This window comes from Cervus elaphus, chromosome 25, assembly GCF_910594005.1.
Source record: "Cervus elaphus chromosome 25, mCerEla1.1, whole genome shotgun sequence".
Lineage (NCBI taxonomy): Eukaryota > Metazoa > Chordata > Mammalia > Artiodactyla > Cervidae > Cervus > Cervus elaphus.
The window spans coordinates 66,714,872-66,858,124 of record NC_057839.1 but is presented as its reverse complement, the minus strand read 5'-3'; the positions used below and the strand labels follow the sequence as shown (position 1 = coordinate 66,858,124).

General features: G+C 49.4%; 2 protein-coding genes across 5 annotated transcripts in view; one reads left to right on the top strand and one right to left on the bottom strand.

Moving 5' to 3' along the window:
• MED10 (mediator complex subunit 10) overlaps nucleotides 1-23,693 on the bottom strand; it is a 24,168-nt gene extending 475 nt beyond the window's left edge. The window contains exons 1-4 of one of the 3 annotated variants that reach the window (XR_006337801.1): nucleotides 23,488-23,693; nucleotides 22,531-22,614; nucleotides 18,537-18,639; nucleotides 1,809-2,072 (exon numbers count right to left, since the gene is read on the bottom strand). Coding sequence is in view for 2 of the 3 variants with exons in the window: in XM_043887550.1 (XP_043743485.1) it covers nucleotides 15,947-16,045; nucleotides 18,537-18,639; nucleotides 22,531-22,614; nucleotides 23,488-23,609 (408 nt within the window). In the remaining variant the exon portion in view is untranslated. Of the gene's footprint in view, nucleotides 1-1,324; nucleotides 2,073-15,447; nucleotides 16,046-18,536; nucleotides 18,640-22,530; nucleotides 22,615-23,487 lie in introns of those variants that run through there. The other 2 variants (XM_043887551.1, XM_043887550.1) reach the window with 2 other exon arrangements.
• A 62,288-nt stretch (nucleotides 23,694-85,981) lies between these two features.
• On the top strand, nucleotides 85,982-140,855 carry UBE2QL1 (ubiquitin conjugating enzyme E2 Q family like 1). Of its 2 annotated transcripts, none has more exons than XM_043887506.1 (2): nucleotides 85,982-87,243; nucleotides 108,457-109,663. In XM_043887506.1, the coding sequence occupies exons 1-2, from the start codon at nucleotides 86,452-86,454 to the stop codon at nucleotides 108,490-108,492; spliced, it is 828 nt and encodes a 275-aa protein (XP_043743441.1). In that variant the 5' UTR covers nucleotides 85,982-86,451; the 3' UTR covers nucleotides 108,493-109,663. The 2 variants fall into 2 exon arrangements, with proteins under 2 accessions (XP_043743441.1, XP_043743440.1); XM_043887505.1 differs by lacking the exon at nucleotides 108,457-109,663 and adding an exon at nucleotides 139,495-140,855 and having other exon boundaries at nucleotides 85,986-87,243.
• Nucleotides 140,856-143,253: the final 2,398 nt, after the last annotated feature.

The window sequence follows — 143,253 nt, the reverse complement described above, 5'->3', positions numbered from 1 at the left end:
CGACACCCGTTTATCCCTGGGTTCTGGAGGTAGTCCAAAAACGGCTTCGTGGCTAACATCAATGTGTCATCAGAGCTGTGTTCTCTTCTGGAGGCTCTGGGAGAAAATCCACCCCCTGCCTTTGTCAGTGTCTCCGGGCTGCCTGCATTCCTTGACTTGGGGTGGTTTCCTCCATCCTCAAAGACAGCAACAGTGCCTCCCTTCACCCCCTCTTCTGTATTCATAGCTTCCTCTCACTCTCCTTCTGTGCCCCCTTCCGCTTTAAAGGACACTTGTGGTGACACTGGGTCCACCCAGATAATCCAGGATAATCTCCATATGTTAAGGTAACCTGATTAGCAGACTTACTTAATTCTGTTACCCAGACTCCCTTTCAACACTCACCTAACATATGCACAGATTCAGGGATTGAGAGGTGGACAGCTTTAAAGGGCTGTAACTCTGCCTATCACACCTCCGAGGCAGGTCTCCTCCTCGCCAGGTTTATATGATTCCTTTAGGTTCCAGATACAGGATGGGAAAGAGGAGCTTCCCTGGCATCACTGAGAGTGAGAGCATCCCCCTCCAGAGACTGAGTCTTTGTACGGAAGTAACCACCACCGTAAATCAGCTTTCTCTCCTCTAACTCTCCTCCTCACACTATACTGGAGGCAGACTGCAACCTGGTCATGTGCATCTTCAAGGCCAGCAGAAGGAAGAATGTCTTTTTGCTTGCTTGCGTTAGTCGCTGAGTTGTGTCTGACTTTTTGCGACCCCATGAACTATATAGCCCGCCAGGCTCCTCCGTCCATGGGACTTCCCAGGCAAGAATACTGGAGTGGGAAGAATACTTCTCCAGGGGAACTTCTTGACCCAGAGATCGAACCCAGGTCTCGCACATTGCAGGCAGACTCTTTACCATTGGAGCCACTAGGAATGGAGTCTTATGTAATATAATGTGGTCATGGGAGGAACACGCCTACTCCTTTGTCATATCTTATTGGATAGAAGTCACAGGTTCCACCTACATTCAAGGGGAGGAGATTGTATACACTGTGCCTCCCTGAGGGTCATATAGATGTGTCTGCCAGCATTAGATTCAGATAGATAGATAGATGGATGGATGGATGGACGGATGGGTGGGTGAATGGATGGGTGGATGGGTGGGTGGGTGGATGAATGGGTGGGTGGGTGGATGGATAGATGGGTGGTGGGTGGATGGGTGGGTGATGGATGGATGGATGGGTGGATGAGTGGATGGATGGATGGATGGATGGATGGATGGGTGGGTGGGCAGATGGATGGGTGGGTGGGTGGGTTAATGGATGGATAGATGGGTGGAGGGTGGATGGGTGGGTGGGTTGATGGATGAGTGGGTGGATGGATGACTGGGTAGAGATAGAAATGACAGGTAGACAAATAGGTAGATAGATAGATAAATATGAATTCATTCTAATAAAAAGTAACTGAGAAGGCTTAATGGGCTTCCCAGGTGGTGCAGTGGTAAAGAACCCACCTGTCAATGCAGGAGATGTAAGAGACATGGGTTTGATCCCTGGGTCAGGAAGATCCCTTAGAGAAGGGAATGGCTACCCACTGTAGTATTCTTGCCTGAAGGATCACAGGACAGAGGAGCCTGGCAGGTTACCGTCCACGGGGTCACAAAGAGTTGGACATGACTGAAGCGACTTAGCATGGGAAGGCTTAGTATATGTTATACTGGAGCTATCGACGGATATGCGGATACTGTTCCTTATAGCGCACAAACAAAGCTAACACAAGAAAGCTGCAGACAAACACAGTTTGTGTGCACATGCCTACTCACTCACTTCAGCGCTGTCTGACCCTATGTGACTCTGAGGACTGCAGCCTGCCGGTCCAGTGTCCACAGGCGAAGGAAGGGGCGATTTGGGGAAGGACCAAGGTCTCCTTCCCTCGGGTGTTCACAGAGAGGCCGTGTGGACGCGCTGTGCCGCCTCTGCAGGAGGATGTCAGTCCACGTTCATGGTGGGTCCTTGTGGCCTCAGGTCCCTTTCCTCACTGGGTATCAATTACTCTTGGGCTTTGTAACTCCAAAACTTTGAAATGGATTCCTTTAAAAACAAAGGAAAAAAATTAACAAGGTGAGTATAGAGGGAACATAGCTCAATAAAAGCCATTTATGACAAACCCACAGCCAACATAGTCCTCAAGGGCGAAAAGCTGAAGGTCTTCCCACCGAGATCAGAAACAAGACAAGGATGCCCACTCTCACTCCGTCTAACACAGGAAGGCCTAGCCACAGCAATCGGATGAGGAATAGTGGGGCTTCCCTGGTGGCTCAGTGGTAAAGAACCCGCCAGCCACTGCAGGAGACACGGGTCCAGTCCCTGTCCGGGAAGATCCCACCTGCTGCAGAGCAGCCAGTGGACCACAATCACTGAGCCCAAATCACAGAGCCCGTGCTCTGCAATAAGAGAAGCCCCTGCAGTGAGAAGCCGGGCACCGCAACCAAGAATAGCCCCACTCGCTGCAGCTGGAGTAACACCCGTGCAGCACAGAGACAAAAGATTGTCTTAAAAAAGAAAGGAAGAGAAATAAAAGGTATCCACCTTGGAAGGGAAGGAGCAGATCTGTTTCTTCTTTCCTTCCATCCGCATCCCTCTGGGAAGAAGGCTCCTCTCTGCATTGACACCTCCCCTCATGTGTGAGGGTGTCTCTGACCCACAGCCCAGACCCCTGCAGACCCTGCATGGGTGGGGACTCCTGAACTGTCCCCAACTCTTCAGGAGACCGTGAACGTGCCTCTGGGCTCGGTACACTACAGGACTTCTGAAAGGATGGAGGCACAAGCCAGGGCCTTCTCTGTGAGCCCACAGGCCCTCTTGCAGGCCAGACCCTGCTCGGCCCCATCCCAGGGGTCCTCCGTGGCCAGCCGGCTGGAGGAAGGTCGATGGGCAGCTCTGGACATGGAATTGGATGTGGGTGAGGACGGAGGAGTAATAACAGAGCCTTGGGGGATGATCCGGCCGTTTTTCACACCCTGGTGGCTTCAATCTGCCCTGCCCCTTTCATCTCCAGAGAACCCCAGGAGCAGAGCATTTTATTCCAACAGCGGACGACAGCTGCCGGGTGGCTGTGAAAGCAATGCAGTGGCTCGTCACCAGCTCCCAGAGGAGAAGGGTTGGCATGGGAGAGATCAGAGTCCACACGTGTGGCCGTAGTCAGTGATACTTGGTGACGCTCTGGGTGCAGGGTCCTGGCATGGGGTGCAAGCTTTCTTTCTCACCACGGGTGCAGTGAGACTTTGAAGGTACAGCAAGGGAGGTGCTGACACCCATCCTCACGGGACCTGGGCAAAAGCAGCCAAGGACACACGTGGCATCCAGGGGAGGGACAGAGCCCTGCTCACCTGGTCTCCACGTGTGCTCCGAGCTCCACCGAGCCCTGAGCGCTCGGCCGACTCTCCAGCCCACCTTCTGTCAGGCCCCATGGGTCTGGGGGTGAGACGTGGTGGGTAAGCTGTTTCCGAGGCTCACCGCAGCCAAAGCTCTCAGACCTGCACCTTCCAGGGTGCTTCTGTGCCTCTGGGGACCCGGCCTCAGTTTGGGGGAACTGTTTCCAGCTGTTCAGGAGACCGTGAATGTGCCTCTGGGCTCGGCATGCTACAAGACGTCTGAAAGGATGGAGGCACAAGAAATCTCAGCTTTCGGGATCCACCTCTGCAGAGGAGCTGGTGGCTGAGCCCTCAGCCACGCAGGGCTCAGTTAGAGGCCAGGCTTCCATGCGCGATGCTGGGAGCCCACGTACAAGCCCATCTTTAAACAGCAATTCAGCAATAACTACCAAAACATAAAACTAAGATTATGGCATCCGGTCCCATCACTTCATGGCAAATAGATGGGGAAACAGTAGCTGACTTTATTTTTGGGGGGCTCCAAAATCATGGCAGATGGTGAGTGCAGCCATGAAATTAAAAGACACTTGCTTATTCCTTGGAAGGAAAGTTATGACCAACCTAGACAGCTTATTAAAAAGCAGAGACATTACTTTGCCAACAAAAGTCAAGGCTATGGTTTTTCCAGTAGTCATGTATGGATGTGAGAGTTGGACCGTAAAGAAAGCTGAGCGCCAAAGAATTGATGCTTTTGAACTGTGGTGTTGGAGAAGACTCTTGAGAGTCCCGTGGACTGCAAGGAGATCCAACCAGTCAATCCTAAAGTAAATCAGTCCTGAGTGTTCATTGGAAAGACTGATGTTGAAGCTGAAACTCCAATACTTTGGCCACCTGATGCAACGAGCTGACTCATTCAAAAAGACCCTGATGCGGGGAAAGATTGAAGACAGGAGGAGAAGGGGAAGACAAGAGGATGAGATGGTTGGATGGCATCACCGACTCAATGGACATGGGTTTGGGTGGACTCTGGGAGTTGGTGATGGACAGGGAGGCCTGGTGTGCTGCAGTCCATGGGGTCGCAAAGAGTCAGATACGACCGAGCGACTGAACTGAACTGAACCAAAACATAAATACACGTGATTCCACTTCAAGAAGGTCCTCTCTGATGGTGTGTGATGAAATGAACAACTGGGTGTCCTGGGGCATTATCTGCACCAGCAAATCGGGAAGGACTCCCCAGACAGAGATGGAGTGAACCCCTAGCTGCGTCCCTGTGATGGGGGGCCACCAGCCTGCCTGACCGAGCCCTCCACGGTCCGAGATGGGAGGATCCGCGGGGGGTATTTTAAGTGAGAAAAGGGGGACGTTGTGCAGTGTGTATACAACGATCCTATTCTTATTTTTACAGGCATCACACAGAACACATGCTTAGACAGCGTCTGGCCTGCCTGGAAAGATACACGCAGTTAATAAGAAGCAGGCTGGGCGCTGGGGCTGGCCTGCACTGCCCAGTTTGCATTTTCCCCATGGAAACCGAGCATTCGAAACCACAGTGTTAAGCATACTGTCTGCTTTTGCTCCCCGTATAAGATAATAGTTGTACAAACAAACAGAAGACTACTGAAGCTTAACAAGAGATCCAATAGAACCAGAGTGAAATCGATACTGTTTCAGGCCTGTTAGATATGGGGGCAGGCTGCCCGGCTGTGTGCGGAGGAAGATTTCTGGTTGCACGCTGTGGACAGTGAGTGAATGGTGATTAATAATAGAAATGAAAACACCCTCCTGAAAATGTCCCTCCTGGAATGTTTCACAAGGCATGAGACGCACCTGAGGACTAGCCAAAGGGCCAGACCCCAGTTTCCAGAAAAGGTCCGTCCTGTGTGCTGCTTTCTGCCTCAGTTCATAACTCATCCTCACTCTGGGCTGCAGATGCTCCTCTTGATTAAATCCGTGGGCAACTATGTCAGCGGCCCTTTGGGACACAGATGCTCCAGCCTGCGCCCACTGGAGAACGAATAAACGCCCCGCATAAACAGGTTGCCTTAAAATATGTGTGCTGTCCCCTAACAGTGCCATGGACAGAGCAGGCACCCCGAGGGGTGGGCAGTGTGGCACCAGGAGGGTGTGTGAAAGAGGCCAGGCAGGAGGGAGACCCCTCTCTTCTTCATCCTGAGTGCATCGCCCACCTGGTTGCTTTGTGGGAGCACAAGCAGGGGACACGGGGCAGAGCTCAGGGCGTTTTCAGGAGGAGCAGGTGGAGGAAGGTGGCGGAGGAGGAAGGAGCGGGGGAGAAATAGGAAGAGGAGGCAGAGGGCTTCGAACTCTGGGACTGTCTGCGCATCCATCACCTCCCGCAGCCTCAAGAAGGGACAAGGCAGGAGGACTAGGAAGATCAGAAGAGACGGTCGCAAGTGATGAAAGGCAAAGAAGTTGAGAATAAACTGGGTGTGATGCTCTGAAGAGGCTGAGGCTGGTATCAAGCCCGGGAAGACAGGATCAGTGTCCTCCTGGCTCCTCGGTCCTTGGTTGCCGCCCTCGCCACCCCTCAAGATGCAGGAAGCGTCGTAGAACCAGTGCTTGCCAGGTTCTTGCAGCTCCAGACCCAGGAATCTTCCCATCTCAGAGGACCAGGATGGACACCCTTCCTGCCTTTCTTGCCCATCTCATGCATCTTGGCTGCAGCAGCATCCAGACCTCTGACTTGGGACCACCCAGGCAGGGGGAAGGTGAAACCAGCAGGGGCAGGTGGTGGCATGGGCCTGGGGCAAGGTGTGAACGAGCCACTCACCCGCAGCTCTGGGACAAGAGGAGAAGCGGGCCACGGACACGCCTCTGCTCCTGAAACTTTATCATCCATATTATCACCCAAATTCCCAGAGCGGTCCCATGGGAGTTCCGAGTCCTGGCCCTTCTTGTTCCAAGCTCTGTTTAGACAGCAGGGTGTAATGCACCTTCGTACCAAGCACTTTCAGGCTCATAATGTAAAAGACCCCACTGCTCGCCAGATGAACTAAACTCGCAAACCTCACAGCGCTCCATCTGGGATCCAAACTTGCTTATGTGAAATTTAAAGTTTTAGCCTTAAGTTACCCCTGTGTGTTACTCAGTGGTGTCTGACTCTTCGAGCACCCACAGACTGTAGTCCGCCGGGCTCCTGTCCATGGGATTTCCCAGGCAAGAATACTGGAGTGGGAAGCCATTTCCTCCTCCAGGGGAATCTTCCCAACCCAGGACTCAAACCGGAGTCTCTTGCAACTTCTGCATTGGCAGGCGGGTTCTTTACCGCTAAGCCATCAAGGAAGCCCCGAAGAAGGAGAATCCCTTTAGTAACTAAAGGAGATAATATAAAAATCTGTTAAAGAACTATATTTGGTTCAGTTAATTTTTGCAGAATAACAAGTCAATTTTCATGTATGTTCTTTTGCCTCCCTGTTCGGACCCTTGATCATCCAGCTCAGTGATGGAGGTTTATGAGTATCTCACATTCTGGACTCTTTCCTATCAGACAATTCAGTCTTCAAGCCATTTTACATCATAAATGTGACAGAAACTCACACATCAAACTAATGAAGCAGAATAAAGAACAAAATTCAAACCCTACAGAGTAGGGTTACCCCTACAGGGTAAGTTTCTGTGGGAAAGGATCAACGTTAGCACCCAGAATGTGAGGATCCAGGTCACCCTTTGTTCTGAAAGTGTCAGAGCGGGTCTGACCCCCATTTCCAGTTCCCTCCCTTCCTGCCCGCCTCTGCGATAAAGGCTCTGTAAGCTAAGGTGTGAGATAGCCTGCCGCCTTTGCTGCTGGGGCAGCCATGAGGCTCCGTTCTGGCCAGTGAGGGGTGGGCAGAAGTCCCTGAGAGACAGCGCCCTTCGAGAACAAAATGGCAAAGCCTCCATAGGAGAAACCCTTTCGTCCATCAGCCTTTGCCTTGCCTCTTCTGTGTTTACTCTACCTGGAATTCAGGCATGATATCTGGAGGTGCCGCAGCCATCTTGTGATGTGAAGACAAAAAAAGCTGTGTGCTAAAAATGGCAAAGGGGAGAAGCAAATCAGTGTGGGTGGGTCCTGGTTAATGCTTTTGAGGAGCTACAGTTGTTTGGGACACACAACTTGGAATTGCTTGTCAAAGGAGAAAAAATAACTCCTATCTTTTTTACTCACTGCTTTTTGAAACTTCCCTAATTCAAAGCCAACTCGCATGAAACAGTAAAGGTCAATAATCATTGTAATAAAATAAAATTGTTATAAAATGAATGTAATAAAATTACACACTCCCCCATATAGGGCTTCCCTGGTGGCTCAGTGGTAAAGAATCTGCCTGCCAGTGCAGGAGACACAGGTTCAATCCCTGAGTCAGGAAGATCCCCTGGAGAAGGAAATGGCAACCCAACTCAGTATTCTTGCCTTGGAAATCCCAGGGACAGAGGAGCCTGGTGGGCTACAGTCCATGGGGTCACAAAAGAGTCGGACATGACTTAGCAACTAAACACCACCACCATATACATATACATGATTAGTTTTGATGTCTATTTAAATCATCAAGTGAGACAGGTATGTAAAATTGTTTTTTAAAGTATTGCTGATGTAATATGAGATTTAATCTCCCCTAAAAGTCATCGAAATGTCAAAGATTGTGGGAAAAAACAAATGCTTCTGGGTCATTGTGAAACATTCCAGCCCAAGGGGAACTAACACTCCACAAAAAAAATAAATAAAAGAAAAAGTGGGGAAGATCCCCCTGGAAGAGATTCTAACAGCCCTACTTATCTCACACTGGAGCACCTTAATCGCTGGGCAACTAGGGAAGCCCAAGGAGCCAGTCAGGGAGCAGAGGCGAACTGGTCAAGTGCAGAGTCGAACAGGGGCCAGGATGGGAGAGAGAGCAAAGAGAAGCAAAGCCGTGTCTGCAGGGAGCCGCCGCGGGGAAGGGGGCGGGGCGGACCCGGATCCGATGCTCCGCTGATTTCTCCTTCTGAACCAGACGCTGCTATAAATACGGCCGGGGACATACATTCCAGCAGCGCAGCCCTCGTTTTCCGTCTGTGCGTGCTCAGCTGCTGAGCGAGCCTGCCCCCCTTCTGCCTCGTTACCCTACTGTCTCTGCCATAAAAACGGCCAGAAGACTGCTCTTGCGAGCCGCGTGGTCTGCACCCACGTCAAGGCCTGTCCAATCTGTCTGCCTCCCGTCTTGGACTTCCTGTCTTGGAAGGAGAAGTTTAAAATAAAGGAAGTAGCGAGCGGCTGGGCACAGGCACCTCCAAGCCTGTCTAAGCAGAGAGCTGTTTTAATATCACCACCCTCCTTCGCATCACCTCTCCCCCACCCCACGCCCACCCCCCTAACCAGCGCTGAACATCCCGGTGGGTGGACTGTTAGGAGGCAAAAAAAAATTCTGAGACAGTCGCTCTGGGAGCCAAGACAGTCAGGCTCAGCAAAATTAAGAGAGAAGTAATAGAAGCAAGCAACTCTTCATTGTCCGATCAGGACTGAGTGAGTGCCTAAAGTGTCCCGAGTGAGCACGGAGAGGAGCCGCGTGCCTTGGTCTGTTCCCAGCAGCCTTGACCAGGTACCGCAGACGTGTGGTCCTCACAGCCCTGGAGACTGGGCAGCTGGGATGGGTGGCTGCGTGTTCTGGTTCTGCTTCTGGGGGAAACCCTCCGTCTATCCTGACCCGAACTGCTCACACAGCAGAGGGGTCCCTCGGTCACCGTGGGGGAGGGCGCCATGGGGCTGGAGTGGACACGGGGGTAAACCACGCGGTCCCGGGTGAGGCAGACACGGCAGCTAAAGGCAACCCTTGCATCTAACCTAATCCCGCATGGCCAACTTGTTTTCAAACGTAAATGGGCGTGTGCACGGTCTTTCTTGGTGTTCACAGCACTTTGTTGTCGGTTAGTCGCTCAGTCATGTCCGACTCTTTGACACCACGTGGACTGTAGCCCGCCAGGCTCCTCTGTCCATGGGAATTCCTAGCAAGAATACTGGAGTGGGCTGCCATTTCCTTCTCCAGGGGATCTTCCAGATCCAGGGATCGAACCTGCATCCCCTGCATTGCAGGCAGATTCTTTACCCTCTGAGCCACCAGGGAACCCTGTTCATAGCACACTTACCCACCCATCCCCCCCCAAAAAAAATCCCAAAATTCTTTTTAAATGCTTGGTTTTTGAAACGTTGCTCCTACGGATGACTAGCAGAGCTTGTGTGTGATGAGCTCTGGGGTGAAGCCTCACCCACCTGCTCAGAAGCCACAGGCAACCCGCACTCCCCTGGGCCAGGCCCCGTCACACAAGGACCTGCAGACCTGACGACCTGTCACCTGTCCTCTCAGAGCCCAATGGGAGCGTCTTCCAGAGCGGCCGCAGCCACGGAAACGTGGAGGCCCTTCAGGAACCTGCCCTCCACCCACCCCCGCCCCCCGCAGCTCCTGCACAAAGGCGCTGCCAGCTGTGTGACTGCGTCATATGGACGTGTGTCTGTGTGTGTGTGTCTGTGTGTATGTGTGTCTGTGTGTGTATGTGTGTCTGTGTGTGTATGTGTCTGTGTATGTGTGTGTGCATGTGTGTCTGTGTGTGTGTGGGTATGCATGTGTGTCTGTGTCTGTGTGTGTCTGTGTGTGTGTGTGCATGTGTGTCTGTGTGTGTGGGGGTATGCATGTGTGTCTGTGTGTGTGTGTGTGTCTGTGTGTGTGTGTGTCTGTGTGTGTGTGGGTATGCATGTGTGTCTGTGTGTGTGTGCATGTGTGTCTGTGTGTGTATGTGTGTATGCATGTGTGTCTGTGTGTGTCTGTGTGTATGTATGTGTGTCTGTGTATGTGTGTGTGCATGTGTGTCTGTGTGTCTATGTGTGTGTGTATGCGTGTCTATGTATATATGTGTATGTGTGTTTGTGTATATGTGTGTGTATGTGTGTATGTGGGTATGCATGTGTGTCTGTGTGTCTGTGTGTGTGTGGGTATGCATGTGTGTCTGTGTGTGTGTGTGTGTGTCTGTGTGTGTGTGTGTGTGTCTGTGTGTGTGTGGGTATGCATGTGTGTCTGTGTGTGTGTGCATGTGTGTCTGTGTGTGTATGTGGGTATGCATGTGTGTCTGTGTGTATGTATGTGTGTCTGTGTATGTGTGTGTGCATGTGTGTCTGTGTGTCTATGTGTGTGTGTATGCGTGTCTATGTATATATGTGTATGTGTGTTTGTGTATATGTGTGTGCATGTGTGTCTGTGTGTATGTGTTTGTGTACGTGTGTGTATGTGTGTTTGTATATATGTGTGTGCATGTGTTTGTGTGTGTGTATCTGGGTGTGGGTGTGTATATGTATATGTGTGTATATGTTTGTGTGTGCATGTGTGTCTGTGTGTATGTGTGTGTGTATGCATGTGTGTCTGTGTGCCTATGTGTCTATGTGTGTGTCTATGTATATGTGTGTGCATGTGTTTGTGTGTGTGTGTGTATCTGGGTGTGTATGTGTATGTGTGTGTGTATATATGTTTGTGTATGCATGTGTGTATGTGTATGCATGTGTCTGTGTGTCTATGTATATGTGTGTATGTGTGTATGTGTTTGTGTATGTGTGTGTGCATGTGTTTGTGTGTGTGTGTGTATCTGGGTGTGTATGTGCATGTGTGTGTATATGTGTTTGTGTATGCATGTGTGTATGTGTATGTGTGTGTATATGTCTGTATGTTTGTGTATATGTGTGTGCATGTGTTTGTGTATGTGTGTATCTGGGTTTGTGTATATGTGTGTGTGTGTATATGTGTTTGTATGTATGTGTGTGTGTATCTGGGTGTGTATGTGTATATGTGTGTGTGTGTGTGTGTGTAGGTATGTGTGTGTATGTGTATATGTGTGTGTGTATGTGTGTGTATGTGTTTCCATATGCATGTGTGTGTGTGTATGTGTATATGCGTGTGTGTGTCAAGGCCATCTGCAGGGATCCTTCTCTCTTTGCTTTGTAACTTCCACTATCAGCCACAGTATTTCGTCCTTATCGCCAAGCCAAAAAGCCTGTAACTACTGTTTCTTTTTATAACATTTAACTTTCTCCTTTCAAAAAGCAAGAAAGGCTCTTACGGGACCAGGGAGAAGAGAGACGCTGCTCCTGTTTCTCCATAGACACATCATATTTTAGCAGTCTCTCCAGCCGCAGATCTTAGATTCTGTACTCCTGACCGGCCCCTGCTGGGAAGAGGGACGCGGACATTTTCCGTGGTGGGGGCGTTGGGAGGCAGGGGGCGTGCGGCTGGACTCTGGGCGGATCTGGTTGGGAGAAAGGACACGGCCGCTCCCGAGTCAGCATGCCCAGGACCTTGAGCGCAGACGTGCCTTACAGGTGGAGTGGCGGGTGGAGAACGGCAGCCGGCCTGCAAAGCTCTGTCTCTCAGACTGCAAATGCGATTTAGCAACAGTCTTTGCCGATGTAGGTTAAGAATCCTGAGATGAGACCATCCTGGAATTCCCAATGACAAACGCCATTATAAGAGACACAGGGGGACTTTCCTGGCGATCCAGGGGTTAAGACTTCACCTTTTAATGCAGGGGGTGCAGGTTCAATCCCTGGTTGGGGAACTAAGATCCCACATGCCTTGCAGCCAAAAAACCAGAACATAAAGCAGGAGCAATATTATAACAAATTCAAAAGATTTTTTTTAAAAAAGAGAGAGACAGACACAGAGAAGATGGTCACGTGAAGACAGAGGCAGAGACTGGAGTGATGCGACCCGGAGCATCCAAAACCCGGAAGAGGCAGCAAGGACCCTTCCCTGGAGCCCCTGGAGCCCCTGGAGGCCGTGGCCCCACCCACCTCGATTTCTGACTTCTGGAAATCAGGGGCATGCCTTGCCCCCCTGCCTTGTTATCTGGGTGACCTGAGCTGGCCGCCTACCTCTCTGTGCCTCAGCTTCCTTGCCTGTAAACTACCCCACGGGCTTCCTTGCAGACGTAGTCAACAAACCCAGGCCAGCTTAACCCGGGTCTGACACACATTCACAGCACGCTGAGCGTTACAGAAACATTATGTAGGAGTTTATTGACTGGCCTAGTGTTCATGGTATGCTGTCTAAGAAAAAACCAAGTTACTAACTCACGTGTGCAGGAATAATTCCACATCTAGCTCTTCATTTGTGCGCGTGTTAGTAGAAAAAATGTCCAGATGGATAAAAAGCAGAATATTAACAGTCAGGACAGCAAAACTGGGTGACTTTCTTAGCTGTATTTTTCTGAGTTTTCCATAATAAACACAACTGATTATCTACTCAAACACAGGAAGGGCATCCATCCTACTTCTGCATAAAGTCAGGGCTTCATATTGGTTTTCTTCCTTTTCTTAACTGCAGAGGTTGCTTAGGTGATCGATCGTTAAAATAATCTATGCAGCTAATTGATTTAAAGCTCAGGCCCCAGGATCCACATCTTGGTGCCATAATGGTTGAAAACCAGTGGTATTTCAGGCTGGTTGGTTCGTTGATCAGTGTGTAGGGGAAGTGGGCAGAGGAGAGATTTAAAAATCAAAGGAGGAAATTGCAATGAGGTGTCAAGGAAGAGTAAGGGTGATGGGAAGAGAGGCAGCCCATCAGGATGGCTGCCACCAGGATAACATGAGTCATCAGAGTTCAAAATTTCTGACTGAAACGAGAGGAGGGGTCCTGGGACCCGGGGGGCAGGGAGGGGCGCGAGGTCAGGGTGCACGTCCTGAGTCCGGGATATGGTCCTGGAGCTTCCGGGAAAACCTAAAGGCCGTGGGCAGTTAGGCTCCACACGCCCTCTTCACGGTGAGTTTGCAGGAAGGCTGCCTGCTGACCCTGGTGTCCGTTCTGAGCCTGGAGGGCTTGGTCATCCTGAAGAGGACTTGACCTGGTGGGCACACGCAGAGAATGCCAACACCAGGCATGGTGCAAAACGGAGGTCAACGTGTGAGACTTGCGGACGCGTCCCAAGGCTGCCCACCACGGGCCCAAACTTGTACTGGAAAGGAGATGGGAGACCATTCCGGGGCACTCCTGCCTCGCGAGCCCTGCCCCGCTGGGCCGGGGTCAGCGGACCCCCACCCTGGGGCTCTACACCATCCCTGACGGCTCGATAAGCGCCTCCACTCACTGTCTCAAGGATCCTCAGTAAACGGCCAAAGGCTGCCTGATCCTCGGGCCCAGGGCGGGCAGCACAGCCCCCTTGGCCAGCGACGTCCTGCGCGTTCCGGAACCGACGGGAATCGAGGATGCCTATGGACCTGCCGGGCAGCCAGGCAGGGGGGTGCAAACACACCTTCCACGGCTGGGGATTCGGGACGCCCACATCCAGATCGTGCGACGCTTCGAGGACGCGGAGGGTCTACTGCAGCCGGGTCCCTGTGCCAAGTGCAGAAGACAGCCGTCTACCTCATCAGCAGAACCGTGTGCGTCAGAACCCGCGCTGGACAGGCACACGCGTTCTCTGCACGCCTGCCGTGAGCCTGGGCTGCGGGACCCGTGCCGCTCCAGGCCATGAGAGGGTACCACCTCCTGCAGCTTGGGGGCTGTGCTGGGGACCGAGTGGGCTCGTGGGAGCTGGGCTTCCCGATGCCCACGGGAGGGTGACGGGGCGGCCGGAGGTGGCAGGGCCAGTGCAGGAGCGCCCAGGGCCTGAGCCTACCGGACGGGCAGTCTTCATCTGGTATAAACCGGGTCAGGAGAGGAGGCCCTTCCTGGTGACGCTCAGGACGAACCACTGACGAGGAGGCAGCAACTTCCTTAGGGGCCTGGTCCGCGACTCCTCGCCAACACAAGACCCCTCGGGGAGCGAGGGCAGCCTCAGCTGACACCACAGCCTGCACCCCCCACCCCCCACCCCCCCCTGCCGCGAGACTCAAGTCCCCAGTGGTGGGTCTCGACCCTGGGGGTCCGGAGTCACTGGGGGCGGGTGCCCCACGTCCACGCCCACCCCTCCCGTGAGACTCAAGTCCCCTGTTTGCGGGTCTTGATCCTAGGGGGTCCAGAGTCACTGGAGCAGGTGCCCATCTACACCCACCCCTCCCATGAAACTCAAGTCCCATTTGCGGGTCTCGATCCTAGGGGGTCCAGAGTCACTGGAGCGGGTGCCCATCTACACCCACCCCTCCCATGAGACTCAAGTCCCATTTGCGGGTCTCGATCCTAGGGGGTCCAGAGTCACTGGAGTGGGTGCCCCACGTCCACGCCCACCCCTCCCGTGAGACTCAAGTCCCCAGTGGTGGGCCTCGATCCCAGGGGTCCAGAGTCACTGGAGCGGGTGCCCATCTACACCCACCCCTCCCATGAGACTCAAGTCCCATTTGCGGGTCTCGATCCTAGGGGGTCGAGTCACTGGAGTGGGTGCCCCACGTCCACGCCCACCCCTCCCGTGAGACTCAAGTCCCCAGTGGTGGGCCTCGATCCCAGGGGTCCAGAGTCACTGGAGCGGGTGCCCATCTACACCCACCCCTCCCATGAGACTCAAGTCCCGTTTGCGGGTCTCGATCCTAGGGGGTCCAGAGTCACTGGAGCGGGTGCCCATCTACACCCACCCCTCCCATGAGACTCAAGTCCCGTTTGCGGGTCTCGATCCCAGGGGTCCAGAGTCACCAGGGGCAGGAAAACAACAAGGCAGCTCCCGGGGCCCCAGCCCAGAGCCCCCGACCCAATAGATCCACCTTCCCAATGAATGAGTCCAGGACATTCTGGGGCGGGTGGTCTGTGAGACCCTTGAAAACCACTGCCCTGGGCCGGTGACCCTGAGTCAGCCCACGGATGCAGCAACAGCATCACCCGAGCTTAGCAACCACACCGCCTCCCGCGGCCAACCCGGCCCTGCGGCGTCAGAGGGCGCAGTAACCCCATGCAGCCCGGCAGCGGCCCCAGGCTGACACACGGGACCCCGGGGCGGCGGTGGCGGGAACACGTCTGAACCGTGGTCACACACCCGCGGGCCCCTGTGAGACAGGCTGCAGGGAACCAAGTTCTGCCTTCTGCTTTTGCTTTTCCTGCTCAAATGCCCGCAGGACACTCTTTACAAACATTCCTCACACTTGAGCGAAGTGGCCATGGTTTACAAGACACACAGCACTAAATTATAAAAATGTTATAGAAACAATTCCACAGAGCAAGTAAGTATTTAAAGACTTTATTACTTTACACAAACTGAAGTCCTTTGAAACACAGTTCCACTGAACGCATTCTTTATGCACCATACTCAAAAATATACAATTTAAAGTACTTAAAACCAACTTAAAGTACTTCTCATGTTAAACCAATTTTTCCCGGTTTTTTTTCAGTTTTGACATTTAAAAAAAAAAAAAGGAACAGAAAGAGTGCATTAAAAGAAAACTGTCAGCGACGGCTTTTAAAAACTTTTGGTTTACCTATCACATTATTTCCAAGGCTGCCTGGCCGTGGAGACTCACATGCCTCGCACTCGACGCCGTGTGATCACCAGCCGTCTGCGGGGTGAGGGCAGGCTGGGGGCACTGCCCGCACGCCCGCAGGCCCCGTCCCCAGGGGCCCGCGACGGGGACAAGGGCACGGACATGCGCTCAGTCACAGCGGCCTGGGGGCCACGACCAACGCTGCAGGACAAGGAGGGTCTTCAGACGGAGGGCGGGTGCAGTTAGGAGGGAGGGTGGTCCTCCCCTCGGATGCTTCGGTACTTAGCCATGTCTTCTGGAAATACTTTAGAAAGTTCTTGAATCAACAGGCTTTTAAATTTCTAAGGAGGAAAAACACACGATCAGCATGCTTTTCTGGGGACCCGTCACCCGAGTTAAAGCCGACGGCCGCGGAGCCTCGAGCTCGGGGGAGCCCGTGCCCTCGTGGTGCTGTGGGCTCGGCCCCGGGAGGCGCCCCCGCCCACGCAGCAGGGGGCTGCTGAGACCGCGGTGCGTCCGCAGCCCCGGCACAGCAGAGCCGCCCGCGAGGGGGAGGTCCACTCAAACGCCGCTTCTTCCCTCCGGCCTCCAACGACAAAGAGCCAGCCGCACGGGTGGAGGGGGCTTCTGCACACGGCACAGGAATCCTCACATAATGTTTAACTGAGCAATTATTAACTCACACGGCATCAAGGTCACTGTTCGCACACAGCTCGAGCAAGCCTTCTGGAGTACCGGAAGCCTGTCTTCCCCAAATGCCGGGGCTCCCTGGGCCTTCGTATCAGTGTACTTGTCTTAATCTGACCCCAGATGCAGCTAACACAGGCCAGCATCTCAAAACCTTTTCTTACAACGAGCTGTACAGTAAAGCCGCACGGCGGGGTAAACAAAGAGACTGTCCTTAGGTGAAGACAGGAAGACATCCTCAAAGGAGACTGCGCACCAACACTCCAGAAGCCACCGGAGACAGAGCTCAAGCAGGCTTCTGCACGTGGCCCACCGGGCGCACGAGCTGTCCCGCGAGACGCTCACGGTCACAGGAAATGACACCAAGAGGCAGAGAAAGGAACGCAAACCTCACAGACAGCCGCTGGCGTCACTGTGGGCAGGTGACCTCCAGGCCGACGGCGGGGAGCACGGGGCCCCGGGAGCACAACCCCCAGGGGCCTCCACCCTGTTCGTGAGGTGGAGGTTCCTGCTGGACGACACAGCTCAGCCACACAGCGATCCAAACCACCGCAGCTCACGGGGATGATGCCCAGCTCAAGAGCAGCTCAGGCTCCGGCTGACAAAGCAGAAGGGGGCCACGGGTGCCACACGAGCCAACACGCAGAGCGACCCCGGGGCAGGACCCCCGCCCTGAGCACAGGACGGCCGTCACCGCGGTCCCCACGCAGCTGTCCCGCAGCACACGGGACACCCCGCGGCACGCTGCACCCGGGGGACAGCGGCAACACACACCTCATGCTCCTGGACTCCTGGGGCTCGGGCCGCGGGGGACACGGGGCAGGGATGCAGAGAAGGCCGGCCCGCGAGGCCTCCCCAAGGGGGAGAGATGCTGACCCCAGAGGGTGGGCAGGGCACAGAGACGTGCGGGGGTCCCAGCAGAGGAGACGGCCGGGGAGTAGCCAGCGAGGAGGGGCTCGAGGTCATTGAGGCCGGGTCGGAATGAAGACCAGGGTGGAGGCAGGGGGGTTCCCTGTCAGAGGCCAACCGGAAGGGGTGCAGTGCCCACCCCACAGTCTGAATCACGGACGAGTCAGTATAAGGAAACAATTCCAGGCATCATGCTCAAGATGCAGAGCTTTCTAGACTTCATCAAGACCAAGAAACACAGAAAGTGCAGGGTCTCTGTGGAGAGCAGGGAATCAGGTACAGGGGGCCTGAGTTGGCCACTGGCAAGGATCCCGATGAGGAAAAGGAGGATGGTACATAAGCCTCCAGGCCCACAGCCTGCAGTGGCAGGGACGGGCCTGACTGAGGGGCTCAGACAGCACCCCAGGCAGGCTGGAGACACTGACACTTTACAAATGGGAACAGCACAGTTAGTCAATGACAGCTAACGCTACAAAAATTACCCGTGACTTTCCTAAAAGACTGCCACGTTGTCACATTTTTTTATGATATGACACAGCTCCTTGATATTTAATTTTATTACCTATTTCCTTGGAAGGAAGGCTCTGACTAACCTAGACGGCAAATTAAAAAGCAGAGACGTCACTTGGCATACAAAAGTTCGTATATAGTCAAAGCTATGCTTTTGCCAGTATTCAGGTATGGATGTGAAAGTTGGACCATAAAGAAAGCTGAGTGCCAAAGAACTGATGCTTTTGAACTGTGGTGTTGGAGAAGACTCTTGAGAGTCCCTTGGACTGCAAGGAGATCCAACCAGTCCATCCTAAAGGAGATCAGTCCTGGGTGTTCATTGGAAGGACTGATGTTGAAGCTGAAACTCCAATACTTTGGCCACCTAATGCGAAGAACTCACTCACTGGAAAAGACCCTGATGCTGGGAAAGACTGAAGGTGGGAGGGGAAGGGGACAAGAGGATGAGATGGTTGGATGGCATGACTGACTCAATGGACATGAGTCTGAGCACACTCAGGGAGACAGTGGAGGAGAGGGAAGCCTGGCGTGCTGCAGTCCATGGGGTCGCAGAGTCAGATATGACTTAGCGACTAAACAACAACTGAGCAATAACTGCTCCACAATCCAGAAGTCTCCAACGTGTAATGCGGTCAGATAGCTGATGTCTCACAGTCTATCAGCCAAATTCGCTTTGTGAGCATTTCTTGATGTTCTGACATTACTTCCTATTTATAAGAACCTTACCTTCATTGTGTCAATCTTGCCTTTAACTTGCTCATTCTTAGCCAGAGCCCGCTCCAGGCACTCTTTGGTGTAGAGCTGGGGGTTTCGACCTTGGTCTATGTATCTGGAAACAGGAAACATCGCTGTTAACACCCTCACGGCTGACACCTCCTCTCACAGTTTCCTCACGGGGGAAAAGACACGGGCAGCGCCTTGTAACCTCACGGCCCTGTCTGGAGGGTGTCCGGGAGCCAGGTGGGTCCGGGCTCCTTCGTTACACACGCAGCAGTGACTCACTCTCATGTTACTCTCATCGTATGAGTAACTCGTGAAGTCAAGTGACGATCACTTATAACCCAAGCAAGCTCCGTGGCCGCGCCAGGTCAGGCATTTTTCAGCATTTGTGTTTTTCAAAAGGTTTCACCACCTCTCCATCCTCATGACAGCCTGTGAGGTCAGGCAGCTCTTGACAAGATACAGCCAAGCGTGAGCGGGAGCCTCAGGCCTGGGCAACACAGAGAGAAGCGGCCGTGCCTGGGTGCACCTGTCCTGGAGGGGATGGGTGAGGGAAGCGCCCGAGCAGGAGAGCCGGCCTTGCCCGTCCTGAGATGAGTTTATGAACTGGAGAGAGACGGGGCTGATATACTATTTTCTTTTTTCACTTTTTATTTTGTACTGGGGTATAGCCAGTGGGGTATGAGAAGTATGGGGTATGAGCTTCCCCAGTGGCTCAGACGGTAAAGAATTTGCCTTCAATGCAGGAGACCTGTGTTCGATCCCTGGGTCGGGAAGATCCCCTGGAGAAAGGAATGCCAAACCACTCCAGTATTCTTGCCTGGAGAATCCCATGCACAGAGGAGCCTGGCGGGCTACAGTCTACGGGGTCACAAGAGTTGCACCTGACTTAGTGAATAAACCACCACCATGTAGCCAATTAACCACGTCAGTAGTTTCCAGGTAGACAGCAAAGGGACTCAGCCATACATATATGTGCATCCATTCTCCCCAAACTCCCCGCCCATCCAGGCTGCCACATAACACTGTCAGAGTTCCCTCTGTTGTACAGTTAAGTCCTTGCTGGTTATTCATTTTAAATACAGCAGTGTATATATGTCTATTGATACATTTCTAAGTAACTTGAATTGAACTAAGATTCTCTCCAATTATTTAACAATATAAAACGATTTTTCTTGAAACTTCAACTTCCCCAAAATGTCTTTGTCACCCCAAAGATTTCGTTGAGCACACACCTAGATAAACATCCACATCTCACTTGGGTAAGGATCTGCCTGAAGACTTGCAGGTCACTCGGCTAAACAGAATTATTAACAAAGAAAGAAAACCATGACAACCAAGTCCCAATTTTACGCTTCAGTTAAAAAAAAAATTATCACTTCAAATTAAAGACATAAACTTGCTATTGATAGTATAAAAACTGACCTTCCATTACAACACAGCAAAATACTAATAAATCAAAAGTTCTAGAAATCCCTTATTACTGTGATGTATTTTAAATGATAGAATGAAAAAAGCCAAAGTTACGATTAATTCTAAGCAAAATCCATCCATTTCTGGTGAGAGAAATCTGTCGGGCCCAAGTGTCCAAAATAAACCACCCTTTCAATAGGGACGTCACCTAGATTGGACGCTTCTTTGACGATGGAAGGTTGAACCCCAGGTCTGCCAACTCCCTGACCCCGAGTTCCCCACAGGAGGGCCGAGCTTCACAGCCACCTCTGCCACAGGCGCAGGCCCTGGGGACACCCTCCACCACCGGCACAGAGCGACTGCCCTGCACACTGCTGCCTGCTGGATGCCTGGAGGCCTCATCTCAGCCCCACGGGGGTCTCAGCCGGCCTGCGGCCCACCAGCCGTGGCTGCAGCTGCGATGGCAGAGCCTCACCATCCCCACCCCTTCAGGAGCCTCTCTCCTTTGCTCCACTTCAGAAGCAGGAGCGGCCCTTGGCAACTGTCAATCTATTCATCCCTCACACTCAGGACCAGAACAGCTCTGATGAGGACTCTTCCGGGAAAGGGAATTGGGCTCCACCTTCCCGCCATCACCCCAGGAGTCTAGAGCTGTAACGTGCTTCCCGGGGCACCACGCCCCTTGGCCCGCGGCACAGGACAGAGCTGAGACCATGAAAAGTGCAGCCTGTGTGTCCTCACTGGGTGCTCAGCTGCTGAGCTGTGCTGTGACAAGGCTTTTTACCTCTGACACTTGGGGACAGATAATGATAACTCTTCCCTTTACTGTGCAAGGAACTCTAGTGATTTACATCTGCAGTTTTACTGCAGAAAGCCCCAGAATTCTCTTGCTGTTCTAAGCCAGCTCTGGGAGAAAGGCTGTTTAGCCCAGAGAACTGGCCCTGGTCAAGGACAACACAAGTCCAGGATTTTTAAACTAAAAACAGAGTTGCCACATAATCCAGCAATCCCACTCCTGGGCATATATCCAGACAAAACTAAAATGCAAAAAGATACATGCACCCCTGTGTTCACAGGAGCACTGTTTATAGTAGCCAAGATATGGAAACAACATAAGTATCCACCAACAGATAAATGGATAAAGAAGATGTGGTATATGTCTGTGTACGTCTGTGTGTGTGTATATATATAGTTAGATACTCCTCTGCCTTTAAAAAAAAAAAATAAGGAAATAACGCCATTTGCAGCAACATGGATGGATCTAGAGATTATCACACCAAGTGAAGTCAGAAAAACAAAGACAAATATAATATGCTATTCCTTATAGGTGTAATCCAAAACACAGCACAAACGACCACATCTCTGAAACAGAAACAGACTCACGACACAGAAAACGGACTTGTGGTTGCCAAGGGGAAGAGGACAGGCAAGGCAGAGACGGGGAGCTTGAGATCAGCGGAGGCGGAGACCGGTCTCTGTGAGATCCCGCCACTACAACAAGACCCTACCGTACAGCACAGGGAACCACATGTGGCACCCTGTGATAAATCACAATGGAAAGAACGTGAAAAAAACACATATATCACTAAATCACTTTGCTGTACAGAAGAAATTAATGCAACATTGCAAATCAACTATACTTCAATAAAATAAAATTTTAGAAAGTCCAGAATTTTAGCCTCAGCTCCAGCACTGACTAGCTAAAGAGCCCATGCAGTTACCTATCAGTTCTTTCACCTGTGAAATCAGTGCACTAAAACCTGGATTAATAAAATCTAAAAGAGTTCATTTCCCAGAGGCGCTCTCCAGGCCATGACTATACCCTGGTGCAAGTAACAAGTAACTCTCTTGCAGCAAACAGTAAACATCCTTCCCAAACATCCTTGTCTGAAGATTTTTTTTTTTTCCCCAATAACACACATATTATCATCTCCTGGAACTAGCACTGCCAGGGCAGTCTGGGAGACACAGACCAAATTCATACTTCTCGGGTTGTTTCTGCCTTTGTTTTTTTTTTTTTAATTTATAATACAGCCACATAAGACTTTCTCCTTCTCAAGGAAAAAAAGAAAGAAGTCAGGAAGTCATGGGGCTGACCTTTCATCTAAGTAGGATCTTGAGAGCCTATGATGTCTTTCAAATATTTAAAGAGTCTTTATTCACTGTAACACTTTTTGAACAATACTATACTGAGATCTTTTTTTTTTTTTTTTTTTAGTTCCATTAGAACATAAGCTCCATGAAGGCAGGTATTTTTGTCTGCTTTTTTCCCTGGCATCTGCCTAGCACCCAGACCATCCCTGCCACACAGCAGACACTTAAACACTGGTGGTCAAGGAAAAGTGTTAGTTGCTCAGTCATATCTGACTCTTTGTGACCACATGGACAGTAGCACACCAGGCTCCTCTGTCCGTGGAATTCTCCAGGCAAGAACACTGGAATGGGCTGCCATTCGCTCCTCCAGGGGATCTTCCCGACCCAAGAACTGCAAATTCTTTACCATTTGAGCTACCAGGGAAGCCCTATGATAAGAAACTCATTACAGGAAAACCAAACAAGAATCAGAAATATCAAGAACAGTACTTACTCAAATACTTCTAAAGGGACCGTGATATCGTGAAGTTGCTGTCTGCATTTATCAATATCCTGTAAGCCAGTAACAATAAAATTCCTGGGGGAGAACATGAGGTTAGTTTAGATGACCACACTGGGCCCCACCCACAGCGAGCCCAGGAGGGCTCCAGAGGCCTGTTCCTTACACAGCAACAGGCGACAGGCAGCTCTCGGCTTTTTGGTCAGCTAGGATTCCCCGGAAGGCTCTGGAGTTATACAGTATGCTAACATATCCCTTGATTTTTCTTTTTGAACAAGGAACTACCAATATTGAGGGGTCAGAAACCAACAGGAATAAGGGCAGGAGCCTCTTGAGATTTTGTGTGCCCCTTTGAGACAACACGGGGCGGGGGAGGGGGGGGCGGCAGGGCGCAGTGGACTGGCCTTCCAGAGTCCATCCTCAGAGTCTGGAGGAAGAAACCCACTAGGCCTGGTTTAATTTCAGTTCGGCTTGGGAGCCTTCCTAGAACATCGGGCTGGTCCCACAGCACTGGGTACGGAGGCGGGATTGCAAACACGCCTGTTATGTTTGAACCCCCCATAAAGCTGCGAGCCCGTGTCCACAGCATTCGACTCCGCCTTTGGCCCATCCCAGGGGCCTAGCACCAGGGCCTGCACAAGGCTGCTGCCAGAAAAACTAATTCATAAGCGTTCCGTGGCCCCTCTCTGCCCCCAGCACCCACCGTCATGCGATTCCTCCTGAAACGGGAAACTGTTATCTGGCCCTGATGACTTCTCCAAATGGGGCCTGAAGGGAAGGTCCCAGCCAGGGCAAGGCGGCAAGAAGGCGGCAGCGGCCAGCGCCCCTGCGCACAGCCTGGATCAGGAGGGACAGGCCCCCGAGCAACAGTTGGGGGCAGGCAGAGGCTCGCGGCCGGACCCTGGCTTCTCACCCCGGCCCCAGGCAGACACCGCCCCGCGTGCGACTCACAGCTTCTGGTTGAGCCCGGCCTGGCTGCTGGGCTGGAAGTCGCTGACGATAATGCCGAGCTGCCGGATGTTCTCCACGAACTTCTCCAGGTGCTCCTCCAGGTGGTCGAACTTCTCCGCCATCACCGCGAAGCCCGCAAACCGCCGCGGGCGTCGTCCTGCCCCGCCGCTTCCTGCTTCCGTCCGGGCCCGCCACCACTTCCGCTTCCTCTGGGGGCCGGATGGGGCGGGGCCTGGGTGGCGGAGCGGGGCTGCCGGGGCGGGGCTTGAGCGCGAGGCGGGGTATGGGGCGTGGTTTGATCGCGGGGCGGGGCGGGGCGGGGCGGAGTCAGCTCGGTCCCGCCCCAGCATCCCTAAGCCCGCCAGGTGAGCGGCACGCAGCAGGTGTTGGTCCTCAGGACTTGCAGGCGTGGCTGAGGGACACACAGACCCATCGGTGGGGACCTCTGGGTTCCCGCTCTGTCTCCCCTGGCCCTGAGCAAGTTCGCTAGCCTCTGAACCTCTTGTGGTCATCCGTAAAATCGGGATAAACGAGACCTGACCTTTACCTGAGGTTTGTTAGAAGGGAAGATGCGGAGAAGGCTGAAGCCCAGCGGGCTGTACTTGGAAAGAGTAGCTTTACTACATGATGAAAACACTTTTTTTTTTTTTTTTGCCCGAGTATTCGAATTACAGATGGTGGTGGTTTAGTCGCTAAGTCGTGTCCGACTCTTGTGACCCCTTGGACTGTCGCCCGCCAGGCTCCTCTGTCCATGGGGTTTTACAGGCAAGAATACTGGAGTGGGTTGTTGTGTCCTTCTCCAGGGGCTCTTCCCAACCCAGGGATTGAACCCAGGCCTCCTGCACTGCAGGCAAATTCTTTACCGACTACAATACAAATTACAGGTACTGTTTGTAAATAATTGAAAACTTTCATTAGTTTTCTTTCTGCTTTCATGAGAAGCTAGAAGATGAACAGTAAAGAAAAGCTGATTGTTGAAAAGATGAGTCAAATAGACATACTTCAGCAAGTCCATCAGGAAAACAGAGAGAGAGAAAATAAACAATATTACAGATGAATGAGGGAACATAAATCAGTAACAGTGAAACCTGTATTCATATTTTGGAAACTTGAAGAATGTGGACAATTTTCTAGGAAACTCCCAAAAGTTAACCTAAAAATAAAAACCCAAAATCAGAATAGATCCTAACCTTCCAAAAAACTGGCCCAGGAGACAAAACTCTCAAAGAAACCAAAGACATCAAACTCTGACTGTTTTTAACACTAGTTTGTTCTTTTTTTATCATGTTTCGTGTTCCTGTTCAGCCAGGTCAGACTCTGCAACCCCCTGGACTGTAGCCCATCAGGCGCCTCTGTCCATTAGACTCTTCAGGCAAGAATAATGGAGCAGGTTGCCATTTCCTCCTCTGGGGGATCTTCCTGACCCCAGGATTGAATCTGTGTCTCCTGTGTCTCCTGCATTGCAGGCAGATTCTTTACCCACTGAGCCATCAGGAAAAGAATTTCAATCTTAGATGTTTTCAGAGACTAGAAAAAGAAGAAATACATTCCAGCTCAGTTTTAAAGAGTTATGTAACTGATAGGAAATGCAGACAAGGACAGTCCAAAAAAAGGAAGAAAATATGGGCCAATCTTCCTTCTGAAAGCAGATGTAAAAGTCACAAATAAAATATTAGCAAATTGAATTAATTATCCTGTATGAACTATCAACTGCTACAAAAACAAGCCTCCTCAAAATTTAGTGACTTGAAACAACAGTCTGCCTCTATTTTGATCACAAATTTGCAATGTGGGCTGTGCATGATGTTCATAACTTGCCCCCTGCTCCATGTCACACTGGCTGGATGGCTTGGCTGGGGCTGGTGGATCTGCTTTCAAGATGGCTCACTCCCATAGCCATCACATTGATAATGGATGTTAGTTGGGAGCCCAGCTAGACTGTAGGCTAGAAACCACGGACCCCCTCTGCCTGAGTCTCTGAAGAGGGGCATCCTTGCTTCATGGTGGCCAGGTTCCAGGAGCACATAGCTCAGGAGAAGTGGGTAGAAGCCACACTGCCTTTTATGGCCTTGCCTCCAGAGTCCAAGAGCATCTCTCCCACCATCACCATGACACAGATGGATTCCCAGGGAGGGAACAAAACCCCGAGGTCTCAACGGAAGAAATGAGAAGCCGGTTGTTGGAAGAACAAGTGAAATCAAGATCTTTCTAAGCCATTTTTAGAAGATTCAGTCTGTCACACATCACATTGGGGGGAAAAAATTATCTCTTAGGCTCTTCCTAGGACTTCAAGAATAGTGACTATCATAAACTCGTTTATGTATTTAAGTCCATTGAGGATTAAAGCAGAGAAACATCTCAGATAGACTTTTTAAAAAGACACTTGATAAAATTCAACTTGATCTGTTGCTGTTGTTCAGTCACTCAGGCGTGTCCGACTCTTTGTGACCCCGTGGACTGCAGCACGCCCGGCTTCCCTGTTCACCATCTCCCGGAGTTTGCTCAAACTTATATCTGTTGAATCGGTAATGCCATCCAACCATCTCATCCTCTGTTGTCCCCGTCTCCTCCTGCCTTGAATCTTTCCCAGCATCAGGGTCTTGATTGATGGGTTAGTTTTTTGTTTTTTTTTTTTTAACAAAGAAATCTCTGAGAAAACTAATAGAGACTTCCTGGTCCTAATAGAGAGTAGATAGTATAATCTTAGAGAAGGCATCTGACTTAATGATAGAACTTTAGAAATACTCACTGAAATCATGAACACGCTGCAATCTTCTCTATCACCCCAATTTTCAGCGCGGTGCTGGAGCAGCCAGTGCAGAAACAGTCACGGGAGCAGCACTGGGCTGTCACTCAGGTCCTCTCTGTTGTCTGCCTCCTTTGAAACTGAACCTCTATGTACATCCTGTTCATCTTTAAAACCCCAAGGTGTCTTATACCTGAGCTTCCCAGCTGTGTTTTAGGAATTCTGAGCACAGGAATCAAAACTTAGACATCCTCTAGTCCCAGATGTTTGCAAACTAGCTCACTAAACAGTTTTTGATTATTTGAAGGCCAAGGGGGAAAAAACAAAGGAAGCAATAGACAGAAACCAAATGCCTGCTTTTTCACCAAGGATGTACCTCCCCAGGAAGCCATCCTTTTCTGTCAAGTAGACCCTGGGGGCAACTTGCTCTCCATATAATTAAGAGAAATGAGTACTTCTGTGGTTTAGACTTATAGCCCCATCTGTGCTCCCCCTCCCTCTGTTTTTTTCAGCACTTAGCAAGTTGTTTGGCCACCTGATGCAAAGAGCTGACTCACTGGAAGAGACCCTGATGCTGGGAAAGATTGAAGGTGGGAGGAGAAGGGGACAACAGAGGATGAGATGGTTGGATGGCATCACCGACTTGATGGACATGGGTTTGAGCAAGCTCTGGGAGTTGGTGATGGACAGGGAAGCCTGGTGTGCTGCAGTCCATGGGGTCGCAAAGAGTCAGACACGACTGAGTGACTGAACTGAGCGAGTTCTTACTGCTGCCTCCTGTACTTGCATCCGTAGCCCACCATGGACCAGTTTCTGAGAGCAGCCGCGGCCGTGGACAAGGTTGCATGGAGATGATCTGTGCTGCTGCTTCTGCCCATAGTCAGGTGGTCTGGGATCCTGTTGCCCATTGTATCAGTTTCCTAGGGTCGCTGCAACAAAATATCACAGACAGGGGGACTTATAGGATAGAAATATGTTATCTCACAGGCCTGGAGGCCCAACGTCTGAGACCCAGAGGTCCGCTGGGCCGATTCCTTCTGAGGCTCTGAGAGAATCTGCTCCAGCCTCTCTCCTAGCTTGCAGGGTTTTGCTGGCACTTCTCCTGTGCCTTGATTGTAAACCATCAACCTGCTCTCTGCCTTCATGTTGACAGCGTTCTCCCTGTGTGCGTGTCTCTGTCCAAATTTCCCCTTTTTATAAGGACGTCAATCATTTGTGATTATCGCCCACCTTAGTGACCTCATTTTAACTCGATTACATCTGCAAAGACTCTGTTTCCAAATACAGTCACATTCTTAGGAACACGGAGTTAGAATTCCAACGTGTGTTTTTGGAGGGGACAGAGCTGAACCTGTAACACCTACGTCTTCTGTTCAGGAATTTAGCCCTCATTCTACGTATTGTGACCGCAGGATTCAGGCCAGGTCACAATGAGTACAATCATGGTCTCATTCTTTACATTTTTGTGATCGGTGATTAGCCATCAGCTCCCATTTTCATTCCCATAAATGTTCTCTTTCCTCTCTTCTCCCATTTCCATTGGTGAATATGAGAATAGAAATGGGAGGTTTTCAAGTCTGACTTTTGAAACCACCCCAAGTAGAGCCACTGAGATCCGCTAAGAGCCCGAGAGAGTCTGAAAGAATCTCGAAATCACTTATCTCCTCATTGTCCTGACTCACTGTTCCACTGACTATTGTTCTCTGATGAAACCACAAGCCATTCAAGTCCCTTGAGACCAACAGGAAAATTCTTGCTTTTCCTCTCAAAGCAGCTAAACTGTGGCTGCTTTCCTTTTACTGAGCATGGTAAATATTGTTGATTTGTTTGTAAGGAATGGTTTAAGATATAAACACCCCAGGCTCCAAGAGCAAATAGAATTTGGCTGAGAAATCCCAGCGATTCTAGGTGCACCTGGAATGACGCTGCAGGCAGAAACCTGCAGGACTCTGCTGACCAGAGGGTGTTGCTTCCATTCCCCTCCGAGGTCAGCTTATTTCTGCCCCGGGGAAATTTCTAGGGTTCTTAGACTTTGTGACCTTGGAATCTGGAGGCATTTTTTTTCTTTCTTTCATTTTTTTCCATTTGCATTCTTCTTGCTCGATCAGCACTCATGGCCTTTAGGGATGCCATTTGGAACACTTTTTGCCATACATTCTCATTTATTCTGAGAACCAGATTCAGCTTAAGTTTAAAAAACTGCAGCTATCCTACCAAGAGGGCAAAACAGCTGGTTTCTGCCTTTCTCTTTGTGACTTTTCCCCACATTAGCAGTTCTAGCAGAAGGGAATATTTGTAGCTCTGTTGCTTTGATGACGATCATGGTGATGGTGATGATGATGATCATGATCATACTGAGGCCAACATCTAGCATTTTACTGAGCACTTTATATGGATTATCTCATTTATTCTTCATAACCCTAAGAGGAAGCTACTATAATGTGCACCATACGTGGTCAAATGGAAGCCAGAAAAGCTTCCCTAAATACAGAAGTGAGAAGCAGAATAATTCCAACTGGTGAAGGATGCTGAAAGCATTTTTCTGTAAGTACCTCATTGACACATGAATGTTCAAGTAAATCAAATTTACCATTTATTCTATTAGGGTCACCTGCCAGTGAAAGTGCATGATTTGTGCCATAAAAATAATAAATTGTGTCTTGGTTTTACACTAGTAATTATTGAGAGGCAGTAAGAGTTCTCTTCCACTTCCTTTGACATGAAACATCTGTTGTTCCACCTGAAATTCTATGTGACGAAATTGTGACAAGATTACACTGTTATTGCCTACAGATTGTCATGTAACCCAATCAGAAGATGGAAGCATGCAGTTGACACTCACCATCAACTTTTTATGAAAAGCTTGCCACAAGTTCAAGAGGAGACAGGGGTAGCATTATAGAAAGAGGGGAAAGCTGAGACATCTAACTCTTTCGCCAGTTATACACACCTACACACAAACATGGATATATAAACTTTTTAGACTCCATGCCAGTTTTCACCCTGTTAGCTCCTTCAGTACGTTGATGAAGTCCTGAGATTTCAAACCCCAGTGTAAAAACTGATGACACTCAGCAGAACTCTAAGTTTGGCTTAAACAGTCTGAAGAGAAATGCATTGGGTGCAAGTAAGCTCTTCTAATTGTGATGATCCAGAAAACAAAGCTTTACCTTGCAGAAAATCATGGTGCACGTGGGCGGAGAACACCTGCTTCTGGTTCTGATCAAGAAAGAGAACCGGGACGCTGCCAGCAAAGAGCACCCGAAACAAGCAAAAAGAAGCAGCTTGTGTCAGAAGACTAAGAAAAATATATCAAAACCCTTCAGTCTGGAAGACAGAAGCTAAGAGGGGCCGTGGTCATGGTCTGCACAACTTTGGTTACAAAGGACACCAGAACTAGTGTCAACCTCCTAACCTTCTGGAAAATGGCTTTAGTTGTGCTAGTATGGGTCCCGTGAGAAGCAGGTTCCAAGATGGGATTGAGCATCCAAGACATTTTTAAAAGAAATATTGGTGAAAGAAAATTGAGAAGGTATCAGAAAAGACTGGGAGAAACATTGGATCAAAGTGCAGTTCTGACCCCAAGAAAAGGAGAGAAAGAAGGATGCAGGGAGGGAGGGAAGGCGTGAGGGGAGGAGGGAGGAAGGAATGGGGTGAGCTGGCAGGCTAGAAGCACCTCAGATGGTAGGGCAGTTCTAGGGAGAGTTAGGGAAGACCACTACAGTCTTCAAATCCAAATCCCTCGCCAGCAGAGTCCCACATCTCTCAGGATGGACATGACTTGGTATTCCTGCCTCACCATCATTGGTTGGAAGCAGTCCCTGGGAGCAAAAACTGCAATAGATTTCAGAGCAGAGCACTGGGGCCTCTGGTCCATTCTGGCCACTGCAGTTAGGGATCTGAGAGCTGCTTTTTCATAGGCACCACATCAGGTCAAGTAACAATCATAATCACAATCATAACCATGACTGTTCACCAACAGCCTGCTCAGAGACAAGCATTGCGCTGGATATTTTACATATATTAAGTATAATTTTCAAGCAGACCTCCAAGCTAGGTACATTTGCTCCCCAATTTCAGTGAGGAAGCTGAAGCCTGGAAGGGTAAGACCCTTGCCAAGACTACGAAAGTGGTTGGTGCAGAGGTGACAATGAACCCTGAGTCATGTTCTTCCCACAACAAATACATGAGAGGACGTTCACTTCTGCAGCAAGACATACTGACTCCACTGAACTTAAGCTAGAAAAAAAGAGCATTTTTCTAAATATAAACAATGCTGAATACGGGGCTTCCCCTGGTGACTCAGCAACAAAGAATCCACCTGCAATTCAGGAGACAGCGGAGTCACGAGTTCGATCCCTGGGTCGGGAAGATCTCCCGGAGGAGGAAATGGCAACTCACTCCAGCGTTCTTGCCTGGAGAATCCCATGGACAGAGGAGCCTGGCGGGCTGCAGTCCACGGGTTGGCAGAGTCGGACACGACCGAGCGACTGAGCACGCAAGGCTGCTCATGTCCTGCATAATTCGTGAGTGACAAGATGTGAGGGCGACACCATCACACTTTCCAGCAAATGACTCCTCCCAGCACTGGGCCCTACATGGTTCCAAATGGTATCCTTAAGTCCTCCTGACTGTCTGCAAATGGAATTCAGGTGTGGCCAGCAAGGGACGAAGTCCTAATACTTCCTTGCTGCATGACTTTAAGAATTACCTCGGTCATCAGCGCTCTCCTCCTAGAATCAAGCTCATGTCTATAAACATGTAAAACATCCAGCATGACACCCGGAATGTGACAGGCCTTAGACAAACATGGTCCCCTTCTATGAGCTTGTACCAAACATGCACAAAGTCAAGCTGTTCTTCTTGTACCACGAACTAACTCTCCAGTTAATGTTAACTATTAATATTAACTAATAATAGCTAATAATAATATTAATTAACATTAACTAATAATAGCTAATAGTAATGTTAACTAATATTAACATTAATATATACTACTAACTCTCCCATTAATAGTATATCATTCTTCAGTGTAGTCTTTCGACATGTTCCAGTTTGCGGCAGCAGGGATTTTTAAACCTCGCTCTCTGTGTCCCTCCCTCCACGCCCCCCACGTCCTCGCTCTGCTCCATTACCCCAGTTCTGTGGGTGGGCAGGAGGAGGCGAGGGTGCTCTTCCCTGAACGAAGACATGAGCCCCTCAGAGGAGTAGACTGTGTCGTCTGAAATCTCTCATCCTCTGGCAACTTGGGGGCCGCAGCCCTCATCTCCCCTGTCAGAGTTTCCAGGCCTCAAGATGAATCCCAGGGGACTTCCCTGGTGGTCCAGCGGTTAAAACTCCATGCATCCAAGGCAGGGGGCGTGGGTTCAATCCCTGGTCAGGGAACTAAGATCCCATATGCCATGGGGCATGGCCAAAAAAATAAGTTTTTTAAGTAAAACAAAAAAAGAATGAACGCCAAGTACTTGCCACCCTGGGGCCCGGCTGGACCCTGGTGGCCCCTGCCTCCTGCCTCTGTTGGTTTCCTGCCTCCCCGTGGACGTGCCCTTCATGCTTTTGTCCCACGCTTGGAGAACGCACTTGTCCATTTCAGAAATGTTTTCACCCACTGCCTCAGGCAGAATTGTAATTCTCTGGTCAGAGCTCCGGCACGTTGGAACCTGTTCTCTCCTGTGAAGGTAGTGGATTCACTAGAGACTTAAAACCAGAGACCCCACCTTTAGGCAGGTGAGTGTGGTGGAGACTCCAGAATCCAAATAAAACCCACCTTTCCTTCTTTCATGAAATTAGAAGACTCTTGCTCCTTGGAAGAAAAGTTATAGCCAACCTAGATACCATATTAAAAAGCAGATACCTTACTTTGCCAACAAAGGTCCATCTAGTCGAAGCTGTGGTTTTTCCAGTAGTCATGTATGGATGTGAGAATTGGACTATAAGGATAGTTGAGTGACAAAGAATTGATGCTTTTGAATTGTGGTGTTGGAGAAAACTCTTGAGAGCCCCTTGGACTGGAGATCCAACCAGTCCATCCTAAAGGAAATCAGTCCTGAGTATTCATTGGAAGGACTGATGCTGAAACTGAAACCTCAATACTTTGGCCCCCTGATGTGAAGAAATGACTCATTGGAAAAGACCCTGATGCTGGGAAAGATTGAAGGTGGGAGGAGAAGGGGACAACAGAGGATGAGATGGTTGGATGGCATCACTGACTCATCGACATGAGTTTGGGTAAACTCTGGGAGTTGGTGATGGACAGGGAGGTCTGGCATGCTACAGTCCATGAAGTCACAAAGAGTCAGACACGACTGAGCGACTGAACTGAACTTCCTTCCTCCATAGAAATGGAAGTGAAGTCAGGCCCGTGACTGCCTGTCTGGTCCACATTTCCCAGGCGTGCATGGCCTTGACACTAAGAAATTCAAGCAGAAGCGATGTGGCCAGATTTGGGTCTGGGCCTTAACACATCTGCTGGGTTTTCTCCACGACCACTCCCCTCATGTCTCTACCTGGACCTGGACAAGGCAATGTCTGTCCAGTAGACCTTTCCGAAATGACGGAAATCTTCTAGACCTATGCTGTCCAAGGTGGTAGCCCCTGACATTTAGAATGTGGCTAGGGGAGCTGAAGAATCACATTTTAATTGTAAAATAGCCTTGTCAGCAGTGGATACTGTATCAGACACTGGAATCCTTGGGGATGGAGGAATAAAGACATGGATGGGATATGGGTCTTGGGATGCCTAGCAGAGCAGACTTACCCCACCAGTATGGACCACTTAACTCAAAACTGTTGAGAGTGGGGGAGAAGTCAGTATTAGTAAAGTGTGGCAGGGTGGTTACGGCAATGACCTGCCGGGGTCACTTTGTCAGTTCCAATTCCACTTAGTTAGCTCTGCCTCTTAATAGCTGTATGACCTTTAGCAAGCTGCTTAGTGACCTTGTGCCTCAGTTCTCATCACTGCCCTGGGGAGGTGAAGACTACGCAACCTCAGGTGTCTGCAAGAAGCAAATAGAGTAATATTGTAAAACACTCAGAATACCATATCTCTCTGTGATTGTGAGCTATTGCTATGAAATCTGGGGACTCTTTGTCACAGCATCTAGCTTTGCACTAGCTGATACATGTGAGTTTGAGTCATATTGCACCATTTACCATTTGTGTAGACACTGGCCAAGTCTCTCCACCTCTCTGTGCCTCCGTTCTGTCTGTTTGTTATACAGTGGGGGAAACAGGCTCTTTTTTCATAGAGTTCTTGGGAGTGATAAATGGCAGGAGGCTAGTACAGTGTTTACCACAGTGTCTGACCCACGATGAGCATTCTGTAACTATTACTATAGTTACTATAGTGGTCACTATGCGTGCGTGCTAAGTCGCTTCAGTCACGTCCAACTCCTTTCAACCCTATGGACTGTAGCCCGCCAGGCTCCTCTATCCATGGGATTCTCCAGGCAAGAATCCTGGAGTGGGTTGCCGTGTCCTCCTCCAGAGCAGCTTCTTGACCCAGGGATCAAACCCATGTCTCTTATGTTTCCTCTATTGGCAGGCAGATTCTGTACCACTAGCACCACCCGGGAAGCCCAGCAGTTACTATAATCTGTAACTATTATTATGGAACATATCATCATATAGTATAGGCAGTTGTTGAATTATCCCTCTGCTCCAGAATAGAAACTGTCTTTAATTTTCTTGTTCTTCAGTGATGAGCACAGTGAAGATGCTCAACAAATGTTTATTGAATGAATGGATAGATAAGTAACTCCTCTAGTATTACTTTACCTGAAAACCCAATACCTTAGCTGTTGAATTGCTGCTTCTGAGGCTTCCCTTGGACGTCCAATCACCATGGCAGTCCAGTAGCAGCCCGAACAAGGGTTCTCTGTCCCCTCCACCCCGAGCCTCCCCAGGGAAATAGCCCTTCCAACCCTCACAGAAAGGTTACTATGTAGCCTTCCCTGAGCACAAAGACTGGCCCGGATGACTCACTCCTGTGGGCTGTTGGCAGAGGACACCTTCCGGATCACTCTCATCAATTCCAGTTTATCAAGTGTGTGCCCTTGAGGGGTGCTGGGGACAGGTAGAAACATGAGGCTGGGATCTAAGGGCCTTGGCAGAGGCAGCGCTGCATCTCGACTCCCACAGATAACTTTTCCTAAGCAGGAGCCTGGCAGGGAAGCTCTGTTCAGTCGCCGGTGGAAGGGGAGCATGTGCAGTCTTCCCTGTAGTCGGGGCGGGACCAGGGAAGAGCTGGCCAGTGGTGATGGCTAGAGATACTCCTGCACATCCATCAGGCAGTGAGCCTGGGGGCGGTGGTCAATCAGTCAGGGTTCTCCAGAGAAACAGAACCAGTAAGATACATAACTTATTGATGTACATGTAGATCTATTCTTGTTGTTCAGTCGCTCAGCGACATCTGAGTCTCTGTGACCCCATGGACTGCAGCACGCCAGGCTTGCATGCCCTTCACTATCTTTCGGAGTTTGCTCAAACTCAAGTCCATTGAGTCGATGATGCCATCCAACCATCTCATCCTCTATTGCCCGCCCCCCACCTTCTCCTGCCTTCAATCTTCCCCAGCATCAGGGTCTTTTCCAATGAGTCGGCTCTTCGCATCAGGTGGCCAAAGGATTTGGAGCCTCAGCTTTAGCATCAGTCCTTCCAGTGAATATGCACTATCAGCGTGAAGGCCTGAAAACCAGAAGAGCTGAAAACCTAAGTTCTGATCTGAGTGTAAAAGCCCAAGAATCAGGAGTGATGATGGCCAAGGGCAGGGTGTGGATGTCTCCGCTCAAGCAGAGCGAATTCACCCTTCCTCAGCTTTTCTGATCTGCTCGGTCCCTCCACAGGGGCAGGGGGTCTTTGCTCTACCAATTTGAATGCTCATCCCTTCTGGAAACACCCTCACAGACACACCCAGAAACCACGTTTTCCCAACTGTCGGGAGGTCCCTTAGCCCAGCCATGTTGAGAAATACAATTAACTGTCACAACCACACTACTTTCTGAAATCTGAAAAACTGAATGCCGGCCCAGGTCTGGGGCCACTGTTGGGGTTTGGACGAGAACCGTGGGTCTCTCCAGCGGGAACACAAGGTCTCGGGAAGTGAATGCTGTTGGGTGGGGGCCGATCCACAGGAGCCTCCGAGGGTCAGACCTGAGTGAGCGTGGGCTTGGCCACAGTCCTGGCTTCCGCACAAGTCCGTGTGAGATGGGAAGCCTGAGTAGAGAGGTGGGGTGACTGTGGGACACTCAAGTGAAGTCGGCTGGAGGAGAGAATGAGGGAAGAACCACGTGTGGCTCTGTGTTCTGGCAGAAGGACAAGGGTGAAAAGAATCCAGAGGAAGGAAGCGAGGAGCACAGAGTTGGTCTCAGCCATGTGGAGGCTGAGCTGCTTGTGGGGGTTCCCAGTGGAAATACCCAGCAGGCCATTGCGAAGATGCCAGGCCAGGATTGAGCGCCAGCAGCAAGCTCCGGAGAACAGGTTTCTAAGATGGCAGGGCCACCAGGCACGGGAGGAAAAGCTGGTCAAGAGGTTCCACCCTACAGGTTTCCTGTGTCACTTGGATAATCTTTATAGGGGATTGAACAGTGGCCTCTAAGAGACATGTCCATTGGCCCAGCCCCTGGAACCTAGGAACATGGCCTAATTTGGCCAAAAAAAAAAAGCGGCTCTTCATATGTAATTAAATTAAGGATTTGGAGGTGAGGAGATCCTTCTGTTGTTGTTCAATCGCTCAGTCGTGTCCGGCTCTTTGCGACCCTATGGACTGCAGCGCACCAGGCTTCCCTGTCCATCACCAACTCCCAGAGACTACTCAAACCCATGTCCATCTCGTCGGTGATGCCATCCAACCATCTCATCCTCTGTCGTCCCCTTCTCCTCCTGCCCTCAATCTTTCCCAGCATCAGAGTCTTTTCCATTGAGTTGACTGTTTGCATCAGGTGGCCAAAGTATTGGAGCTTCAACTTCAGCATCTGTCCTCCCAATGAGTACTCAGAACTGTGAGAAAATAAGTTTCCGTTGTATTGAGCCATCATATTTGTGGCAATCTGTTGCAGAGGCATTAAGAAGCTAATACACGCTTACAAATCACAGAGGACATTCTGGAATCTGTCCTGAGTTCATTCCCAGCTAACCCTGAGACATAGACATTCCTGTTCCCATTACCACACCTGGAATCTGAGCAAGTAGCATCTCCAGGAAGTATTTGAAAATTCCACGAGCCACAGGAACTTCACCCTAAAACACTTGGAATGTCTTTCTAGGACTTTGGGGCACCTAATGTGGCAACCGCAGCCGTCAGATTTATGAACTCAGGCGAGGCGGGGTTTTGCACTGACTTGCCTATTAGCAAGAAGAGCAAGGCTGTATGACCCAGCGTGGAATTTGTTCGGGTTCAAATGCTTACTAAATTTTTGTTTTTGTATTATACAACAATTTTTTTAAAGCCTGATCCTTTTATTTTATTTATTTACTTTTGGCTGCACTGGGTCCTTGTCGCTGCATCTGGGCTTTCTCTAATTTCAGCTAGTGAGGGGCTACTCCTTGTTGGGGTGCGTGGGCCTCTCATCGCTGTGGCTTCTCTTGCTGCAGAGCACCAGGTCTACGTGGGGACACAGTAGTTGTGGCCCCCGGGGCTTAGTTGCTCCATGGCATGTGGCATCGTGCCAGGCCAGGGATCAAACCCCTGTTCCCCGCATTGGCAGGCAGATTCTTAACTGCCACACAGTGGGAGATGACTCATCCAGCCCCTGCCCCCTAATCGTCCTCCATGGCCTGCCCCCCACGCCTGGGACTTGGAAGGTACCCAAGGTGCTAAGGCCGGGTCTCCGCAACCCCTCCCCACCTGTGACATCACAGCCCCCAACGCCTTTCATTCGGGCACACGTGGTTATTCTAGGAGTTAAGAGTTGGATATTCCTTCATTTCAATACCATGCCTTTTCCAAACCTTAGATAAAGGTCTAATGACTTGCTAGACATGTAAAATTGCTAAGAAACTGTCATACTGAGCATGTCACGGGTCTGTTCCTGGGGTCTGCTCTGCTGAGTTATGTATGTGTACCCACAGCCAGAATATCATCATCCCAAGAGCTGTGTTTTCTTAGCTTTCACTCTTTCATGTTAATCTCCAGTCTGTCGATCTGAGGATAACATATTTCACAAACATAATCACAGAAGAAATTATCCAGCTTTGGTTCTGATTAAAAGCATAAATAACTTTTTTGCATAATCATAACAGTAAATTAAAAAATGTCCAGCCTCTACATTGTCAAAGGGCTTTTGTACTTAACACATAAACCACTAAGATAAATAATCTTTCTAAGGTATATATTTTATCCCAACTATATATTTTATTATACTTTGCATGCTCAGTCACTTTAGCCGTGTGAGATCCCATGAACTATAGCCGTGTGAGATCCCATGAACTATAACTATATCCCTGAACTATAGCCTATTGTCTTCTGTCTGGGGAATTCTCCAGGCAAGAATATTGGAGTGGGGCGCCATTTCCTCCTCCAGGGGCTCTTCCTGGCCCGGGGATGGAACCCACATCTCCTGCACTGCAGACAGATTCTTTACTACTGAGCCATTTATCCTTCTACAATAATTGCTGAATTTTAAATTCCATATTTTCCAAATAGCATATGAGTTCTCATTCCTTGAGAGGGTGAATTAACATTTCTCAAAACTTAGTACTATTTATAGAAGTTAAATTGGGGACAGGGATTTTTTTATGCTAACAAGTATTAAGGAACCACTCCATTTCAAGCACTTTTACATATGTTACTGTAATTAATTTTGGAATTTCACTTTTCCTTTATTACTTCTTTGTGCAGCTCCTGGGTCTCACTCATATTCTCTTTTCTCTGTTATGGGCTGTTTCTTTATGGGAGCCCTTTGGGTAGAAACTGTGGTTTTTCCACAGATTTTTCCAGAACTCTCTGGGAGTGTTGAGGTTGTAAGACTCACAGCTGATTAATTCCCGCTACAGATACCCCAGTGAACACCCCACCCCTGGTCACATTTCTCCAACAGGAGTCAGTCATTGCTCTGAAAAGTCCCCTCAGGTCACGTCCTGGAGGATCTAGGGATGCTTGGCACATGTGAGTGTATGTGAGTGAGTGTGCCAAAAGGTGTTCAACTGTGTAGGTTGATGGGGGGTGTTCAAAGGAGACAGAGAGCCATAAACAGCTGGTGAGAGATGATGTATTAAGTTTTATCTTCACTCAACAACCAGTTGATAAGCCCCTTGGACATCTGGAAATCTAAGCGAGGTATTCATGGTCTCTTCCAAGCTGAGGGCAGCCTGCATTTTTGGGGGAGAGGGCAGGAAAAGCAGGGAATCTCCTGTGGTGGGGGAGGGTGGCGACAGCAAGGGTGTGGAACTGGGAAGCCAGAACTCAGATCAGAATAGGATCTCCAATATGCAGAGCAGAAGTTCCCATATCTGCTCCCTGCCCACCCCGAGGCAACCTCGTGAAAGTTGCCTTGTGGTTTGTTTGTTTGTTTGTGATATATTGTATACCTTTTCCAACTTCTACGAACCACATGAATAAAAACTCAAATATACAGGGGGACTTACAGAGAGCAGCTGTCCTGGGCCCCTCGCTCCCCAAATGCCCTTTCCTCCCCGCTGATTCCTCTTCCAGCAGTTCCGAGCATGTCTCTACAAAATGTGCTTATAAAAAAAAAAACTGATGCTGGGAAAGACTGAGGCAGGAGAAGGGGATGACAGAGGATAAAATGGTTGGATGGCATCAACAGACATGAGTTTGAGCAAACTCCAGGAGATGGTGAAAGACAAGAAGCCTGGTGTGCTGCAGTCCGTGGGTTTCAAAGAGTCAGACATGACTGAGTGACTGAATAACAACAATTGACATTACTCAATCTGTCAATTACATATTCATCTCATGCTTTGACATATGAAGTCTTAACTGTGTCCCACCCCTGCTCCCAACAAGTTCATCTCGATTTTTAATTTTCCTATTGGTTCCTTAGTAATTTTAGTAATGCCCTCTCATCTCTTAACTCCTTCAGGTATAAATCACACATCCCTCAAATGTATAAGCTACTTAGACCCCTAGCAATGAGCTCTTCAGGGCTTCATCTGTAGGGCTGGTTCCACATGTTACAAAGCAGCCAACAGTGATACCTTCCTGAGACTATGAAGCTTTTTGAGAACCAAATGGTGTGTTTTGAATCCATTCCTTTTATTGTACTGTTCATTGTTTTTCTCATGTCTTTTAAGGAGTGCCTTTGTTCACATCTTCCCCACCACCATCTTCTCCAGTATCTGTTCTATCCAGTCAAATCCTCCTTCTGCTGGAATGACCTGTAGGAGTTCCCCATCCTCATCCTCCTAGCCTAGATCCACTTTTCAGGCCACATCGCTGACATCTGGGAGCTTATCTCCTACTGGCTGCGGCTCACTATCTCCTGGACCCCCATTTTCCTTTTTTTTTGCCTTGCTCAAGTATAAACAAGTGAAGGTGAAAGTTGCACAGTCATGTCTGACTCTTTGCAACCCCATGAACTATAGCCCACCAGTCTCCTCTGTCCATGGAATTCTCCAGGCAAGAATACTGGAGTGGGTAGCTGTTCCCTTCTCCAGGGGATCTTCCCAACCCAGGGATCAAAACCAGGTCTCCCACACTGCAGGAGGATTCTTTACTGTCTGAACCACCAGGGAAGCCCAAGAAAACTGGATTGGGCAGCGTATCCCTCCTCCAACGGATATTCCTGACCCAGGGATTGAACCGGGATCTCCTGCATTGCAGGTGGATTCTTCACCAGGTGAGCTACCAGGGAAGCAATTTTTTTTAAAATATTCTTTAATTATGAAAGTAGGATAACTCATTTATAGGAAACTTGAAAGATATAAAACAAAAATTTAAGTAAGCTTTGATGAGAGAACACTGGTAGATGTAATTTCTGAATCTTCACACATCTGAAATGTGTTCATCCTGCCTTCATAGTTGATACTTTGATAGTTTGGCTGGGTAGAGAAATCTTAGCTCCAAGTCATTTTCCTTTAGAACCTGAAAGACCACTCCATTATCTTTTAGCATCCCATGTAGGTAACAAGAGATCTTATTTCAAACCAATTTTTATTTACATAAAGAGCCTTTCTGCACCCTGGGTTTTCTGAAATCCCCCCAGGAATGTGTCAGGGCTGGGGGGTCTCAGTCATGGCATCAAGAACTCAGTGGGCTAATCTAATCTGAACACTTTTGTCCCTTAATTCTGGAAAGTCCTCAGTCTCTGTTATATATTATTCCTTCCCTCTGCTTGCTTTAATTTACTCCTGTGAATCACATATTAGACCTCATACATTTTTCCTTCAGGTCTTTTGTTTTCTTTCTCCTACTCTATCCTATTGCTTCCCAGGTGTCTCTAGTGGTAAAGAACCCACCTGCCAACGCAGGAGACATAAGAGACACAACAGATGTGAGTTTGATCCCTGGGTCAGGAGGAGCCCCTGGAGAAGAAACGCACTCCAGTGTTCTTGCCTGGAGAATCCCAAGGACAGAGGAGCTGGTGGGCTATAGTCCATGGGGTCTCAAAGAGTCAGACACGATGGAAGTTTATGCTTATACATGCAGTCTCTTGTGCTGTTATTCTGCTGCCTGGAAGATTTTCTCTATTTCATTTTCCAACTTTTCAATTGCTTTTTATCCCAGCAATTATCTTTTATTTCAAAAAAGCATTCTCTTGTTCTCCGACTGTTCCCTTTCTTATTTAGCAGAAGTGTTGTGTCTTGAGTCTCCGAGAACACTGAACAGTGTGGGGGACGTGAAGGGCTCTCTTGTCCCTGTATTAGCTCCGTTTGCTTGGCTCTGTTTCCTTTTTCTTTCTTTTCTTGCAACGCTAGCAGGGCTTTGCAGTCGCTGCCAGCACGTTTCTCCTCAGTTGGTCCCTGCTTACCCATTGCTGATGAAGCTCAGCTGCTTGTGGGCTGTGTGTGTGGGGGCAGAGCTCTTTCGCTCAGCTCAGCTGGGGATGGTGGGGTACAGCCAGCATGTTTTAGGGCCCTAAATGCAAAATGGGGAGGATGCTGCTGGGAAAACCAGTTCCCACAGCAAGCTGCCTGAATTCTCCCAAGACATTTCACTGAACGTCTTTAGAAAGTAATTCTACTTTCAGGGAAGGGAGGTGGATGAGGGAATAGGGATCGTTTGTGTTTGCCGCAGTCATTGTTGCTGTTTCTAGGTAGGCTTGGTCACTAGGTCATGTCTGACTCTTGTGACCCTGTGGGCTGTGCCCACATAAATCACAGCTGTGACTGTGGCATATGCTTAGGCCTCTGAGTCCTCCTGTGTGTGCCCACTGACTCAGTCGTGTCTGCCTCTTCCCAACCCCGTGGACTGTAGCCCTCCAGGCTCCTCTGTCCACGGGATTTCCCAGGCAAGAGTACTGGACTGGGTTGCCATTTCCTTCTCCAGGGGATCTTCCTGACCCAGGGATCAAACCCAGGTCTCCTGCATTGCAGGTAGACTCTTTACCAACTGAGCCACCATGTTTTCACTAGGAATTAATTTCCCAGGCATGGCATGGTCTTCCTGAGAGGTGGAGGAGTGTGTGATCCTTAGAAAAAATATGGCATCTCCTGCAACCATGTCAAAATCCCCTAAGTATAAAGAACAGGAATCAAATCAGATATTCCTGTGATGCCAAAATTGGTGGAACCAAACCCCAACTGAAAATTGGTCTGGTTCTCTTAGGTCAAAATGAAGAGGAAATTTCTAAGACATCCCCAGTGAGAACAAAAATCAAAGTGTGATGATTTGCAGCCAAATGAAACAGAACTCTTTCATCATGTCAAAATGAGGATGTGGTCTATTCTCAAATGTATATTTCTGCTATTCACAGATTTCCCTTGCTTCTTTATAGGCATACTCCTCAAATGATGTATGAAACCGGATAGCCTTACTTGCGAGCGTGAATCTTAAAATTGAACATGTTGTAGCAGTCACTTAGTTTCGGTTCTAATTTTAGAGACAAAGAAACTGAAAGAAAATGCTTAAAGGTCATACCTTCAACTGGGGGGAGGCGATAGAAGGAGGGACATGGTCGGGGTGGGGGTGCTTCCCTGGTGGCTCAAAGATAAGGAATCCACCTGCCAATGCAGGAGACCCAGGTTTGATCCCTGGGTTGGGAAGATGCCACATGCCAAGTGAGGCTGTGGATCACAACTATTGACCCTGTGCTCTGGAGCCTGGGAGCCACAACTCCTGAAGCCCACACACCCTAGAGCCCATACTCCATAATGGGAGTGTTGCTACGGTGGGAAGCCTGTGCACCACAACTAGAGAAAGGCCCGCACAACAAAGAACACTCAGCCAAAAATAAACACATAAATAGAAGAGACATGGGGTTAAGAAGGGAAGGCTTGCGTTTGGATCTAGGTTTGCTAGTTGGAACTGGCCACATTGCCTCAGATGTGCTTCCAGTTGGTTAATATGTGAACATGAATCCTGGTAACAGAAATCTGGGGTGTTCTAGGTCCCAACCGACCCTGAAAAATACAAAAATTATCTGAGAACTGTAGGATGATCATTCCCGATGCCTTACCTTAAAGGACAGGAAAGACCCTAGACATTCACTCGAATCCATTCTAACCATTTTTTCTGAATGTGCAGGTGAATTTTCAGAAACCAGATTGTTCTCTGACATTCTTCATGGAGCTCTCAGAAGCAATGGAGAAGGATCTGAAGAGGGGTCAGAGATTTGAAGAAGCAGGTGATGTAGCCTGATGCCTTCCCTGTTCAGGGGAAGAACAGAACTTATAAGCAGTTTGACCAAATAATACAGCAAGTTAAACAACAGAGGCCAGATGAGCTGCAAGCCACAGAATATGATGTGTGGATAATACTCACCAACACATTTTCCAAGACCGTTCCCTCCATAGATACATGAACCATTAAAAAAGAGTCAGGAAACCAAGATCGGTCAAAGTAATCTCTGGGTGATTAACATCACATAAGAGACATGTGGCTAGATCCTAGTTGATGAGTTTTAGTATTATTTAGCATTTATTTAGTGTATGAAAGTGAAATCAGTCAGTGAGCCCTGTCTGGCTCTTTTTGACCTCATGACCTGTAGCCTGCCAGGCCCCTCTGTCCATGGGATTACCTGGACAAGAATGCTAGAGGGAGTAGCCAGTCCCTTCTCCGGGGGATCTTCCCGACCCAGGGATTGAACCGGGGTGTCCTGCACTGCGGACAGATTCTCTACCATCTGAGCCACCGGGGAAGTCTCTTATTTTGTATACCATAGTATTTAGTGCTATATAGTGTATTTTCATGGACATTTAAATTCCTGTTAATTTCCCTTTTTAAATTTTTACTGAAGTATAGTTGATTTACAATGTTGTATCAGTTTCAGGTACAGCAAAGTGAATCAGTTAAAGACACACACACACACACATATATATCTCCACCCTTTTTTAGATTCTTTTCTCATATAAGCCATTACAGAGTATTGACTAGACTTCCTATGGTATACTCAGTTCAGTCGGTCAGTTGTGTCTGACTTTGCGACCCCATGGACTGCAGCACGCCAGGCTTGCCTGTCCATCACCATCTCCCAGAGCTTGCCCAAACTCATGTCTATTGAGTCGGTGATGCCATCCAGCCATCTCATCCTGTGTCGTCCCCTTCTCCTCCTACCCTCAGTCTTTCCCAGCATCAGGGTCTTTTCCAATGAGTCAGTTCTTTGCATCAGCTGGCCAAAATATTGGAGTTTCAGCTTCAGCATCAGTCCTTCCAATGAATATTCAGGACTGATTTCCTTTAGGATGGACTGGTTGGATCTCCTTGCAGTCCAAGGGACTCTCAAGAGTCTTCAACACCACAGTTCAAAAGCATCAATTCTTCAGTGCTCAACCTTCTTTATGGTCTAACTCTCATATCCATACATGACTACTTGAAAAATCACAGTTTCGTCAGCAAAGTGATGCCTCTGCTTTTTAATATGCTGTCTAGGTTGCTCATAGTTTTCTTCCAAGGAGCAAGCATCTTTTCATTTCATGACTGCAGTCACCATCTGCAGTGATTTTGGAGCCCAAGAAAATAAAGTCTCTCACTGTTTCCATTGTTTCCCCATCTGTTTGCCATGAAGTAATGTGACCAGATGCCATAATCTTATGAGTTTTAAGCCAATTTTTTCACTCTCCTCTTTCACTTTCATCGAGAGCCTCTTTAGTTCTTCTTCACTTTCTGCCATAAGGGTGGTGTCATCTGCATATCTGAAGTTATATATATTTCTCCCAGCAATCTTGATTCCAGATTGTGTTTCATCCAGCCTAGCATTTCATATGATGTACTCTGCATATAGGTTAAATAAGCAGGGTGACAATATACAGCCTTGATGTACTCCTTTCCCGATTTGGAACCAAGTCTGCTATTCCATGTCCAGTTCTAACTGTTGCTTCTTGACCTGCATACAGGTTTCTCAGCAGGCAGGTAAGGTGATCTCATATACATGCGGTCCTTATTAGTTATCTATTTTATATATGTGCGTGTGTGTGCTAAGTCACTTCAGTTGTGTCCTACTCTTTGCGACCCTATGGACTATAGCCCACCAGGCTCCTCTGTCCCTGGGATTCTCCAGGCAAGAATGCTGGAGTGGGTTGCTGTTTTATATATAGTAGTGTGCATTTTATATATAGTAGTGTGTATTTTGGAGAAGGCAATGGCACCCCACTCCAGGACTCTTGCCTGGAAAATCCCATGGATGGACGAGCCTGGTGGGCTGCAGTCCATGGGATCGCAAAGAGTCGGACATGACTGAGCAACTTCACTTTCACTTTTCACTTTCATGCACTGGAGGAGGAAATGGCAACCCACTCCAGTATTCTTGTCTGGAGAATCCCAGGGACGGGGAAGCCTGGTGGGCTGCCGTCTATGGGGTCACACAGAGTCGGACACGACTGAAGCGACTTAGCAGCAGCAGCAGCAGTGTGTATTTTATATGTAGTATGCATTTTATATATGATAGTGTGTATTTCATACATAGTGTGCATTTTATATATAGCAGTGTGTATTTTATATGTAATGTGTATTTATATATAATGTGCATTTCATATATAGTAGTGTGTATTTTATGTGTAGTGTGCATTTTATGTATAGTATGTCTTTTGTATGCAGTGTGTATTTTATATGTACTGTGTAATTTGTGTGTAGTATGTCTTTTGTATGTAGTGTGTATTTTATATGTAGTTTGTCTTTTGTATGTAGTGTGTATTTTATATGTAGTGTACCTTTTATATGTAGTCTGTCTTTTGTATGTAGCGTGTCTTTTATATGTAGTGTGTTTATGTGTAGTATGTCTTTGTGTGTAGTGTGTATTTTATATGTAGTGTGTCTTTTGTGTGTAGCATGTATTTTATATGTAGTGTGTATTTTACACACAGCAGTGTGTATTTGTCAATCCCAATCTCCCAATCCATCCCTCCCTCCTTGTTAATTTCTAAATGAAGGCCCAGCAGCATCCAGAATCCCAGTGGAAAATATTTGTTTCCCCGGCCAGTTGGCACACACACCCGGTCCTCTTTTATCCATCTGGACCCTCCCATGTCCTGATTCGGCCCAGGCGATTTCAGAGCAGGACCGAATCAGTCGTGAGTGATGACCCAGGCTGCTCCTGACTACGGGTCTCCTGACCGTCCCGTCTGATGGATTTCTGCATTCTTAGGAAGTAGGTGGTTACGGTCAAATCCTGGGAGGGAAATTTCAAGATAGAAGAGAAGAAGCTTTGAGAACATGGGGTTCTGGGGTGGGTGGGGCGTCCAGGCCACCCGAGACGCAGTTTCTGAGGCCAGCGGAGGCCTGCGTCCCTCTGAACTGGCAGTGACGGTGTCCGCAGGGCCGTCCCCGCAGAGCAGTGCTCCCCCACCCTCCTGGTGGCCGCCTCCGGGGGTCACTCATCCTCCTCTGGGCTTCAGCTAGCTCACCTGTGAGACGAGGCCCTGGGGACAAAGAGTTATCCCAACACCATGTTTCTTATCACAAATAAAAATGAAAACTTTCTCCCTGCGGAACGCACTGCCAGCACAAGCCCCTTCAGTGGCTTCTCTGATCTGGCGCAGAGTTTAGTCACTGAAGCCTGTGGAGTTTTTGACTCATTCCAGGTCACACAGAGTTCCAACTTCAGCATGCCTTGGTGAGAAATGCGTTAAAAAATGTCTTTAAAAGCACTCATGTCCACTTCAGTGTTTCTCCAACCGAGGGAACTATTTTATCTTGAATTATGACGTCGACATTGAATTTTAGATACCGCTGCTGCTGCTGCTAAGTCGCTTCAATCCTGTCGGACTCTGTGCGACCCCATAGACAGCAACCCACCAGGCTCCTCCGTCCCTGGGATTCTCCAGGCACCAGAGGTGTGAATATACCTGTCTGGTTACATAATGCAGGTGGATGATCTTGTTAAAATGTGTAAGCTTGATTAAAAGCCTCCACAGACGCTCCTATCAGGGCTTTGAAATTGATATGGTGACTTACTTTCCCGGCACAAGCATCAGTGACCAGGAGATCTCGGACACGGAGCCCATTCCTCTTTGACCAAGTCCCAGTCAACAGGCTGCCTGCCTCCCTCACCCTCAAAGTCAACGGCACGACGGCGGAGTTACAGAAACACAGCGATGTAATTCCTGACTCATGACGCCCAGCGCTGGGCATCCGCCCCAGAGGTTACATAGCTATGGTCACCTCGTCTGGTCGGCCAGGTCCCTCTCAGAGAGGCCGTCTAGTCTCTGGCCTCCTGCCCCCTCTCGATTCCAGCAGCCCCAGGAATGCCTGTTCCAAGCCAAGAGCTTCCCTGGAAAAACACAGGTTTCCAGCAGAGCCAGCTGCTCCGCGGGCAGCGACCTGATTCAGCAGGACGACCAAAGGCAAGGTCAGACAGGAGCCGGCGGTGAGCACAGGGCCCTGGCTTCCATTCTTTCTCTTCCCTCTATCACCCTCCCCACCTTTAATTTTGTTCTGTGTTCACAGGGTCCTCTTTTAATAAAGGCAATCGGGTCTAAAAAGAACAGAGGATTTATTTAAATGTCAACCAGGAAACTCTTGGGAATGAGCTGGCAGTCATAAGGAAGAAAGATGTGTGTCTTCACATGAAGGAATTGTAGATGGAAAAAAGTACATGCAATCTAAAGGTTGAGAGTTTTGTTTTCTTTGGCAAGAATTTTTTGGACTCAGGCCCAGCAGGCAGCATCTCAAGTGATCCTGAGAGAACAGCTCTGAGGAGGCGAGAGGAGGAGCTAGGTTATAGAGAAGTTTTGCAACAAAGGACAGGTAGTCTGAATATCAGAAGATTATTGGTAATTAAAGGAAACCATATATCCCAAGTTAAGGGATTTAGCACTCTCCTGTCGTATGGAAGATGCAGGAGTCTGGGCTCCCCGAAATATTTCCTTTCATAGGCTGAGGCCAGTATCCTCTGATTTTCACGTCCCGAGCTTCCTTTGCTGTTGTTGTTTGGTCTCTCAGTCATGTCCGACTCTTTGCAACCCCATGGACTTCAGCCTGCCAGGCTTCCCTGTCCTTCACTATATCCTGGAGCTTATTCAAACTCATGTCCATCGAGTCAGTGATGCTATCAAACCATCTCATCCTCTGTTGCCCGCTTCTCCTCCTGCTCTCAATCTTTCCCAGCAACAGAGTCTTTTCCAATGAGTTGGCTCTTTGCATCATGTGGCCAAAGGACTGGAGCTTCAGCTTCAGCATCAGTCCTTCCAATGAATATTCAGGGTTGATTTCCTTTAGGATGGACTGGTTTGATCTCCTTGTAGTCCAAGGGACTCTCAAGAGTCTTCTCCAACACCACAGTTTGAAAGCATCAATTCTTCGGCACTCAGCCTTCTCCATGGTCCAACTCTCACATCCGTACAGGACTACTGGAAAGACCACAGCTTTGACTGTGCTCACCCGAGCGAGTGGCTGTAGTCTGATGGCTGCTGGATGTCACGCATTCTCCTTCCCGAACGTCCTCAGGGCTCGCTGGTTCACGTTGGAGGGCTGGAATCGCAGATGACTGTGACCTCCTTGTTTACTGCTGTGGCAGGAAACCCTCCATCTCTCAGAATGAACACCGGTCCAAGCACAGTTCTCCTTCTGAGCCTTCTCTCGAGCTGCAGGTCAGCAGAATCGGGGTACTCTGCGCCTTCTGCCCCCAGCACCTCGAGGCCAGGACAGAGCAGTGGCATGGTGGGGAGAGGGGCGGAGGGGGATGCCAGCTCCTTGATGAAAAGGATCCTGCAGAGGGAATAAGTCAACCCCCCAGGCCCTCTCATTTCAGATCCTTGGCCGACCTTACAGAGAAGTTCATTTCTTCCCCACCCAACCCCCCATCCAGTGGCCTCTGTGAGGATTTCACATGGGCGTGTCTAGAATGGATCCCTCACAATAGTCCAATTCCAGAGCAAGCGGACTTGAGAAAAAAAAAATCAGACCAGACTCTCAGGACCGATCAAGCAGAAGTGGGTGCAGACCGTGGTCTCCGTGTGACTGTGATAAGACAGTGCGATGGATGCCCACAGCGTCACCAGCCCTGAGTATCATCCAGGCACACGCGCCGCCTCCTCACTGGGACACCACCTCCTCACCACAAGCCCCAGGCTGACCCTCCCACGTGAGTACCAGCCTTGTTTGCTTTTCTGCCTCCAAGAGAGCAAGGCCACAGCCAAGGCCATGTGGATCCCATGGGGGTAAATGGTGCTTCTTCTCCTGACTCATCAATAAGTCAGTATCATGAATAAAAGCTGCTGCATTGGGGGATTTAATTTTATTTCTCTCGGGGTGGGGGGGCGCGGTGAGAGTGTATCTTGAGAAAACCACAATTCTAAAAGACACATGTACCCCAGTGTTCGCAGCAACACTATTTACAACAGCCAGGACATGGAAGCAAGCTGGATGTCCGTCAACTGATGAATTGGTAAAAGAAGCTGCAGTGCATCTAGACAATGAGTAATTACTCAGCCATAAAAAAGAAGGAATTTGAGTCAGTTCTAGTGAGGTGGATGAACCTAGAGCCTGTTATACAGAGTGAAGTAAGTCAGAAAGAGAAAAACAAATACTATTAATGCATGTATATGGAATCTAGAAAAATGGTATTGATGAACCTATTTGTGGGACAGCAATGGAGATATGAAATTAAAAGATGCTTAATCCTTGGAAGAAAAATTATGACCAAGCTAGACAGCATATTAAAAAGCAGATACCTTACTTTGCCAACAAAGGTCCATCTAGCCAAGGCTAGGTTTTCCCAGTAGTTATGTATGAACATGAGAGTTGGACTATAAAGAAAGCTGAGCACCGAAGAATTGATGGTTTTAAACTGTGGTGTTGGAGAAGACTCTTGAGAGTCCCTTGGACTGCAAGGAGATCCAACCAGTCCATCCTAAAGGAGATCAGTCCTGAATATTCACTGGAAGGACTGATGTTGAAGCTGAAGCTCCAATACTTTGGCCACCTGATGCGAAGAACTGACTCACTGGAAAAGACCCTGATGCTGGGAAAGATTGAAGTGGGGAGGAGAAGGGGACGACAGAGGATGAGATGGTTGGATGGCATCACCCACTCAATGGACATGAGTTTGAGTAATCTCCAGGAGTTGGTGATGGACAGGGAGGCCTGGCCTGCTGCAGTCCATGGGGTCACAAAGAGTCAGACATGTTTGAGCAACTGAACTGAACTGAACTGAATGGAGACAAAGATGTTGAGAATGGACTCGTGGACATAGTAGGGGAAGGAGTGGGCAGGACGAATGGAGAGAGTAGCATCAACTTACATACACTATCTTGTGTAAAATGGACAGCTAATGAGGAGCTGGGAGATTTTAAATCAGAGAAAAATCCAAAACTCCCTGGGAAGAGCTCAGTTAATGGCTTCCAGACCCCAATCTCTTTTTGATAACACTGTTGACATCCCATGCAAAAACCTAATAGAAAAAAAATGCACCTAAAAAGGTTAGATTTTCAACAAGCTTGTTCCCAGCATGAGTAACTGAAATAATTGATAGACAGAAAGTGGATTTGAACTGTCACAACGCAGCACCCCAGACCTGGAGAGCCTTTTAAAGAAGTAAACCTCTGTTAGCGAACGCACTCAAGTGTAAATGATCTCAACAAGCAGGCTTTTGACACCAAAGAGGGAGTTTAACAATAGTTTGTGACAGGTAAGCTTGAATGTGCAGAATTGGAGAAGATAACATTTCTCCACTGTTTCTTTAATTACAGCTTTGAGAGAGGAGGCTGTCATTTCCACCTCATTCAGGAAACTATCTTGTGATGTCTCTGTTAATTAAGACTGTCTACCTGTTGTCAGGCTTCCCAGGTAGCTCATCTGGTAAAGAATTCGCCTGCAATGAGGGAGACCTGTGTTCGATCCCTGGGTTGGGAAGATCCCCTGGAGAAGGGAAAGGCTACCCACTCCAGTATTCTGGCCTGGAGGATTCCATGGACTGTATAGTCCACGGGGTCGCAAGGAGTCAGACACGACTGAGCAACTTTTACTTCCACCTGTTGTCAGGGAGTCTCCTCCTCATTTCCCAGCCTTGCGGTAGGTCTCAGGCTGGGGTGGTCAGTGCAGCTCTCCAAAAGAGGGCGCAGTGGACAGGCCATCCTCTCGCACTCATGGAGCCCACTCATGCCTTTGACGAGAAGTCCCTTTCAGCACGAGAGCCACGGTGTGTTCCTGGCATGAGCCCCCGGGAACCACACACCAGTGTCTGTCGTGGTCATCACTGAACAAGAACTGTTTGAGCCACTGATGTTCTCATCACCTGTCGTCTGCAAACAAATAAGGTCTGGGAACATCTGGACCCACCTCTCATAAAAGCCCTGCTCAGGAATGATTCCAGAAGGTTCTGTGTAACTCCTCCCCCCTCCAGAGAGTAGAATGTAACATCATTCTTGCCGCACCAAGCTGTGGGCTCAACTCCATGACCCTTGATTCCAAAAGACAGAATATGGCAAGGGGAGGGAATATAGTTATGGTAGAGAAATCCGGGAATCTCACTCCACATGATCAGGGTTACCCTGCCCAAGGATGTCATGTCCATATCGGGTGCCTCGATGTGATGGGCTACAGAAGACCTCCCCTTCCTCCCCCAAACATCCTCAGTATCGACATGAAAGAAAACCTCCAAGAAGCTAAATTGAGGGGCATTCTACACAATTTCTAGGCTTCTCAGGTGGCTCCATGGATAAAGAATCCACCTACACTGTAGGAGACGCAGATTCGATCACCAGGTGGGGAAGATCCCCTGGAGAAGGGAATGGCAAGCCTCTCCAGCATTCTTGCCTGGAGAATCCCATGGACAGAGGAGCCTGGTGGGCTACAGTCCACGGGGTCGCAAAGAGTCAGACACGACTGAGCACGTACAGCACACAGCGACTAATAATCATCCATCAGGGGCTCCCCAGGGACACAGCTGTGTTTAACAACACCCAAAAGGACACCTGGACTCGCAGCTTCATAAACCCAAGGGATCTTGGGTTGAGAATGTTGGCCCCACGCCATTAAAGGCATATCAGTGGACTATACTTACAGCTCATAGCTGACTGGGCATGATATTCGGTGGATTCTGATAAGAATCCTCAAAGAATTAACTCCAGCCCCAAATCAGGATGGACACCATCCCAGCGGATCCAGACTTGTGAGACCCATGTTATTCTTCCCGCGTGTGGTCTGGGCTGGTTGAGTGGTGCGGACCCATGCCTGTTGGCCATGTCTGCTCTCAGCCTTCACTTAGGAAGCCCGAGAGGGACCCACATGGCACTGCAAGTGTCTCCCGCCATCCTGTGGTGTGGTCCCTCTGAACAGGGTACATTCCATCAGCTGTGTCCCTGATAGACGCCAGCCAGGAATGGGGCAGGATGGAGGGAGAGAGAGAGGAGATGTAGATTCTCGTGGGAGGAGCGTCACCTCCTACTTGATTTGAGAGTTTAAACAACGTCCTCCCGTGTATGGCACCACGGAACCTCCTGTGTGATGCCACCAAACACCCACCATGGAACACAGATTCCAGTTCTTCCTCCTACTCTGCCCAGAGCTGGGGGAGGACAGAGAGGAGCTGACCCACCCCCGGAAGATGACAATGCTGATGTGGATGGTGGTACAATGAACAGCTAAGCAGTTTTAAAGTTGACAATGTTGAAAGAAAAAAAAAAAGGAAGATTGGAGAATCTTGCTGGAGGAATAGCTGAATGTCAACGAGGAGAAAGAACCCTGAGTAAACCCAAAATATGTTTTAAGGAAACCCTGAAAATGCCTTCTGCATAACATTATCTCCTGCTGCTAGAACTGCCAATTTTTAGTTTTCTCACTATTTTTATTTTCTTGAGAAATGATCACTTTTATAAATAGCTTTCTAAATGTCAAACTAACTGCTGAATAATTTATCTCGCCTTATCCCAAATAACTTGTATTGTTCAGTCGCTAAGGCGTGTGCGACTCTTTGCAACCCCATGGATGGCAGCACACCAGGCTTCCCTGTCCTTCACCATCTCCTGGAGTTTGCTCAGATTCATGTCCACTGAGTCAGTGATGCCTTCCAACCATCTCATCCTCTGTCATCATCCACTTCTTCTCCTACCCTCAATCTTTCCCAACATCAGGGTCTTTTCCAATGAGTCAGCTCTTTGCATCAGCTGGCCAAAGGATTGGAGCTCCAGCTTCAGCGTCAGTCCTTCCAGTGAATATTCAGGGTTAATTTCTTTTAAGATTGACTGGTTTGATCTCCTTGCTGTCAAGGGACTCTCAAGAGTTTTCTCCAATACCACAATTCTATAGCATCAATTCTTTAGTGCTCAGCCTTCTTCACAGTCCAACTCTCACATCCATACGTGACTACTGGAAAGACTATAGCTTTGACTGACTTAATCCTTGCTTAATTTTCCTGGGCATCATGAAAGGGTGGGGGGAAGGGATCATCAATGGCTGGAATGTGGTCATCTGTTTGAATGTCCTGTTGGCTTTGGCCATTCAACAGTGACAGCCCATGGCCAAATCCAGGTAAGATAGATTGAAGCCACCAAGGATTAAAGACAGAAGCCACGGGAGTTCTTCCTCTGTAGCGACAGTGAGCCTGTGACTCTGTTCCTCAAGGAACAGAGCATACGTCTACCTGGTCCAGGGCACTGTGGACGTTTGCCTACATGGACGTTCTGTTCTCCTTTGTAGGGGCTGCAGAACCAGTCTGCGGCCGGCATGAAGTGCAGGAGACTTGGCTTGACCTAGGAGGTTCTGCAAGGGCGTGCCTGGAGAATTTGCATCACCTGGTGTGTTAGAGGTGCATTTGCTGAATCAGGAATTGGGGTGGAAGAGGGATAGTGACCTGTGAGTTAGCACACCCTTGGGGTCACTCGGATGCACCTTCATGGGTGAGGACTCCTGGTCTATAACCCTGGTTCTCAAACCTGGCTGAACATTAAAAAAACAAAAATGAAAAAACTGATGTGTCTGTGAAGCTTATGGTCCATTGACATGGCATGTGGGATGGACACCAAGGTTTTCAAAACTGCTCCAGTGATTCTGACGGGCAGCAAAGTTGGGGGCTACTGGTCAGGAACAACCCAGAAGCTCTGCATCCATGTCCTGCCCCCACTCATGCCTTGTGGGAATCCTGCAATGTCTTCTAGAGCCAAAATACTCATTTTCTCCGAAAGCTCTTTCTAGAACAGGGCTTATTCTTCTCCTGCACATCAGAATCTTTGGAGGAAGTCTGAGAGATTTTCATTTAATTGTTTTTAAATTATTATTTCTTAGGTCATTCTATTGTGCAACCAAGGTTGAGACTCAAGGGTTATGGACGCATCCCACTTCCTCATCTGGAAGGATTTCTCCTTTCCCAACAAGACCTTGAGTCATCTCAGAAACGGGCTTGGTGCTGTGATACTGTGATTTATAAGGGATGAGCTGGGAGGTTGGGATTGACATATGTGGTGGTGGTAGTACTCAGTCACTTCAGTCGTGTCCGACCCTTTGTGACTCCACGGACTTAGCCCGCCAGGCTCCTCTGTCCATGGAATTCTCTAGGCAAGAATACTGGAGTGGGTTGCCATTTCCTCCTCCAGGGGATCTTCCTGCCTGGGACTGACATACAGACATTACTATACATCAAATAGATAACGAATAAGAACCTACGGTATAGAACAGGGAGCTCAACTGAATACTCTGCAATGACCTCTATGGGGAAACAATCTAAAAACATTTATGTAAATATTTATAGCTGATTCACGGTGTTGTTCACCTGAAAGGAACACAAGTTTGTGAATCACTATACGTCAATAAAGAGGAAAGAAAGAAGGCGATGCTTGAGCCCCGGTTCTGGCACAGAGCTCCTAGAACCCTTGGCAAGCCCTGTGTCTGTTGTTCTGTTACTGAGAGGATTTTGGAAAGCAGCAAGGAGCAGGGCGGGAGGGCAGGGACTCAACCTTTCAGAGTGCTTTAGATGGTGGATCTTTCAGTCCCACCCACAACTCACGGGAGCAGAGGCTGAAGATTGAACGATGTACCCAACCCTTCCTCTGTAATGAAGCCCCCATAAAAAGCCTGGGGTGGGAGGGCTTCTGGGCTGTGAACAGGAGAAAATCCAGGGACACTGGTGCTGAGATGCCCGGTGCCCCCTGCCCCACCCCCGCGCTGCGTCCTCCGCATCTCTGCCTCTCCCCGAGGTCTCTCCCCTTTTATAACGCCCTGGAGAGCCAGGAAGTAAGACGTTGCAGCTCTGTGAGCCGCTCCAGCAAAATAGTCAAACCCTAGGAAGAGGGGGAATCCCTGGACCCTCCGACCTATAACCGTAGGTAGGTCGGAAGCACAGGTGAGCGGGCCCTGGAAGTGGCAGGGGGAGGGGGGTCGATGCTGCAGGAATGAGCCCTTAGTCTGGGGGGCTGGACTCTGTCTTCAGTGGGGGTCGTGGTGGCGGGACCTCCAGCTGGTGACACAGAACTGCTTGTTTGGTGGTGCAGGGCACTCCACACCCAGCAGGCGGAGTCAGAAGCATCAGGTGGGAACTCCTGCCGAAACACAGCGGACTGCTTGGAACCCAAACCACCATCAGGGCAGGAAGAAACTGGGAAAGGAAGGGGGTCAGATCTGGACAAAATACAAATCTAAAACGTAAGACCCGTGAGCTCTGTACAGTCTCCTTGAAACAAATATATTGTTAAAGGAGACTGCTCAATACGCACACTCACTCAAGTCCCGTTCCATTAAAAAAATAAAGCGCTGTCTGCTCTCCGCAGTTGTTTAAGACCCTTTGGCTCCCAGTTGCTCACAAACCCGCCCTCCTGGGTGACATTTTAGATGAGCCCTGGGTTCCTGCACCTGCCCTGGGACCCGGGCACATCAGAGACGTCCGAGCAACACCTTCTAGGATCTCAGCTTCCTGGGCCGCCTCTCAGCAAAGCTCTTCCCTTCCAGGCATCCCTGCCTCTATAAAGAAATGGAAAAGATGCATCTCTTCCCCTTTAATTTAAGGAACATCCTTAATTAGGGCAACTTGATTAAAATCTTTTAAATAAATAATCCCAAATTTCATTTTAACATAACCAGTTTCAGAGTAATTAAAATGCCCCGGAAGATGTGAATCGAATCACCCAGAGAAAACATCAAGGCCTCCATTTAAATTTCTGAAACAAGTGTACAGATTCCTACATAAATTCATCTTGACTCAGCTGCCGCTTCCTCCAGGAAGCCCTCTGTGACTTACCCCCAAAGTAGACAAAGGCCCTGCTCGAGGGCCTCCCGACTCTGTGGACCTTCCTCCCTGCCGCTCGGCGTCCCTGGCCATCGATCCCCAGCTGACCAACCCTTCTGCATCTGCTGAGGATGCAGCCCTCTGGGTGGCTCTGTCTTGCACCCGTGGTGCTTGGCCCAGTGGCTGGAGGAGGTAAACCGAGAGCTCTTCCTCAGGTTCCAATGAGCCTGTGCTTTTTCTCTCGTCTTGCAGCCTCCTCCAAACAGCCAAGATGCCCAGCACTCGAAATCAGGAGGGATCTAGGAAGTTCATCACCCGGCAGGGAAACAGCACCAGGAGCAGGAGAGATCCTGCCCCTTCCGCAGGGCCAGCTGCAAAGCCCGGCAGGCCCGCTCGGTCTGGTTTATTCCATCCTGGCTCGCTATCGCTCTAGATGATCAAACACAAAGCAGGGGACACACCACAGTTCGGGAGATCAGAGAGCCCCGAACGAGACAGTAATAAATGCTCCCACGCCAAGGGAGGCCCTGCAGAAGGGCAGACGTGATTCAAAGCGGAGGCTCTTCATCCTGATTCCCTGGGACTGACTGTGTCCCGGGAATCCCTGGACAGAATTAGAGCATTTGTCCTGGACTGACTTGTGTCCTCCAAAACTCAGGTTGAAGCCCCAGCCCTCCAAGTGACTATATTTGGAGGCGGGGCTTCTAAGGAGGTGAGGAGGGTCAAAGAGATCAGAGGGTGTGAGCCTGATCCAGGGGTGTTCTTCATGGAAGAGAAGAGACACACAGGTGGTCTCTCTCTCCCTTCCCCCACCTCCCTCTGAGCACACGCAGAAAGGGCCATGTGAGGACACAGCAGGAAGGAGCCATCTGCAAGCTGAGGAAGGCGGTCCCGCCAGACCCAGCCTTGACCTCAGACTTCCAGACGCTAGAACATTGAGAAAACAAATTCCTGTTGTTCCAGCTACCCTGTCTGTGATTTTTTTGTTGTTGTTAGGAGAGCCCTAGGAAGCCAATACAGCGTCGTTCATTTCTGCTTTATCAATAACTATGTTCGATTTCATCATGTAAACCTGGGGAAATAAACAAGAGGACTGACTTTGGAAGGTGAACTGTCTGGAGGTGAAAGGTGTGCTTGGCTTCCCCAGTACTCCAGCAGGAGGCCTTGCGTGTCGGCAGCTCAGAGTTCACTCACATATGGCCCTAGGTCTTCTGTCCTTGCCAAATCCTTTACCCTCTTTCTGTAACCCAGAGGCTTGCCCAGGGCGGGGCAGTGGTGTCCCTCCACAAGGTCACTTGGCAGCATCTGGAGACGCTTCTGGTCCTCACAAGGGAGGGAGTTGCTGCGGACGTCCAGGAGCTATAGAGCAGAAGGCTGCTAAACACCCTGCAATGCAGGGAAGGCCACCAAGGAACAAGCCCCCCCGGGGACCATCGTGCTGAGAAACCTGCTGGCATGAACCCCCCAGACTCCGATTCTAAGTTTTCACAGTGTTTCCACATCCCACATTCATTCAGCCAAACCAGCCATTATCAGTGGAAGAATGTAAATAATTATGAAGCCAAAAGAAAGTTGTGGAAGAAAATAGAAAGCAAGCAAATAAGTCAAGATTAACTTTCCAGCTGGCATTGATTAACCTTAAACAATCGGTCTTATCACACCATCGTGCAAATAAAATATCAGAGGCCAAATAAGAGGGTTCCTTTTGCACTGGCTCTGTCACCTTGGCATGTTTCCTAACGAGTTTCACGTTTAGAACAGTGGCAGGAGCCTATACGACATTCACCCTGTGAATCCAATGTCAGCAGACACAGAGGCGAGTCATTATACCTGCGGGAGACTGAGTCCACTTTCCCAGCTTCACGGTTCATAATTTAATAATTTCTCATATAATTAGACGTTGTTGCAGCACGTGATGTCACCGACACTCAGGACTCTTCTTGGGGGGGATTTTTCCATGCCTGTGCTGCACCCAAACGCTTTCCCAGTCTTCAAGATGTTCAGATCTTTTTATAGATCTCACTAATAAAAATAGAGAAAGAAATAGCAAGGCAGCTGCTAAAGGGGCCTCTTTGCTGGGAGTGTCTGGGTCCTCATGGTGACTGAGCACCTCGGCGTTTATGGAGGTGACACTGACCTTGTCCTGGGCATCGTGTGGCTGGTAGAGTGGAAATGGTCCCCACCTCGGGTAGCATCTAGCAGATCAGAGGACTGACCCCTGCTTCTGTGGTGCCCCGACCGCCGTCTGTGAGCTTCCTGGGGCTGTTGTAGTGAAGGACCAGCAACTGCAGAGGCTCAAACGGCAGAAACGCACCGTTCACACGGCCGGAGTCCAGAAGTCCTCGATCAGGGTACGGCCAGGGCCACGCTCCCTCTGAAGGCACTCGCCTGCTCCAGGCTTCTCCCCAGGGCTGGTAAATGGCCACAGTAGCCTCTGTGTATGCCCTTCCCAGCATCTAAACATCCCCCTTTTATGAGGACTCCAGTCACATTGGATTGGAGCTCACTCTAATAGCCCACGCTATGGACTGAATGTTTTCAGTCGCTAAGTCACGTCCAGCTCTTTACGCATGCACACATGTATGCCTGCAAGGACTGCGGAACACCAGGCTTGTCTGTCCTTCACCAGCTCCCGGAGCTGGCTCAAACTCACGTCTGCTGAGTCAGTGATGCCATCCGACAACCTCATCCTCTGTCGTCCCCTTCTCCTTCTGCCTTCAATCTTTCCCAGCATTACAGTCTTTTCCAATGAGTCAGTTCCTCCCATCAGGTGGCCAAAGTATTGGAGTTTCAGCTTCAGCATCCATCTTCCCAGTGAATATTCAGGGTTGATTTTCTTTAGGATGGACTGGTTTGATCTCCTTACAATCCAAGGGACTCTCAAGAGTCTTCTCCTATGGACTGAATGTTTGCCTCTAAACTGACATGTTGAAGCTTTAGTCCCCAGTACGATGGCATTAGGAGGTGGAACCTTCAGAAGGCGATTAGGTCACCAGTGTGGAGCCCTCACAAATGGGATTAGTATCCTTACAAGAGGACCTTCCCAGGTGACATTAGTGGCTGGTAAAGAATCCACCTGCCAGTGCAGGAGACCCGGTTCAATCCCTGGGTTGAGAAGATCCCCTGGAGAAGGAAATGGCAACCCTTTCCAGTATCCCTGCCTGCAGAATCCCGTGAACAGAGGAGCCTGGCCAGCTACAGTCCATGGGGTCACAAAGAGCCGGACACGGATGGTGGACTAGCACTTTCACCTTCTTTCTTGTCTAAAGACCCCATCTGCAGGTAAGCTCACATTCGGAGGCCCTGCTTATATCGGTTTGTTCCTTGAGAAGTGTGCTCTGGGTGTCATGCTTGTTGAGGGGCTACATAAAGCAGGCCTTGAGCAAAGTCCTTCACACACGTTCTCAGAGTGAATCCCTCCACAGCCCAAGGGGTAGGTTGAATTACTCCCACTTGTACAAAGTGGACACTTAAATGAGCTGATCCACTATTGCAGCTGGGCATCGTACACTCAGGCTTATGAACAATGTCTGACCGGCTCTAAAGGCCACGCCCTTTCCCAGGCCAACCTACTGCTCCCGACTATTTCTCTGCACCCTGGTAGTTGAGATGAATCAGCTTTAATTTAGCTCTTCTAGGGATCTGAGGGCCTTCGGAGGCCCCAGAGGAATCCCTTGTGTTACTCACGGTCACCAGGAAATTTACTTCCATGAATCTATATTTTCAACAAAGGGGACAACAACAGCCTTCCAGCTTTGCGTGATTTTTCTAAGTCTTGTCAGCAGGGTATCAGAGAGTCGGCACTGATTATTTGTTTTTCGTTTTCTCTAAAGACCGAACCTCTTGCCTTTGAAGCAGGAAGCAGCTCTGCCCAGCTCCAGGGCGTCAGTTCATGCTGTAACAGCAGTGACGGCAGCGCCCAGGTCACCGGGCACCGTCTCGGGGGCGTGGGGTGGCTGGGCCCCCGGACCTGGACTGAGCTCCAGGCTCAGTGTGACGTCATCGCTTCTTCCTTCCTCCCATCCACGGGTTCGCCTGTCTCCCCCCACCCCCGCCCCACGACCCAGTCCAGCCTAAACATGACTTGAAAGACAGACTGTGTACCTTGCTCCACAAACGAAGACATTCACCTCCTGCCAATTTAAATCATGTCCATGATGTAATGAAGGAGACCCAGGTTCGATTCCTGGGTCAGGAAGATCCCCTGGAGAAGGGACAGGCTACCCACTCCAGTATCCTTGGGCTTTCCTAGCGGCTCAGTTGGTAAAGAATCCACCTGCAATGTGGGAGACCTGGGTTCGATCCCTGGATTGGGAAGATGCCCTGGAGGAGAGCAACCCACTCCAGTAAGTATTCTTGCCTGGAGAATCCCCATGGACAGATGAGCCTGGCAGACTGTAGTCCATGGGGTCGCAAAGAGTCGGACACAACTGAGCGACTAAGTTTGCACACTCACACACACACACACACACACACACAAACACGATGTAACGCCGCATACTGACAAATGGAAACTCACTGTCCTGCAAGCTGGATGTGTTTCCTGGGACAGACATAGCCAGTAGAGGACTTGCGATGATCGGCACGTTCATAGAACAAAGAGCCCCCTCCCCGGCTCCCGGGGTTCTGTTCGCCGTCATCCCCATCTCCTCCTCACTCCCCCTTCATTGCTCGCCACCTCCCACACGAGCGCGCTGCGTCATTTTGTCTCACCTTCTGTTATAGATTAAATTGTGCCCCAGAAAAGATAAGTGCAGTCCTCACAGTGCAGGACAGGGGAGCCTGGCGTGCTGCAGTCCGTGGGATCCAGAGTCGGCCACGACTGAGCGGCTGAACGCCAACACCAACGACAACTGCTAGGACCTGTGCATGTACCCTTGTGTGTGACAGGCTTCCCGACAGCTGTAATCAGGCTAGGAAGAAGCCATTAGGGTGAGTCCAAGCCCGAAGAATAGGCTCCTTAGAAGAGGGGAGGCCACGTGAATACACACACACACACACACACACACAGGGGGGTCTCCCCGAGGGGACTGAGGCAGCTGGAGCGAGGCAGCTGCAAGCCTCGGAGCCCCAAGGACTTCCGGGAGCCACCAGAAGCCAGAAGGAGGTGAGGAAGGATTGACCTAGAGGATCAGAGGGAGCTCAAGCCTGTCGATGCCTTGGTCTCCTACATCTGCTCCCCCCAGAGCCAGCAGAGCAGAAACTTCTGTGGTTCTGAGCCACCCAGTTGGTGGTCCGTCATCACAGGCACCGCAGAACATTATATTCCTTCCTGCAGCCAAATACCTCGCCTGTTATAAGCCGGTCAGGGTCCAGGGCAGTCAGTCTCAGACCGCTTAAATAAAATTCATCAGAGAACTTCTCTTAGCGGTAAGAAGTTGAGTTCATTTCAAACAAAAGCAAACAAACGAAAAACCTCCTTTAAAATTGAATGGGACTTCCCAAGTAGCTCAGCAGTAAAGAATCTGCCTGCCAATGTGAGGGACCCAAGTTCATTCCCTGGGTCAGGAAGATCCCCAGGAGGAGGAAATGGCAACCCACTCCGGTATTCTGGCCTGCGAAATCCCACGGCCAGAGGGGCCTAGTGGGCTGCAGTCCAGGGGGTCACAAAGATTTGGACAGGACTGAGTGTGCACGCACGCAAAACCGAATGCTTTCTGTTTTATGGGCAGAACACCATGTTTGTTCCCACCACTTCCTGCCTGGCCGCTTTGTCGGGAGCTGGGACTTGTCATGAGCTCGTGCACGGGGTGGTGAAGTCTCCAAAGGGCACCTGGGACGCTGGCACAGACCTGCAGTGGGCAGACTTCTGCCAGATCCTCGGTGGGACCCACTCCAGGGTCCGAGAGCACCTTTATCACCAGTCAGCCGGATGCCCCTTCTCTCCTTCAGCGCTTTCCTGAGTGATTGCCAACCGGCCTGGCTCAGCTTCTTCCATTAAGAAAAAGTACTCACCGGGGAGAGGTTCTGTGGGCCATGAAAATGATTATGGACTCAGACCTGGAGGATCAAGGAGGGACAAAGGGAAGGTCAAACAGAAAACAGGCAAGACCTGTAATATATATGGTCAACCACAGCAATGCTTCTCCTTCTCTCCCTGGACCCCGTGATGCTTAGAAGGCTTGGTTCTACGGAGCACATGTGTAGCTATCCATCTTCTTTAAAGATGGCCATTAATTGCCCATAGTTTAAATCTAGAGGACAAAACAGATGAGGGAGGGAGTTCTGATTAATTCTGTTCCTAACAAGCTTCTGAATATTCATTGGAATGACTGGTGATGAAGCTGAAGCTCCAATACTTTGGCCACCTGATGGGAAGAGACAACTCAAGACTGGAAAAGACTGTGGCAAAGATTGAAGGCAGGAGGAGAAGGGGACGACAGAGGATGAGATGGTTGGATGACATCACCGACTCAATGGACATGAGTTTGAGCAAGCTCCGGGAGATGGTGAAGGACAGGGAAGCCTAGCATGATGCCGTCCATGGGGCTGCAAAGAGTCAGACAGGGCTGAGTGACTGAACAAAGAAGCTGCTAACAGTTACCAGGCTGTCATCTCCGCAGCTCTTCTTCTCGGCGGAATTCCCATCACAAGTCCATGGCCACCGGGGCAGTGACCAGCAGCTCTTTGCTCTGTCCCAGCTGAGCACGTGAGTCCCGTGGGGGACCCTCTGCAGCCTCTGGAACCACTGTGACTGACTCACCAGTGATGCCTGGAGAACAGACCAGGAGTGGCCCGCCTGTGCCGACACTTCACAGGACCACTGTGTCAAGTGACACAGACCACCCCTCTCAGAACCTGCCCCGGGCCCAGGGAGTCGCCTCCGGGCTTCCAGACCCTGGGTACAGCCCTGGGGGAGGACACTGTCCATGTGGGGCCACATTGGCTCCAGAGGTTCAACCAGCCACACTGGCCATTGAAATCACTGCCCATGGCACAGAAGGTGACGGTTTCCTGCCTGTCTTACCAGACCAGCAAGCCCAACCTGGATAGAGGTGGCACTGGGAAAGCAGTCCAATTGCCCAGATCTGAGCTTCACCCAGGAGGCTCTGTGTAGTTGGCCCTGGGGAAGTGGGTATCAGTTTTTCCCAAGATAGCCCCACACACCCACCCCCGTGAGCCTGTATGTAGCCAGGTTGAGACGGCTGAACTAGAATATTAACCCCTGCCATTCCGGTGTTGCAATCTATACTTTCCTTTTAATTATAAAAGCTTAGCCTAGTCTACCACATTTAACAAATATTCCTCGAATGCATGCATGAATGAATGAATGAACAAATGAAACCTTATCTGACCTCCTCAGGTTTGGAAGAAGAGCTTTAATTTTTTTATTTATTTATTTTTTAATTTATTTATTTTTTAATTTATTTATTTTAATTGGAGGCTAATTACTTTACAATATCGCAGTGGTTTTTGCCACACATTGACATGAATCAGCCGTGGGTGTACATGTGTTCCCCATCCTGAACCCCCTCCCATCTCCCTCCCCATCCCATCCCTCAGGGTCGTCCCAGCGCACCAGCCCTGAGCACCCTGCCTCATGCATCCAACCTGGGCTGGCGATCTGTTGCACATATGATAATATACATGTTTCATTGCTGTTCTCTCAGATCATCCCACCCTTGCCTTCTCCCACAGAGTCCAAAAGACTGTTCTATACATCTGTGTCTCTTTTGCTGTCTTGCATATAGGGGAAGAAGAGTTTTAAAAGTGATCTGCCTATTCTGAGATAAAAAGATGAAGGTTACTTTTCCGCTCAACAGTGATTCAGTAGAATTTGTTATTTGGCAGGAAAAGGGCAATGCTCTATGAAAAGTGAATAATAAGTTTTTCACACCTGCAAAATTGCCTCACAGCAGACCTTGTTTGACCCAAATAAACCAAGAGTAATTTGACTTTGGAATTAGATTAAATATGGAGAGTTGCAGACATAAGCCACAACTTAGAAAATGGAAGCAAATGGAAATTGATGAGTAAAAGGAGTTTCTAATAAACCATTTGCAAGTGTGACGGGGGCAGTGAGCTGCCAGGGCCGTTCTGGAACTCGTTAAATTTTCTCATTCTTTGTACAGCAAAAGCCCTGGTTAAATGACGTCTTATTTATCAAGCGTCAAACAAACAACATCTCATTAAATTCAACTCTTGGCTCAAACATTTACACGGTAGGAAAAGCAATCTTTCAGAAAATCAAGAGATTGAGAAATAATTTTGAAATTATGTAAGTAATGAAGGGAAGTCTGTGTGTGTGTGTGTGTGTGTGTGTGTGTGTTCTCAGTCGCTAAGTTATGTCTGACTCTTTGCAACCCATGGACTGTAGCCCACGAGGCTCCTTTCTCCATGGGATATATTTATCCAGGCAAGAGTATTGGAGTGGTTGTCATTTCCTCTTCCAGGGGATCCTCCCCACCCTGGGATCAGACCGGCCTCTTCTGCATCTCCTGCCTTGGCAGGTATTTCTTTACCTCTGAGCCACCTGGGAAGGCCAATGAAGAAAAGTGGCAGTAGCCCAATGTCGGAGTCCCAAAATCTCCATGGAATGAGATCTAGCAAAAACTTTCAGTGACACACAGTAATGAGGGCGTTATAAATGCATAAACAGAGGCTCAGCCCAAAGAAATCACTGACTGGAAGAACATGGAGAAAGATAATTGCAAAGGAAAATAGTAATAACAGCCTCTTATGTACTAAGCCATTTTATATATATTTAATAATGCTCTCATGTTGTCGCTGCAGCTACTGCTAAGTCGCTTCAGTCGTGTCTGATTCTGTGCGACCCCATAGACGGCAGCCCACCAGGCTCCTCTGTCCCTGGGTTAAGCTAGGTCTTTGCTAAACAGTTGCTGTGTTAATTCATATGCTGTGCCCTTCTGGATTAACATGACCTTGAGAACAAGAAAGATGTCTTCCTTCTCCTGACCTCCATGTGCAAGCCCTACGCCTAATGCCATTTTACTGCGGAGCATGCGTCTGGAGTATCTTCCACCAATTATGTCATTTGCAATAACGTAAAAGCAGGTAAAGAATCTGCCTGCAATGCAGGAGCCGCAGGAGATGCAGGTTCAATCCCTGGGTTGGGAAGATCCCCTGGAGAAGGAAATAGCAGCCCACTCCAGTATTCTTGCCTGGAGAATCCCATGGACAGAGAAGCCTGGCGGGCTATGGTCCGTGGGGCTGCAAAGAGTCAGACACTACGGAGCACAGGCATCACAGGTATGCCATGCTTTATCGCTGTTGTGTCCGACTCTTTGTGACCCCACGGACTGTAGCCCACCAGGCTCCTCTGCCCATGGGGATTATCCAGACCAGAATACTGGAGAGGGTTGCCATGCCCTCCTCCAGGGTATCTTCCCAACCCAGGGATTGAACCCAGGTCTCCCACATTGCAGTCAGATTCTTCACTGTCTGAGCCCGCAGGAAAGCCCATGTGTATATATAATGTATACAAATAGTACTGTGTAATGTATGAACAAAACTGGTGGAGGTGGGGGAATTCCAGCTGAGCTACTTCAAATCCTAAAAGATGATGCTGTTAAAGTGCTACATTCAATACACCAACAAATTTGGAAAACTCAGCAGTGGACACAGGACTGGAAAAGTTCAGTTTTCATTCCAATCCCAAACAAAGGTAATGCCAAAGAATGTTCAAACTACTGCACAGTTGCACTCATCTCACAGGCTAGCAAAGTAATGCTCAAAATTCTCCAAGTCAGGCTTCAGCAGTACATGAACTGTGAACTTCCAGATGTTCAATCTGGATTTAGAAAAGGCAGAGGAACCAGAGATCAAATTGCCAAAATCCATTGCCTCATCCAAAAAGCAAGAGAGTTCCAGAAAAATATCTATTTCTGCTTTCTTGACTATGCCAAAGCCTTTGACTGTGTGGATCACAATAAACTGTGGGAAATTCTGAAAGAGATGGAAATACCAGACCACCTGACCTGCCTCCTGAGAAACCTGTATGCAGGTCAGGAAGCAACAGTTAGAACTGTACATGGAACAACAGACTGGTTCCAAATAGGAAAAGGAGTACATCAAGGCTGTATACTGTCACCCTGCTTATTTAACTTACATGCATAGTACATCATGAGAAATTCTGGACTGGATGAAGTATATGCTGGAATCAAGATTGCTGGGAGAAATATGCAGATGACACCACCCTTATGGCAGAAAGCAAAGAACTAAAGAGCCTCTTGATGAAAGTGAAAGAGGAGAGTGAAAAAGTTGGCTTAAAACTCAACATTCAGAAAACTAAGATCATGACATCTGGTCCCATCAGTTCAGTTCAGTTCAGTTGCTCAGTCGTGTCCAACTCTTTATGACCCCATGAATCGCAGCACGCCAGGCCTCCCTGTCCATCACCAACTCCCGGAGTTTACTCAAACCCATGTCCATTGAGTCGGTGATGCCATCCAGCCATCTCATCCTCTGTCGTCCCCTTCTCCTCCTGCCCCCAATCCCTCCCAGCATCAGGGTCTTTTCCAATGAGTCAGCTCTTCGCATGAGGTGGCCTAAGTATTAGAGTTTCAGCTTCAGCATCAGTCCTTCCAATGAACACCCAGGACTGATCTCCTTTAGGATGGACTGGTTAATCAGTATTAATAACCATAATAATTTTGTATATATATATATTAAATCTTTCAATATATATCACATTGGAGACCCTAAAGTCTCTTTGAACTTTCCTTTTTAGATAGGCTGTTGTTAAAAGCAAATGCATTATTTTATAAATAAGTTCATTTGTATCATTTTTTTAAGACTCCGCATATAAGCAATATCATAAAACCCTTCTCCATCTCTGTCTGACTTACTTCACTTAGTCTGGTGATCTATCTCTAGGCCCATCCATGTTGCTGTAAATGGCATGACTGCATTCTTTTTAACGGCTGGGTCATACTCCACTGTACACGCCCACCACGTCTTCTGTATCTGTTCTTCTGTGAACAGACATTTAGGCTGCGTCCATGTTTCAGCTATTGCGAACAGCGCTGCAATGAACATTGGGGTGTATATATCCTTTTGAACCATATTTACAAAACAGAAACAAACTCACAGACTCAGAGGAGAACTTAGGGTCACCAGCAGGGAAGGACGGGAGGATGTACAGTAAGGGGGTTTGGGCCTGATATGTACACACTGCTGTATTTAAAACAGATCATCAATAAGCTCCTCCTGTAACACACGGGAACTCTGCTCGATAACTCTGCTCGTAACAGCCTAAAAGGGAAAAAAATTAGAGAAAGAATAGATACGTGGATATGTATAACTGAATCAGTATGTTGTACACCTGAAACTAACACAACATCATTTATTAACTGTGCTCCAATATAAAATTAAAAGTTAAAAAAAAAAAAGCAGATGAATTCAGCTTAGGAAATGAGCAGCCCTGGGGCAGCTGCATTGAGAAACACCTAACCTTGTTTCAGCTACCACCTTGGGGAACTCTCCTTGGAGACAGGGCAATATCTTCAGGATGACTTCAAGGCTCTCTCTATTTACATATTTCTAGTTTAACACTACTTTCTTATCTGAATAATTTAATGTCAGTCCCGAGCCTGAATATTTTTACATTTTCCTATTACAAAATTCAGCAAACCCTAAACTTTTAACAAGGCAGTTTGCACGTGCCCTCGTGACCTCAGAGTCAGTGACGTCTCCAGATCATCAGCAGATGAATCACTATTCCACTTTGCAGGTAGACTGCTTCTACGTCACAGACATGGCTCTTGCGTGTTACTTTTAAAAATAGCTCACTCTGGTTGCACGCCTGGGCTGTTTGTCCTTGCCTCTGCATTGCCTTGGAGAGGTTCCCAGCCTGGGGGCCTGGCAGGGCTGGGCTGGGCTCCAGAGTCCCCTGCAGCCCAGGGCTCATCCACTGGGACACGGGGGAGCAAGCAGCTCCTGGCTCAGGAAGCTGACGCCCCATCCCTCAGGTGCCAGCCCCCTCACCCGTGGTGCCAGCCCACTCCCCCACGGTGCCAGCCCCCTCCCCCACGGGTGCCAGCCCCCCCCATGGTGCCAGCCCACTCCCCCAAGGTGCCAGCCCCCTCCCCCACGGGTGCCAGCCTCCCCTCCCCCACAGGTGCTCGCCTCCAGTCAGCAGGCCACTCCTCTCCTTGTACATCTCTGTGCCCTTCCCTCTCTTGTTGTTGTTCAATGTCTAAGTCGTGTCCGACTCTTTCCAACCCCATGGACTGCAGCACTCCAGGCTCCCCTGTCCTTCACTATCTCCCAGAGCTTGCTCAAACTCAGGTCCATTGAGTCAGTGGTCCCATCCAACCATCTCATCCTCTGTTGCCCCCTTCTCCTCCTGACCTCAATCTTTCCCTATATCAGGGTCTTTTCCAGTGAGTCAGTTCTTCGCATCAGGTGGCCAAAGTTTTGGAGCTTCAGCATCAGTCCTTCCAATGAACACCCAGGACTGATCTCCTTTAGGATGGACTGGTTGGATCTCCTTGCAGTCCAAGTGACTCTTGAGAGTCCTCCAGCACCACAGTTTGAAAGCATCAATTCCCTACAGAGCCCCTACGACCTGACCCTTCCCCCTTCAACAATGGAGCATGGGGACTGAACAGAAAAGAGTGCCGGGTGGGACCACCCGCGTTAGGAGAGCAGAGGGCAGCCGGTCCCCTCTGCCCTCCACCCCCTCCCTGAGAACATTGCTACATCACACACTCCCTGGGCTCCAGGCGCACCCTCAGGTACCAGGTGCTCTGCTGGGCATTGAGGGCTGCAGAGGAGAAGGTGAGGCCCCAGCTCACAGGCAGGCAGCTCATCACCCACCTGAAACAGGCAGAACCCTCTATTACAGTCACATGAATCTACATAGCGGGACGAAGGGAGCCCTGCAGGACTCAGCTCCCCCTCCCAGCCCCTCTGTCCCAGATCCCACCTGGGGGGTCCCAGAGCCCCAGCACCACCTCCTGGGACAAGCCCAGGGGAAGCTTCAGTAGCCCCAGGAAAAGGGAAAACGTGAGCCCTCCGGGGCTGGGGGTCAGGTGTGTGTCTGCCTGAGGGTTGTGAGGAAAGACGGAATGAATGGCCAGGAAATAGTTTCACATATTAAGGTTCCAAGGGCTTCCCAGGTAGCTCAGCTGGTAAAGAATGCAGGAGACCCCGGTTCAATCCCTGGGTGGGGAAGATCCCCTGGAGAAGGGATAGGCTGCCCATTCTAGTATTCTTGGGCTTCCCCAGTGGCTCAGACAATAAAGAATCTGCCTGCAATGCGGGAGACCTGGGTTCAGTTCCTGGGTTGGGAAGATCCCCTGGAGGATGGCAACCCACTCCAGTATTCTGGCCTGGAGAATCCCACGGACAGAGGAGCCTAGCGGGCTGCAGTCCCTGGGGTCACAAAGAGTCGGAGGCGACTAAGCACGTCCCAAGCACATTAAGAGTCCCAGGGCCACTGTGCGGCAGTCTGGGCACGAAATCACACGCAGAACAGTGTTTTAGGGACAAATGAAATGTGTGCTCCAGCCGACTTAAACGTGAGCCTTGGCGACCCAGTGCTTCGTAAACGAGCTGGAGGAGAAGGTGGTAACTAGAAGCCAGGGCCGTGTGGAGCAGGCCCGGATTGCGCAAGGATCCCAGCCCCGTGCAGGGCACCGTGGAGGCTCATTGGGCCAACAGACCTGTGCAAAGGTGGGGGTGGGTGTATTTGTTTACTAGGGCGGCCCCAACAAAGCACCACGTGTTCACAGCTCTGGAGGCTAGAAATCCACGATGAAGGAGTCAGCAGGGTGGGTGTTTTCTGAGGCCTTCCTCCTGGGCTTGCAGATGGCCATCTTCTCCCAAAGTCCTCACACGGTTCTCCTTCGGAGCCTTAGGTCTGTGTTCTAATCTCCTCTTCTTATAAGGACACCAGGCCTGGGGATTAGGCTCCACCCTCATAACCTCATTTTACTGTAATTGCCTCCAGAAAGGCCCTTCTGAAGTACTGAAGGTTAGAAATTTAACACCTGAAGCAGAGAGTTCCAGGACCCAATTCCGTCTGTAACAGGTAAAAATTGTGAATGTATGTCTTTGGGGTAAGAGGATGTCGACATAAAAAATAGTCACTACAGGCGATGACAGAGGATGAGATGGTTGAATGGCATCACCAACTCAGTGGACATGAGTTTGAGCAAACTCCAAGAGATGGTGAAGGACAGGGAAGCCTGGAGTCTTGCAGTCCCTGGGGTCACAGACAGTCAGACATGACTTGGCAACTGAACAACAGCAACCTAAAGTTGAGAGATATCAACATTCAAAAAGCTAAGATCATGGCATCTGGTCCCATCACTTCATGGCAAATAGATGGAGTAAAAATGGAAACAGTGGCAGATTTTATTTTGTTGGGCTCCAAAATCAGTGCAGATGGTGACTGCAGCCATGAAATTAAAGACACTTGCTCCTTGGAAGGAAAGAGATGACAAACCTAGACAGTGTATTAAAAAGCAGAGACGTCACTTTGCCAACAGAAGTTTGTATAGTCAAAGCTACAGTTTTTCCGGTAGGCATGTATGGATGTGAGAGTTGGACCATAAAGATAGCTGAGCACCAAAGAATTGATGCTTTTGAACTGTAGTGTTGGAGAAGACTCTTGAGAGTCCTTTGGACTGCCTGTAGATCCAACCAGTCCATCCTAAAGGAGACCAGTCCTGAAGATCCATTGGAAGGACTGATGCTGAAGCTGAAGCTCCAACCCTTTGGCCACCTCATGGGAAGAGCTGACTCACTGGAAAAAAAAGCCCCGATGTTGGGAAAGATTGAAGGCAGGAGGAAAAGGGGGGGACAGAGGATGAGACGGATGAGACTGACTCAATGGACATGAGTGTGAGTCGCAAAGAGTCAGACACGACTTAGCAACTGGAAAACAACAATCTTTTATTCAGTGGGAATTTTTAGGACTTTAAGCCCAGGAGACGGCATCTCAACTAACTCTGAGAAAACTGCTTCAAGGCAGGAGGAGGGCAGGGAGGAGTCAGGTTACAGAGAAGTTTGCAACAAAAGGCAGGTAGTCTGAACATCAAAAGTGTTTTTGTGAATGAGTGCAAACCAGGCATTTCAAGGTAAGGAATTTAGTGCTTGTCCGTGTACGGGAAGAGGCAAGAGGCTGAGCTCACTGAAATCATTCCTTTCCTGTGCCTCTCAGCTATCTGGGGCCGTCTGGCACGTACTGCTCTCCTTCACGCATGCCCTGGAGGGCTGATGACCGGGACATCCTTGTTTATTGATGTGGCAGAAAACCCTCCATCTCTCAGGGAGGATGCGGGCTCCTCCCCACCCCCAGCCACGCTCAAGAAGACATGTTTGGCTAATTCAAATCACTGGCACCCTGTGCGGCACAGGGGACCACGAAAGGGCAGCTGAGGTGTCTCAGGGTGCCATGAGCCTCCGGGGTGGGGGGCGTTTTCCCGCACAGAGAACAGACGCGGAGGAGGGGCAGGGATGAGGGACTGGGCAAACCTAGCACATGGAGGAATTTGCAAAAGGAAGGGGACCACCGCGGGACCACAGCGTGGAAATAAGAGCTGGATCCCACCTCTCCTCCTTAGCCCAGAACCAGCCCTGCTGGGCAGGAGTTCAGCACACACATTTGATGTGAGCGAAATGTCAGAGCAACCAAGAAGGACCCACACCTCAGCTGCAGGGGCTCCTCCCCTTCTCGAAAAATATAGTCACAAAAATGCTCTGCCCTGCAAGACAGCAGTCTATGTATAAACTCCTCTATCCGAAACCCCAAACGTTGTTTATATAATGAGTTTGAAAATAAAAGAAAAATATTAGAAGCCCTTCTTCATGAATTCTGATAAGGATATTATTCTGTTCGGAGGCTTCCTAATTATAAAGCTGCACAGTAAACCCCAATTCCAGCAGAGTTATTCTTCTTCATCAGGCAGATGGTAATTGCTTTCAAAAAATATATATATGTGTGCACGACTCCTGGCTTATCTGCTTAAGCTATCTGTTTTGGAGGAAGTAATATCTATCTTCTTAAATTGCCTAATTTCTTATTCTGCAGAAGCTCACTCAGAATAAAATCTCTTTTCAAGAAAATATTGCTGTCTAGATGAAACAGCAGCACTAAAACTATAGAATATTTTCTCAGAAAAGATGAGACTGCAAAGTGATAGATTCAGAGGGAGGTCTCATAAACGTTTGCTCCCCAGCTAAAGTGAATGCAAAGAACAGCAAGGAGCTTTTAGGCTGTTCAGACACTCGGGCTCAGACACATGGGCAGGTTGGGATGGGGGTGGCTTCTGGGCTCATCCAGACCCCAGGAAGGGGGTGGGGGAGTGGTAGGCACTTTTGGAGTAATCCAGTGTTGACTACCCCCAGGGTCACAGATGACCGTCTTCTTTCTTTAAAAGTGACTTAACATAGAGTGGTCCAGCCATAGATGGAGATAATGCTTTCCTCCCTATAAGATGTTTCAGGGCAACAAATGCTTTATGGTGTGTTGAGGGGGTGGTGGTTACATGGTACAAGCCGGAGATGGTGTAGGAGAGAATTTTAACACAGCAGACCAAAGCCTATCGGAAAAGAGTGAACTCAATTCAGCATCATCTATAAAAGAAAATCATGGCTTCCCAGGTGGTGCTAAAGAATCCAGCTGCCTGAACTTCCCTGGTGGTCCAGTGGCTAAGGCGCTGAACTCCCGATGCAGGGGGCCTGGGTTCAATCCCGGGTCAGGGAACCAGATCCCACGTGTTGCAGCTAAGTGTTTGCATGCTGCAACTAAAGATCCCCCGTTCAGCACCTAAGGCCTGGTGCAGCCAAATAAATAGATAATTTTTAAAAAAAGAATCCAACTGCCTTGCAAGAGACGCAAAAGACTCAGACTCAATCCCTGAGTTGGGAAGGTCCCCTGGAGGAGGAAATGGCAACCCACTCCAGTATGCTTGCCTGGGAAATCCCATGATCAGAGGAGGCTGTGGGCTACAGTCCATGGGGTCACAAAGAGCTGAACAGACTGCGCACACACAGACACACACACAAAAGAAAATCACAGGAATCGACTAGATTCCTGGATTAAGACAGGACAAATAAGAAAACATCCCAGGGCCTTGTACATAGGAAGGATAAGCGTGGTTGTACAAACCTTGAACCCTCCCAGGGCTAAATAATAAATTACTCTGGGCGAGTCACCTGCTCTCCAGGCAGTGGGGCCTCATTCTGCCCTGGAGCCATTTATGCTGAGACCAAAAGCACTGGAATTGCTGGAAGGTGACCTCGGGAGCAAGAACCAGAAAGTTCCATGAGGCAGAGCAACCATGGTCAGACAGAAACGTGCACCGTCTCTGCTTCAGAACAACAAACAGGCTGATCTGTTCTTTGTTTGTTGGCTCGTGAGCCAGTGTCAACAGAGATCCAAGTCTGGGGCAAACAGAAAAATGCTGCCCACAATATCCACGAGCACTCAAACATAAACCTTCTCAAAATAGGAAAGACCTTCTCAAATAGGAAAACGGGACATTTGAAATGTTTTCCAAAAGAGTTCATGTTACTTCAAAAAGAGTTCATGAACTTGCTATAGATTCTTCCCATCAATGCTCACCTATATACTCCGGCCCACTCACACATCCCTAAACACATCAATTTCTTGCAGAAATATTGATAATTAAATCTTACATGTTTAACAAGCTAAAGGACAAAATGAAACCCAAACGTGGGTTACAGAGGTAGAGCGGCATCTCAGAGTCAGCCCGGGGCAATTCAGAAATACCATTCACAGACTTCACCCCTGGTCCAGTGGTGAAGAATCTGCCTGCCAGTTCAGCGGACCGGGGTTTGATCCCTGGTCTGGGAAGATTCCACATGCTTCAGGGCAGTGAAGGCTGAGAACCGCAACTCCTGAAGCCCGTGCACCGTGGAGCCCGTGGTCCCCAAGGAGAGAGGCCTCCCACGCCCTGCAAGGAGAAGCCGGAGCACCGCAACGAGAGTAACCCCACTCTCCACAACTCAGGAAAGCCTGCGGACAGCAACCAACACCCAGCGCAGCCAAAGAGAAATGAATAAAACGAAAGGTAAATATCATTTGCTTCTGAGATAAACATTTGATGACTCAAACCACCAGCATCAGCCCCTCAAAATCTTGCTTTCATCGGGTTAAACAAACATTCTTGCACTTTGGGACACTCGTAGCTTCTAAATCCAAGACGAGACAGTCGCAGCCAGGCATCGTAATCACGGCCTCTGTTTTGCATCAGAACCATGACCTTTGACAGTGGCTTTTCCCACCTTTTTTTCCCTAGTTCACGCTCGCTCTAAATTAAGCTAGAATATAGTTTTTTGGTTCCCTGCCCCCAGCCTTTTCTATGTGTTTGAAAGAGTTCTCTACCAGGGCTCTCTCGTCATCTGATTTGTCTGTTGAAGGCGCTCTTGCCACCGACCTTAGGATAAAATCTTCCCCTAAATCCTGTGCCAGGAATTCTGGGAAGACATCTGAGCTCAGAGACCCCGTGTCATCACCACCGTCTCAGCTGCCAAGCAGCAGTCACGACTCGCTCCCACGCAGGGCAGTCCGTGTCTCTTTCCCACGTCACCTGGCTGTTGGTGTGGTCCCGTCCCTCAAAGAAACATGGGATTCCTCTGGGGCAGGCTGCCCGACCGGAGACACTATCCCCTGCTTCAAAAGCAGATGGGGACCATATAACCCCGGAACAAGGAAACGACTCCTTGCACAAGACCATCAGCCCTCACTGTCCACGCCGCCTGAACACAGGCGCACAAACATCTCCCGGCAGCAGCCTCACCGGTGGGGCTGGCTTTGCTCAAACCGGGCGCTTTTCATACATCTGGAATCGAGAAAAATGGTACTGATGAACTTATCTACAAGGCAGGAATAAAGGCGCATGTGTAGAGAGCAGACTTGGGGATACGTCGGGAGAAGGAGAAGGTGTGACAAATTGAAAGAGTAGTGCTGATATATATGCCCTACAAGGTGTGAAAGAGCTAGCTAGCGGGAACCTGCTGTCTAACACGGGAGCTCAGCTCAGGGCTCTTAGGTGACCTAGAGGCGGGGGGATGATGGGAGGGAGGAGAGCGAGGCTCCAGAGGGCAGGGATGTATGTACACACAGCTGATCCACGTTGTTGGACAGCAGAAACCAACGCAACATGGTGAAGTAATTATCCTCCACTTAAAAATAGATTTTCAAAAATATAGGCTTTCCTCTTTAAATATACATTACTGGATTAATTCATTTAGGCGTGTATTCAATTATTCAGTAACAATAATGTTCAGAAATGCCATCCCCTGAAAGACAGCAGGACAAATGTTATCTCACATTGCTTTTGAAGCTATCTGTTATATATATTGTAATCTCGTTTGCTATTCTTTGAGCTTTGTTTCCTCAGATGGTAGCTCTCTGGTTGGGTGGCTTTTCCGCAAGCCTTTGGAGGGGTTTCATTCTCTGCTCAGGAAACCCTGCTCATTCTCTGGGGAAGGCTGAGGCTGAATTTGCTGTCTTCTATGATTGTGGGTGACGGACATGAACAGAAGGAGCGAACCGGTGCTGATCATCCAGATAGCGTTAGTTGCTCTTTTGGGCCCAAATCTTTGCAACCCCATGGACTGTAGCCTGCCAGGCTCCTCTGTCCATGGAATTCTCCAGGCAAGAACACTGGGGTGGGAAGCCATCTCCTCCTCCAGGGGATCTCCCTGACACATGGATCGAACCCAGGTCTCCTGCATTGCAGGTGGATTCTCTACCATCTGAGCCATAAGGGAAGCCCATTCGTCCAGATAGGCAGATTCTAATTCACCCTGGGACGTCCAGTAGCTCCCATGCTTTCTCCAAACTTTGGGTGCATCTTCCAACGCTGCCTGTTGTGGCCCCTCCAGGATCACCGGGGTGACTGTCCGGAGTCCCCTCCCTGTTCTTTATCTTCAGTTCAGTTCATTCGCTCAGTCATGTCCGACTCTTTGCGACCCCAAGGACTGCAGCACGCCAGGCCTCCCTGTCCATCACCAACTCCCGGACTTTACCCAAACTCATGTCCATTGAGTCAGTGATGCCATCCAACCATCTTATCCTCTATCTCCCCTTCTCCTCCTGCCTTCAATCTTTCCCAGCATCAGGGTCTTTTCCAGTGACTTGGCTCTTCGCATCAGGTGGCCAAAGTACTGGAGTTTCAGGTTCAACATCAGTCCTTCCAATGAATATTCAGGGTTTATTTCCTTTAGGATGGACTGGTTGGATCTCCTTGCTGTCCAAGGGACTCTCAAGAGTCTTCTCCAACACCACAGCTCAAAAGCATCAATTCTTCAGTGCTCAGCTTTTTTTATGGTCCAACTCTCACATCCATACCTGGCCACTGGAAAAACCATAGCCTTAAATAGATGGACTTTTGTTGGCAATGTAATGTCTCTGCTTTTTAATATGCTGTCTAGCTTGGTCATAACTTTTCTTCCAGAGAGTAAGTGTCTTCTAATTTCGTGGCTGCAGTCACCATCTGCAGTGATTTTGGAGCCCCAAAAAATAAAGTCTGACACTGTTTCCACTGTTTTCCCATCTATTTGCCATGAAGTGATGGGACCGGATGCCATGATCTTAGTTTTCTGAATGTTGAGCTTTAAGCCAACTTTTTCACTCTCCTCTTTCACTTTCATCAAGAGGCTCTTTAGTTCTTCTTCACTTTCTGCCACAAGGGTGGTGTCATCTGCATATCTGAGGTTATTGATATTTTTCCCAGCAATCTTGATTCCAGCTTGTGCTTCTTCCAGCCCAGCGTTTCTCATGATGTACTCTGCATATAAGTTAAATAAGCAGGGTGACAACATACAGCCTTGACGTACTCCTTTTCCTATTTGGAACCAGTCGTTGTTCCATGTACAGTTCTAACTGTTGCTTCCTGACCTGCATACAGATTTCTCAGGAGGCAGGTCAGGTGGTCTGGTATTCCCGTCTCTTTCAGAATTTTCCACAGCTTATTGTGATCCACACAGTCAAAGGCTTTCGCATAGTCAATAAAGCAGAAGTAGACGTTCTTCTGGAACTCTCTTGCTTTTTCGATGATCCAGTGGATGTTGGCAATTTGATCTGTGCCTTTTCTAAATCCAGCTTTTTTGATGATCCAGTGGATGTTGACAATTTGATCTCTGCCTTTTCTAAATCCAGCTTGAACATCTAGAAGTTCACGGTTCATGTATTGCTGAATCCTGGCTTGGAGAATTTTGAGCATTACTTTACTGGCGTGTGAGATGAGTGCAATTGTGCCGTAGTTTGAGCATTCTTTGGCATTCTTGATCTTCATTCAGTCTCAAATAGCTGCAGCCTCTGTGGCAGAACATTCATGTCATGGATTCACCGAACTGCTTTCTCTGACAATCTGCTTCCGTCTGTTTTTGTCTTTCAGGAATGCCTCCACATTTCAGGTCCACTGAGGATTCTCTCTCTGGTTTTCTAGCAGTTATGCTGATGAGAGTGGAAAACAGTGCAACCAACTTGGAAAAGAGTTTAGTAGTTTCTTGCAGAGTTAAACACAGACCTAGTCTTTGACGTACTCCTTGTCATAACCTTTTGAAAGAAGTAAAATCATACATTTTTTTAAGAAGACTTGCATCTCAGTGGGCACAGAAGCTATATACACAGTATCCAAAACTGGAAACAACTCCAAAGTCCTTCAGCAGGACAACAGATAAACACCTCGTGGTATATTCACGCGATGAATACTGTAGCTCAGGTGCTCAGTCGTGTCCGACTCTCTGCGACCCCATGAACCGCAGCACACCAGGTGCCTCTGTCCTTCACTATTTCCCAGAGTTTGCTCAAACTCATGTCCATTGAGTCAGTGTGGTGAATACTACTGATCAATAAAACAAACTACCGATACAGGCGCGACATGGATGAATCTCACCATGAGACCATATGTGGATTATATATCGGCTGACAGACGCCAGACACAAAAGAGGATCTACTGTGCAATTCCATTAATATAAAGCTCAAAAACAAGTAAAGCTACTTTATGGTAATAGATACCAGAACAAAGGGTGCCTTTGGTGGAGGCTTAGGATGGGCTTGACACATCATGGAGTGATGGCAATAGTCCACATCTTAACTGAAGTCTAAGCTACACAAGTGCATACATGCTTAAAACCCACTCAGTCATGCAATAAAAATCTGTGCACTTCAGTGAATGCAAATGAACCCTCTACTTTAAAAAGTTCGACAATAAGATACTATTTTTGAGTACCAAATTTGCAGAGTTTATTTTTAATTATTTTTTTCAAAGCTGACATGAGCGCATCAACACATTTATTGTCCTGCACTGCTGGGAAGATAAACAGCAAAAAAGGTTCAGAAGATTCCATTATATTCTAATGCTTTGAAAATGCATAAGATAAATATAATACATGTTCTCAGTTTCAGCTAATTACAATATTGCACTCACCACCCCTCAGCTGTGTCAGGAAGCAGGACTGACTTTCTCAGAATACTATATTTGGGCCTATATTTAGACCTAATATTTAAGGTAACAGTGAATAGAGACACGCGCTACCTTGACACACAATATCAGCTGTCATTTTACACTTCCATACAACCAGAAAGTAACTGTCTTTGCCTCCAGCAAAGATAAAAAGGGCAGGAAGAATGAGATGATTATCTCTGGAAACCTCTCCAGGACCAAGCAGCTTCTTCTTCAGAAAAGAAAGCATGACTCATTTCATCAGTCAAGCATGCCTTCAACTGCCAAGAGAAAATCTAAATTGTGTAATTACAAAAGCCATCTCAAGGTCTTTCTTCTCTGCTCAAAAAGCTAAGTATAGCCCAAGAGGAAGCCTTTGGCAACCGTCGTGGCAATGGTTCATCGGGTCTTCCAGGCGGTCAACACGCCGACCCCCTCTGGAATGGACCACCTGACCCTTGGAGGTCAAGAACGGACAAAGGCATAGGGATGTTCTGCCAGCTCCCAAAAGACGCTGCAGTGAGGGCAGCGGGAAGCAGCCGTGGGCAGCGATGGGGACCGCCCTCTGCAGCCATTCCAGCACTCATGCAATGCTGGGGGGGTGAGCGGCTAAAACCCAAGGGCGATTCCCCTTTTTTGGCTTCCTCAGCACCCCTGTTTCTTCTTTTGTTTCTCAAACACCTCAATGCCTCTGTCATCAATTTTCTAGATTAAATATCTCCTGCTGAAACACTCATATCTCTGTGTTGCTGATTTGTTGTTGTTGCTATTCAGTAGCTAAGTCATGTCCGACTCTTTGAGACCCCATAAAATGCCAGCCTTCCCTGTCCTTTACTATCTCCTGGAGTTTGCTTAAACTCATGTCCACTGAGCCAATGATGCCATCCAACCATCTCATCCTCTGTCATCCCCTTCTCCTCCTGCCTTCAATCTTTCCCAGCATCAGGGTCTTTTCCAGTGACTCGGCTCTTCACATCAGGAGGCCAAAGTATTGGAGCTTCAGCACCAGTCCTTCCAATGAATATTCAGGACTGATTTCCTTTAGGATTGACTGGTTTGATCTCCTTGCTGTCCAAGGGACTCTCAAGAGTCTTCTCCAACACCACAGTTCAAAAGCATCACATCTTTGGTGTTCAGCCTTCTTTACGGTCCAACTCTCATATCCATAAATGACCACTGGAAAAACCATAGCTTTGACTACATGGACCTTTGTCTGCAAAGTGATATCTCTGCTTCTTAGTATGTTGGCTAGGTTTGTCATAACTTTTCTTCCAAGGAGCATCTTTTAATTTTATGGCTGCAGTCACTGTCTGCAGTGATTTTGGAGCCCAAGAAAAGAAAGTCTATCACTGTTTCCATTCCCCTCCCTCCTATTTGCGATGAAGTGATGGGACCAGATGCGATAATCTGTTTTTCGAACGTTGAGTTTTAAGCCAGCTTTTTCACTTTTCTCTTTCACCTTCATCAAGAGCCTCTTTAGTTCCTCTCCACTTTCTGCCATTAGTGTGGTGTCATCTGCATATCTGAGATTGGTGCTCTTGATTCCAGCTTGTGTGTTCCTGATTGGACCTGGACTAATACAGGATTAGCACCAGGAGTGAGTCCAAAGACTGAGATGACCAGCTTTGGCTTGAGCTTTGACTTGAGCACAACGATGGAATCGATGCTGGTGGAAGATGGAAACTGGTAGGTAGTGCAGAGCAGCAGCATCAGTTCTGTCATGTTCAGCACCTGTGCCGCCTGAGATGCGGGATGCACTTGAAAGGAAGGTTTGGGGAGAGCATGCAGCTGTTGCACTTGACCCTGACGGTAGAGACACTGATGACAGTGGAAAGGCAGAAGATGGGGGGCTCTGCACAGTGGGGAGAGAGCTGGTGGAAGGAAAACAACAGGCTCAGAGATCAGAACGATCAGCTCAAGAAGACTCAGAGCCGGCGGGACACTCCACCAGGGCCCAAAAAGACCATCATAACCCTTGGAGGTGCAGGACCGGCACAGCAGAAACCCGTCCCCAAAGCTGCTCCTTGAGGCGGCAGGATCACACAGGACACTGAACTCACAGCCTTGCCAGCACGCGGATGTGAGAGCCTGGGCATGGATTGGGGAGAAACGGAAGCCAGATGACTGAGAATGGCCCATCTGGGTGACTGAAAGCTTTGAGAACCTAGAACCCTAACTGCCCTTGCCTGCCGAGGGAGTTTCACCACACCTGAATAAGGATACTAGCTCCCATGCCCAGGAAGTATTAGTCACTCAGTCGTGTCCAACTCTTTCCGGCCCCGTGGACTGTAGCCCGCCGGGCTCCTCTGCCCATGGGATTCTCCAGGCAAGAATACTGGAGTGGGTCACCATTCCCTTCTCTGGGGGATCTTCCTGACCCAGGGGTCAAACCCAGGTCTCCTGCATTGCAGGCAGATTCTTTGCCATCTGTGCCACCAGGGAAGCCATTCTATGCCTGGAGGCCCCATGCTAATCATACCCAAGGAAGTCCTCCCCAACACTCACCTGCCACTCCGCCCTACTCCCCAACCAGAGCCCAGCTCACCCCAAGGGAACAAATGTCAGGTCTGATCCAAGAGGAGGGAGCCTGTACTCTGGGAGAAAGCAGCAAAGCCCGGCCCTGTTAGGCCACGACCTACGGCATGTGGAAGAGGCATCGGGCCTAGGGGTCCGAGCTCCCTCGCCACCACCTCCTGTGACTCTGGCCAAGAGCCTCACTGCTGTGACTTCAGATGTCTGTGCTGTAAAGTGAAAAGCTGAGTTTTCAATTAAATGATAAATTCTTCCGCATCCATGGTGGGTCTTGAGTTAGTGAGGAGCACCGTATGGAATATTCCTTGATGTCCTCAAGCTCTTTCCTTTAGAGCTTCCTAGAGCAACTTTCAGGGGGCGCTCAGAGGGTGATAAAGATGCCCTCCCCAGAACCCCAGCTCCAGAGGGCAGGAGCCCTGCACTGTGGTCTCTGCAGTGACTGCATGCAGTAGGTGCTCAAAGAGCAATGGTGCGGCACCATCTGTCCAGGTTTGAATCTTGGCCTCACTGACCACTCACTGTGTCATTTTGGACCAGGTACTTAATTTCTCTGTAAAGCAAGGCTAAACATGCTGCCTACTAAAGAGGTGTTAGGTCCCATCACTTCATGGCAAATAGATGGGGAAACAATGGAAATAGTGAGTGACTTTACTTTGTTGGGCTCCAAAATCACTGCAGATGGTGACTACAGCCACGAAATTAAAAGACGCTTACTCCTTGGAAGAAAAGTTATGACCAAGCTAGATAGCATATTAAAAAGCAGAAACATTACTTTGCCAACAAAGGTCCGTCTAGTCAACGCTGTGGTTTTTCCAGTAGTCATGTATGGGTGTGAGAGTTGGACTATAAAGAAAGCTGAGCACCGAAGAACTGATGCTTTTGAGCTGTGGTGTTGGAGAAGACTCTTGAGAGTCCCCTGGAGTGCAAGGAGATCCAACCAGTCAGTCCTGAATATTCATTGGAAGGACTGATGCTGAAGATGAAACTCCAATACTTTGGCCACCTGGTGCAAAGAACTGACTCATAGGAAAAGACTCTGATGCTGGGAAAGATTGAAGGTGGGAGAAGAAGGGGACAACAGAGGATGAGATGGTTGGATTGTATCACCAACTTGATGGACATGAGTTTGAGTAAGCTCCAGGAGCTGGTGATGGACAGGGAGGCCTGGCATGCTGCAGTCCATGTGGTCACAAACAGTCAGACATGACTGAGAGACTGAACTGAACTGAAGATTAAGTGAATTAAGATTCAGATCACATAGTGCTTGGGATGACATGAGATATGAATTGCCATGTAAGTGTTGGCTTTGATGATTGGTGGAAAAACGAAGGCCATCACAGGTCATGTGACTAGTGACATCACAGATCAACACTATGTTGCCTTGCAGTGAATTCTTTTAGCAGAAAAATGTTTTTGAATTTTGGTCATGATCTCAACACCTCCGTTCAAGGGAATAAACAATGTGCATGACTTGGGGGCTGACACTTCGAGCTGGTGTGGTTGATGCCTTTTTGAGACTAGACTCCAAAAGAAAGAGGACCAGCTGGAAAAACTCAATACAGCCCTTTGAGACAAAAAAATAAATGGCCAAACCCAGTTCTGCATCTCTTTATAAAAACCGCCACTAGAGAGAGTTGGCCCAGACACCACGGATTCAAATGCTCATGAAAGTGTCATCAGCAGATACAACACAGTTCCCAGATGACGGATGACGACTGTGATAAGCAGCTTCCCTTCCTCCCTACCTTTCTTCCTTCTGGGCAGACTGGCCTCGGCTCTCTCTGCAGAGATCCCCATCCCATCACTGCTTGCAAAGGGAGAAGGAACTCGGGACCTGCAGTTATCCTTAGAGATTATTTTCTTTTGCTAAATGCTCACAATTCAACTGTCCTAATGGTGTAAACTTAATCTCTAATAAGGTAATTTTTAAAAACTTGCTAACTTTTTTTTTCATTGCAACTGCAACATATTCCTTTTCAGAGTGTTGGAAAATCAAATAAACAAGAAAAATTTTAACAACAAAGTGTAACCTCTATACACTGCTAGGCTGGGTAATTCTTCTAACATAGAACTTTCTAGAATCTCCTGGGATAAGAAGAAAAGGGTCCTTCTTCCCATTGCTGCCTTTACCATGCAGTCACTGAAGCAGGTCTCCGGGTCCACTGACTGGTGGGTTGAGGGGACAGTAAGGTGAGAATACCTACCTGTAGTGAGGTTATAATTGTTACCATTCCAATTTTCCTCCTTCAGTCTTTCTTCCTACACATAGCTTTATGTAGCTGTAGCTATAGTGTGGATATAACGTTTCACTTTGCTTTCTTACTTGAAATTATTAAGTTCATCATAAATACTTCATTTTGCTATATAATCTTCATAGCTATAAGGTTATCGCTCCATACTATTCTCTCAAGCGGATTAGGTATAACAGGTAAGATGAGGACAATCTCACCTGTCGGTCAGTCCTGCTTCGGCCTCTTGCTTCAGCATCAGTATTAAATGAGGTCCCAGGTGGCTCAGACACTTTTGGGAGACCCGGGTTCAATCCCTGGGTTGGGAAGATCTCCTGGAGAAGGAAATGGCAACCCACTCCAGTATTCTTGCCTGGGAAATCCCATGGATGGAGGAACCTGGTGGGCTACAGTCCATAGGGTCACAGAGTTGGACACGACTGAGCAACTCCACCTTCACTTTCACTTAAAAAAAAAAAAAAAAAAAAGCTGCATTCAGAGAATAAATTATATGATCACTCTAGTAATCTTCCCAACCAGAAATAAAGACCTAACAGACAGCTGCCTGGGATTTCAGTTAAACCATTCCCAAACTACATAGCATGATGCCCCTGCTTCAGGTAAGAAACATTTCTCGCAGATCCCCCAAGGCCCACTAGTCTGTGGGGATGACAGTCACATCTACAGAGGCTTCCTCACTTCCAGCTCCAGGACAGGACCGATACTCAACCCAAGCAGAAATCCTATAGTGCAGGGTACCATCTGGGGCAGCTGGTCAACCCCAGCACAGGACTCGGGGACACGGGGTCAGGGTGTAAGTCCCAGCACAGGGCTGAGCTGGGCCAGCTGCTGAGCTTCTTTGAAACAGCTTCTTCATCAGTAAAACGGGTCAGATAGAACTTAAGATGGCTTCTCCGGCCATAAAATGATAAAACATGTAATGCTTGCCTGTCCCCACCAGCATCACCTCTGATCTTCTAACATTCCATCTTCCCACGGGTTAAATGCACTCAGCATATTTACAGACAGACCTGTCATCTTCCTACCCCACTTCTCTTTAGAAATCAGAGCTGGATAGAATGGAGGTCACAAAAATGCCCAGGAGACCCGGACAACTACATCGCAGTCAGTTACAGCCGAGACTTGGTCACCAGCCACTGGTCTTGCCTGGGCAGAAGTTCTGCCCAGTCCCACCCACTGGAAAAACACCCTCCACAGAGATGCACCTTTGTACCTCGTCCTTGATCCAGGGTGTGTGCACTTGCCACAAACCAGCGAGGACGGGCCAGCACCCTGCTCTGCTGGGAGACAACCCCAGAAAAGCAAACCGCAGACCATCCGGTCTGTACTTATTTCCACCGTGGTCTGAAAAGTTATTTTTCACAGTGAAAATTTTTAACAATTTGGACAAAGTGAAAATGGTACAGACATTTAGAAACAACCCTCACGGTGACATCAGAATGAACACGCGGGGCGGATGAATTTAGAGGGTCCTCAAGTCAGATGAAAGCCAAACCAGAAACAACGGCGAAGTCCGGAGTCAGCCCTGAGCCATCTAGGTTTTGGGGGCATTCCTCCTACTTTCACAGCTCAGTTGGTAAAGAGACCGCCTGCAGCATTGCAGGAGACTGGGTTCGATCCCTGGGTCGGAGGGAAGACCCCCTGGAGCCGGAAATGGCAACCCACTCCAGTATCCTTGCCTGGAGAATCCCATGGGCAGAGGAGCCTGGCAAGCTACAGTCTGTGGGGGTCGCAAGAGTTGGGCACGACGGAGCGACTAGGCACACTCACGCCTCCTACACCGCGGCGCTCATCACCGCCCCACGCGGTTCCCCGTTGCGCAGCTGGGCCTCGCACACCAGACCCGGCCCGCGCGGCAGCGCGATCGCTGCAAACATTGCCTCCACGGCTCCTCTGGTTGGTCCAGCTTCGGGAGCGTTTTGCTTGGAATTTCACCAGATAAAAATACTTTTCAATGGGTGCAAGGCAGAAAGAGAGGGGAGGGGTGAAAGCGTTCAAGTTGAGGGAGGCTTCCCACCCTTTCCGCTGCCGGTCCCGAGGTCACCCGCGGGTACCGGAGTCCGGGGCCCGCCCCAAGCACCCGCGGGCGCCATGCGTCGGACGCAAAAGCCAGTGTTCAGAGGTCCCTTCCTTCCCCTTTCGGAACGCAGGGCCCTTCTGGCGTGGCGGGGAGGAGAGGAGCCGGGCCGGGACGCAGGGGTCAACTCATGAAACGGTCCTCTTCTAAAGTCCTGACTCGAGGTGGGGGCGGGGGTGAGTGCTATTCTTTAGGGGATTGCGGCGCGCACGCTTCCCGAGTCCTGCTTCGCAGGCTCTGATTCTTTGATCGGTCTTTGGGAAAGTGCAGACTCGGGTCCCGGATTGCCGTGTGGGACCCCAGGCTCCATCTGGGACGAGGGAATCAGTAAACAGGTTGCTTTCCATCCTTTCCCCGACGTCCCCTTCCCCTGGGGATTGTTCGAGGTCGGAGGTCCCCGGCCGGCGGCCGAGCCTGGATGCCGGGGCACAAGGACTGGGGGCCTCCGAGACCCCGAGTGCGCTCCCACACACGTCCCTTGTATCCCTACTTCGCTTCCTCGTTCCGCGTTTGCCTGGCTCCGAGCGCGGCGCCCCCGCAGCCCGGCGCCCGGTGTGGCCGGCGCGCGCCGTTGTCTCCCCCCAGCGGCCGTGCGCGTGTCGCTGCCCGAGCCGGGCGGGCGGCTGAGGGGAGCGGAGAGGCTCGGCGCAGGCAGGCCTACGGCCCCGCCCCGCGCCCCCCCCGTCCCCCCGCCCGGGCCGGCAGGACCGCCCCCTCCGCGCCGCGCGCCGCTCAGACGGAGCAGCCGCCTCTGCAATGTCAGCAGCCGCAGCGGCAGCGGCGGCGGAGACGCGAGCGGCAGCGGCCGGGGCCCCGCGGTAGCGGCTCGCGCAGCACGGCACGGCCCGGCGGGCGCGCACGGCCCGAGCCCGCGGCCCCCCTCGCTGCCTCCGGGGCGCGGCGGCCGGCTCTGCGCGCCCCGGCGCGGCGCTCGGACTCGAAGCCAGCCCCGGCAGCGGCCGCGCACAAAGGACCGCGGACGCCGGGCTCCGGGGACCGGCCGGGGGGGACGGACCACCGCGCCGCGCGCCCTCCACGCCTCTGCTTCCCCGGCGGCCGGAGCCCGAGCCCGAGCCGGCCCCGTCATATGACAGCGGCGACCCAGCGGCTGGCGAGAGCGCGTGCTGCCCGCTCGCCTGCGCCACGGCCGCCGGCGCCGGGGGTGGCCCGCGCCGCGCCCCGTTGAGTGGTCGCCGGTCGCCGCCCCGCGCGCCCCTCGGGCTCCGGGCGCAGGAGCCGAGGGGAGCCCCCCACCCGCGCCGAGCCTAAGATGGCCACGCTGCTCCGCAAAATCGGGCTCATCCGCCTGCACAACCGGGACACCGAGGACCCCAAGCACCACCACAACAACCACCGCGCCGGCGGCGGCGGCGGCGGCCCGCAGAGCGCGGCGCTGCGCGGCAAGGGCGGCGCCAAGAGCGGCGGCAACAAGCCCCCGCAGCCGCCGCACCCGGCCGGGGGCGCGGGCGACGCCAGCCCCGGGCCCGGCAAGGGCAAGGGCAAGCGCGCGGCGGAGCTGGCCCCGCGCGACAAGGCGCCGCCGGCGGCGGCGGGGGCGGCGGGGGCGCCGGGCGCCGGGGGCCCCCGGGAGCGGGCGGCGGGCGCCAGGGCGGGGCCGGGCCCGGCGGCGGCGGCGGCGGCGGCGGGCGGCAGCCTGGTGCCCGCGGCGCGCCAGCAGCACTGCGCGCAGGTGCGCAGCCGGCGCCTCATGAAGGAGCTGCGGGACATCGCGCGCCTGAGCGACCGCTTCATCTCCGTGGAGCTGGTGGACGAGAGCCTGTTCGACTGGAACGTGAAGTTGCACCAGGTGGACAAGGACTCGGTGCTGTGGCAGGACATGAAGGAGACCAACACCGAGTTCATCCTGCTCAACCTCACCTTCCCCGACAACTTCCCCTTCTCGCCGCCCTTCATGCGGGTGCTCAGCCCGCGCCTGGAGAACGGCTACGTGCTGGACGGCGGCGCCATCTGCATGGAGCTGCTCACGCCGCGCGGCTGGTCCAGCGCCTACACGGTGGAGGCCGTCATGCGCCAGTTCGCCGCCAGCCTGGTCAAGGGCCAGGTAAGCGGGCGGGCGGAGGGCGGCTTGGGGAGCGCGCGGGGCGGGCCCCTCGGGCTCCCGGTGCGCCCTCGAAACCTGGCTCCAAAGGGGAGACATCCTCCGGGCGCCTCCGCTCGACTTGCCTGAGCGTTTTCTCCGTGGCCCGCTTTTCCATCCCGTCTCTCCGCGTCCCCGCCTCTCCAGAATTCGCGTTCTCCTTCCGCACACCCTCCTGTCTCTCCTCCTCTGTTCCTTCTCCCCATCGCCCCTCTGGCTCTTCCCGTCCACCTCAGGTCCTCGCCTCAAACCCGCTGCCTCCATCTGCTCCTGCCTTTTTCCCCCTTGCCCCTCCACCATCTCCGCCTCCTCCCCCCCTCCCTGCCCCCTGAATCCCCATCTCTTCTCCCCTCCTGTCCCATCCCACCCCACCCCCCACCCCAGGTCTCCTTCTCCGTGGCCTCCCCATCTCCTGTAGCCATAATCTTCCCGAAGGTGAAACTTTGTATGGACCTCAGAATCTATAAACGTCCAGCCCAGTTTATCGCCCCCTCGCCCGCCACACACAGAGGTTTCCCCCACCCCCACCCCCAATAGCTCAGGGATGCCCTGCGAGTTGGGTGGGGGGGCGGTCTCTGCGGAGGGCCAGCTGCCTGCTGCCCAATGGGCTCGCCGACCTGCTTCGTCCTGACCGGCATCTAGTGCAAGGTGAAAATTCTGCTCTTGAGAAATTTGACTGGCGAGGCAGAGGTGTGGTGTGAGTTGTTCTGTAAGTGACAAGGCCAGGCTCCCTCCAGGAAACGGCTGGGACCTGCCTCTCACCGGGACCATCAGCTCCCCCAGAGATGTAGGGCTCTCAGACCTGTGAACTTGCTTCAGTTTCCTCATGCCCCCAGGGCTTAAATCCATCATCAGGGTTAAAGATTTTTGACTACTGAAATCAGGGGCAAGCCTGATGTCTTCTCGCCTGCTGCCCCAGATGGCAGCTTTACTGCAAAGAACCCCCAGAGAACCTGAGAGCCGAGAATGAATGAGCCTTCTGAAATCCCTTCCCCGAGCTGCAGGCAGAGGTGTGGTGGTGTGGTGGTTTTCTCTTCCCAAGCTATATGCTCTTGATCACGTTCAGGTTGGCTGATGTTTTCCTAAATCGCTATGGAACATTACTTTAAAAAAAAAAAAAAAAAGCATAGTTTTATGTGGGTGTGTTTTAGATTTATGGAGAATCACTGTTTTGTTTAGGAGACCCCGAATGACCTCAATGTGATCTTTCTACAGCCAGCATCTTAGAAGCCATCAGTCCCCTGTCACCTGCCTCTTCAGGATCTTTCACACTAATCAAATAATGCTTGTTCTGCCAATTTCGCTAGAGGTGGAGCCCCTGGGATTCCACGCCAGTCGCTTCGGCACTTAATTCTTGACGGAGGTCTGTTTTCACCAAGTAACTATCCTGCTAGTCCAGCTTTCCTGGGGTTTAGCTTCCGCTTGTTTCTCCAGTTTGAAACAGCATGGATGTGGCAGCTTTAGAAAGGCGAGGTTTAACGCTTTAGCATCAGAAATTCACCCTGAAGCTTGTGGTTTAGTGCTGGCTCTGATGTTATGGGAGTCTGTGATGGAATACAAGCCACGGGGGTCGGAGGGGGCCCCGTTTATATCATCAGGATTGATGGGGAAGAATTTTTCACAGAAATGCATCTGTTATTGGTATCAGAAAGCTGTGCTAATCAGAACTCTCTAGAACACTCTCTTACCATCTTTTATCCTTCACCAGGACGACTCTGGGGACATGGGGCGTAGGAGTATCATTTTGCCTTATAATCATAGAATCATATCATTTAGATTTGGAAGCGATCCCAGAGGTCACGTGGACCTCAGCCTGCATTTTGAAAGATGCAGGAAAATAAAGATTTCAAATGACAAGTAAGGACTTTTTTTTTTTTCTAACATCTATCTTAGTAAGTTGTTAATAAATATTTGCCATGGTCACATCAATGCTGTGAATGATCGTTCTGTTGGTGCCTGGGCACTTCTATTAAATTGGGCAAGTCCTTGGGTATATATTTATTTTCTCTGTAACCCAAATTGAGAATCTTCATACAGTTGGCAAACTAGAGACCTCATTGTTGCAAGTAATTATCAACATTTTTATTAGTTTCAAAATCTTAGTTGAACTCAGCGCCTTCCCCACCTAGCATATTGTGTTATACTACCTGTTCTAAAGTCTAGTGTGTAAAATATCTGAAAGGAAGAGGAGCACTCAGAAGTTTATAAAAATACCAATTCGGTTCCTTTGCACTTTTCCTGCTGACTTCAGCATCCAGAAGAGAGTCGTGTAGGATATGCGCAAACCACTCGAAAAGGAGTGTCAGAAGACCCAGAGGAGTCCGGTGAAGAGGGAGGTGGGAGGGGGGATCGGGATGGGGAATAAGTGTAAATCTATGGCTGATTCATATCAATGTATGACAAAACCCACTGAAATGTTGTGAAGTAATTAGCCTCCAACTAATAAAAAAATTAAAAAAAATAAAAAAAAATAAAAAAGAAAAAAAAAAAAAAAAAAAAAAAAAAGGAGTGTCAGGACCGGAGGGATGGTCGCTCACCAGTGTCTCAGGCTTCTGTGCAGGGCGAGATCCGCCCCGGGTGGTGTTTGGGGGCCTGTGTGTTAGGTGCCTTTCCGGCTTTTGTAAATTTCCTGCCTACAGGTTGTTCATTGCACGTACCTTGGTTACCGAATTATTTCCGCAGTTCAAGGTAATAGGCTTTGGGAAAACAATCAAAATACCTGATGAGGTTTTCAAAGAGAACCAAAAGTGCTACCAAACCAATAATTACTTTAAAAGGCAGAACGGTTCCATTCTAGTTACCTTCCTCTCTCTGTTGGCACTTTCTTTTTTAGGATGCATTTTTCTTATTTGACAAAGTTAGAAAAGGCTCCTTTTCCTCTTTCGCAACTGCTAAGCTTAACTTTCTGAATTGGGCATACCCTAAGGTCGATTTTGTTTCTCTGCCTATAGACACGTCATAAAATACTTTTAAGGGTCATATTAAGAAGAGATTGGTCTTCTTAATTAACTGGTCATATAAAGAAGAGATCTGCTTCACCATTTTGTGTAGAACGTTAAATATTTGGGTTTATCACGCGGTGTGACAGATCAGTCATTTCACGAGTCATTTCACGCGTCATTTCGTGTTACCTAACTCTTGGGGGCCCCATGTTATCAACATCTCTGGTGTGCTGCTTTAGGAATTTTGTCTGTTTTAAATTAACTTACCAAATATTTCTTCTGTATATATTCTGTGTAGAGATGGTGACATACATACCTTGCCTGTTTATTACCAAATCCTCTTCTGGCTACAAAGAGACATTTTAGGTTACTCTTCGTTTGTGAAATTAAATGAAAACTCTCCATGCCTTGGAGGGTCATGCCTAGGCCGTGCCCCATGTGTACCAGCTCTCACTCCCGGAATAATTGATGATTCTACAGATGCCCTCTGCCTGCACTTGTCTGAGCAGAAGGTTCCCCAAAATGACTTGCTGTTGTTGTTCAGTTACTCAGTTGTGTCTGACTCTTTGTGACCCCATGGCCTTCAGCACACCAGACTTCCCTGTCCTCCACCATCTCCCAGAGCTTACTAAAACTCATGTCCATTGAGTCAGTGATGCCAACCAGCCATCTCATTCTCTGTCATCCCTTTCTCCTCCTGCCCTCAATCTTTCCCAGCATCAGGGTCTTTTCAAGCGAGTTGGCTCTTCACATCAAGTGGCCAAAGTATTGGAGCTTCACTTTCAGCAGTGTTGGAGTCAAAGTGGCTTGAGGGTGCATTAAGTTGGGGTTCTATTTTCACATCAGTGCGCCTCCTGAGGGTCCCCTTTTTAATTAGTGAGACATCACCCTGGGCAGGGGAACCAGATGGCGCTTGAAAGAGAGTTTCTTAGTCCTCCTCTGTCCCCTTGGTGCCAACCACGGGACTCAACCCAGTAGGAGGTCGATGCATTAGCAGCAGCGGCAGCTAGCATGTACTGTTTGTTCTGTGCCAAGCTCTGGGCATCTAAGCATTAAGGCGATCAGCTTACCTGGTTCTGCTGGTTACTGTACAGGTGAGGGAACCTCAGCTCCACATGGTCAGGGGAAGTGAATGCAGCTTCATGTGCTAATACCAGCCATGACTGCGAGGCTCTGAGCACCAGGCCATGTTGGTGATGGTTGTCCATGACAACAAAGTCATGCCCAGGCCAGCTAGAACCCTGGTTGTCTCCAGCCGGTGCTTGGAGGTGACCTATGTGGTCACCATTTGTGTCCACAGAGGACAGGGACACAGCCATCCATCAGCAGAATGAGAACAGTGAAATGCCTTCAGTTCTCAGGGTTTGAACCAGAAATAGGTGAGCGATTCTGGGACAGTTGAGTTTCCTGACAGCAGTCGTTTCTGGAATTTTGGAACACAGCAAAGTGGCAGGTGTCCAGACTTGTGAGTGTGTGACGAAGAAGGAACAGGCCCTGCAGACCAGCTTTGTTTGATGATAAAGTGCATCTCGGATGTCGACTTTGGGGCTTCAAGGGTTCTGCATCATGGGTGTTCCTGAGTCTGGCGCACACACACACACACACAGAGCCCATCTTCAGGACTTCTTCCAAAGTACTCAGCCTGGAAGTAGCTTTTTACTTGTCACTGCACGATCTCCACGGCCTCCCAGGTGGCTCAGTGGTAAAGAACCCGTCTGCCAGCGCAGGAGTCTCGGGTTCAGTCTCTGGGTGGGGAAGATCCCCTGGAGAAGGAATTACAACTCACTCCGGTATCCTTTCCTGGGAAATCCCATGGACAAAGGAGCCTGGCGGGCTCCAGTCCGTGGGGTTGAAAATGAGTCAAACACAACTCGGCGACTGGAAGCAAGCAAACACAATCTCAAAAAAGTAACCAAGAACAGACCTGTGGATTCCTACAGTGTCCTGGCTTCCAAGCTGTTGTAATTCACACACACAACATTTTGAAAGCGCTGTGTGGGTTAGCTAAGGCTCTGCCCCAAAGTACCGCAGTCTGGGGTGCTCAAACAACAGGCTTTCACTTCTCGCCTTCTGGAGGCCAGAAGTCTGAGAGCAAGGTGACAGCAGGCTTGGCTTCTTCTGAGGTGAGGAGGATGTTCTCAGGCCTCCTGCTTGGCTCGTGGACAGCCGTCTGCTCCCTGTGTCCCCGCGTGGCCTTCCTTCTCTCTGTGTGTCCTCACCTCCCCTTCTTGTAAGGACACTGGTCTTACTGGATCAGTGAAAGTGAAGGTCGCCCAGTCACGTCCGACTCTGCAACCCCGTGGACTATACAGTCCATGGAATTCTCCAGGCCAGAATATTGGAGTGGGTAGCCTTTCCCTTCTCCAGGGGATCTTCCCAACCCAGGTCTCCCACATTGCAGGTGGATTCTTTACCAGCTGAGCCACAAGGGAAGCCCAAGAATCCTGGAGTCGGTAGCCTATCCCTTCTCCAGCGGATCTTCCTGACCCAGAAATTGAACCGGAGTCTCCTAGCATTGCAGGCGGATTCTTTACCAACTGAGCTATGAGGGAATCCCCTGTGTTACTGGATCAGGGCCCACCCTAATGACCTCTGTTTGGCATGATCACCTCTGTAAAGGCCCTCCACACACCGTTAGTGACCTTCTGAGGTGCTGCGAGGTAGGACTCCATCCTATGAGTTTCGGTGGGATCACTGCGCAGGCCCGTAACAAGCCCAAACAGGAATTTCTTAACCAGTGCAACCTCTTTCCTCTCGAGGCTGTTGCTGGTTTGCCGAGTAACGTAAACGAAGCCCACCCGTGTGCACACAGGGCCGCACTCAGCGGGGCCTGCTGGGGACAGGGACCGTGGCCCCTTTAAAGGGACGCTGGGCGGAGCGGGCGTGTAAACAGTGACAGGCGGGCGTGGGTCAGGCCATGTGACTCACCCAGAAGAGCGGATCTGTGTGTTTTGGGGTGGGGGCGGGGGTGGGGGGAGGTGTCTTATGAGTCCTTGTGTCTCTGTATCCTGTGCCCATGTGCAGGTGACGGAGGTCATCACCCATTCCGGATGACTGCGGCTGGAGGTCTCCGTGTGCCCGATGGTTCGGAGGAAAAAATAGCTTGTTCCGCTATCAAGTAGGGCGGCCGGGAGGACGCGGGCAGGGCTCTGCATCCTAAAATAGCCCCACGCCACCTTGGCGAGCTCGGCAGCGAGGCTGCCCGTCCCGGGGCTGACGGTGCAGTTCAGAGCCTAGTGACTCACCTCGCCCTGAGCTGTCGCCTTTTGCGGATCAGAGAGAAAGAGGATGTAAATGCCTTTGTGTTTACTTGTCTGGTTTTGTAGTAAAGGCTGTAAAAGGTTTGCTTTCCTTCTTCAGGGTCAGGAGAGTTTAGGGGCTTTTGTTTGATTTTTTAATGGAACGTGCCAACGCAAACAAGAAGTTGAAGTTTGTCTTAACCCAGAGTCCTGCCCTTTCTCATCCCCAGGAACAGGCATGTGTGAGGGCAAGTTTAGAAGGAAAGCAGCCCCAGTGGTGCCACTCTGGGGGCAGTGAAGGGACCAGACAAATGACTTTCATGTCCATTTAAAAGATAAAATTTTAAAAAGCCACTGATAGTGGGTTCTTTGAGCCACATTTCAAATCTCTTGAATCCTAGATTCTTACTGGGTTGATAAGGTGGTGGGAAGGGCTTCGCCCGTGGTTCAGTGGTAAAGAATCTGCCTGCCAATGCAGGAGCTGAAGGAGACACTAGGTCGATCCCTGGGTCAGGAAGATCCCCTGGAGGAGGGCATGGCAACCCACCAGTATTCTTGCCTGGAAAATCCCATGCATGGAGGAGCTTGGTGGGCTACAGTCCATGGGGTTACAGAGAGTCGGACATGACAGAAGTGACTTCACACACCCACGCACGCAAGGGAGTAGGGAGATGAGATGGGATGGGGAGGGGTAACTCCTGTCCTCTCTGCTGGAGGTCATCAGCCCCGGGTTCATTAGATGCTCTGGGAAGCTTTTAAATTATCCCAGTGCTCACGTGTGAGCTCAGTCGTTGACTAGTGTTTGACTCTTTGCAACCCCACGGACTGTAGCCCGCCAGGCTCCTCCGTCCATGGGATTCTCCAGGCAAGAACACTAGAGTGGGTTTCCATTTACTCCTCCAGGGCATCTTCCCAACCCAGGGATCAAACCTGCGTCTCCTGCGTTGGCAGGCAGATTCTTTACCACTGTGCCACCTAGGAAGCCCACATTATTCCAATGCCAGGTCCCCCTCCCCGAAGATTCAGATTTCTCTTGGATAAGAGCAGGCCCTAATAGAGTCCTGCTGGAAAATCTCCTACTTGATTGTAATGAACGATCAGGGCTGGACCAGAACTGTTCATTTATTCCACATCCACCCTCTGTGGTCCCCTCCTCCCACCAGCAGCCGGAGCTCCAGGCCGTGGTAGGTGTAATAGCTCTTTAGCCCCCCCTCCCACCTTGCTTGAACTCACTGTCCTGTGTCCGCCCTGACCAGCCTTCTGGAAGCCCTGCTTGTGTAGAGGAGACCGTCACATAACCCAGGCCTGCCTCCCTGGACTAAAGAGTGGAAACCCTGTAAAAAGGGAGCGTGAGTGTCAGAAGAGTCCTCACCTCGGATCAGACACAGCACCAAGGGCTCAGGTGCAGGACCACCCAGAACTGTGGATAACTAGCTGGTTCATGCACTGCAGGCATTGAGCGCCCGCTCCGTGCCAGGTGGGCACACAGTGAATATAATCTGTGGGAAGTGCCGGTCACCAAGAACTATCTAGTGACTGCTATTCAGTTGCTCCATCCTGTCCGACTCTTTGCAGCCGTGTGGACTGCAGCATGCCAGGCTTCCCTGTCCTTTACTGTCTGTCAGAGTTTGCTCAAACTCATGTCCATTGAGAAAGTGGTGCCATGCAGCCATCTCATCCTCTGCCACCCTCTTCTTCACCTGCCTTGAATCTTTCCCAGCATCAGGGTCTTTTCCAGTGTGTCGGCTCGTCATATCAGGTGGTCAAAGTATTGGAGTTTCAGCTTCAGCATCAGTCCTTCCAATGAATATTCAGGGTTGATTTCCTTTAGGATGGACTGGTTTGATCTTCTTGCTGCCCAAGGGACTCTTAAGTCTTCTCCAACACCACAGTTCAAAAGCATCAATTCTTCAGTGCTGAGCCTTTTGTAAGGTCCAACTCTCATGTCTGTACATGACTACTGGAAAAACTGTAGCTTTGACTATGGGCCTTTGTCAGCAAAGTGATGATTATCTAGTAGGGATGATGCGAGACCCGCTCACATGTGTCTGTGACGTGCCCAGCAGCCCTGCAGTTACCGCTTGCTTAGTATTTAGAAGAGGCCCGTTCACTGGTGTGTGCAGACTGGACATCTGGCCATGGCCTGCCTGTGTACTGGGGGCTTACGAGAGGCGGGGTTCTGGGGTCAGCAGGGTCTTCCAAGCTTCTGTGTGACTACCTCAGCAGGAACGCTCATTGCAGGTACCTGATTGTAACACTGAGGGTTAGCCTGCTTTTCTGAGTATTGTTTCACTGGTCGGTTCAGTTCACTCAGTCATGTCCGATTCTTTGCGACCCCATGGACTGCAGCACGCCAGGCTTCCCTGTCCATCACCAACTCCCAGAACTTGCTCAAACTCATGTCTGTCGAGTCCGTGATGCCATCCAACCATCTCATCCTCCTCTGTCGTCCCCTTCTCCTCCTGCCCTCCATCTTTCTCAATCAGGGTCTTTTCCAGTGAGTCAGTTCTTGGCATCAGGTGGCCAAAGTACTGGAGCTTCAGCATCAGCCCTTCCAACGAATATTCAGGACTGATTTCCTTTAGGAAGGACTGAACTGAGGACCCCAGATGGAGAGCGTCAGGGGAAGGAGCAGAATTGGGACCAACCACGCAGCGCTGGTTAGGGGAGGAGGGTGGGTGGGATCCGGGAGCCGGAGCAAGTGGCCAGAAGGTGTACTCCCTACCTGGCGGGTCTGGGGGTGGTCTAGCGCCTCCTTCCTGTTTCCCAGCCTTTCTCCTCCCCGCCCTGCCCCGCTGTCTCCCTACAGGGCTGTCATCCCCCGCTTGGCGTCCTGCCGTGCCCCGTCCAGCTTCTGCATCCCCTTCCATCCTCCCTGCTGGCGTTGCTCTGGTTCCCCGAAACCCTCACCTGGCTTTCTCACGCCCTTGGTCATGACCATTATAGAATACATCCAAACCCCCAATCAGCGCCCACCCGGGGTGTGGCTCTTCCCACCAGGGCCCCCAGGAGGCCCCTCTCCCACCAGTCTCACCCTCCCAGGGTACACCGGCAGGTCTACCCCCTTTGCTGAGCTCACTGGCTCACCTCCATCTGGAAAACTCCCCCATTTATCAGTTGAGCCCCTTCCATCCTCCACAACCGTGCCGAGATGTCTGAGCTCCCGTGGAAGACTCCTCCATCACCCCTCCAATAACTCGAGGGCTCTGTTCTCTAATACCTCCGCGTGGTCTGGAAAATGTTGATTTCTACGATGATCCTGTGAGACTGCATCACCTATCTGCAGCTCTGTTTCCCACTCCCCTCACCCAATGCCCAGCATATCGTATGTGCCAAACAAATGTGTCCATCACCAATTTGCTCAGCTGAGCACACACCCCATCCCCTCCGCTCGTAGCTATTTGAAATACAGTAAGACTGTGAATTTGCCAGGTGCTTACTGTGGGCCAGCTGCTGTGCAAATACTTTAGTGGGTCATTTGATTAAATCTTTGCAACAGTCTGTAGGGTAGGTGCTATTGTTATTCCCATCCTACAGAGGAGGAAACTGAGGCTCACTGAGGTTGAGTCTGTGCCCGAGGCAGATGGCTAGTAGAAGGGCAGAGCTGAGATGTCACCTGCTTCCCATGGGCGGTCACATAGGCAGGTGGCAGCCCCCCGCCCCCCCCACCAGGTAGCACCTGCAGCTTGGTTGTTCCTCATGGGTCCCCACGCTCCTCAGGGATAGCTTTGTAAGCATATCGCACTTGGCTTTGCTACAACTCAGATTTAATACACAAGGGGCGGGACGATGTAGCCATCAAATCTAATCTGAAATTCCGTACTTTGTGGTACGGAATTATCCACAAGCTTGAACAACTGTATTGGCCCAAATTCAACACTCAGCAGCTTGTATCTATTATGTGAAATGGAAGAATGTTTTAATTCTTTCAAACTATAGGAGAGAGATAATTATTGCTGCATTATTTCTTCTATACACAAAAGGGAAAGACATTTTAAAGATTCTGAAAATAACCGGAGAAAGCAATGCTTTCTGAACGTAATGGTTACATTGGTGAAGCCACACAGGTTGAAGAAATTACTACTTTAAAAATAGTTTCTGTAAAATAATAATTCTCCCTCACAATATTTAGCAAGTATCCCCAAGATTTTTTATTATTATTAAAAGTTCTTGATGAGAGAAGGACATCCTATCTTTTAATGGATCAGATTATATTTTAAAAGTGTATTCAGCTCACTTGGGAATTGAAGGAGAAATTTCCCAGAAAAATATTGTTAAGGGGGTACTTGCCATTTTTTGATGGGGAAAATCAGACATTTCCAAACATCAGAATGTGAAATTACAAAATGGATTATATGGGATTATAGTAAACAGCAGCTATTCTTGTTTTATAAAGTTGTTCATTTTGTGTACACACACACATACACACACACACATACACAATAATTACTTTTGCCTTACCAATACATATGAATGAGGGTGATTTTGACTATCAGGCTGGGAGCCGGTTTTACTTCCCAAGAGACACTGGCTAGGAATTGCATGTAACTGTACAAAATAAGCTTTTGTTGCGGCAAGGGTTAACTTCTGTCAGTCTTCGACAATTAGAGGCATACCCTACCCCACTCTGCTCCCCTGCCAGTGGAAATATCTTGAAGGAAACTTGAAACTGAATTTGTTACAAGCTTAAATTAATTGTAATAAGATGACATGCGCTTTTACAATGTAACTTTTAAAAGTCATCCGAATACTAAATTAATCATAATTTCTTTAATCTCAGTTTGTACAAGAGGACTGCATCTCAGGGAAGCTTCCTCTGTAGGGCACGTGTGTGGGGACACACTCCCCTGAGGTCGGAGCCCCTCCAGCTTGGCCTGGGGAAGACAGAGCCCTGCAAATGTTCAGGTTAGGATCCTCAGGAAGCCCTTCATCCAGTGAACGCCTGAAACTGACAGATGAGCTGCCGGTAGTGGCCCCTGTGGTCCCTCCCCTCACAGAACTGCTTGCTTTTCCTTTGATCACTTTTATAATGCATATTAGGAAGCATCGTAATCCTAGCCCATAAAAGACAGAGTTTCTCTATAAGGATCAACCGGTAAAATTACATAAAGCGTAAAGGAAATTATTTTAATTCATAACTAAAACTAATTTAATAAAAAGTGACTTTGAACTCTACTGGATTGAATTACAGTGATTTTTGTTTCAGTAATTTTATTTATAAGATCCTGGCATCCGCCTTTTCATAGACAAGAGAGATGGATGCCTTTTGGTTATTCTTACAGATCAGAGAAGGAACCAGAGGCCTCAGGAGCCCCTTCCTACAACTTCAGACCCCATGAGGCCACCCTTAGCATCTGTGGACATCTGGAGACACCTCCTCAGAACAATGCATCAAATGCATAAAATAAAATTCACAGGAAAACAGTCAGACTTAGAAATATAGTTATCACCTTTTTAAAATGATGAACTAAAATAAGAAGTTAAAAAGCATGACTTTATTGACACATTTAGTATCAAGACCTAGTTAGTGGGGTCCAGTGGCTAAGGCTCCATGCTCCCAATGCAGGGGCCCAAGTTCCATCCCTGGTCAGGGAACTAGAGTCTACAGCCAAATAGAATAAATAAAAATAAATATTAAAAAGAAATCTATATACTTTCCTAACCGGACATAGAAACTGATGACATTTCAAGCTATCTACAACTGTCACATGAGTTTTCAATGTCTGGGATTTCTCTTGGTAACAAAATGAAAGCAATGCTGAATCTGCTCTGCTTTGTTACTTCCAAGCACAACTAAGTGAAGTGCTGAACTGCAGTTAGGAGTTAATGAAAATAAAGATGGCTTTTGCATCTAAATTTATGTTCCCTTGAGGATTCGTGGCCCCTGGAGCCCATGGCTTTAGGTGTTGACAGCTGTCTTGGGAAAGAACTTAAATCTTACCATGCAGCTCGTGGCCAGAACCTCTGGAGATGAGGGTCAGGACCCCAGCATGTAGCTCAGTCACGGTCTTGTTGGGTGGAATTGGGGTAAAGCCATGGACCTCAAGCAGGGGCCGGCTGCACCCCAACCCCTCCTCCCAAGCCTGCTTCCCACCTGAGCCTCAGTTGCCTCACCTGAAAATAACCCCACATCACAGGTGTATTATGAAGCTCAAAGGCAATGATAGCCGCAGGTGCCTTGCATACAGGGGGTGATCAATAGATGCTCCTTCTTCTTATAAAAGTAGCATTTTATTGAAATAAATACATAAGAAAAGTACAACCAAAGATCCAGAATTGGTTTTACATTCAATATCCATCATAGGAAGCAATCTGCTTTCATCAGTATTAGTATTTCAGAGTGATATTGACATTCAGTTGGTTCAATTTTTTTTTAATATTTGACCATAATTTTATAATATTCACAAAAACCGCAGTGCAGCCTCCTCTTTGCTCTCCCAGAACTGTCAACCTCTTCTTGCGGACTCTTGTCATCACCTGTTGACTCTCCATCATCAAGTCATTTTTTATTGTTAGGAGTTGATTTCTGATAAAAACCGTGATTGTGTTATTACCCAAGCACAGATGTGAGAGCTGCTTTTCAGCTTTACAGCCTTTCTCTCCAAGAACCCTGTTTGTTAGCAATATCTTTAAATTACCTAATTTCTGCTGCTGCTAAGTTAGAAAATCACATTGAAGAATATCATTATTTCTCACATTTATCTTCTCTCAATCACACCTTGGTACCCTTCCATATAGTTGAGATGCTTTCTTTATTACAGAATACAAAGGGCACTTGAAAACTTTTGGGCTTCCATTTTGTTTCAAGATGAAAAGCTGAGTCAGAAATCAAATTTTAAATGTTTTCAAATGCTGTGGTTTCCAGTAGTTATCACAGGTCACACAGGATGAACACAAATAGCCTCCGTACAGCTGAAAGAGAGTTTCACTTAGTGGTTCTCTGCCTGACTGATGCCTTTGGGGAAAGTCTTGTCTGTCTTTCTTTTTTCTTTGTCTTCTTTCTTATGCATGTGTATTTGTGTGTATATATATATATTTATATATATAGGAATAAGTATACATATGTATTTATATATATATACTCATGTGTATATACATTCTTGTCCCTCATTGGCTTTTATAAAATATTGATTGTAGTTTCCTGTGCTATACGTTAGATCCTTGTTTTTATGTTTTATATGTAGTAGCGATGTGTATGCTAATCCCAAACTCAAGGAAAAGTCTTTCTTTTAATGAAATTCATGAGAATTGTAGTTGAAATGTTCAATCTACCTACGTATACAATATATTACAATAATTGGAGGATAATCCACAGCAAACCCCACTCTTGTCTTATTGCTTAGTCAGCTAAGGCTCTGCGCGTTGGCCTGGAAACTGGGGTAAGGCTTCCTGCATTTGACAAAATAGTGACTAGATGTCTTCAGGGTTTTTTTCCAGCACTTAAGACGCAGATGAATGGAATCAGCATTCTCACAAGGAGAGGGAATAGTGTACAGTTCATTGGTCCTCCGGGATTTTTACGTTGTTTCTGTTGTGCTCCCACTGATTTCCCGCAAGGCTAGCAATACTGAAATCTGAAATTCAACCTCTGAGATCACCAGAGACGTGAAGCACCCTCCCGTCCCCAGGGGCTCTCAGCTCGTAGGGTGCACCAGTCTAAGAAGGGGTGTGAGCTGCTTCGTGGAAGTGGAGTCTGTAACAACATCTAAATCAACGTGTGGGCCTGGGTGGTGTTGCCATAACTACCCCTGTGGGTTGGTAGTGGTTTCAGCACTGTAGTCAGCAAATAGAAACGGTTTTACCCAGCACTGCTCAGATTGTTTATTTCACGGGCATTTATGTCTCTTTTCCCCTCCTATAAACACATTATTCGGCTGTCATTGAACCTTCTGGTTGAGATCATTTCAGTTGCCCTACCTTAAGAAAGTCTTCGCAGATGGCATTAGTGGTAAAGAACCCACCTGCCAATGCTGGAGACATAAGAGATGAGGGTTCAGTCCCTGGGTTGGGGAGGTCCCCTGGAGGAGGAAATGGAAACCCACTCTAGGATTCTTTCCTGGAGAATCTCATGGATAGAGGAGCCTGGTGGGCTACAGTCCATAGGGTCACAAGGAGTTGGACATGACTGAAGCGATTTAGCACACACCCCAAGAAAAAATATCAATAGCCCTCAATCTGCAGTTTGTCCCCAACCATGTACCACTTAGGGTCTCAGAGGACAGCCGATCACCCCATTCAGATGAGGATGCACTCAGCAGCTGCTGGTCAACCCCTGACTTGATTGCCTTTGGGGCCAGTATGTCGCACAAGAGCAGACGACCACTGCTTAAACTTTTCAGGGTGTTTGAAGAAGGGATAGATGGTCTCATGCCATCTCTGTGGCCAGGAGAAACCCAGGGTCTTCAGAGCTGGGTCTTGATCAGCGTTCAACCCAGAAAGACACCCACAGCCCGAAACTCTAAGCTCAAATGTGGGAGGAAGTGTAGGAAGGATGCAGCCAATGGGAGGAGGTGAGAGCCCCGGGTCTGCGTGGAGGAAGGCATGAGCATGCCGGCCAGCAGGGGTCTCTGATGGAGGTAGACAAGCCAGATCCCCACCTCGGAGTGGTGCTTGCATTCAGCATTGCTGCTGACAGAGCACTTCTACTCGTGTGGCTTCCTGGGGATCCGAGATAAGGGGAAGTCCAGCCTGAGGAGCAGGATAGACTAGCAGACCCAAGGGTATAGTAAGTGTCTGTTTTCTTGAGCTCCCAAGGGCAACGTGATTGAACCAGACCATTACTCCTCAAGTGGCAACTAGGGGCTTAGTGATAATTTCCAAGAGGGATCTTCTCTCCCTATTGTCTCATTCTGTAGCATCATTAAGTAGATGTTGTCAAATATTCAAGTTTGAGGACCACTAATTGGACAGATCACTTCATAACAAACAGATGGGGGAAAAGTGGAAACAGTGACACATTTTATTTTCTTGGGCTCCAAAATCATAATGGGCTGTGACTGTAGCCATGAAATTAAAACACACTTGCTCCTTGGCCAAAAAGCTATGACAAACCTAAAGTGAAAGTGTAAGTCACTCAGTCTTGTCCGACTCTTTTCAACCCCATGGACTACACAGTCCATGGAATTCTCCAGGCCAGAATACTGGAGTGGATAGCCTTTCCCTTCTCCAGGGGATCTTCCCAACCCAGAGAAGATTCTTTACCAGTTGAGCCACAAGGGAAGCATGACAAACCTAAACAGCATATTAAAAAGCTGAGACATCATTTTCCCTACAAAGGTCTGTGTATTCAAAGCTATGGTTTTTGCAGTAGTCATGTCCAAATATGAGAGTTGGACCATAAAGAAAGCTGAGCACCGAAGAATTGATGCTTTTGAACTGTGGTGCTGGAGAAGACTCTTGACAGTCCCTTGGACCGAAAGGAGATCAAACCAGTCTATCCTAAAGGAGATCAACCCTGAATATTGATTGAAAGGACTGATGCTGAAGCTGAAACTCCAGTACTTTGACCATCTGATGCAAAGAGCTGACTCATTGGAAGAGATTCTGATGCTGGGAAAGATTGAGGGCAGGAGGAGAAGGGGATGACAGAGAATGAGATGGTTGGATGGCATCACCGACTCAATGGATATGGGTTTGAGAAAATTCTGGGAGACAGGGAAGGCCAGTGGAGGACAGGGAAGCCTGGCATGCTGCAGTCCACGAGGTTGCAAACTGTCAGACACAACTTAGTAACTGAACAAAAACAATAACAGTTAGTAAGAAGACAGTCTGCTGGGAAGGGTTGGACAGAATGAACTCGTTACAGGACTCCTCAAGGTAGAAGACCTCCCTACTAGTGTGCATTCAGGGCAGAAGGAGCCTTGTCCAGAATTCCTGTAGGGCAAACCCCGGAGTCAATGGAGACTTCCATTCTGTGCCATTGAATTAAGATGTCCCAAAAGGTTAAGGGAGAAGTTTAGGTTTTTGCCACAAGGAAACACTTCTGACATGTCTGCTTTCTAAACCTATGGTGAATTTCATAATTTGTTTGGTCTTCAGAAGAACAATGCAGTGTTATTAACTAGTCTTACAAGTCAACCATAGTTTGAGTGATAGAAAGAATTTTTCATAAGTAATGTTATCTTTCATAAGTATGAATGTCTAAATCACCCATTTATTTGCTTCTTAGTCTTTCCCTTCCTTTTCCATGTTATTTTCTCTACATAATTACAGTGAATATTGGTGCAATGTACCCAGTCTTCATTTTCCCCATTTCCTGCCAGTCTCATTTATCCCACTACTCTCTGCAAGGCTTTTAAGTCAGTAAGTCACAATATTTACAGATAGATAGCACATTCAGTTCAGTTCAGTCACTCAGCTGTGTCCGACTCTGCAACCCCATGAACCACAGCATGCCAGGCCTCCCTGTCCATCACCAACTCCCGGAGTCTACCCAAACCCATGTCCATCGAGTCAATGATGCCAGCCAACCATCTCATCCTCTGTCGTCCCCTTAGACACATTAGAAAATATTTCAGAATGCTATAGAAGGTCTCACTCTGAGGTTGGCTGAGCGAATCCTTTAAAATGTATTCCTGGCAAACCTTAAGCATGTACTGTTGTGTTAAGTTTAACATACGGTGATTCCAGTATTATTTTGACTTAATGAAACGTTTACTGTTGTACAGACCAGAAGAATGTGCAGCAGACAGTCTGGGGAGAGGGTTTGGTAGCGACTGGAAGAGGAGAGAAGGGCCCCTGTGAGGAGGAGGGTGGCGCCTCCTCCGTGCTGGGCCTTGGGTGGGGCCCCCCTCCATTTCTTTATGCTGCCTGTTGCTGCTAAGTTGTTTCAGTCCTAACTCTTTTCGACCCCATGGACTGTAGCCCGCCAGGCTCCTCTGCCCATGGGTTTCTCCAGGCAAGAATACCGGAGCTGGTTGCCATTTCCTCCTCCAGGGTATCTTCCTGACCCAGGGATGGAACCTGTGTCTCTTACAGGTCCTGCATTGGCAGGTGGGTTTTTTTTACCACCAGCGCCACCTGGGAAGCCCTCTTTATGCTGGTATAGACTGCAAGGTTACCCCTTCTGACACTGCCCTGGCCTCAAGCCATGCTCTAGCTAGGGGAACCAGGTGCCAGGCCTTGATCCAAAGATCTCCTCAAACCCCATTAGGCTTAGTTAGCATTTCTATTATGATTTTATACTGAAATTTTGCTCCAGAAGATTCTAAGTTTTTTTAAACAAATCTGTGGAATCTCGGGATTAAGCAGAGTTGGGGAAACACGTTCACCTGTAGACCCAGATTTCAGTGATGCTTACTGAGCTGTGATGACATTTGGTATTTCCTTGGCATGCAACCAAATTCTCTCCCCAGTATAGCACGGTTTAAAATCCTGTGCTAGGAACACTGAAGGGCTTCCCCGGTGGCTCAGACGGGAAAGAATTCAACTGAAATGCAGGAGATGTAGCTTCAGTCCCTGGTTTGGGGAGATCCCCTGGAGCAGGGAATGGCTACCCACTCCAGTGTTCTTGCCTGGAGAATCCCACGGTCAGAGGAGCCTGGCGGGCTGCAGTCCACGGGGTCACAGTCAGACACGACTGAGCACAGGGCACAATCATAGGAACTAAAGCTACGAGAGACTCGAAATCCTGCATCTGACGAAATTCCAGAGTCGAGGTGGTGAGCCATCTCATCAGCGGGAAGTCGCCCCAGTCAGTTCCTGCAGGGCTGCTCGGCACGCAGACTGCTCGTGTGTCTGTAGGGTTCGGAAAGCCTTTATCAGAAATAGCTGATCTCACTGTCTCCTGCGTGAGGGTTCTTGTCCCGTTCTGGCTGCCTTTCCCAGTCGGAGCTGAACAGGGTTGGCTCTGTGGGAGTCAGAGAGAACGAACTCCTGCCAGCCCTCCCCGGGGTTTGGAGGGTCTGGGGTCTGCGAGCGCGGCCTTTGCAGGCCTTCCCGCTAGGCTGCACAACCCGCCCCAAGTGCACACGCAAGCCTCAGGTCACCCTGAGTCAGACGCTAACACCACCCCCCACCCCCGCCAGTGGGAGCCTCTCCCCAGAGGAGGAGTACCTTCCCCCCGGGGGAGCACTTTGGTGCGGCTCCCAGGGAGCTTGTGGGGCCATGGGGACTAGCCCAGCCCTTCCCCCTAGTACACACCCCACAGCTATTACAGAATGAAGTTGAGTTGGTGGCCTTCCAGTACCCAAGACCGTGAATCATCAAAGGAAGATTAAAGGTGTTGAATGCACTGTAATTACAGTGTCAGTGAAGTGGACATTTTTAGCAACAGACGCTCCATCAGGATGGTGTTTCTGGTTGACACTGAGTATGGAAATAATTTCACCCCCTGCAATGTGAGCATCCCAGGTGATCTGAATTTTTTATTTCTCCTCTAAACACTGAATGTTCTGATCCTGGTGTCTTAGTAAATGAGAATTCCTCTTATGAGCTTTTTAATCACGTGCCCTTGAAGTGTCCTCATTTGATTTGCCAGAAAATACACCAGGGGGACAGTCATGAAGGCTGGCTTGTAGAATCCAGGAAAGAGTGAGCGAGGGTCCTGCCCACTGGCCTCAGATCAGTCCACACGGAGGGCTGGTCTTTATGTGTCCTGTAGGTTTAATGTGGAAGAGCTTCCCTGTAAACATCTGTTTGTGGTCTTAGCCTGATTGGGGTTTCTACGAGGCCAGATAAACTCGTTCTGTCCTCTCCCCCTCCTTCCATTCAGCAGTGACTTTCCTTACTCCAGCCTGCACTGGGCTGTATTGTTATGGGAGGGCTGCTGCAGCCACCAAGCGCCACAGTCTGGGCAGCTACGCCACAGACGTTTACTTGTCACAGTCCTGGAGGCTGGAAGTCAGATCACGGTGTCTGTGAGGCTGGTTTCCTTGGAGGCCTCTCTTCTTGGTGTGTAGACGGCCGTCTCCTCCCGGTGTCCTCACCTGCCGGTTCCCATGTGCGTCTGTGTCCTGATCACCTCCTCTTCCTAATACAGCACGTGAAGAAGTGAAAGTCGCTCAGTCACATCCGAGTCTTTGCGACCCCAGGGACTGTACAGTCCATGAAACTCTCCAGGCCAGAATACTGGAGTGGGTAGCCTTTCCCTTCTCCATGGGAATCTTCCCAACCCAGGGATATGGACCCAGGTCTCCTGCACTGCAGGCGGATTCTTTACCAGCTGAGCTACCAGGGGAGCCCAAGAATCCTGGAGTGGCATCAGTTCAGTTCAGTTCAGTTCAGTCACTCAGTCGTGTCCGACTCTTTGTGACCCCACGGACTGCAGCACGCCAGGCCTCCCTGTCCATCACCAACTCCCGGAGTCTACCCAAATTCATGTCCATCGAGTCGGTGATGCCATCCAGCCATCTCATCCTCTGTGGCATAACCGTTTATTTAAGAATGTATTCCAATTTCAAATGGCACTGTTCGGCAATGCAAAGCTGCAATTACGTTTGCATGGACCTAACACAAGGATACCAGTCAGGCGGGATCAGGGCCCCTCCAATGACCTCACTTTACCTTACTCACCTCTGTACAGACCTGTCTGCAGACAGCCACATTCTGAGGTCCTAGGGGTGAGGGCTTCCACATACAAATGTTGGGGGACATGGCTGCGCCCGTAGCACAGTCTTCCTTTCACGCCATATCAGTTTTGGCCACGTGTTCTCCTCTTGTGACCTGGATTTCCGGTTTCCTGTCTTCCTGTCGCTGTCCTGGGGCCCCAGCCCCTCTTCCGCAGCACCTCCAGGCCCCTGGACCGAGTGTCTGGATGTTTCTCGTCTCACGGGCCCTGTTCCTCCTGCAGCGCCCCATGCACATGTTCCTCCTCATAGGCAGGAGTCTCCTGTTTCCTTCATTTTTCGGAATGCCTTGCTTTTTTCCTTTCCCTGAAGATCTTAATTGCCTTAATTTTTTTTTTCATGCTTTTCTTCTCTTCCTGAAAGATTCTTTCTGGCCCTGTTGGCTGCGGGCGTCTCCCCCTGCTTTTATCAAAACCAGGGATCGGGGGCTCACCCTCTCCCTGGTGCTCACCCCAGCCCCATGTTATTCTCCCGCACCTAGTGACTTTTGCCCCCCTTTTCTTTTCACAGTGTTTAAACATCTCCCCACCCCTGCTCCCACACAGCTCCCACTCCTCCGCTTGGTCCCTGCTTGACCGGAATGTGCTTCTCCCTCCTGTCTGTCCAGCTTTCACTGCCTCCCACATCCCCGTCCACCCTGGACCAGCCACGCATCCTTCCGTTTCTCTCTGCGTCGGTGTTTCGTCTCCTCCACTTCGCCCAGGTGCTATACCTCCTTTTCTTTCTGGGCATCTCTGTCAGCCCTGGGAGCAGGGGTCTCAGGAAAGGGGGGCTGCGCTCCGTGTATCTGTCGGGGGTCTGCAGAGGCAGAGGACCCTGGGCAAAGCCAGGGTGCGGAGGGGATGCTGTCGGGAAGGCAGTGTAGACACGCTGGGTGGCCCGAAAGGGAGGGATGCTGACGGGCTGATGATTTATTTGAAACAACAGTTGAGATTCAGCCATCCTGGAAGGCCACATTAATGGGCCAGTTGAGGTCAGAATTAGAGTGAGTATGCTTTAATCAAATCGATTTTATGCTGATACCCCCAAGTTGCATTTTTTTTAATCAAAAGCGATATTTACCATTCTAGTTGTCTTGACCAAACTTAGATGCAGGATGCTTTCTGAAAACCCTCATTTCCATTTTTATGGTAATTCTATTCACTCAGTGTATGAGAAAACAATTCTTCATTGGTAAATTTATTGATCGTGTCTGAAACAAGCCCCTAAGAGTTTGGGGGGACACATCAGACGCAAGGTTTACCAGGGAGAACTGTTCGTTCAGCCATTTGCACTGTGCACGCATTCCTGTTTTATTCAAAAGTAGAGGAATTCATTAAACTGTCCCCAAATATCTCTACCAGCCTGAGAACAGGCCAGGACAGCCCTTCTTGGTGACAACTCCCGGCAGAAGTGAATACAATTTATGCATAGCCACGCTTCTCCTTCCAGCATCCTGAATGCCTTATTCCGCTCCAGGCCGACTAAACAAGCCCTCCCATCTCTGGTTCTCTTGGAACACGGAACTCTGCAGGGCAAGGCGGGCTTGGTTTCATTGCCAACATTGACAAAGGTCGGGAACATGCTCAGACTCTTCCTGAATGAATCTCTTCGATCACAATTATGTTCATCTGTGTGTCCAGATGAAATGCTTTGCAGATGACAGACACTCAGCGTCTTTTCCACGACTGATTGCCAAGACCGACTGACCCCAGATGTTACACAAGCAGAGGGATTTTTCCATAAACTTCACAAATATCAGAGTCTAACAAAATGTCGTAAGACTGAAGCCTTAATACTTATAATCCAAGGCATCTTATAAAATAAAAATTCATGTTATAAGTAGTACGGTAATTTTCTTACTCAAACAACATACACTTAGATATTTACATTTTAATTTGGGGATGATTTTGCTGACTTTCACGGGATCATAGTTAAAATGATCTGTGGGCTTTTTTTCCTTCCACTTAATGCAGTTAACCACAAAAAGCCAATTAAATGAAAAACAACAAATGGGTGTCCTCTGTTGCAGCCGGCTTTGATCTTCCCCCATGATATCATGATTTATTAGAGAAGGGATGGCTCTAATTCAGTTCAGTTTAACAATAGTTATTGAGTTGGAGTCAAATGCCCTTCTGAGATTAAAGTAGGACCAGGAACTGTTTTACTTTTTTATTTTACTTTTAATTTATTGCAGTGAAATATAATTGATTTACAACGCTGTGCTGGTTTCCGCCGTACAGTGAAGTGATTTACATAAATATATGCATATATTCTGTCTGTATATTCCTTTTCATGTTCTTTTCCACTATGGTTTATCAGAGGATATTGAATACAGCTTCCTGTGCAATACAGTTGGACCTTGTTGTTTACCCATCCTATACACACTAGTTCGAATGGCTAATCCCAATCCCCCAATCCCTCCCTCACCCCTCCGCCCCTTTCTCAACCACAGGTCTGTTCTCTCTGTGAGTCTGTCTCCGTTACACACATAAGTTCATTTGTGCTGTATTTATCCCATAGGGCTTCCCTGAGAGCTCAGCTGGTAAAGAACACGTCTGCAGTCAGGAGACCCCCGGTTCAGTTCCTGGGTCGGGACGATCCGCTGGAGAAGGGATACACTACCCACTCCAGTATTCTTGGGCTTCCCTTGTGGCTCAGCTGGTAAAGATCCGCCTGTAATGTGGGGGACCTGCGTTTTATCCCTGGGTTGGGAAGATCCCCTGGAGAAAGGAAAGGCTACCGACTCCAGTGTTCTGGCCTGGAGAATTCCATGGACTGTATAGTCCATGGGATCACAAAGAGTCGGACACGACTGAGCGACTTTCACTTCAGCTCCCACATATAGGTGATATCATATGGTATTTGTCATTCTCTGTCTGAATTACTTCATTTAGTATGACCATCTCTAGATGCATTCTTGTTACTGCAAATGGCATTATTGTTTTTATTGCTGAGTAATATTTTATTGTATATACATACATTTTCTTTATCCATTCACCTGTGGATGAATGGGCTTCCCAGGTGGTGCTAGTGATAAAGAATCCACCTGCCAATAGAGGAAACATAAGAGATGTAGGTTCGATCTCTGGGTTGGAAAGATCCTTTGGAGGAGGGCATGGCAACCCACTCCAGTCTTCTTGCCTGGAGAATCCCATGGACAGAGGAGCCTGGTGGGCTACAGTCCAGGGGGTCACAGAGAGTCACAGATACGACTGAAGTGACTAAGCACACAGCATCTTGTTTATCCACTAATCTGTCAGTGAGCACTTAGGTCGCCTCCATATCTTGGGTATTATAAATAGTGCTTCTATGAACATAGGGGTGCTTGCATCTTTTCAAATTGGAATCTTCATCTTTTCCGGATGTATGCCCAGGAGTAGGATTGCTGGATCATATGGTAGCTCTATTTTTATTTTTTTAAGGAACCTCCAGACTGTTCTCCAGAGTGGCTGCACTAATTTGCACTCCCACCGACAGTGTAGGTGTGTTCCTTTTTCCAGGAGACATTTTATGATACTCAGGCAAGAGCCCGAGTCGGTTCTTGACAATCAGAGGCCAACAATGAGTGAGCTGCCGAGGGGAGCCAGGATTCAGGTGTGCTTCTGTGCCCAGCGCTGGGTCCAGAGGCTGAAGGTCCTTACAGGATAGCACACAGCCTGATGCCTTTGTCCGCTACCTGAAAGACAGCCTCTCAGAAGACTGCCCTTCCCAGAGGGCGATGAGCTATGGCCTTTGTCCACTCAGGGCAAGACTTGTGATGACGCACTTATATGATGCTATTACGGTTTTTATCATCATCTTTTTTAATTCTTACCATGAATATCAAGGACTCAGTATTTCCTGAAGGGGCCAGGAAAAGCATAGATTTTGTGATAATGTGCAAATTTTTAATATTATACATTGTTTTATCTAACATGTAAAATTCTGAGCTTTTTTCTGATTATAGAAAGTAGTACGTACTTATTGTACAAAATCCATCCAATAGCAGAATGTACAAAATAGGGGATGAACAGATCCAGAATTCTACCTGCCAGAAATAATGATTTTTTTACACAGACACACACACCACACACACATGCACACACACACACACACACACACAGTTGTACCAGTGTAACAGCTTTCACAGTAATGGCATCGTGCTGTGTGTGATGGTCTGAAGTCTGCAAGTCTTTCCTCACCAGTGCACGTCTAGACATTAGGTCGCTGAGCCAGATCGGGTCGCTCTGCAAGGCTGCTAGGCGCCCCAGGTGTGGAGTCATGGACTCCGGAGCTGTCCACAGAGCAGCCTCTCTCTTGTCGTTCTTGTGCATCACAGTCCCTCACCTGTGCTTGCGTTACCTTGAAGGACCCTCCCAGAAGCGGGTCACTGGATCCCAGGGGGTAGGCACACATATTGATGGGACAGTGTTGTCAAATTGCCTGTCATCAAGGTCACACCAGGTTGCATCCCACCAACAGCATGAGCTTGACACCTCTCCACACCCCTGTACTTGTTATTCCAGTGCGTACTTCCTGGTCTTGTTGACAAATCATATCTGGTTCTTTCTTAAACCCTACACTGAACTGCCTCCCTATTTATGTATTTGCCTCTGTGTTTGTCTTTTGTAATCAAGGTCTAGTTTATTTTCAATGCCATGTTCGTTTCAGGTTATAGCACAGTGATGCAGCTATACATATGTATGTATTTTGGTCACGCGATGGGAAGAGCTGACTCATTGGAAAGGACCCTGATGCTGGGAAAGATTGAGGGCAGGAGGCGAAGGGGACGACAGAGGATGAGATGGTTGGATGGCATCACTGATTCAATGGATATGAGTTTGAGCAAACTCTGGGAGATAGTGAAGGACAGGGAAGTTTGGTGCGCTGCCATCCATGGGGTCAGTCCACGGGGTCACAAAGAATCAGACACAACTGAGCAACTAACACTTAACACTTCACTAGTGACCTCGTTAACCTTGTGCGTGCTGTGTGCTTAGTCACTCAGTTGTGTCTGACTCTTGCGACCCCATAGCCTGCAGCCTGCCAGGCTCCTCTGTCCATGAGATTCTCCAGGCAACAATACTGGAGTGGGTTGTCATTTCCTCCTCCAGAGGATCTTCCCCACCCAGGAATCGAACCTGGGTCTCTTGTGTTGCAGGCAGACTCTTCACTGACTGAGCTATGAGGGAAGCCCTCATTAACTTTAATTACCACTATAAAGGCCCAAATTCTAAGTAGAAATAAGGGCCTAAATCGGCTGAGGAATTGAAGACCTGATGGGGTGAGGACCTGCTTCCCAGATCACTCACATTCTGGCCCCTGGCAATTGCTGGCTGGGCCTCCCCGGTCCCCCCGCCTCTCTGGGGGGGCATCTGGTCTCCCTCAGAGGGGGCTGGTGAGAAAGCAAGATAGCATGCCCGCAGCAGAGGCCCCATCCCAGAAGGGACGTCACATCAGCTCTGCCATGATCTGTTCACATGACAAGTGACAGGTCCTGCCCACACTCACATCGCAGGTCACCAGGGGTGGGAACCCCAGGAATGGGGATTTGGGGCCACCTTAGAGGCTGTAATGGGCAGCCACTTAGAGGATGGGCCGTGTTTGTTGATTTGGTCAGTAACGCTTATTTTCGTTACATTTTCTAAACAGTTATTATTGACATACGGGAAAGCTGTCAAATTTTCGCATATCCATAATGTATTTATATAGCTGTACATTCATTTCCATCTCATTTTCACTGTGGCTTTTTTCTTTCGGCCTCACGTGCAGAGAGAACTGGGTTAATCATGGCCCACCCGTCCTTCTCTCTCTCTCTCTCATCTTTTATTGAAGAAGAGATGGCTAATTTTGCAGCATGGCTAATTTTGCAGTAGTTCGGTTCATCCGTCTTTTCACAGCAAGAACTGTGTGTGAAGACCCATCTCCTCAGGCTTACCTCACAAGATACACCCCTGTATGTTCTTGCAGTAGCTTTATAACTCTATCTTTTGCATCTTAAGTGTGCCCCATTTGCTTTGTGGGCGATGAGAAACCCAGCTTCTCCATGTGCTGCAGGGGCCTGTCTTCCACCGTCCTTTACTTTTTTGCCTTCATTATTATATACGAATTCCCACATATGTAGAGTCCTCTTGGGCTCCACTCTCCCATCTCCCTGCTCCTGCACGAACATTATTCTGTCTTTAGGGACACAGCCTCCTAGTCTGCTACTCTGTCCAGCGTCAGGGAGGACAAGACACCCCCTCTTTGCTCTTCTCAGCCCTTTGTGGATCATTCATGTTGCGCGTAAATTGGTTTCAACTGTTTGTCAAGAATTTTATCACAGCTCTCGTTTCGGCAACAGAGCACACCGGAAATCTCAGTGTCCACATCGAGTGTGTGTTCCCTGCACACGGTCTGATGGGAGCTGGCGCCTCTTCCCACCATGTACCTTCTCCATCGAGAGCACGTGAGGCGCACGGTCAGATTCCCAGCCGCGGAGGCTGAGGATGGCTGAGCGCAGCCGCTCCTACTGGCCCGCCCACAACGGACGTGCCCCGCCCCCGTCACCGCCCACCGGCCAGAACTAGCCACACGGCCACCATCTGACGCGCAGGAGGTGGGGACGCAGGGCAGGAATGCCCTCTACCCCATCGAGTTCCTCAAAATCAGCCGCGTCTCAGGCTCAGCGAGTTATACACGTTAAATACAAACAGCATTGGCCTGTCAATCATGCCTCACAGGGGTTGAAAAAAATTGCTAAGCCTTTAGGATTTTCTGCGTAGGCAATTCTATCATCTGCAAATAACGAGGTCAACAGGCGATTGCATCCCGGTGGCACGAAAACACTCTTAATACCATGAGAGGCAGGCAAACACAGCTGGAGCCAAACCATCGTTTTTTGCCATTTCAGATATCAAGATCGAACAAGCTTGATTTTTGTATATTTGCATCGCAACACAAGCCAACATGAACGTCACATGACAAAGACAGGAAATTGTGAAAAATGGCCCTGTAACATTTAAAATATCACTGCAAAACATACCTGGGATTACCTTTCCCATCCTCAGGAAAAGGGCAGCGTTGATAATTTAATTCTTTCACTCCCTTTGATATCTAATTAGCACCTCCAAAATAAACCCTATCCCAAATTGTCCACTGTAAACATAACCATTGCATGAGCTGTTTTCGGTTAAAGTGGAAGAAGAAATTTGTCTTCCGTAAACGTTGACTTTGTTAAAGATGCTTTTTGGAAACCTGATCAGAACGGGTGTGCTGGTTGGTTTTAAGTCTTCAGGGGCTTCCCTGGTGGCTCAGATAATAATGAGTCTGCCTGCGATAAGGGAGACCCAGGTTCGATCCCTGGGTTGGGAAGATCCCCTGGAGGAGGAAATGCCAACCCACTCCAGTATTCTTGTCTAGAGAAACCCATGGACAGAGGAGCCTGGTGGGCTAAAATCCATGGGGTCGCAAAGAGTCAGACACGACTGAGCGACCAGCGCGTCACTGCAGGGCTGAGAGGATGCTGGCCTGTGCTCACGGTGTCTGGGTGGGCCCGTCCGCGCTGCCGTCTGTGACACCGTGCAGATGACCCTCCAGCAGGAGCGCTAGTCCCTAGGCTGTTACTTAGGACGAGAGCAGGCAGGGGGTGGTATGGTGAGAACAAGGTCTTCTGTCACCAGATAAGGCTGGTGTATCCTGGTTTACTCAGGACCATTAAATTTCTTATGCTGGCGATATGGTGATATTTCTTGTGAAAGCTGAGACGCACGTTGGTCCCACGATGCCCAGTGTGGTGCGATGAGCTCCACGTCTAATTCCAGCAGCTGGCTCGGGTCACTGCGGGTGCGTGCTCCGCTGGGCCACCCCTTTGAGACCCCGTGGACGGCAGCCTTTGGGTCGCTGACAAACACCTGGCTACCTCTGCTGACACAGAGAAGTGATTCGCCCCTCCATTCTCCACAGGATCATTTTCAAAATTACAACTGTGTCCACCTCCCGGGGGAGGATTAGATGAGCTAATGTGTGAAACGCCATGTGGGGCACCCACGTCCCACTTCCCTCTGGCGTTCCGGCCGGGACGCAGGGGAGCCTTCACCACGTCAGTGCTGGTGACTCTCCCAGATCCCTGCTTCCCCCTCGGGAAGCAGCTGGACCACACGTGGGATGCGGGGTGTGTGGTCCTGTGATGCCTCCATGGAGGCCTTGGGTACCCGAGACTGTGAGCTGGGATGCCTCAGCCTCACGTGTCCCTCCCAACACACAGTGAGAAGGGGTTTGTTCCCCTCCAGTCTATGCTGTGTGTTCACAGGTATATGAAAATATATCTGTGGGCATAAAACACATAATCACAGCTGACCTGAATTTGCCATACAGACTAACTCCATACATTATATCCATGGTTAAAATTAGGTATCCAGGGGGCTTCCCTGGTGGTCCAGTGGTTAACGCTCTGTGCTTCCACTGCAGCGGGCCTGGGTTCAATCCCTGGTCATGGGACTAAGATCCCACATGCTGGGAGGTGTGACCAAAACATAAATAAACAGGCTCCTCTGTCCATGGAATTCTCCAGGCAAGGATACTGGAGTGGGTTGCCATTCCCTTCTCCAGGGAATCTTCCCAACCCAGGCATTGAAGCTGGGGTCTCCCACATCACAGGCAGATTCTTTAATGGTCCCAGCCACCAGGGCAGCCCATTAGACACTTAGGTTTCCAAAATGGAAATATAATTCTGTTCAGTTACAGTAGACTAGCCACTGACAGCCAATATGGCTTTCTCATGCTTCCCCCAAAATGTTACCAAACCAAATGTTACCATACCGAACAGTAAAGCCAGTCCACTGACACCAGGCTGTGCTGAAGGACAGTACAGGGTTTTCTGCGAGGCATCCAACATGCGGCAGGGAGAATGGGCAGCCTGTGGTCAAAAGGCCCAAAGTCCCCGGTGGCATTCAGGGAAGGGTTTTGAAGACAGTGTTTAGGGTGAGGGTCAAAGGTGCCTGATCAGCTCATGGACATTTTTTTTTTTTGATCGGTTGGTGGTGAGGTTGTTGTTGTTCTGTTGCTATGTTGTGCCCAACTCTTTGCGACCCCATGGACTGCAGCACACCAGGCTTCCCTGTCCTTCACTGTCTTCCAGAGCTTGCTCAAACTCATGTCCATTGAGTCAGTGATGCCATCCAACCATCTCATCTTCTGTCATCCCCGTCTCCTCCTAGCCTCAATCTTTCACAGCATCAGGGTCTTTTCTAATGAGTCAGCTCTTCGCATCAGGTGGCCAAAGTATTGGAGCTTCAGCTTCAGCATCCATCCTTCCAATGAATATTCAGGACTGATTTCCTTCAGGATTGACTGGTTTGATCTTCCTGTCCAAGGGACTCTTGGTGGTGAGATAACCAAGTATCGGGCATAAACATCATCAACCTTATGGTTCCAGTGGGTCTGGGGTCCCCACGCTTATGAGGAGCGTACAGTTAACTTCTTCCACCTGGTGGGGGTTTTAGTGTCTGAAAAACAGCTCAAGGGTACAGCTCAGAATATCATCTACAGTCCTCGAGGAGGAAGTAAAGGCCCTTGTCTTTGTTTTATGGCTAAGCTATTGTTGTTTTGTCTTACTTGACTGTTTTCCTTTGTGTCCTCATTTTTTTACTTCTCTGATTAAATTTCTTCTTTGGAACTCTGAGAAGGCTAAGAAGGCTGAAGTTTTTCTGCAGACGAGAGGCGGGGGACACAGAGAGGGGGTTGGGACACATGCCGGAGCCTGCCGGCAAACGAACTGGTCAAGAACGCAATCACCAGAGTACCTAGGAAAAAGAAGACTCAGAAAGAGAAAGATGGGGTTGAGAGGGACGGAGTCCGCTTGCGTCTGACTCCGCCAACTTTATTGAAGAATACCACACCTATATATATGCTAACAGGAGTTACTAAGAATAGATTGAGGGTTTGCATACGTGCAGAGCTACAGATGTTTTAAATTCCCACACTCAAGATCAGTAAAGCATTAATTACCCTAGCGCCCAACATGATTAAGATCATTAGAACATTAGATAGAAAACAGGCTTCATCAATAGAACATTAGATGGAAAACAGGTTTCAGGCATGATGAGCTTATCAGCACCAGAAAAACAGGCAAAAAGGTCACCGGTGTGTTTTTTCCCTGAAGGAGACAAATGCCAGTCTATACTTTAACAAGAAGGGGTGGCAGGACAAAGAGAGACCTTTTGATCTCTCTTAGGGCCGTAAGGGGCCTGTACATTCAGGCCGGCTCCCTGCAACACAGAGAGGGGGTTGGGACACAGAGAGGGGGCGGGGACACGGAGAGGGGGCGGGACACAGAGAGGGGCGGGGACACAGAGAGGGGGAGGGGGCAGCCTGTCCGTGGGAAGGCCCCATGGCGTCCTTGTTGTTGTTCGGTCGCTCAGTCATGTCCGACTCTTTGCAGGTCCTGCTTGGTTTCAAAAACTTATTTCAAAAAATGATTCTTCAGAACATTTGATTATGCTGTTGTTTACTCAGAAATCTCATCTATAAGAATTGCTTTGTTTAATTTGTAGTACATTTAGGATGTCTTGAGAATATATTTGGGTTCAATTTGTATAGTTTTTTTATTAGGCTTAATACCAAGTCTATCATATAAAAAGTTCATGTATCTGGAAAACACACTGTTTGCATTGGATGTGCAAACATTATCTCTAGAATTTGTTTTTCCTCAAATGCTTTATGAAAAGTATGAAAGTGTTAGTGGCTCAGTTCAGTTCAGTTCAGTTCACTCACTCAGTCATGTCTGACTCTTTGCGACCCCATGAATCAGCACGCCAGGCCTCCCTGTTCATCACCAACTCCCAGAGTTTACTCAAATCCATGTCCATTGAGTTGGTGATGCCATCCAACATCTCATCCTCTGTCGTCCCCTTCTTCTCCTGCCCCCAATCCCTCCCAGCATCAGGGTCTTTTCCAATGAGTCAACTCTTCGCATCAGGTGGCCAAAGTACTGGAGTTTCAGCTTCAGCATCAGTCCTTCCAATGAACATCCAGGACTGATCTCCTTCAGGATGGACTGGTTGGATCTCCTTGCAGTCCAAGGGACTCTCAAGAGTCTTCTCCAGCAGCACAGTTCAAAAGCATCCATTTTTCGGTGCTCAGCTTTCTTTATAGTCCAACTCTCACATCCATACGTGACCACTGGAAAAACCTTAGCCTTGACCAGATGGACCTTTGTTGGCAAAGTAATGTCTCTGCTTTTTAATATGCTGTCTAGGTTGGTCATCACTTTCCTTCCAAGGAGTAAGCGTCTTTTAATTTCATGGCTGTAGTCACCATCTGCAGTGATTTTGGAGGCCCAAAAAATAAAGTCTGACACTGTTTCCAATGTCTCCCCATCTATTTCCCATGAAGTAATGGGACCAGATGCCATAATCTTAGTTTTCTGAATGTTAACCTTTAAGCCAACTTTTTCACTCTCCTCTTTCACTTTCATCAAGAGGCTTTTTAGTTCACCTTCACTTTCTGCCATAAGGGTGGTGTCATCTGCATATCTGATGTTATTGATATTTCTCCCGGCAGTCTTGATTCCAGCTTGTGCTTCTTCCAGCCCAGCGTTTCTCATTATGTACTCTGCATATAGGTTAAATAAACAGGGTGGCAATATACAGCCTTGACGTACTCCTTTCCCTATTTGGAACCAGTCTGTTGTTCCATGTCCATTTCTAACTGTTGCTTCCTGACCTGCATACAGGTTTCTCAAGAGGCAGGTCAGGTGATCTGGTATTCCCATCTCTCAGAATTTTCCACAGTTTATTGTGATCCACAAAGTCGAAGGCTTTGGCATAGTCAATAAAGCAGAAATAGATGTTTTTCTGGAACTCTCTTGCTTTTTCAATGACCCAGCGGATGTTGGCAATTTGATCTCTGGTTCCTCTGCCTTTTCTAAAACCAGTTTGAACATCTGGAAGTTCACGGTTCACGTATTGCTGAAGCCTGGCTTGGAGAATTTTGAGCATTACTTTACTAGCGTGTGATGTTGTGTCCAACTCTTTACCACCCTATGGACTGTAGCCCCCCGGGCTCCTCTGTCCATGGAATTCTCCAGACAAGAATACTGGAGTGGGTAGCCATTCCCTTCTCCAGGGGATCTTCCCAACCCAGGGATAAATCCCAGGTCTCCTGCATTGCAGACAGATTCTTTACTATCCGAGCCACCGGGGAAGCCAGCTGTGTCTTTATAGAGGCATCATTCTGCCCTCTGTGGCTACTCAGATTTTTTTGGCTACATCAATTGTTATTGTGTACCATTATATTGATCAAATAGTGATCTTTATAAAGAAAACAAAATTAATTGGACTTACCATGGTGTAGTAAGCCAGATTTTTTTGGCTACATCAATTGTTATTGTGTACCATTATATTGATCAAATAGTGATCTTTATAAAGAAAACAAAATTAATTGGACTTACCATGGTGTAGTCTTAACATTGAGATTATGTAACTAATAATGCATAAATCAGAGACTCCTTTTGGTCCCATTTCTAAAATTCTCGAGTCAGTGGGGTTTGGTAGATCTAGGAAGCTGCTGCTTACTATCTTAGATAATGCGGGAAGGATGTTTATAAATCAGTGGGGTCCCAGCTCCAATCGTGACTCCAGCATTTCTTTCGGGGTGACCCCGTTCCCCACCTACCAGCATCCATTTCCACCTTTTATCGTAGAAGGTGATAGTTGCTGTCTCTGCCACACCAAGAAGCAAGACGCAAATGAGAAAGGTCGGTTGAAAATGATGTAGAAACCATAGCAGGCTTTGCAGGGATCGCTGTCGACTTGTAAAACAGGTTTCGTTTACACAACATGATAAAGCAGAAGGTACCCACAGGTCAGGCATCAGTCAACCTGGCCCCTCTGTCTCCGGCAGCCAGCTTGTGACACACATGTGTCCCCAGAGGGGAGGAGAGGTTCTGTGGCTGCCGTTTTCAGCACACACATAGGTTTTGATAAAAGACAAGCCCCCTACCCACTACATGTAACGACAGACCTGTATCCTCATGGAAGGGATTGGAGAGAGGGATACACTTCTTCCGCTGGCCCCAAAGTTCACTGCCTTTGAACAAAAGAGGAAAATTAATTTGGGAAAACAAGGAAAGGAAACAAGTATAACCCTGATTACCGTGAGAGGAGGGGGCGAGACTAGGAAAGGATCCAACAGTCTGATATAAAGAAATAAAGTGATCCTTTCTGTTAAAGGGACTGGCACAATGGGGTTTATTGCCTTTAGAAATCTATTTAACATTTCAATACAATTGCAAACTGCTCAATTAAAGATTGTACCGGTATTGTGCAAACCTGCTGATACCCTAGGCATGTGTGGATGGGAGCCACTCTGGCAAGCCACTCAGTCTTTCTATTTGCATCAGTGAAGATTGCTTTACCTAGTACAGCAGATCCATGATGGGCAGGGAAAGTGAAAATGTTAGCCAATCAGTCATGTCCGACTCTGCAACCCCGAGGTCTGTAGCCCACCAGGCTCCCCTGTCCATGGGATTCTCCAGGCAGGAATACTGGAGTGGGTTGCCATTTACTCCTCCAGGGGATCTTCCCAGCCCAGGTCTCCTGCATTGCAGGCAGATTCTTTACCATCTGAGCATTCAGATTCCAGCTCCACCACTTACCAGCAGTGTGACCGTGGGCTGTTGAACTCTGAGCCTATTTCCTCCTCATGAGGGCGGGTATCGAGATCTCTCTATGGTGTGGATTAAGCAAGTTGATACATGTCACTCTGTCAGAACTGTGACCAACCAAGCTTTATGTTGTTGGTGGTGGCTGTTCAGTCACTAAGTCATGCCCAACTCTTTGCGACCCATGAACTGTAGCACACCAGGCTTCCTGTCCTCCACCATCTCCCGGAACTTGTTCAAACTCACTTCCATTGCGACAGTGATGCCATCCAACCATCTCATCCTCTGTTGCCTCCTTCTCCTCTTGCCCTCAATCTTTCCCAGCATCAGGGTCTTTTCCAATGAGTCAGCCTTTCGCATCAGGTGGCCAAAGTATTGGAGCTTCAGCTTCAGCATCAGTCCTACCAATGAATATTCAGGGTTGATTTCCTTTAGGACGGATTGGTTTGATCTTCTTGCTGTCCGAGGGACTCTCAAGAGTCTTCTCCAACACCACAGTTCAAAAGCATCAATTCTTCAGTGCTCAGCCTTCTTTATAGTCCAACTGTCATATCCATACATGATTACTGGGAAAACCACAGCTTTGACTCTATGGAGCTTTGTCAGCAAAATGACGTCTCTTCTTTTTAATACACTGTCTAGGTTTTTCATAGCTGTTCTTCCGAAGAGCAAGCATCTTTTATGTTTGTGACTGCAGTCACCATCCTCGTTGATTTTGGAGCACAAGAAAATGAAATCTAACACTACTTCCACTTTTCCCCATCTATTTGCCATGAAGTGATAGGACTGGATGCCAGGATCTTAGTTTTCTGAATGTTGAGTTTTAAGCCAACTTTTTCACTATCCTTTTTCACTTTCATTAAGAGGCTTTTTAGTTCTCCTTCACTTTCTGCCATAAGGGTGGTGTCATCTGCATATCTGAGGTTATTGATATTTCTCCCGGCAATCTTGATTCCAGCTTATGAGTCATCTAGCCCGGCATTTCACATGATGTACTCTGCATATAAGTTAAATAAGCAGGGTGACAATATACAGCCCTGACGTACTCCTTTCCCAATTTTGAACCAGTCTGTTGTTCCATGTCCAGTTCTAACTGTGGCTTCTTGTCCTGCATACAGGTTTCTCAGGAGGTAGGTCAGGTGGTCTGGTATTCCCATCTCTATGTTTATTATATTACAAAGCATGTGTTGGCTGAGGATTCCCAGTGATGTTTATAAAAATCACTGATTGAATTCGTTTCTCTACTTACTATAGTTCTGACTTAATCAAAAAGAAAAGATTCTGTAGCACCACCCTTATACAAATAAAGAGCTGAAATCAGAACATCCCTAAAGTAATGACCTGAAGGCAGTAATAGCCATCCCAGGTGCTTATAGAAAATCCCTTTTTAGATTTTTATTAGGTCAACCAGAATCAGCCTGTCAGTTTCCTAAGCTTTTCAGGCAGAGACTAGAAATTTGAGTTTGAAATCTACTTTCTTTCTTGATTACACTCTTGAGACTGTTCTCTGGTGACAGAACATGGTGTTTTCTAGAAAGATTCCCACCCCTTCCTTCTCAGCACTGAGTAAGCTATTTCATGTGTTATCTTTGCCCTGCATTTTCTTGTAAACATAAAAAGCAGACGTGGGTTTCACCTGCCCTGGCCCCAGCACCTGTGTGCCTCCCACATACGGATAGATGGCAGCATGTAGCCCTGATGGTTTGCAAGCCTTACCTTTATCCAGGTGTTCATAGCGCGTGGCTGCAATCCTGAGTGCTGTGCAGCAGGGCTCTTCTCACTGCTAGCGCTTTCTTCATTTAACGAGAAAACAGTGTAAGGAAGGCAGCGTAGGGAGCTGGGGGGCTGGGTGGGGGTGGGGGAGGCATGGGACGTAATGCGGGGGGCAGAGGACCCCAGCGGTGGAAGTGAGACACTGGCTTGCAATGGACGCTCACGGGGCAGAAATGCACAGGCTTGCAGCACCTGCCCTGGTTATGGGCGCTGCGCCCGACTTACCGGTGCTGGATTTCACCCCAAGACCCTCCAAAAAGTACACCTGATGAAACACTTGGTTGTTAAGGTCAAGTGCACTGGGATTCCTGTGTTAGGATGTCTTTGCACCATTGACTTGGCTCAGAACAGTCTGGGGTCCTCGGAAGTCAGGGTGGGGAGCTGCCTGCTCCAGCAGGGTACTGGGGGGGGGGGGGGTGGTGTCTACACTCTGGGTGGGGAGGGGGGAGGGGGTCTGGATGGGGAGGGAAGGCAGGGGGCTGGTCCCACTCTCGCCTCCCCTCCTCCCAGCCTCCCTTCCTCTGCCTCTGCCCCCAGCACTGCGCCTCATTAGCACCTCATTACCAGCCAGCACACAAAACTGTCAGAGTCAAGTTCTCCGGGCAAATACACCAGGCGTGATTTAAGTTTACTACAAGCTGCTTGCTTATTCAAGGTTTTTCACACATAGATGGCCACTTTTCCCAGGAAAGAAATTTCCCTATTTTTTAAAATTTAAGTATAGTTGATTTACAATGTCATGTTAGATTCAGGTGTACACACAGTGACTCAGTACACATTTCATATATATATATGTAAATTATATATATATATATATATATATATATATATATATTCTTTTTCAGATTCTTCCCCTTATAGGTTATTACAAAATATTGAGTGCTATCCAATAGGCTCTTGTTAGTTATCTATTTTATATACAGTTGTGTGCATCTGTTAATCCCATCCTCCTAAATTTATCCCTACCCCGCCTTCCCCTTTGGTAAACATCGACTGGTTTTTCTTTAAATTGTTATTGTAGTTTAGGTGATTGACTGTGTTGTTAGTTTCAGCCGTGCAGCAACGTGAATCAGTTATACGTGTACCTGTGTCCACTCTTTTTTAGACTCTTTTCCCATTTAGGTCATGACGGAGAATTGAGTAGAGTCCCCTGTGTTTTACAGTGGGTCTTTATTAGCTATATATTTTATGTATAGTAGGATGTAAATGCCAGTCCCAATCTCCCAGTTTATCCCTCCCTCCTGCCCCCCCAGGAACCATAAGTTTATTTCCTACATCTGTAACTCTGTTTCTGTTTTGTAGATAAGTCCATTTCAGGACAGAAAAAGACAGATACCAAGTGATACCACCTACATGTGACATCACTAAACAACAGCTACCTCAGTTTGTTTTCTATGTCTGGGGGTCTATTTTCAAAACACCCCATTTTAAGACCATGGAGGTGGGACAGGGCCCAGGCAGCTGCTGTTTGGCCGGGATCTCCGTGCTCATTATGGGATGGAATGGAAACTTGGGACCCGCCCCCCCAAAAAAGACACAGGTGCATCCCGAAAGCGTGCAAAACCCACCCCAGACCTCGGCCAGTCTGTGCAGATGTGCCAAGAAGCAAAGGTGCGCCGGGCGTGACACGTTCCTGGTGACACTTGTCTGGCTCTTTCCATTACCTGGAAGGCACATCCTGTTAGCGATGCCCACCGGCCCATGAGTCTCCTTATTTTCCATTTTTACAACCAAAGCACCAAGGTCTTCGCCGGACTTAGGTGCCTCCGGGATGGTTGCCATTCCTGGGGCAGGAGCGCCGCCCCCGTGATGCAGGGAGAGGAGAGGGGTCAGAATCCGCTTGGTGCCCACCCTCAGGGGCGGCCTCACCTGTGAGCCCGGGCCCGGCTCACATCAGTGCTGGAGCTCCGTGGTCGCGTGAGGGGCGGGGCCAGCAGGACGGACCCTCCCACACGGCCCCCGACCCCGGTCAGCCCCGACTTCTGCCTCAGACTGCGTCACCTTCTGCCACCCCCCGGACCTGCCCCCACCTCTGAGCACCCTCCAGGAGAGCGTGGCCTCACAAACAGAGCCCGGCTCAGGCCACGACCCCCTTCCCAAGCCAAACCGATGTCGCGGGAGCCAGCATCCCAGGCCGAGTTCAGGGGCCCCTGGATTCAGCCCCGTTACGGATTCTTGGCGCCCTGCCCCCGGGTCCCAGCCCTCCCTTCCCTGGTGGCTCAGACAGTAAAGCATCTGCCTGCAATGCGGGAGACCCGGGTTCCATCCCTGGGTCGGGAGGATCCCCTGGAGAAGGAAGTGGTGACCCACGCCAGTTCTTGCCTGGAGAATCCCATGGACGGAGGAGCCTGGTGGGCTAGTCCATGGGGTCGCAAAGAGTCGGACACGACTGAGCGACTCTACTTTCACTTTCTCCCAGCCCTCACTCGGCGACCTGCTGGTGTGTTGGGCTGGGGGGCGGGGCGGAGCTTGCAAGGAGCCGCCCACTTTCTCCTCCCAGGACAGGAGGGCCCCGCCCCCACTCCCCTCCCCCCACCACCTTCAAAACCGGAAGGGCTGGCCCAGCAGGCCTCCTTGGCTGAGCGAGGGACTCTTGGGGACGTTCTAGACTTTGAGGAACAGCTGCCTAGAAAGTTGGTAGTTTAGTCCCTCAGTCGTGTCCAACACTTGTGACCCGGTAGGCCGTAGCCCGGCAGGTTCCTCTGTCCACGGTATTTCCCAGGCAAGAGCGCTGGAGTGGGTTGTCATTCCCTTCTCCAGGGGAGCTTCCCGACCCTCCTCCAGGGATCGAACGCAGGTCTCCTGCACTGCTGGCAGAGTCTTTACCGGCTGAGCCACCAGGGAAGACCAGAAAGCTGGTGGGGTTTGTGCAACATAGGAGGGTGGGGGTGCCCACTGTTGGCTGTAGGACAGGCTCAGGAATGTATTATACAAGGAGCGTAGCTAGTGTTTTATAATAACTGTCAATGGAAAATAACCTTTAAACTGGTATGAACAATAAACAATTCTTTTAAACTTATGTAGAAATACAAAGTCAAAGGGAAAATGGGGAAGTTAGGGGAAAACGCTGATCAGAAGGCTGGATAAGTTGGACGCCCGCAGTGTCCACGCAGGCTGCAGTGGTCGGCCCGGTGACCGTGTCCAGCAGGAAGTGACCGGCACCTGGGAGGCGGGGGAGAGGCTGAGCTGTGGACTCCAGGGTTCCTGCTCAGGGCATGATGTGTGAACCAGGACGTGTGCACCGGAGACCCGGTCTGCGTGGCTCTTCAGAGACAAACCGTGTTCTGGGCTGCCTTCCGAGCCTTCATCATGTCCCCATTACCCCGACTTCCATCCTTCCCCAGCACTTTAAGAACGCAGACCCTGCCTTCTCAGACCCATCCCACTGGAAGCAGGTGGAAGGCAGCCATGGGGTCTCTCCAGTGGGCAGAATTGAAATTTCACGTTGTTAGGAACACCACCACTTGCCTGAGATTCAGTGAAGTTGTGAAGAACAGGGCTTCCTGAGTAACTCAGGTGGTAAAGAATCTGCCTGCCATGGAGGAGACCCGGGTTCGATTCCTGGGGGTGGAAGATCCCCGGGAGAAGGGATAGGCCACCCACTACAGTATTCTTGGGCTTCCCTGGTGGCTCAGATGGTAGATAATCCATCGCCTGCCATGTGGGAGATCTGGGTTCGATCCCTGGGTGGGTAAGATCCCCTGGAGGAGGAAATAGTAACCTACTCCGGCATTCTTGCCTGGAGAATCCCATGGACAGAGGAGCCTGGCGGGCTACAGTCCCTGGAGTAGCAAAGAGTCAGACACGACTAAGTGACCAAGCGCACACACACAGTGAAGAATAAAGTAATACAGAGTCTTCATCTTGCGATGTCACGTGTCGGGGGTGGGGGCAGAGGGTTGGCCGGATCCTGACCCGAGAGCTCCGGTGGGTAGGAAAACACTCCCGATCCCTGCTCACTCGCCAGGACGCGGAGCTGCCCCTGTGAGAAGGCTGCTGAGTGTGATGGAGCCAGGTGGGGGGAGTGTGACCAAGCTGATGAAGAGCCCCCGTAGGGCTCTCCCGGCAGGGCAGAAGGTCTGCTCTTGGGCTTCTCCAGGCGCCGGGATCCACTCGGAAGCAGCAGGCCCAGAAGCAGCGTGGTGCTGCGTTAAACGGGCCTCCAGCTTGGAGAAGGGAATACGCCGTCCTCGGCTGGCCCGTGGCCAGCGGCTCCTCCCATGCCGTGTGTGTGGCAGATGGAGACCACGGATGCCGGCATCCCACAGAACAGGGCCCGGGGGGTGAAGGCGCCCAGCTGACCAAGGTCCCCGGAGTCCGGCAGGGGCCGAGGTCCCCACGGCGGTAGCCAGAGGGCCAGACTTGGTGCTGAAGGCAGACTGGGCGCCCAGATCAGCTCAGAGCGTGCACGCGGAGTGAGCTCCAGGCGGGAAGAAGGGTGCGGGGGGAGGGGACAGAGGCGCTCAGGGAGCCCAGCGCCCGCATCCAGCGAGGGCAGCCGGGCTGCAGCGTCCCGTGCAGGTAAGGGTCGGTGTCTGGTTCCCTCGCCGACTCCTGGGAGCTGCTCCGTGTTCTGAGCGCTGGCCTGGCCTGGGACTCAGCTGGGGGATCCAATGTGGTTTTGAGCACGTGATTGCCTTCTCTGTGTCTGTTTCCTCACCTGTGAATCAGGGTTGATGGGTTGTCGATAGCAGAGCCCACCTGGTGGGGGTCCAGGGACCACCCCCCACCCCACTTAAGGAGTCTCTGCAAGCTGGGTCCTGAGAACAGTGCCCCGCACAGCAAGGACGAGCGGCCACCACCATGACCGCCTTTAAAGGGTGGAGTCCAGCTGCCACTGCCTGTGCCCCACACAGCTGGTGAAACCCACCAGGACCCAGTTGCTTAGGCAGAAGTATTGGCAGAGCCTCCAGAAAAAAATAATTTTGAAGTGATTATCTTACATAAAGTCTGATCATCACGTTCCTTGTTCCCTGTTTGCGTCTTCTAAGAAAATGCAATCTGTCTTAAAACAGATCCCATAATTGCTAGAACTTTATTTAAAATGTAGAAGAAAGAGATGCTTATGTTTTGCAAGAATCAAAAATATCCACGAACTGCGGCTTCAGTGCTGCCAGTGGCTTGAGGATGGTTAACGGTTATCACGTCATCCCTTCTTATCTGCGGGGGGACACACTCCAAGCCCCCCAGCAGATGCGTGAAACCATGGATCATACTGAACGCTACGCTGTGTCGTTTTCTCCACGTGGGAATGCTGGACAGGGAGGATTCACGTCCCGGGTGGGACTGAGGGCGATGGTCAGGCACACCTCGTTTACTGTGCATCACAGATAATGTGGGTTGTTTTTTTTTTTAAACAAATTCAAGGTTGTGGCAACCCTCTTCATCAAGCAAGTCTATTAGTGCCAACTTTTCAACAGCATTATATTGTACTTGGGCTTTCCAGGTGGCTCAGACAGTAAAGAATATGCCTGCAATTCAAGAGACCCAGGTTTGACCCCTGGGCGGGGAAGACCCCCGGGAGAGGAAATGGGGACTCACTCCAGTATTCTTGCCTGGAGAATCCCATGGACAGAGGAGACTGGAGGGCTACAGTCCATGGGGGTCACAAAAAGTCGGACACGACTGAGTGACTAACATTTTGCACTTAATGCTGGTTTTTAAATGTTTCCATTGTTTTTTAACACACAATGCAATTGTGCACTTAATTTACTAGAGTGGTGTGTAAATGTAGCCTTTATATGCACTGGGAAAGCAGAATATTCGTGTGACTCACTTTAATGTAATACTCATTTTATTTCAATGGCCTAGAACCAAACCTGCAGTGTATCCAAGATCTGCCTGGGCAAGAGATTTCATCTTGCCGTTCAGAACAGTGTGCAATTTAAAACTTGTGAATTTTTATTTCTGGAATCTTCCATGTAGTATTTTTGGACCGTAGCTGACCAAGGGTAACTGAAATCACAGAAAGGGGAACAGTAGCTAAGGGGCGCCACTGGGTTAAATGACGTCGTGGCTTCACTTTAATTTCTATTAAATATTATCCAGGTTTATATAAAAGTGATGCTGACTTTGTCATCCTGAGAGGTTCATAAAAATCAAGAGAGGCTATCTGAAGATGTTTATCACTTAATAATTGGGAAACTGCTTTAGAGACTGTAGTGGAGAGTCTTCCCGCCCAGAAAACTTTCCTTCCTGACGGCAGTGGCCACGCGTCCTTGGCCCTGATGAGGGCCAGTGCTGTGGAAAGCTGGCCTGTGTTCCTGCCAGGGAGGGGACCCGAGTCTGGACAATTGCATTCATGCATCCACTCCTCCAGGGCTTCCCTGGTGGCTCAGATGGTAAGGAATACGCCTGCCGTGTGGGAGACCTGGGTTTGATCCCTGGGTGGGGAAGATCCCCTGGAGGAGGGCATGGCAACCCACTCCAGTATTGGTGCCTGGGGAATCCCGTGGACAGAGGAGCCTGGTGGGCTATAGTCCATGGGGTTGAGAAGGGTTGGACACGGCTGAGTGACTGAACACAGCACAGAGCATCCACTCCTGCAGACGTTCCCAGTGAGCCACCCACCATGCCCCGGCCAAGCCCTGGCCATCTCCCCCCCTGGCGTCTCCAGCAACCCGAACAAGCTCTGCTCTATGGCAGGCACCTAGTTTATCTATGGGAAATGCAGTCCTTTGCACGTCGGCGACTGATAGACCAGCTGTGTCTTTAAGCAGGGATTCTCAGTGTCCAGCATCTAATGCCTGAAGATCTGAGGTGGCGCTGAAGTCATAATAACAGAAGGAAAGGGCACAATAAATGGAATGCGCTTGAAGCATCCCGAAACCGTACCCCACCCCAGTCCGTGGAAAACTCGTCTTCCACGAAATTGGCCCCTGGTGCCAAACAGGTGGGGGCTGCTGTCTTTCAGGGTGGGTCGACCCCAGGAGCATTAATGCTGGTTTTTAAATGTTTCCGCTGTTTTGTGTGTGTGCACACAACGTGTGTGTTCCTGGTGTGCGTGCAGCGAAGGCTGTGTGCTGATGGGGAGCGTCCCGCTTCCTCCCAGGTGTCCCCGGGTTCGCCCAGTTATCCTTCCCAGACACAGCACCGCCTGCTGGCGCTCTGCCTGCCTCAGGCGGGCGCGTGCTGCCCCGCGATGCTCTGTGAGGACGTTTCCGGTAGAGGGACCACGGCGCCTTCTGCAGCGAACGGGGGAGCCACGTGTGCACTCGCACAAAGCTGCATGCAGCCCGCTGAGCGGAGGAGTCTGGGCTTTCCACCTACAGCCGCCAAGCGCGGCTCCAATCCATCCGGCGCCACGCGCACACCGCCCCCAGCGTCCTCTGTTCCAGTGGAATGTTCTAGCAGCCTGCCTGGAACGCGCTTTTCTAATAGGCTTTGCGTGTCTTAACTGTGAATTAGTACCTGGTGTCAGAATTAGAAGACAGACCTTGTGTCCTCAAGGTGTAATTTCCAGAAAGATAGACAGCTTTTTTGTTTCTGAGATGAAAGTTTTGAGTTGATCATTTCTAGAGTCTGCATCACAGTTGTTTTGTGTGTGTGTGTGGTTTATATTATAAAAATAAGACCTTTAATATATAGTACAATCTTTATGGGCTTCCCAGGCGCTAATGGTAAAGAACATGCCTGCTAATGCAAGAGACGGAAGCGATGCGGGTTTGATCCCTGGGTCGGGAAGATCCCCTGGAGGAAGGCATGGAAACCCACTCCAGTTCTTGCCTGGAGAATCCCATGGACAGAGGAGTCTGGTGGGCTACAGTCCATGGGGTTGCAGAGAATCAGATACAACTGAAGTAACTTAGCAGCAGCAGAATCTTTATAGTATTTTGCAATGAGGATATAGAGGCTTGATTTTTTAATTGAAGTATACCTGATGTAAAATATTTAAGTCATGGGCATACAATATAGTGATCTGCAAATTTTAGAACTTGCAGTTCGTTTATAGTTATTATGAAGTATTGGCTGTATTCCCTGTGATGTACAGCATGTCCTTGTAGCCTATTTTATACCTAGGAGTTTATATCTCTTACTCCCTCATCCTTACACTGCTCCCCCCCCCTTCCCACTGGTAACCACTAGTTTGTTCTCTGATATCTATGAGTCTGGGTTTTTTTTTTGTATTCACCAATTTGTTTTGCTTTTTAGATTCCACATATAAGCGACACTGTACAGTGTTTGTCTTTCTCCGTCTGACTGACTTCACTTAGCACAGTGTTTTCCAAGTCCATCCATGTTACTACAAATGGCAAAATTTCATTCCTTTTTATGGCTGAAGACCCTGATACTGGGAAAGATTGAAGGTGGGAGGAGAAGGGGACCACAGAGGATGAGATGGCTGGATGGCATCACCAACTCGATGGACATGAGTTTGAGTAAACTCCGGGAATTGGTGATGGACAGGGAGGCCTGGCGTGCTGCAGTCCATGGGGTCGCAGAGGATTGGACATGACTGAGCAACTGAACTGACTGAATATTCCATTGTTTATGTATACCACATCTTTATCCGTTCAACGTTTCCATGTCTTGGCAATCGTAAATAATGCTGCTATGAACTTTGGGGTGTGTGTATCTTTTCGAATTAGTGGTTTGGGATTTGTATTTTTGTATTTTTGGTTTTTTGTGTTTTTTTTTTGGTATATACCTAGGAGTGTATTTGTATGATGTTCTATTTTTAGTTTTTTGTGTCTCACCAAAGATGTTCCCAATAAGATCTAAGATTAAATTACAAATAGCTGGGGCGGGATGTGAGGATGGTGTGATAGGAGCCATGTTGGGTGTGAATTCTGTTTAAACCCAAAAGGAGGGCTCAGGGGCCTGAATGCCCAGCACCGGGACAGGTCGCAGGGAGGGACTGAGCCTCTGTGTCCTTGGCCACCCTGGCTGCCAGGAGGGAGCCCCAGGTCCGGCAAAGCCCTTTCCCGGCGGGTTCTGCATGTCCCGGGGGCCCAGCCACGGGGCCATCTCCCCTTGGTCCCATGCCGGGGGTCTCTGGTCCTCACCCGGCCGTCTGCGGGAAGCAGCTGTGGTGGGTGGGGATTCAGCCAGTCAGTGGAAGCCCACTGACCAGGCCTGACGACCAAGCTGACGTGGAGCGTTGCCTGTGGAGGTTTAATGAGATGCAGTGTGTGAAAGCGGCCCCACCACTGCAGCACAGGAGCTGACGTGAGCCGGACACGGAGCGGATGCCTTTGCACTTGCGGACGGGGCCACGCGGGCCATCAGGGGTTTTCGTGGCTGTCAAAACCCAACACCTTGGCGGTCCAGTGGTTAGGACTCGGTGCTTTCTTTGCTAAGGGCCCAGGTTCAATTCCTGGTCTGGGAGCTAAGATCCTGCAAGCCATGCAGTCCAGCCAAAGGAAAAAAAGAAAAAGAACCATTTCCAGCACCAGCTCATCACCTGCTCAGGTGGCCACACGGCACGTGCCTACAGCATCATTCTGCCCCCTCACTGCCTGCCCTTCTGAGCCCCTCTGCTCCCCTCCCCTGCCTTGGCTGGTGCTGGATGGGGTCCCTGATGGGCAGCGGGCTCCGCCTGTAAACTGACCATCCTCCAAGTCCAGCTATGAGGCCTGAGGCTTCCTTCCAGGTGACTCTTGGATTCCAGTCAGCTCAGGGACCCTCACATCTCTCTCCCTGCAGTTTAACAGCATCACTGGAGCCACACGTAGACACACGTGCACATGCAAGCTCACATGTGAGTGTACATGCAAACGCACATGCATATGTGCATCCGTATGTACATGTACATACACACATATTTGCATACACACACTCTCAGACCCACGGTCAAGGCTGCAGAATCACCTCGGCACGTTTCCAGCCCGCATCAGCCTCTCCCTCATGCCTCATTGGACCACATCCAGCAGGAGTGCCTTCCTCGCTGGTCAGCAGTTTCAGAGTCGCCCTTTGATTTGGGAAAGTGTTGCTTTGAAGCAGTCCCATTCACTGTAGAGTCTTATCTGTCCTTCAGAGCTTGTAAGCTGACCTGCTTTGAACGCCAGAGCTTCAAAGAGAGGTGAGATCACTGCCGTCTTTCCAAGCGGACCTCGGACCTCCTTCCAAATCCGCGTGTTCTGCTGTTTTCCTCAAGCCGAGCACGGGGCCAGTCTGAGCGTCTCCTGCACGTGCGGCGTCCTCGAGAGAGTCTACGCTGAGCACAACACACGCTTGAAACCCACATCGGAGGGGTGGGGTGCATGAGTGCCTTTAGACGAACAGTCACACGTTCTAAGACTTTAAAAACAAATTACAGCCGCTCTGTAATTCAACACGGGAAATGAGTGAAGGAACTTTTCATGAAGAGTCTGTAAGTTCCTACTAGTTTTAAAGGAGCAGAAACCTGTAATTCACGGGCAAGTGAACCACAAAAATGTCATGACAGTATGTTTGCAAAGAAGAAAAATAGAAGAAAACCTAATCAAGAGAGAAATATCAAACGAATATGTTCATGCCAACCAGTTAAAATGATGTTACCGAAAGGGCTAGGAAAGCAGCCCTACAAATACAGAATCCTGAAGATGTTTTTGTGACCGAATAAACCGTCGTAATATCCACACATTTTTTTTGCAGGAGGGCAGAATGAAACTAACTTTGCCAAAGAATAGGGATAAGATCATCTGTGATAAGTTCAAAGATGAAAATCCACACTTATTGTGTTCATCCTGTGCCTGGTACTGAGCTGAGCATCTTACACCTGTTAACATATTAAGTCCCTATAAAAGCTCAGTGTCATATAGTACTGTTATTATGCTTATTTTCCAGGTGAGGAAGTTGCAATTCAGAGAGGTTAAGTAACACACCCAAGGTCACACAGCCAGGAGGTATTGGAGCAGGGCTTTGAAGCCAGATGTATTTAATTCTTCACCCCCGCCACACACACACACACACACACACACACACACACACACGCCCTAGCTTCACCAAGTGTCTGCCCATCCTTTTCTGAATACAGCCATGTCTTTCAACCTCCACTTGGGATCCCTTATCCTCACCCCCATGGCCTGGCAAACACTTTCCACCCATATTTCAAGGCTCAGTTCAAGTGTCTTCAGATGTGGAAGTCTTTCTGAACCCACAGACAATGAACCCTACCTCTTCTCTTTCCCTCTTCCCGAAAGGTAGAACCCATCCTCCCTTCTGAGCTATAAGTTCCATGAGGATCAGAACCGTTTCCAATTTAGAAAACCCTGCAGTCCCAGTTGGAGAAGGAAATGGCAACCCACTCCCGTATTCTTGCCTGGAGAATCCCATGGACAGAGGAGCCTGGCGGGCTGCAGTCCATGGGGTCGCAAAGAGTCAGACACGACTGCGGTGACTTGGCACGCACACATGCAGTCCCAGTAACCAGCCCAGTTCCTAACCCCGGGAAGACTTGGGGCGACTGTTTGCTGAATGAGCAGAGATGGACCATCTCCCCCCTTGCTTGGGGCCATCTTTATTCCATACACCAGTGGCTCTTGTTTGGGGGTGATTTTCTCTCTCAGGGGACCTCTGGCAATATCTGGAGATGCTTTGGATGTCATAGCTCACATAGTCCTACTAGCATCTCCGCAGACACTGCTAATCACCCTCCAGGGCATGGGAGACCCCAACAAAGAATCACCCAGCCCGCATTGTCAGTAGCTCTGGGGTTGAGAAACCCTGACGTACCCCCTTCTGTCTCAGCAGCGACAACACACTCAGCTCTCTCCCCGTAATGAATCTAAGGCCCTGCAGCAAGGGCCGCAGTCCCTGTCTTTCTACACCCAGGATTCAACATAGTGAGTGAGTGAATGAACGAGAGATGAGTAGGAGACAGAGCCGGCCTGAAATGCAGCGTGCACGTTGGGGAAAACAGAAGCCGCGGCAGAGCCGGCAGCTGGTGCAAGGCCCTGAGTCTGGGTCACTCGTTAGCTCTGTGGAAATGTTCTCATGTTGTTCATCGTGATTGACAATGCCTCCCCAAAATTAAAAAGCCATGAGCAAAATAGAAAGTTCAAACCAACTACCAACGGATGGCTATGTTTGGCAGATGCAGCCCCAGGGAACTGGGTGCTTGCGAGCTCTGCTTGGTGTCAATATCGCAGTGAGATTTTGAGCTTTCTAAGGTGCTTGGGGCAGAACCCTGTGGTTACATATAAGTGTACATTTACAATCTGGAGCAAGGCTGACGGTCATCGGGAGAGAGAGGGTACTTTTCTGAGCTCTTTGTGAGAACACAGGGCCATCACGTGGGCTGAGTAAACTCTCAGATCAGGTCCTTTAGCATTAAAGTAGAGGTGTTTGAGGGAAAACAAGAGTTATTTGAAGGGAAATCTCCAGGAAAGACTGTCTGAGTATTAGTTACGTGGAAACGGATAGGAGAAACTGTCAGTGTACCAGGAAAATAAGAAAAACTGTTCTTAATTCGTTGTATACACCTTAAAACTCTCAACATGTTTTGAAATTCAGTATCTTATCTGACGTTCATAATGATGCTGTGAAGTGGGTTTTGTCCCTGATTTATAGAGGGAAGTACAGAGGGTCGGGGAGAAGGAAATGGCAACCCACTCCAGTCTTCTTGCCTGGGGAATCCCGTGGACGGGAGCCTGGTGGGCTACAGGCCATGGGGTCGCACAGAGTTGGACTCGGCTGAAGCAAGGTAGCACGGACACGCACAGGGTCAGAGAAGTTAGGCTGCAGTTTCCCCGAGTCCAGACTCCAGGAGACTGCACCCTGGAATGAAGAATGGGAGGTGCAGCATCACCAAGTATTAGAGAAACACAGACCAAAACCACAGTGAGGGGTCACCTCACACTGGTCACAACGGCCATCATGAGAACGTCTACAAGCAAATGCTGCAGAGGGTGTGGAGGAAAGGGGGCCCTCAGACACTGCTGGTGGGAATGCAAACCGGTGCAGCCACCGTGGAGCAGTGTGAGTGAGTGAGTGAAGGTCGCTCAGTCCTGTCCGACTCTTTGCGACCGCATGGACTATACATACAGTCCATGGGATTCTCCAGGCCAGAATACTGGAGTGGGTAGCCATTCCCTTCTCCAGGGGATCTTCCCGAACCAGAGATTGAACTCTCCTGCTTTGGCAGGTGGGTTCTTTACCACTAGTGCCAACTGGGAAACCCAATGTATGCACATATATGTTACTATATACATATGTCACTATATACATATATTACTATAATACATATGTTACTATATACATATTATATATATACAGAATGGAATATTACTCAACCATAAAAATGAATGGAATATTGCCATTTGTAGCCACATAGATGGACCTAGAGATTACCATTCTAAATGAAGTCAGAAAGAGAAAGATAAATATTAACACCATATAGTATCATTCATATGTGGAATCTGAAAAAGGTGATACAAATGAGCTTATTTCCAAAACAGAAACACACTCACAGACACAGGAAACAACCTTGTGGGCACCAAAGCAGGGGAGGGATAAAATTAAGAATATGGGATTTACATATACACACTACTATATATGAAATATATAATAAGAACCTACTGTATTGCACAGGGAACTGTACTCAATATCTTGTAATAACATAAAATGGAAAAAATGTATGTACATAATGCATGTATTCAGAGAATTAATATAAATGTGTGTGACATATATGGATATATGCATATATAACTGAATCACTCTGCCATACACCTGAAACTAATGCAGCATTGTTAATCAGCTATACTTCAATTAAAAAACAAAAGAAGTTTCCTGGCAGTCTAGTGGTTATAGGATTCATTGCTTTCACTGCCTTGGCCTGGGTTCGATCCCTTGCTGGAAAACTAAGCTCCCACAAGCCACATGGCACTGTCAAAAAAAAAAAAAAGAATAGGAGTTGGTTCAACGTCAGAATGGCCTGGCCCATCACGGGGCCCAGGGCGGACAGCGTGTCCCTGGCCTTCTCGGTGCCTGGGCTCCTCACGGGCATTTCAGCAAGCCTAGCTCAGCCGCCCTGGTTTTCAAGGCCGGTGTGTAACTGGGCGATGCTTCAGTAGCCAAGCAGAGGAGGACAGGCTGTCTAGGCAGCGATGTCTGTTAGCTGCAAACTCGGGCGTGAGACGAGAGGCGCGAGGGGAGGAGCTGGCAGCCAGCTGAGCGCAGTGGAGATGCCGAGACCCCGGCTGCCACACACTTGCTCTGTTGCCCACGGGCTCTGTCTCCCAGCTGCTGAATTGACTGGGTGCTGGTGTTTTATGTTCATAATTCTTCTCGGGGAGAAGAGGCCACAAAGACTGGTCTGTTCATTTGGGGTTTTGTCTGTTGTTTTCTGTAACAATTGGGACTTTCACAAAGAATAAGCCAAGTATACGTTCACGCCAAGAGCACAGGAATATTCCAACATTATTGTGAGCTGGTATTTGTCCGGCTGCTTTTAGTTCAGAATTCTCAAGTAATACCATAAATTTTCAGTATCATAGAAAAGAATGATAGAGGTGGTTAGAATTTGCGTTTTATGCAAAAGAAATTAGCTCTTGATACTTGCTCCCACTTATGTAGAAATTGATGCCGACATCCCTGCAAAGATACATTTGCCTGTGTTTAACGAAATAATGCTGGACTTTGATCTTGGCCCACATAGTGATGATTATAAATGCATTTAGCTTCTCGTGGTCCCTCTGTATCTAGTAAAACTACATCCCATAAGCAAAGCAGAAGAGGCACGGGGACATTTCTAGAAGTCAGTAAATGGTAGTTTCCTGTCTTTTCCAGTTTTCCTTCACTATTTAGAAGCTCATTTGACATGGTAATTGTTGCTCAGTCGCTCAGTCGTGTCTGACTCTTTTCAGCGCCATGGACTGCAGCACGCCAGGCCTCCCTGTCTTTCACCATCTCCCAGAATTTGCTCAGACTCATGTCTATTGAGTCGGTGATGCCGTCCAACCATCTCATCCTCTGTCGCCCGCTTCTCTTGCCTTCAGTCTTTCCCAGCATCAGGGTCTTTTCCAATAGGTCAGCATCAGGTGGCCAAGGTATTGGAGCTTCAGCTTCAGCATCAGTCCTTCCAATGAATATTCAGGGTTGATTTCCTTTAGGATGGACTGGTTTGATCTTCTTGCTGCCCAAGGGACTCTTAAGTCTTCTCCAACACCACAGTTCAAAAGCATCAATTCTTCAGTGCTGAGCCTTTTGTAAGGTCCAACTCTCATGTCTGTACATGACTACTGGAAAAACTGTAGCTTTGACTATGGGCCATTGTCAGCAAAGTGATGATTATCTAGTAGGGATGATGCGAGACCCGCTCACATGTGTCTGTGACGTGCCCAGCAGCCCTGCAGTTACCGCTTGCTTAGTATTTAGAAGAGGCCCGTTCACTGGTGTGTGCAGACTGGACATCTGGCCATGGCCTGCCTGTGTACTGGGGGCTTACGAGAGGCGGGGTTCTGGGGTCAGCAGGGTCTTCCAAGCTTCTGTGTGACTACCTCAGGGTTAATTTCCTTTAGGATTGACTGCTTTGATCTCCTATTTGATGTGGACCAAGAAGCTAATTAGAAGAGGTGGTCTTGCCCTTGACTGACAGGTGGAAAAGTTCAGCCAGAGAGATGGCCCGAGGAGACAGAATGGGAGCTCCAGGTTTCTGACTCCTCGGCTGGGCGTGGCTCTGAGTCTGCACTGTTGAAAAGACAACAAGTGTTGGAAAGGAACGCAAAGCCCTGAATTTAAATGTGTGACACAGCCTCCCATTCTCAGTTCCTAGGGATCGGTGTCATTTTCCCCGTGGACTCAGATGTCTTCCCAGGGGACTTGTCAGTGGGTTATCAGAGAGAGCTCGGATGGGGAATCTCGCGCACCCAGCCACACAGACCTGGGGGAGGGGGCTGCCTTTGTGGAGGGACAGGTATGTGGTGAGGCCCTGGGGATGAGGTCTGGTTCCTGTCCGGGTCCCCTTGTGGGGTGGCACACGCCCATGTTGTGTATCACGTGTCGGGAATGCAGAGAGCCTGCCCAGAGCGCATCGTTAGTGAATGTTCTTCTGTTGAGAACAGTGTGCGTGTGTTCACTAGTGGGTGAAACTGCGGGTGTTTGCATCCCACCTACAAAACGTGTATATGAGATGCTCGGGAAGAGAAGCGGATCTGCCAGGACAGACGAGCGCAGGGAGGTTGGGTGCAAGGACGTGTGCCCGAGAGGCTCAGACAGTATTTCCGCTGATGGGCTGTCACGTGGGGACTGGAGGAGCCCGGGGCAGTAAGAACAGCAGCAGCTCATCTGACGGGAGTCCGGCCCCGCCCCACCCCTCGTGGGCCTTCATCTGCCCATCCCCACCACCGCCAAGTTAAACCTCTCTCCCCAGGGCTTCCCGAGGGGTGTGATGGCCTGAGTCACGGCCATGCGGTGGGGTCTCCTGTTCCTCCTCACTCGTGGTCTGGAGCCCTTGACCATGTCGAGATGAGCCAGACCCTCTGTTCACTGCAGCCCCACATGCTCCGTCCTGCAGACCACGGCCTGCCCAGGCACTGAGAACTGGGCAGACCTCTCCCCTCGCCCCCCCACCACCAGGGACTGGCCTCGCCTGAACCCCTCCCTGGGAACACTCGAGGCCAAGCTTCTACCTCCGTGCCCATGGCCGCTCTGTCTTCTCAGGAGCTGGTTCCCCCGCACCATGAAATACAAGAAAGTCACTTACTGCTCCTGAGCTTGAATGTGAAAAGTCAGAGTTTTCAAGTGTGCATGTGTATGTGAATGTATAAATACACACATTATACATAAACACGTTATCTCTAAGTTGTAATTAAAGGCACCCTGAGGTGGGTGGGAAGAGAAGTTAGAATAGCATTTTTGCCTCCAGGGCGACGCTCTGCTTTCTGCATGGATGCTCTTTTGATAAAGCTGGTCCTCCCAGGGACGCCTGCCAGCATCCAAGGATGAGTGCCTTCCAAGGACGCCAGCAGCACGCGTGGCTCTCCCTCCCCTGAAATCTTGCCTGCTGCTGGATTCCTGCATCTGTTTGGTACCAAAGCCGTGATGTTCCCTATCTCTCCTTTCATGGCGGACTTCAGAAATCCCCACCTCTGTGAGTGTTCTTCACAAAGAGGGCGGTAATCGGGATGACTGCTGGGCTCTCACGGGGTTTTTATCTTTTCCCTCTCACACAGGGGCGGATCTGTAGAAAAGCTGGCAAGTCGAAAAAGTCCTTCAGTCGCAAGGAAGCTGAAGCCACCTTTAAGAGTTTGGTGAAGACTCATGAAAAGTATGGCTGGGTCACCCCGCCTGTCTCTGACGGCTGATGTTTGCAACGTGCACTAGACGCTTAAGCTGCCTCTCCACACACACAGACACCCACCATCTCCTCTCCACGCTGAGCACCCTTCATCCTTTTTATAACTCCAGCCTTCGGAACGGAATCCTGAATGCCAAGGAGACGCCTAAGTTATTTATGATCGGATGTGTTTACAGAGAGAAGGGGGGGAGCCAACGCCGTTCGGGATTAGGTTTCGATGATAAATGAATGATCATCTCTAGGTCACTTTAGAACACACGTCGAGATGGTGACGTGCCCCCGCCCGCCTGCCCTCCCCTCCCCTCCCCTCCCCCACCCCCCCGCCCCGTCATTGGGCCCCTAGCTTCTTCTCATGACAGCAGCCCCAAAGAGCAGGCAGGACCCTCAGCTCCCCTCGCTCGACCCGTCGACACGCCCCTGGGAACACCGCACCCCGCCTGGTCCCCGTTTGCTGTGCCCCATGTCTGTTCCTCTCCCCGGCAGGTCAACATCGTAACTTGAAGACGCGTCTTTCCATGGCCCCGTGTCATGACATGTAGACCTCATTTGTGCTCTATGACCACTGGTTCATGAGAACAAAACATTCAACATGGCCAGGTTCTCGGGATGGAAAACAGCAACTGCCCTCTTGACTAGACCGTGCTCCCCAGGCCGACGCCGAAGCGTGTGCGGTCCGCAGCTCAGCCCGCGCCCACGGGTGAAGGCGGGATGCGGTGGCCGCAATGGGACACACGGGTGCAGAGGCCGGGCAGGAGGGGGCAGTGCTCAGAGCAACGGTGGTGGGGTGCAGACGGGGTCTCTTCCGACATCCTCAGACGCTCCTACGACGTTCGTGTTCCTGTCTCCTCTCTGCTGGTCGACCCACCGCCGAAAGCAAAAGACCGTGTCCCATTCGCTGACGTCGCCTGACCCACATCCTCCTGTGTGCTCGTGACAGGGAATGCCAGAACTGCCTTCGGAGACCCGGCGACGGTAGGGCGATTTGCATGGCCCAGTAGTCACTCGTGTGTCCCCAAGGCCACGACGCGTGAGCACCCTCGCTAGGATATAAACTTCTGTTATTTGATCCCCCCACGATTTCAGTTTTCTCTTCTGTTAAGTTACTTAGACCTTTCCAAGAAGTTCATGAAATGAGGAAACCACTGTTTCTTATAATATGCAGAAAGAGGTAAAATGTTCATTCCAAGTGGAAAAATCTTATCGGACACATTTTAAATAAAATCACGCATACCTGAATCCGTTCATCGTGGGCTCTCCTTCCACTGAAAGTATGTAATCTATTTTTAGGCTTTCCAGGTGGTGCTAATGGTAAGGAATCCACCTGCCAACGCAGGAGATGCCAGAGATGCAAGTTTGATTCCTGGGTTTATTTAATAGTTCAGATACTACACGTGCCAGGAAGGCATTCTGCCACCATTTGCAGGAAAGGAATTTCAGGAACCCATGGTCTTTTCAAAAATCCAGTGGATTGAAATGGTCCCCAGAAGCAGCCAGAAAGACAATAGCAAACTAACTGGAAGGACTGATGGATTATTTGCCAAAACCTGGATGTTACCACTTATAGTTTAGCACCATGAAGGAAGAGGAAACATCTTTGCTCATTATATTAAACCCTTCAGGCAGTTTTGGGTACTTGGAGACCCATTCACCTGTCCCAGGTGGTCAGAGATCTGAGACACCAAACCTTAAAGTCAAGGACCAGCTCCTTCCAGTGGGGTTTGTCCTTGCCCAAATCTACTCTTTATTGCTACTTTAATTATTTTAACCATGTGCTTACGGCCCTGGACACAGATGCAGTTCTGGGCAGCTAAGATGCTTGACCTCTTGTTCAAATTCCCTCTGAGTAAGAGTAGTCATGAAATTCAATGACAATGAACTTAAAGCGTCCGTTCACCTGATCCTCCACAGTGGAATTCTCCATCCTGGAAGCATGACATTCAGCCGATGGCCCCTGGGCCCCTGGGTTCCACTCTGTAATGGAATCACACGTGGGAGAGTGAGGACCTAGGGCAGAAACGCTGGTCAGGGAGAGACCTCGGTTTCTTTCTTTCCAGAAGTCCCCACTTCCAATTGTAAAATAAAAGTAACTTTCTGTTAGAAACGTAGGCACATATTTGACCCAAAGCTGGATCACTTCCGTGCTGCTCATTAGCTGATGGAACAGCTTGTCCACGTTTGGTTCAGGTGCAGCCAGGTGGTGGGCAAGGTGACTGCCAACAGCTGGTAGCGGGGAGACCGTTGGCTTGGCCCGACTCCAACCTGTGCATCCTAAACCTCCTTTGCATGGCATTTCCATTAGTTTTGTTAGAAACTGGAAGTTATAGAAGAAATAACTTTGTTTAAAAAAAATACTAGTCTTAAATTGGGAAGACTTTTTTATTTTAAAAAGCAGCAGGGAATAATTTAAAACTCCACTATTGCTTTGACTCTTAGAAGCAAGAATTCCCCTTTCTAGGGGCTGGAGGCAAACATGGCAGGGTTGGCCAAACAGTGGAGGCTAGAGGGGATGTTCCGTGATGACCCTGCGTGTGGGTCCTGCCTGCCCTCTGAGTTGGGCTGGCTGGGCTCATGTTCCCACGCAGGCCAAGAAGCCCATCACTCTGCACGCGGACAGCAAGGGAGGAATTGAATGGGCCAGCACATGTTCAAGGCCCACCATCTCCACACCCCTGCTCATGGACGGGAACTTGAATCCAGCCGGTGCCCACAGAACCAAGGGAAGAAAAATGCAAACCCCCACATGCCTCCTTTCCAGTCAGTGGTTTTCCTAGACTGACTGCCCGAGCCCCTGCGTGTCCTCTCCACAGCAGGCCAGGGGCTGTGCGGGGGACCTGTGTGTAGATTATGGTCTTTCTGAAGATCAAGAACTACTGCTGCTTAGGAAGTTCTTGGGCTTCCCTGGTATCTCAGATGGTAAAGAATCTGCCTGCAATGCAGGAGACCCAGATTCAATCCCCAGGTCAGGAAGATCCCCCTGGAGAATTGCCTGGAGAATCCCATGGACAGAGGAGCCTGGCAGTCTACAGTCCATGCGGTCACAGAGAGTCAGACACGATTGAGTGACTAACACTTTTACTTTCGGTAAGTTCTCTGTGATCAGTAAGGTTCCACATACACACATACAGAGTCTCTGGAAGACTAACAATTTCTAAAATTCATTACTCAGAAAAAAAACAGGATTTAGACCTCAATTTATCAGCCCCCAACTTCATTCCATTTATCACAATTCAACCTTATTTCATGAAAGGAAACTTGGGCCTCCTGAAAAAAAGCCGGTATAGAAAGACAAATGCCCGCAGTGTCTATGTGACTGGCAATTCACATCATCTGTTTGAGCCTCAGTTCCCTGGGCTATAGCTTCCCTCATAGCTCTGTCATAGGGTTGGGAAGATCCGCTGGAGAAGGGAAAGGCCACCCACTCCAGGATTCTGGCCTGGAGAATCCCACGGACAGAGGAGCCTGGTGGGCTACAGTCCATGGGGTCACAAAGAGTCGGACATGACTGAGTGACTAACACAACCTTATTCCGTGAGCGGGAACTTGGGCCTCATGAAAAGACCCGATATGGAAAGGCAAACACCCGCAGCCTCTGTGTGACTGGCGACTCACGTCGCCTGTTTGAGCCCCGGTTTTC

Excerpts from the sequence above, each read along its gene's own strand:
- UBE2QL1 (XM_043887505.1), top strand. The coding sequence starts at position 86,452 with ATGGCCACGCTGCTCCGCAAAATCGGGCTCATCCGCCTGCACAACCGG. Across the intron at positions 87,244-139,494 it reads CCAGCCTGGTCAAGGGCCAG|GGGCGGATCTGTAGAAAAGC; the intron begins GTAAGCGGGCGG and ends CCTCTCACACAG.